Raw genomic sequence first — 144,179 nt, 5'->3', positions numbered from 1 at the left:
TAGAAATAATTGTATGATGAGTACCATTGTTGGAGAATCTCTGAGCATACCAGTGATTGTTTCTTTAGAACTCATTCTTAGAAATGGAACTGCTTGGGGGGTGGTGAATTGGCTCAGACACCCCCCTCCGTGCCATTCTGGCATGGGGCTGTAACTACCTTCTGTATTTCTATCTTTTTAATAAACTTCTTTAAATCTTCAACAAAAATGGAACTGCTTCATCAAGGCATATGAATGAAATTTGAGGACATAGATCATAACAACTTTCTGTATAGGCTTCACATTCTCCACGAGTTTAGAAACATGTTCTCTGGATCTGAGCATGTATACTTTCACATCCAGGGCAACTATAGATATTACAGTTTTTAATTTATCCAGTTTATAGGGGGTAAATGATATTATTTTTTTGCTTCTGATCATGTGTGTTTAGTTACTAGAAAGCAATCTTTCATATACTTATTGACTTTTTACGCTTTTGTGAATTATTTGCTCATATCCTTTATAGATTGTCTGATTACGGTACTTGACTTTTTCTTAAATCATAGGGTGTTTTTTATACCTTATGGAAAGTGGTAAACCTACCCTTATAAAAGTTTTATTCCTAATTTTTTGTTTTATTTTAAGTTTTAATTATTCTTTTAAAATAGTCTTTATCGCCAGGCATGGTGGTGCACGCTTTTAATCCCAGTACTTGGGAGGCAAAGACAGGAGGATCGCGGTTCGCAGACAGCCTCAACTACTTGATGAGGCCCTCTGCAACTTACTGAGACCCTGTTTCAAAATAAAGAATAAAAAATAGGGCTGGGGATGTAGCTTGGAGGTAGAATGCTCCGTATTCCATCCCCAGTACCTCAAAGAAAAAATAATATAGTCTTTACTTAGTAGATTTAATTCTATTATTCTTTTTTGTATATGAATGTCTTTGCTATACCTTAAATATTTTACCAAGAAAGGTAATATTTTAGCCGGGCATGGTGGCGCAATGTTGCAATCCCAGCATTTGGGAGGCTGAGACGAGGATTTCACAGGTTCAAAGCCAGCCTCAGCTACTTAGTGAGGCCCTTTACAACTCAGTGAGACCCTGTTTCAAAATAAAGAATAAAAAATAAGAGTGGAGGTGTTGCTTGGAGGTAGAATGCCCCTGGGTTTTATCTCCAGTACCACAAAAAAAAGGTAACATTTTACAAAGCACCTATGTTGTAGTCTAGTCCTTTTATTTATTCTTTTTTTTTTTCTATTTAAGTAGTGAGTTTATAGGGAACTCAATTCGGTAAATGTTGTGAGGTAGAAAATCTAATTTTTGCTCCAAATAACTAACCATTTGTTTCAAAACCATTTATTAAATGGTTAGGTTTTTTTTCAACCAATACATGCATAGTGGTTTTCAGTACCATACTTTGTCTTATACAATATCTTATATATACGTGAATCTATCTTAGGATTTTCTGTCCTGTTAATATGAAAAGAAATAGCACTTTTACTATAAAGTCTTCTTATACAGAAATGAGGTAAATACTTCACTTACATATCAAAGTTGCTTATTTCATTGAGATATTAATGTTTCAATAAAAACTCATTTTTCAAATAAGTCTTTATGTTTTTTCATTAAGTTCAGTTTATAAGAACAGATTTTATATTTCAAAGCTGGTGTTATTAATGGTCTTCCCATGGTATTTTCTTTCTACTAGGTTATTGCTTATATGTAGGAGCCAAAATAGACATTGTGAAGTGGCACTCAGATCCTCACTCTGACTTTGGCAGACAATTTTCCAGCTGGTTATTCATGGTTGACAGAGCTGAGTTAGTCCACCCCCCCTCTCTGCCCTAAGCAGAGGAGAGCTGTCTTACCCAGAAGTTGGCCTCCCCATATCCAGTGACTAGAAAGTTGGAAGTATCAAGATCCAGACTCCTTGCTTTAAGGCGGGGAAATGCTAAGAAGCATTTTCTCCAGGACTCCCCGCAAGAGAGGAAGAGATTCTCATGGCAACCGCATCCAGTTTAACAGCTCCCTCTCCTCTTCCAACATATAGATCCTGAGAATACTCATCAAAAATGTGCTTGCATGGAAGTCTTCATCTCAGAGTCTTTTTTTTTTAAGAACCAGTCCTAAGACAATTGTTTCCAGGAATTACTTTTTTACATTTACTTTATGTTTATTTCTTTTTATATGTTTTAATTTTATGTGGATCATATTGAAAATGGCATATATTCACACAGTGGTTGGTGCCCTCCCTCACTCCAGCTTCTTCTTTCCCCCCTTCCAACAATGAGTGTCCAGGTTGACCATGCTACATTCATTCGTATACACATATTCAAATGTAGCTCCTCTTTTAATCAACCTCAGCCTTCTTCCTCTCCTACCCTTCCTTTCTAGCTTTGCTGAGGTTTCCCCTCCATTATCTGGAGTCCCTCTGGTATCCCCAATGCTCCCTAGTTTGGGCATGTTAGAGAAAACATATTCCCTTCTCTTTCTGTGTTTGGCTGATCTCACGTAACATAATGTTCTCCAGGTCTTTCCATCTTCTTGCGAATTGCATGATTTGTTCTTTTTTATTGCTGAGTAGAATTCCATTATGCATATGTCCCATGATTTTGCAATCCATTCATCTGTTAATGGAGACCCAGCTTGGTCCCATATTTTGGCTATTACAAATTGTGCTGCTATGAACATGGATATTCATATGCTACTGTAGTTCTCTGATTTCAACCCTTTTGGAAAGATACCCAGGAGTGGGATAGCCAGATCATAAGGAGACTGAACTAAAATGTAGTTTTGAGACTGGATCACCTAGTAGCCAGCTGGTAACAAGGACCCCATCCCTGGTGGTAGAAGGCTCACTGAAAACTACAGGCATGCTGTAGCAGTGCAATTGTTAAAACATTTTATCAGCAACATTCTGGGACAAGACACCCTTGGAAGAAAATGCTCTGACAGGTGCAGGAGCTTAAGTTATAGAGAGTTTCTGAGAAAGTACTAATTACAAGAACAATGGGATCCAGTGGTTGGCGGAGTAGCACTGATGCAGCAGAGAAAGACAAGAAAGGCTAAGGGTAATTAATCACTAATTGAAGGCTAAGTGTGAAAATCAGAGGACCTCCTTGGAAGCATATAAAAAGGCTCTGATCTCCTGATCTCCTGAGGGAGGAGGGGGGTAAGGATCAAGCTCAAGACTTAATGAATAAGAGCAGCAAAGCTCCCGAGAAAGCAGAATCCTCCTCCTTGGCAAGTCTGTTCTGCCAGGGTCAGGGCCTTGATTGGGAAGGAGCGGTCAGAGATTTGAGGTGGGTCTTTTGGATAAATGCATGCAACAACCTTTACACTCCAGATCTACCTGAACTCTTCAGGCCTACAGAACTGGCCCATGGCTCCCTGTTAGTCTGCTTCCCTGCTTAAAGATGAGCCTTTGTCCTACAAGGCCATATGTAGCCTCTCTCAAGTTCCATCTCTACCCCCATTTCTGCTGGCCAAGAAAGCAGTATCTAGAATCAAGTCACAGCATCATTTGGCTGATGATGTGATGGGCCTGCGAAGAAAGGAGAGAAAATACCACATGGACCAGCTCGGTTGCCGCATACCATGTACTCAAGGCCACACTGATCTACTCCAGGAAAGGAATCACACTGGACACAGGAGCTGCAGCTGGAGTTGAGTTTTCTGTCACCTGGTGCCATCCTTCAGGATCGGTATGGGTCTTGTAGGAGCCTAACATTCCTTCTGTGTGATATAATAAGTTGCTATTATAGTTAGATATAAAATGTCCCCTAAAGAGCTCATTATTAACATTCAGGGTTGGATACTTAAGTCCTGAGAGTTCTAATCTCAACCATGGATAGATCCATTGTAATGGATGTACCTGGTGTTGGCCTGGGCTGGCAGGGTGTGGCTGGAAAAAGTAGGTGCCTGGGGCTGTGGCCACGGGGTTCATATGTGGTTCCTCCACCCCTTACTGTCTTGTTTCCAGCCTTCATAATGTGAGAGCGAAGTCTTCCCTCTCTCTCTCTCTCGCTGCCTGCCACCATGTCCTGAGATCTGTGGTTCCCCAGCCTCACATGGGCTGAACTCAAAACCGTGAGCAAATAAATCTTCCTTCTTCTAAATTGCATGATCAGTTCTTGGATGACAGCTGTGTGAGAAAGCTGCCTCTGACAGTTGTTATGCCAACTTTAGGTGGACCTAGAGCAGAAAAGAGCTTCGCAAGCAGGCCCAAGTCATGGAGAAAGTAGACGCTTGGTCTGCATCACCTGGGAGACCCTATGGAAGCAGAAGTAATGGTGTGGGAATAGAGGCCCCATGGACTTGAGGAGACTCACAATGCAGACCCCAGAGGTTCTGAAGCAAAGTCATGCCCTCTCATATGGTGGAGAAGTGTCATCTTTGAAAAGCAGCTCTTGTATAATACTGGCTCCTGGTACAGATACAGTGCCTGAGTGGAGGACATCAAATGAGCATGCCACCATAACTGCTTATCATGAACCAGGTTCTTTCAAATCTGTCAAGTAGGGGTCAGGCTGGCCCAGTAGCAATTCATCAAAAGATGAATGTTGTACAATAAGCAGAATCAGAAACACAAACAAATAGTAGCAGCAGGCACCCCAGACCCTCAGTTTATTCACTACTGTTACACCCTTAGTTCCTATGGCCACATGGAGGTGACTTTTTCATTCCCCGGTCTGACCAGATGACAGAAGGAACACAATACTGAGCTGAGGCATAGGTGTGTCTGTTTAATATGTGGGTGCAGGATGAAGATGGACAGCTGCTATGCACAAGGCCCACCAAGAGGTGGCCGAGAAAGGTGATGTCACAGAAAACCCTCCCCATGAGCAGAGCAGCAAGATGCACTTGGTGTGGAATAGGAGATGGCCTAAGGTACAAATATACATGGACTCAAGGCCAATGGTGAATGGCTTGTCTGGTGTCTAGGAACCAGGAAGAGAGATTGGAAGGTTATGGGCAAGGAGAATTGGGGAAGAAGCATGGAGATGAATCTTCAGAGGTAGGCACAATATGTGAGTATTTTTACATCTCCTTTAACCATCAATGGAAAGTTCCCACCATATGTGAAGAGCTATGCAACCAGACATGCAGGACAACATGTCCAGTTGATGTTAGCCAAACTCTGCCTCAACTACCCCAGTGCCCGCACAATGTGTGCACGAGCAGAGTGGCCATAGAGACAGAGATAGGAGTGACCATGGGCCTAACAGCATGGGCTCCCTGTTACCAGGACTTTTTCAGCCACTGCTGCCACCAAAAGTCAAACCTACCAGGCATCGTGACGAATGCTGAGTTTCTAAAGTGGCACCAGTCCTCAAGAGACCAGCCAATGTTCTATCCCTTTCCATCCTGGAGGACAAGATATTCATCTTGGTTAGAATTAGAATTGAAACACACCCTGAGGATGGGTTTGCCTTTTCCATCTGCAGGCTTCAGTCTGCACCAGTATCTCTGGGTAGAATATTTGATCTGCTGACCTAGTCCCATGAATGCAACAGTGGACCAAGGTACCCACTTTATTGCAAGAAAGTACAATTGTGAACATATTGTCATTGAATCTACTTGTCCTACTACACATGACATCATTCAGACATTGTTGGCCTGGTAGAGCAACAGGATGGCCTTTCCACAGGGCAAATAAGGTGACATCATGGAATTAATGCTCTGTGAACATGAGGAACCCTCTCCAGGATGTAAGGTGTACCCTAAATTAACAAATACTGCATGGTCCTGACTCTCCATAAATAGAATACATGGGTTCAGGGGGGAAAAAAATGTCTGGAAATGGGAGAGGCACCACTTACCACTATCACAGTGACCCACTTATGGAACCATTCCTGTCCCTGAGATTCTCAGTTCGATAGGTTTCAAGATGATGGGCTCCAGAGAGAAAAAGGTATCATACCAAGAATCCCATAAAACGATAAACTGTGACTTTCGCCTGGTCACAGTACATCCTGGAGAGGGCACCTCGTTTTCAGAGCATTGACGCTCTGTTTTCACCTCACTTGCCCTTTTGAACGGCCACCCCGTTGTTCTGTCAGGCCACCAGTGTCTGAGTGATGCCATGTGTAATTGGACGAGTGGCTTTAATGACCATGTGTCCGCTATTGCACTTTCAATAGTGCGTATTTTTTTAATTTAGCTAAAAATTTGTTTAACAAAGTTTGGTTTGTTTTGGTATTTTTATGTAGAGTCTCTGTCCCAAATATTTATGTAGATTCAGTAATCTGATATCCTTTCTTCCCACAAAACATTTGACTTAATAACACATTACCGAACACAAATGATTTGTTTTGCATCTCATTTTTACCTTTTACATCATCCTCGTTCCAACTTCTTCTCTACCCTAAAAGGAGAAAGAAGAGGAGGAGGAACAGGAGAAAGAGTGAGGAGGAAGAGGAAGAAGAGGAAAGGGAGGATGAGAGGGGAGGAGGGGGGAGGGGCATTTCTAGCAGGTACTTGGTTAGAATTAGAATTGAAACACACCCTGAGGACCGGTTTGCCTTTTCTATCTGCAGGTAGTTGAAACCATCCTCCAACTAGTTACAGCCCAACTTCCCATTCACATTGCCAAGTTCAAACTTTAAGCCACACTGCTTTACTGGAAGTGTTACCCCAAACAAAGTCGCAGTGTTTTCCATACTTGCCCTTTCATTCATGAGTAGAATGAACAGAGCCTCTGACCCTGAGCTGCCCCGTTAAAGCCATGTTCTTTCAGCAGATCTTTTTCTCCAGATGCAAATTCTGTACCACATCTAATGTCGCTAAAGCTCCAAACTTCACAGTGAACGCTATGCCTAGAGAAATACGATGTGCTATAAACAGAAGTCTATCATTTCGTTCATAATCGTGCTTCCTACACTGTATTGTCTTTTCTCTGAGTAGCTGCTTTTTGCCTCAAGAGGGAGAACCAAGGCTCAGGTCCACTCTCTGCCCCAAGGTTTATTCCTATTGCTTCTTCCCTTCCCAGGAACTACACAAGTCCTCTTTTGTTATCCTGATAACTCAGAAAAACAAGCTTTGCTTCCATCCGTTGTTTTCTTCTTCTGCCCATACTCTTTATGTTTTCCTCATTTCACATCATGCTACAATTTTAGAACATTCTATCTTCAAAGACCCAATATGAATGGCAACGACCATTCCCTTATTGCTACAACAAAAGGCAGATGAGACTATCTTATGGATACAACTAGATTCCTATTATTATTTTAAGCCCCCTATTAAGAGAATAAGTTGAGTCCATTCCAGGTCCCAGATATTAGGCAGCTGCCAGGAATTTAATACTGGGCATCTCATCATGATGAGATGAAATGCAATTCCTAGAAGGAGCACTCAGAGCCAACCCGAGAGCCACATGAAAATGTCCAGGACAAAACAATGGTCACATGAACTAGACTGGGAATGGAGCAAAGTTGGGCAAGACTGGCCACCAAATACTTTGGGCATCTCCTGCCTCCTTTGGCTGATGAGTAAAAATATGGTATGTGTAGATGGAGAGTTAACTTAAATATTGATATTGTTTATGCAAATATCTGCCATCACCTGCTAGCAGCTACACTATTTTTTGTTGGTTCCAGATTCTACATACCTGATCCCCACACGCTGCTTTCCCCAGTCATCTCCATTTCTTTACGCCTTCTGTGTTTATCGCTGAGGTGTCTAATCAATTTCTCCTCACATATGGCGGCTCTCTTGGCTAGCCTCATCACGACAGCTATTATTTCTTTATTAGTGAAACTCATTTTTACCCTTACAGAAGTGAGGTAAAGTACATAGAGTGGATATGGTACCTCACTTATGGACGAGAAAAGAGGCCATGAGAGATTAAGTGGTATGTAGCAAGTAAATCGATGGGAGGGCATGATTGAGGCTAGAATTCAGACCTCCTAACTTCTACCCTGCTTAAAATTGCCTTGAAACTGTGCTAAAGTGTGCAGGATTGTATTCTTTACCAGTGGGCAACCTCACATGGAAAGCAGTATGTGATGAGGTGGCGGCACAGACACCCTCTCAAATCAGACATGAGGATACTGTAGTCACGCATCCGTCAGCCACCAGTGCACTTCCTGTCTCTCAGATGAGTGTCTTTAGTGTTTTGCACTGTTGTTCTTTCAACTAGCTCTAAACCCCACTCCTACAAACCACTGCTTTCATCCTCAGTAGATTTTACACTCTAAATTTTAACATGAGAAATTCTATAAGTCCTAGAGATGAAAATAGTTATTGTACATCCTAGGAATAGCAGCCTTTCCCTCTACCCTATCTTCAAACACATAGGCACTCAATGGCCTCTTGTATTGACTAAATAGGCTCCATGGTGCTGTGTAATTGGCAGAAATTTCATTTAGAAAAGGGAGAAGTTGTTTCTAAAATCAAATAAATAAGGAGGAGAATAAATATCAAAATTCATGGGTTTTTTTGTTTTGATAACATTTAATGACTCTGCCCACATACAGCCCAAAAGTGTTTGCAGGGCTATCCTATAAATGAAAAATGGGACACCTTTCAGTTACAGTTAAGGATCTCAGAAGTGGGTACTTACTGGTAAGTCAGAACATTTGGATTTCTTCTGCTGTGATACTACTTCTAGCCTCAGTGATGCATGTGTAACATCTGATGAATGGTCATGGCTTTTGTTTACACCTCTGATACACATCTACTTTCTGCCAGTTTTTCTGGAGGATTCAAGAGTTGGGGTGGGGGAAATCCCGGCTTTAAAAGTTTCTTGGAAAAATCCATCCCAGTCCAGTTCACCTGAGCCATTGATACTAAGGTTGCCTGCTAATGTTCCACAAGGAGAGAATAACACAAGACAGATTTTATTAGAAAACAATCATTCAGAAATGAAATACCCATTCTCCAGGAACTTAAAAACAATAGAGCAAGTCCAGATAGAGATGTGTGAAAGCTTCCTGTTCCAAGAATCAAGATAAAGATATTCTTTCTGCTTGTACTCACAAGCAAACATACGTACACATCCACATATTTACACAGGGTCTCCAGCCTTCTCCAACATAACCCATTGCATACACAACTATTTATCTATGACACTTCATAATCTCATGCTCTTAATATTGCTCTGTAAATGCAGAAAATCCCACTGCCTAGAGAGTAGAAGTAGCAAATTCCAGGTAAGAGGGCTGCACTGATCCCTCCCTTCTCCTCTTATTTGACTACTAAATTCATACTTGATGAACGTAACCTTTGTCTGACACTGCTAAAACCAGTGCTCCAGAAAACCACTGCCATTACATATTAGTAAAAGAGATACTTGCTTGCTATACCTAGTTCAAATAAAATGTCCCCATTTTGCTTGCATTCACCCCTGAGAATTTGTTCTCTATTTACCATTAGTATGTTAATTTATTCATTTGTGAATTCAACATTTGTAGAACTCCTTTTATATATCAAGCACTATGCTTGATACTGAGAATACAGAAATAAGCAAATGTCACTCTCGACACATCTAGTTTACCTAGCTCCATGAACAAGAACCAGATAAAAACATTTGAGAAACCTTTCCAGCCTAACCCCATTTTTCGTTGACTATGACTGTAGTGTGAGCCATTAGAATTTATCTTATAGTTACTCATATATTTCCTATTTCATGTGCCATGCCATCAACTTATTATCTGTTTATCTTGTTTCTCCAACTACATTACAAGCAGCAACCACAACTTCTACTTTGTTTCACCTTTTTATTATGTTGGACAGAAATATGTACAGCATAGACTCTTAAACTCTTGATAAATGACTTATAAATCTACCATTTACCATCAAGTTATAAAATTACTGATACTTGCATTCTCAAATCCACAGTTTGTTTATTCAATCATCCTCATTCAGCATCTTCAACATCTAGAAATCATGGTTTTAATGCCAGACATGGTGGCACATGCTTGTAATCCCAGTACTTGGGAGGCTGAGAGAGGAGGATCTGGGTTTGCAGCCAGCCTCAGCTACTTAGTGAGGCCCTCCGCAACTTAGTGAGACCCTGTAAAATAAATGATAAAGAAGTTAGGGCTGGGGGTGTAGCTCGAAGGTAGAATCCCCCTGAGTTCAACCCCCAGTACTGAAAAAAAAACAAAAATTAAAAATAAATGAATAAATTAAAATCATTGTTTTAAAACTAATAGCCAGGCAAAGAATCAGGGATGAAAAACCATTATTCACTCCATACCAAGTCTTATCAGTTTGTTGACTCTCACTGAATATTCTACAGTTGGAGTACATTACAGTGCTCATGATTATGAAATAGAAATTAGAATTCTACTTAGTCCGCTAGAATTAAATAATTCTCTAAAGAAGTAATATTTTTGTCTAAAATTTACCTACTATGTCCCAGACTTTATGCCAAATGCCAAGTGTGCTAAAAATTAGAGACATAGTAGGTCACAATTTAGTTGGGAAGGCAGACACAAACAACCCTTGCTTTAGAGTGCTAAAATAGAAGTACATAAGATACAGCGACGATACATAAAAAGAGAGTAATTAGCTCTACCCGAAAAGATCAGTGAACAAGGGTCACAACTAAAGCCGAAGCAACAGACAATTAGGCCAGAAGTATGAAGCAAGGTCAATAGCTGCAACTCCAGTTATGGGTTCAGAAACCAGGAAAGGGGCAAATAACTCAAGAAGTAGACTGCATAGTGGACCAGAGCAAGGATTCAGAGAGAAGGCAGGGGTTCAGAGGGGCGCGGAATGTGAAAGCAGATGCGTGGCTCATGAATATACCTAGTGGCTCAAGGATCTGAAGGTGAGGATCGAAGACCTCTGCAGCACCAAGTACAGCAGAGTCTGGATGAGGAAGACTCACAGTAGTAACCCCTCTTGCAAGGGGGAGCATTTCATTGTCCCCCTTGAGAGTGTCATCAGATTGCCACTGATTCTGGCCAGAGTGACCTGTTTCCCTTTGTTTTCTAGGCTGCAATCACTGCCAAAGATTAGGATTGATGTAAATGTCTAATAGAATGTCCAGTGATAGGCATTTCTCAATATAATTATATAGGTAAATGTACGAAATAAACCAATGCTTAGACATGGTAGCTAAAACTGAGGCCATTTGCAAATGTTTCTTATTTTAAAAGGAAGGCATGGAAGAGTCTCCATGGTTTTCCCCTTCTTTTCTTTTCTTTTCTTTTCTTTTCATTTACCTTTAATTTTTTTTTCCTTGCAGGTTAAAGCTGACTCCACATCCTAAGGGACCAACACAAGCCATCAAGTTAAATGATGTCCCTGATAGCTCTGTGGATCAATAGTTATATAGGCCTATTCCTCATCTGAGCTCTGTCAGAGCCCAAATTATACACTGTACATGAAAACCACCTCCTGGATTTACTGCCCTTGCACCACCACCTCCAGCCATGGCAGGTGGCTTATTGCTCTGCTTTTATTTCTTTTAAGCTTTAACTAAGCCTTTGCTACTGGTTTTTCAACATTTCCAAAGTGGCAGAGGGGCAATTAGCCAAGGTCCCCTCTCTTCTACAAAACAGTAATGATGTCCTTCGCTTCCAAAGAAGTTCTTTAGTGTCCTGTTTCTTTCACTGAGAAATCTTCATGTGAAAAATACACACAATTGGCAAAGAGATAATAGTATGGAGAAATAGACAAAACTTGGGCTATTAACAGTATTTTTCAATGCCCTGAAGATAATTCACAAATATCTGGGCTATCAGCATTAATTTACAGGAGAGTAACTGGTTCTTCTGATAATCAGCTGCTTAGTGAATTGCCTAGCCTTTTTTTTGCTAGGTTCTTCTCTATTTTAAATGGGAATTATTCAATTTCCCTGCATTAGCTAATGGCAAGGTTATTAACCTAAATCAGATCAAGTATACGTGAAAACATTCCATACTCTTGGGATGATGGTATACTATAAATTCTAGGCTCTATTATTATTTCATATTTCTATACCTCAGATTGACCCGGCCTCATGAATCACTTTAGAACAAAGTGGACATGAGCTATATTGAACTGTTTTTGAGCTTCCCAATCTCCCAATTGTGTCAGATGTCTAGAATTATAGCCCTCTGAATTACTGTGTGAAGCATAGCTTTCAGGTATAGAAACTGACTCTTGTCGGTGGTTAAGAGACAACATCACATTGTTTTCCAAGCCACATCCAGGCTCATGGGGCTCAGCCCAGAGGCCCAATTGATGAGCTGTCTTACTTCCATGAACTGCAATATTCAAATTCGTCACAGCTTGATGACTGTTCTTAATTCGTGTGTGTTCTTCAAACATATCTCTTTGTTAAATAGCAATAATAACCACTGCCTCAATCACTTAAAATTAATCAATAAGAAATTTGTGTTCTGTTGACCCAAATATGTGAATATGGTTTCAACATACACTCTCTCCATGCTTCGTGTTGTATTTATTGCTTTATAGTCTAGTGCCCTGTTATCCGCTGATTAACCCAGTTAAAATATCTGTCTTGAATAGCTGTATACAACAAGAAGCGAGGCGGTCTTCAAATTTAAGCACAATCCTCACTAGCTTGTACTCCCCTGTATCCAATTACATTAACCCAACATTTTCCACACTGCCCTGTTTGGGGTTCTTACAAATTTATTGTGAGCTGTCATGTTTAGCTCATTTTAACCAACATTTATTTAGCTAATTGAAAATAGGTTGACCATCTTCTTTTAATTCACTCAGCTATAAAGTTGTGAGAAAATGGCCAGTGCTGCCTTCTCTATTCAGGCCCAGAGCTCTGTAATCATGTGTACAGGTCAATTTCTAAATGTTTGAAGTTGATTAGCATTCAGTTTGTAATCTGTGCAGAAAACAATTTGCGGACTTTCACCAACTCTCTGGCTTACAGGACAGAAGGACCCCTGTCATTGTTGTTCACAGCATCCAGATCATTTCCACAGAACTTTCTGGAATTTTCTGGGGGCCTCAAGGTCTGTGTTGGGCCACTGGTTCCTTGTTTGCTTCCCAGTGAGTATCAGCACACAAAAATGTTTCACATTTTGTTGCTTTTATATGTTGAAAATATTCTGCTTTTTTTCTGCTACTCTGAAATGTTGTAAAAGTCAAATGAAACACAGAATAATAACTATCATGTAGACATTTACAGAATTTTAGTTGCCTGTCTTGTAAAAAACTTTGAAAGTCTAATTCTATTGTTAATAATGATAACAATAATAAAGAAATATTGTATTTAGGGTTTTTTTGCAGTACAGGGGGTGTTATATTCCATTTTTAATTCATTACTTGATGGTCAACTCTTCTGAAACACTGGTGTTGGGTTCCCCATCTACTCTCATAACTTTAAAGATTTCAATTTTCTGACCATGACTCAGATAGCAGAATGGAATACACTTTATCATTTGGATTGAGTCACATGCATTGATAAGTCACTCCAATTGGAGATCATCTCTAAGTTTCTTATTCTGCTTAATAGCTACAACATCATGTTTCTGAGTTGTCAGGAAGCTCAAAGTTACTCATTCACACCAAATGGCTTATGAAGTGGTATTGGTCCTGATGTCTGATCTTATATCCAAAGTCAGTGCTATTTAGTTTTGCCCTTTATGGATTCATTTCACAAGCAGAATTATAATAAACAAAGAACGTATCTCTCAAACAGTCATTACTTTAGAAGCACAGCCTTTAAATTCATACTTTCACCAGATGAAAGTTGTAATAATGGTTCATTCTATTTGGCAACAAAAGAAAAAAAACTGGAGGACTTATAAACGGACAGATCATCTAATAAGCGTAAGAGATCAAATTTACATTCCTTTATATGACAGGATAACATATCTCATCACCTATTCTGACTTTGGGGCCTTGTTAACAGCCAGTTTTGCACACAAGAAATTGGTATGATGACCCAAATAAAATAAACCATGATGGTAAATGTTCCACAGGACATGACAAAATCCACTGGCACCCAGGTTGTACAATTGTGGCAGGCTGTGAAGATAACCCAGCCTGGACATGCCTCTTCTTTATTAATGACAGTTGATTCAGCTGGCTTGACAAACTGAGGTATGTGCCCTTTCCCACTGTTGTCAAAACACCCCTCCAACAGCAGCCTAGTCATTATTCCCAAATAAATAAAGTGAGTTCCAAAGGGAATGTATACTGTGCCCATTAGATGATATGTGATTTGTAGACATGGGCTTCAATTCGTGTTGACACTTAGGGGGACGTCGACTAGAGGAGCACTCCTGATCTCATGGGCCACCCTAAGCACAGAGGTCCACAGATGAAAGGTGAAAGTTATCAGTCACTTTCTAAGGTATGAGAGGACTGTGAATACTAAAGATTTGGTATCTTTTTCTTGCCTTTTTCTTTGACAAGAGTCACACTGCTATCTTAGGTTAGTGTGTTTGTTTTAAAAAATGCCAATTCCAGGGTTAAAACTGGAGGGCACGGAGAGGGGTAGAGCAGAAAATATTAGAAAGCCTGTTTGGTTGCATATCTAATGGCTAAAGTTAATCATTTGGTTTCCATCTCACTGGATCCAGTGATGACTTTTCAATTGGCTGTGAATTCAGGCAAGGAAGAGAGGGGTGATACTTGGTTTCCTCAAATCCCAGCATCGTGTGCGTGTGTGTGTGTGTGTGTGTGTGTGTGTGTGTGTGTGTGTGTTACTGCGAATGGAACTCAGGGGCATTCTACCTCTGAGCTATACCCCCAGCATATTTTTTTTTATTTTTTTATTTTGAAATAAGGTCTTACTAAGCTGCAGGCAGCCTCACTAAGTAGCTGAGGCTGTCCTCAAACAGCAATCCTCCTATCTCAACCACCTATGTACTGGGATTCTAAGTGTGCACCACCATGCCCAGGTTTCCCAGCATCTTTTAAAAATAATTTTAGGTAACATTAGCTGATATGACCAACACACTTCCAAACTGCATTGGCTTAGAACAATAAACTAATCTACTGTCCTCTAAGGAATAGATCAAGGACCCAAGTGCCTTCCATATTCAGGTTATTGTTAACATATGGCTTCCAAAGTTTCCATGAAGGTCAATGTCATTCTAGCAAGACAAAACCAGAGAGGAGCTTGGAAGATACAGCAGGAGAATTCTATGAATCAGGGCTAGAAGAAGTATATACCACTTCTTCTCACATTCCTCTGCCTAGATAACAGTATGGGCACAAAGAAGCTCTGGGAAATGTATTTGACCTACACATTCAGTAAGAAGAGGAAATGGGTTTGATGAGCACCTGGCAGTCTTTGCAACAGTGGCAATCTAAGAAAAACAAATACATAAGGATGGAGAGACCTCCAGACTGAAGAGTGTGAGAATCCTTCAAGCAATCTCCTCTAGAGCCCATCAAATGGTTTGAAGACTTTCTAAGAACAAATGTTGGGTCTCGCATTGTCTACCACCATCAAGCACTTTGGGACAGCTAATTGCTTCAGGGCCACCCCACCAGCACGGAATATGCACAAGAGCCCGGCACTCCAGCCTTCTTCATGGACCCTTAAGATCTTTTCCTCCCTGCACTCCATGCTTCCATCTTACTTCATGTCCTATCTATATTGTTACCTACCCCTAGGTTTCCCAGGACCCTTCTGCTGTTCTTTCTACAATCTCATCCCAATGTTTGACACTCTATCCTCACACTGAAACTTCAAGCCATGAAAGATTATAATTTCTGGTATGAATCACTGGTCCCAGCTTCAGCCCTCAAGCCTGCAAAATTTTTTTTTCTCTCTACAGAAGAAATTAGTCATGCATGCTTCAAGAAAATATATTGTATGACCTATATATTTCTCCATCCCAGAGAGATATTTTATATATATTTATATTATATATTATATAAATCAAATTAATATTATATATTAATTATATAGATTAAATTAATTTATATAATTAGAATTAAATTTATTTAATAAATTGAATGAATTGATAAATATTTTATTAAATATTATTCTATAAATGGGATGTAATTATGTGTAATATAATATATAAATATATATATTTGGTTCTATATATGTATTAATTATATATGTATACATATCTGATACTGAGAATTGGATATATGTGTGTGTGTGTCTATATATATATATATATGAGATCTGGTACTGAGAATTGGACCCAGTGCCATTCTACCTTCAAGCTACACTCCCAACCTCTTTTAGTATAGACGTAGTATATACCACTTTTATTTTGAAACAGGGTTTTGCTATGTTGTTGAGGGTCTCCCTAAGTTGCTGAGGCTGGCCTGGAACCTGTGATCCTCCTGTCTCAGCCTCCCAAGCACTAGGATTATGGGTATGCACTAACATGCTCAGCTCAGATTTTGAATTGTAGCTGCCAAAGAAATTCTATATACCTTTTTATTTTAATCCAATACAACTTTATAATAACTCAAATTTGTTGGATCCTTTTGTCATTCCCATCTTAAAGAAAAGAAAAATAAGATATCATGAAGCTGGGCATCGTAGGAATAGATAGCCCACTAAAGGGCCTGCATTTGAACTCAGTGATTCCTAACTCCTAAGTTTAAGCTCTGGAAAAAGCACCATGTATAATTAGCAGTGATCAAGGCTTCCGTGAGAGAGTACAGAAGATTATTAGCAAATTTCTGGGTGGTATCTAAGGAGAGTCTTTTGATTTCAGGCTGTACATGCTTTTCCCAAAAAAAATAATAATTCAAAAGAAGTGTTACAGGCAAGTCTATCACATGGTCACCCAGACCCCATCATTTTTTTTGAGCCCAAATCACCACAATCCCAATCCCAAATGGTTTTGATCAGTGTCGCTGTCACTGACCCATTTGAGGAGCTGGTTGTTACATCCTTGTCCAAATTATACCTTTCCTGTTTATTACTCCTGGCCTGATTTTTCTGACAATGTGAGGAAATCTCAGCTCCAAATGTCTGCCAATGATTTGTGGATGGCAGGTAAGCCTATTAGCAGGTTATATTTAATGCAATTTGAAATTTCATTGTCTTTCAGTAAAAGGCAGCTGTTTCCAGATGTCACAAATCACCCTTTATGTCTGACTGATGTAGTGCTTGCAGGAAACATCTTGCAATACTTCCATGTGCTGTTGGAAGCTTCTCGGCTGAGGTTATTTGCATGCCGGAACCTGTGGCTTTCTAGTGAACTGTTCTTCAGATCGCTTCGGTAACCTCTTCTTCAGATGCAACAAGAGGTTGACAATTCCTTTGCTCATCTGCCCCATTTGGTTCTCTTGCAACCACAGCACTGCAGCCATTTGCTATTAGAAACTCTGCAGTCCATGTGCCAATAATTCAGTCACACATCATACTGAAGGAATACTCTGAGTGAGAGCTAATTGGTGCTATTGTCAAATCCAAGAACATTTTATTTGGTTTTCCTGGAATTACTTATCTCAATTCTTCAAATCCTAAATTTCCTTCTAGTTCTGTAATGTTTTGAGGACAGGCTTAATTTTTATGTGCCTTTGTCAATTATTTCCATTAAACTTATCTTCACATAAGTCATTCAATGTAAGATACTAATTAGCTGAGCAATTTAATTGTTTAGTCTGTAAGATTCGTGGTTATTTTTATACCACATAAGCCTTCCCAGGCTTTTGGTGGCTTTGCCAAATTTCTGTCCCTTTGTTTTATTACATTTCACCCTATTCACCCATTTATTGCTGTAATGTGGGTTAACTTAAGTCATTTTTCCTACTGCTATAACAATCCAATAGTAAATGCTTTATGCATATTATTTTAGACTTGACATGCCACTTGGATATTGAGGTAATGCATATTATTGTAATAGCCTAATTACTGTAGAGTAGGAAATTTGGAGAGCATGATGTCTTTTATTAGGTCAGAGAATGAAAAAAAATTCAAAGTCACAGTGAGTGTAACTCTTGCAAACAGTTGTTGGGTACCATAACTTTCAAAACCAATCAGTTCTGTTAAATTTTTTAAAACTCTTTTCTTCCTTTTTTTTGAAATGTACAATGCTCTTTACCCTTCTCCAAGTTTCCATTCATTGCTCCTAGATATGAGCTCTCAGGTCTGATGGCACATCCTTTTTCGATTCAATAACTGGGCTTCCCTTTGCCATGACCGCCTTCAGATTCAGCACATTTTATTCACTTAGCCTGGCTGTCAGTTCAAGATATTTGGTAATAAAATGTGGCTTTCTTGCAGGTCTGTACATCATCACCTCAGTTCCCAACAGAGAGGTCTCCAAATAACACCACACTTACTGGGTCTTCCTTCCAAGCCCTCTCAGCAATCTGGCTCCAGTGGGTGACTGACTCTGTCAACCAGAACACTTTGGACAGTCACAGCTCACTGGGCTTAGGTGTTCTTTAAATCTCCGGTTCCAGACCATCAGGCCCAGCCGGCCACTTGCAACTCCTTTCAGCATGTAAAGGCCATTCCTGAGTGAAAGGACCATCAGTCTCCCCCCTGGACTCACCTCTAATTGTCCTTTCCTCTGACAGAGTGACTACTGGCCCGAGGAGCAGCTTCTAAGGTCTTTAGGGGTATCAGAGTCCAAAGAAGCAACTGTGGCACAGCTTGCCTCTCATGCACAAGGACACTGAGCTGGGTTTTGAGAGGCTTGTAATTAGTATAATTACTTTATTTTGATTGCTGAGGTTAACAACATGGGCAATGCCCAAGTATATTATCATCATCAATTGATGAGTTGGAGTTTTAAAAATCTGATTATATGACATGTGTTCAACCATATCATCCTCTACTTTGCTGTTGAGGAATAACTAACGCTTTATTCCTTAAGGTGCTTAAATAATTTTGCCCATGATATTATGCCAGGTCCGAGTAAACCTAAAGAAAATGAACTGCCCAAATCCTTTCCTGTGGAGGGTATTTGTGTTTGTAGGAGTGCCTGTTTTGTTTTATTTTAATTTTATTTTTTGTGGTACTGGGGATAGAACCCAGGGGCTTTTCTACCTCTGGCCTATAGTCCCAGACCTATTTTATATTTTGTTTGGAAACAGGGTCTCACTAAGTTGCTGAGAGCCTCACTAAGTGGCTGAGGCTGGCTTCGAACCTGCGTGATCCTCCAGTCTCAACTGCCTCCCTAGCACTGGGATTACAAGCGTGCGCCACCATGCCCGGCGAGTGCCTGTTTTAAGAGAGCATTCAAGAGAGGAGAAAGCCCATCATTCAGTTGATCAGGAATATATCAGCAGGGTTCAAAATATCTTTGGGAGGCAGACCACTCTTCCAAATATCAACACCCAGAAAGCACTGGTAAATAAGTGACTCTCAAGCCAGGCACGATGACGCATGCTTAAAATCCCAGTACCTGGGAGGCTACGACAGAAGGATCACAGATTTAAGAACAGCCTCAGCAACTTAGCAAGACTCTTAGTAACCTAGGAAGACCTTGTTTCAAATTAAAAATACAATAGAGCTGGGAATATAACTTGGAGGTAGAAAGCCCCTAGGTTCAATCCCTAGTACCACAAAAACAAAACAAAACAAAAAATAAGTGACTCTCAACTGAGGTTATTTGGTAATGACAAAATGTAGCAATATTTTAATGGTTTTTTTTGTTTTCTCAGCTGAGGGGTGAGGAAATGTATGCAATTGGTACCTAATGGGTAGAGATCAGAGATGCTGTTAAATATCATATAATACACAGTATAATCTTCACACACACACAATTTGGCTCAATATATCAATGATGGCAAGACTAAGAAATTCTGAGCTTGACCAAAACATAAGATTTGACAAAAGTTAAGAGATATGCAAACCAGGTTTGGTGGTGGACACCTCTAATCCCAGTACTTGGAAGGCTGAAACAGAAGGTTTATAAGTTCAAAACCAGCCTCTATAACTCAGTGAGACCCTATTTCTATATAAAAACCAAAAGGACTGGTGGTGCAGGTCCGCAGTAGAGGGCCCTTGGGTTTCACTCCCAGTACTGAAAGAGAGAAAAAAAGAGAGAGACGTGCAAAGAATTATCCAAAATATCAACCTCAAACATTATTTTGGAATGGGTACATTAAAAAATAGTCAACAAAGATTACAAATTTCTCAAAATAGTAAACTTCCTTGTTGGAGCATCCTAAAAAGCAAAAAATTCACCTTGTCTTTTTCAAATTTGAAAGTTTTAGCCATGTTGATTGAAGTCTCTCTAAAATTATAATTTAATATCCAAAAAAAATGAATACTTCTATTTGCATACTTAAGAATCCCTCATAAGAAAAGAAAGGGTAAATTTTCACCCCAATCATCTGTTATTTTTTTAGATATAGAATGTCCCCTGGAAAAGTTCATGTATTGACAAAGATGTTCAGAGATAATATTATTGTACCATAAGGGTTCTAATCTCATCGGTGGATAATTCTATTGATGGATTAATAGATTAAGGTGGTAATATAGATAGGTTGGCTGGAGGGTATAAGTCACTGAGGATGTAGTATTGGGGGCTATGTATGGGTTTCTCATCCCCTCTGCTTCCTGCATCCTTTCTGCATCCCTAAGCTTTGCAGGCATGCCCCAGCCTAACATGGACCTAAACCTCTGAAATCTTCAGAACTGTGAGCAAGTAAATCTTCTTCCTCCTAAGTTATGGTCATCAGGTATTTTCTGTGACAGCAGTGAAAATGATGACTAAAACATCATCCCACACATACCACGATTCCCTTATGACACTGTGTGATGCGTGAGAGAACCAATAGGCAGAACTTTATCTAACGGTGCTCATTACCCAAGATTAAAAAACACAGTCTTCATTCGCAGAGTTAAATACAAAGAACCAACCTAATATTGCATGTACAATGTTTTAAATTCTGATTCTTCCCACATTCTTTGCTTATGGACTCTGACATAAATAAAAATATTAAAGACTATTTCTTGATAATTTATAAGGCAAATACTGCTTGGAGGGGTCGATGTCCAACTATTCAGATTTTAGAATGAAGTGGTTATGAAAGTTTGTTGGATTTCATTAATCTATTTCAGATGAAGGTGGGGAAGGTAAAAGGCAGAACATCAGATGGAGAGGTCTTATCATCATAAATTAAAGCTATTGTCAAGGTGGCCCAGGAACCCCAGAACCCTGTCTGCAGCTACCTGTATCACCCTGGGCATGGTCCAGAAACCTATGTATACAAAGAACAATGATGAGGACACTTGGCCTTGATTAGAAACAAGGGCTTTGCTGCAAACCCCAAGGTGGGTCTCTAGTCCTCAAGAGCTCTGCTATCTGCCAGAATCCTCTTGGATGGACAAGGAAGGATAAAGTGGCTTAATTTTTCTGTACCTTAATCTAGTTTTCACTTAGCTTTTCAAAGGGAGTAGGAAGTGATCACCTTCTCCACAGTGGAATGGAGACCCCTCTTATCTTTGACCTCCCAAAGGGCAGAGCACCTAAAGACAGATAGATAAAACCGAGAGAGGGGGAAACCAGATAGTCTCTACCAGGTCTTCTTCAGCGAAGACTCCACATAGCCTCTGCCTTACTTCTCTTGGTCCTTGGAAGGAACTATATTTAAAATGTCAAGAGAGTGGTTGCTATGAAATAGGCTTATTTACCTCAAGCTAGATAAGACTGTGCTTGGTGACTGTGCTTCATCCTGAGCTAAACATGCACAGCCAAACAGAGGTGTGATCAAGGTGGAGTTGGGGGCATTGTGAACTTTCTTGGGACACAATCAAATGAAATCATTAACAGGGGCTTCAATGGAAATGTAGAGGAATGAGGAGACAAATGATTCTGGATTTGTGGGCTGTAAAAGCAAATAGGCCAAATGGAGACATGGCATAACCAGGAAACAGTATGAAGGTTAAAGAAATAATTTTTAAAAAACAGATTCAGTTGCCAGGCGTGGTGGCGCACACTTGTAATCCCCACGCTTGGGAGGCAGAGACAGGAGGATGGCACTGGTTCCAAGCCAGCCTTTCTGGCTTAAGAGACCCTGTTTCCAAATAAAAATATAAAATGGGTCTGGGAGTGTAGCCCAGAGGTAGAAGGGTTTCCAGGAACCCCAGTACCACACACACAAAAATAATAAAATAAATAAATAACAACAGATTGAGGAGTCAGGGAAAGCATAAAAAGGGTCTGTGGTAGAGGCAAAGACTCACTCACACAGACTAGCCTGTTTCACATTGATGGCACTGTCACCAAAGTTGACATCCCTTCTCTATGAGGATGGCCCTTCACCCAACTGGCTTTCTTAAAGAGATGTACAAGCACACCCAGCCATTTTAAACCAAGTAATAACTGTTCAAGATGATACTCTGATCAATGTAAATAGTGGCATTGAATGCCTTTATGCCAAGCTATGCAAATCAGAGGTTGCTAAAAAGATCTCAAGTTAGCTCAAAAGGTAACAGGAATTGTGAATTTATGGCTAAAGCTTCAGAAAGAAGATTGGCTGCAAGAGGTAGGTTATGTGAATGGGTTGAAAGTTTCTGGAAAAATTCAGAGCCATTATTTAAGATGAATGGCACAATTATGTACACCCTACTTCAACAGGCTGTGTTGGACAATGGTGGAGGGGGCAGCCACATTCATTTAGTAGTTCCAGGCTGAGTGGGATGAGAAAGACCCTGTGTATTGTGTTCAGCATTTTTATACACCAAAAATGTATTTCCAGCTACTCTGGTATGATCTCAAGTTGTGAACAATCTTGGACAAATGTGAACCTTATAAGTATTTTCTGCTAAAGAGGAAAGGGACCATGAAATGGCACAAGAGCAACTGGCAGAAATGTGATAAAAAGAAGGACCTGTCACCAAAGTTGACATCCCTTCTCTATGAGGATGGCCCTTCACCCAACTGGCTTTCTTAAAGAGATGTACAAGCACACCCAGCCATTTTAAACCAAGTAATAACTGTTCAAGATGATACTCTGATCAATGTAAATAGTGGCATTGAATGCCTTTATGCCAAGCTATGCAAATCAGAGGTTGCTAAAAAGATCTCAAGTTAGCTCAAAAGGTAACAGGAATTGTGAATTTATGGCTAAAGCTTCAGAAAGAAGATTGGCTGCAAGAGGTAGGTTATGTGAATGGGTTGAAAGTTTCTGGAAAAATTCAGAGCCATTATTTAAGATGAATGGCACAATTATGTACACCCTACTTCAACAGGCTGTGTTGGACAATGGTGGAGGGGGCAGCCACATTCATTTAGTAGTTCCAGGCTGAGTGGGATGAGAAAGACCCTGTGTATTGTGTTCAGCATTTTTATACACCAAAAATGTATTTCCAGCTACTCTGGTATGATCTCAAGTTGTGAACAATCTTGGACAAATGTGAACCTTATAAGTATTTTCTGCTAAAGAGGAAAGGGACCATGAAATGGCACAAGAGCAACTGGCAGAAATGTGATAAAAAGAAGGACCTAGAAAATCCCCCCTAGACTATATATGAAAAACTCTCCATTTCATTTTTATTCTGGAGGATTTTTGCCTTGCACTGTATTACTTGGGCAAATGCATCTTTCTGATATGTCCTTGAGAAAAGACAGTCATAGCGGAAAAGCTGGCCAAGAGTAAATCAGGAACTAAAGAAATATTGCATCCAGGCTGAAAAGAATTAACTTAAAATACTTTAGGGTAAAGAGTTACTGAAGTAAATTTGCCCTTGGTATGAGGACACAAAGGCAAAGCTGGCTGCTACCCAACAGGGAAACAACTTTGGCTTTTATCTTCATCCCTTTGAATGAGGGTTAGTCCTGGGGAGGTGTCCACTTGTCTAAAGATACCCATCTGTGACTCCAGCTGAGTGGGGCCGCATACTGGCAGGCCAAGAAAGTGACTGCCAGCCTGCCAGACAGCAACAGCTTGTCTCTGGATTTCAGAATCTGCCTTTATCTTTCTGGCCCTCATCCCCACTGCTAATTCTGGCTCATCTTATTTCCTTTTCCTCTTCCTCTTTTCTCCTTGATGTGCCCTGGGCTCTTCCCTGTGGGACTGACTTGACAACAGCAGCCAAGTTTTTGCTTCTTAATTTGTTTCACTTGGAGTTTTCCATTTTCAAGCTTTCAGGAGTTTCATCTCACATTACCATTCTGATTAAGAGGCTCCTGTTTTGCGTCCCTCCTAGGCTTGTTATGAGCACTGAAGATTGTAGGGTTCTTCGTGTCTGGAATGGGCCCAGAACTCCCCTGAGAGGAGTTTTATATTTAAGACAACAAAAATAACTCTCATTACAATTAATAAAAGAAAAATGAGGCTCCCTATGTAGAATCTAAATAAGCCTCCAGTATATTAAACATTCAGCAGAGCGATTTGCTGAAGAGTCAGGCTGCTACAGCAGGAGGGGCGCCATCGCTAATGGGGATGGGAAGCAGGCAACACTGGGGGAAGTTTAGGACTGCCAGTTGCTACAGCAACTTGAAGTATCTCCAGTGAGCTTTTCCACACCTAGGTTAAAGAACCACATTCTCAAAGCAGAGGTGAGTCTCTAACAACATTTCTCTAATGCACTGCCCCAGCCCTCCATGAGAATGTAAGACTTGGGGAGACACTTCTGATATATTCATTATTTCATTTAACCTTAAGCTTGCTCCAATACAGTGTTTTCTCCAAACAAGACTATCACGTTTAAGTGAGATGGACCATGGTTAGGACCCAGCCTCTGCTACGTTTTTTTGTTTGTTTGTTAGTTTGTTTGCTTGTTCATTTTTGTTGTTGTTGTTTGCTTTTTGTTTGTGTTTTTGTATTTTTTGTTTGTTTTTGATGATTTGAGCCAAACTACATAGTTTCTTTGAACCTCAGCTTCCACATTTAGAAATTAGGATTTTGTGTTCATTTTTGCTGCATTAAAAAATAATCTGGCTAGGCATGGTGGTACATGCTTGTAATTCCAGCATTCAGGAGGCTGAGACAGGAGGATCACAGTTCATAGACAACCTCAGCTACTTAGCAAGATCCTTCACAATTCAGTGAGACCCTGTTTCTAAAATAAAAAGACTAAATCTAGGGCTAGGGGTATAGCTCGGAGGTATAATACCCCTGGGTTCCATCCACAATACCACAAATAATAATAATTAATAATAATAATAATAAAATAATAATAATAACAATCTGAAAATATCAGTGCCTTAAACCTGGCATGGTGGTACGCACTTATAATCCTCGTATTTGGGAGGCTAAAACAGGAGAATCACAGGTTTGTGGCCAGCCTCAGAAACTTAATGAGACCTTATTTCTAAATAAAAATAATAAAATAGTACTGGGGAGGACAACTCAGGTAGAATGCCCCTGGGAGCTATCTTGAGTACACCCCCACTAAACACAAACATACACATCTCAGTGCCTTTAAAAAATAGTCTTTTGTTCAAGAGTGTAGTTTCAGGCTGTGGTTCAGGCTTCTATAGGCTTCCTTCTCTTTGGGTCAGTGGCAATCCAGGGAACATTCTCCTCATAGCAAGCCACAGGAGCACTGAAGAGCAAACCAAACTGTGCCTAATTATATCTAAAGGCACCGGTCAAGTCATGTTCCCTACGATCCCATCAGCCAAACAGCCACATAACCAAATCTAAAGTCAAGGGGGAGGAAAGCGCAATCGTCCACCATCTTCTTATTTTTACAAGGAAATCCTTATAAGCCACAGAGGGAGTAAAGAATTGAGATCTGATCTACCAAAATCAAAATAACTACTGCATAAGGTTATTGTAAATATTAAATGAGACCAAAATATGCAAAGTCCGGGACAGAGTAGGAGCTAAATAAATGATAGCTATTATTATGGGTTAACAAATAGTTTTCCTGATATCTATGCCTATCTACACAAAGTTTTAAAATGAGACAGTTAGGCATTACTTTATTACCCCTTAATGAATTTTATTAACTGTAATTACTAAAACATAGCCTCAGGCTTATGCTTCTTGACTCTGTGCAACTCTGATGATGCAAGTGGGGAAAGCTACCAGGAGACTCATCACATACTCAAAGCTGTGGAGATTTGTCCTTGAACCCCAGGCTTCTTATTCTCAACTTAGGTAAACCAAAAGTCTCCAACCAGTCCTACATCCCTGTCTTAATTAGAAAGCATTAGAACCTCTGAAAAATTGATGCCCCCTTCTCTCTAAATTCACACAGGGCTAAAGAGAGAGCAAAGGTAGTGGTATAATCATCGATACCTTGTTCCTTATACACACTCTCTTTTCTTCCTCTACTTCCTATAGGGAAAGACCTTTCAATGTGTGGGGTGAGGGAATATGTTTTCATACCTCATGGTGATGTCAGGGACTGACACTTCTTCCTGCCCCACTTCGCATACAGAGTCCCCAACCTGCCATTCACCCTTAATGGAGAACTTAGAACCATACCACAGAAAACACAGGAAATCACAGCCATTCCAGCTTGCCAAGAATCTCAAGTACCGTAGGAAAGATGAGTCTTCGGATGTAGAAAGACATTCCTGGGTTCATATAGCTACTCCTTCACCTTTTGGCTAGACCCAGGGTATGTTACTTTAACTCTTAGGTTTTCTTTTTAGCAATTATACAATGTGATTAAAAACTCCTTCCGTCACATATTGCTGATAGAATCAGATGAGCTCATTTACTGCAGAGAAAATATTTGTTTGGTGCTTGTGTGTGCCAGGCCCTAAGGATGGAAGGCAAGGATATTTCTCTCCAGGACCTACAGGGTGGTCTCAGGCACAGAATGGGAGCTCAGGAAACCATCACTATTTTTATCATTTGCATTGATCTGGTGGTAATGTGTGCGATGTTTAACAAGGGGCCCAGCCCAATAATTCATCTACAGGAGCAAACAGCTGCCTTTGGGCTGTAGTGGAATACTGGAGGCCACCTACTATGCGAGAATTATGGGAACATACTGGGGTCCTGGGGTTAATGAACAGGGAGGTTGTGGTATCATGGTGACACAGGAAACTCAAGGCAGCTGCTATTTAACATCCAGAAGTACTTCAACATTTTAACAACCAGTATGATGCTACCAATAACCTTTTATGCTTTAAAGGATAAACATGTATTCATCATTTAAAATCATATCATAAATTGTTGTCATTCAATATTTCTCTTTTCTACCTAAATGCTAAAATGAAGGAAGATTGCCATCCAATATGTGTTGCTTCTTCTAGTCAATCATGCAAGGAAGATTTCTCTTGAATGAAGCTGATTTGCCTGTCCTGTCTTTGAAATGAGCTCAAAAGGGTGAAGGAGAAGCCATCCCACCACACACCAAAGATCCCTTCCTGACGACCACATGAACAGAATTGAATGACTCCAACATCGAAGCTGAAGGAAGCGTCACTGTATCGGGTGTTAGGGACTTCACCCTCCCAGGAGCCTCCTGAGGAGCCCAGGATTTACATACTCAGGGATATCTGAAGATTTTCTGAAGTCCTCAAATCAACAAAAGGGCCCGAGGGGTGTCAACTCTAGGAGGGAAAGAACAGGCACCAGAGATATTGTTGGGGACCTCCATGAAGTTTATTCAAACCACAGAGAAACAATGGCTTGCACAGCAATGACCAGGACCATGTAGTTGCTTGAGAGCATTCACCCCTCCCCCAAATGCTGAAGATTGAGGTAAATGAAGAAACATGTCTCTGTAAATGAAGACTATGAATGAAGAATATTCTAGTCAACTGAAAGAGGAAAGAATCAGAAACTTTCTGTGCGTGATGGAGAAGATTCTCCCAAGAATCATAGCAAGTAATGGCACACTCTTATCTAATTCTGGCTCAGTGTTGTGATAGCTCAGAGTTTGTAAAAGTCACCTGGCCCATTTAAGCTGGAAAACAGAAAACCAGCAAGATTCAGTGTCCTGTCCAGCTGAAGGCTCCTAATTCTGGATCCAGAGGCTGGTTGCATTGGGCTAACATCTCTCTCTCCCAACCGTGGAAAACAAGCACATACACACACAGAAAGGAAGACAGTGAGTAATAATCAGTGCATCATGAGACAGGCATTCTTGGAAAAGACTGAGGATAAAATATTCTCCAAAGAATATACAAACACAGACACTTAAGACTATTATTCTAGTTGCCAAGACAACAAAAGAACAATCAAAGACAGAAAGAACAAAGAGATCTTTCCCAAAGTTCTATACCCAAAGCACATTGACACTGAGGCAGAGTTCTCTCTCACCAGGGATTGTCAGCTTGAGGAAGGCACCTGGGACCAAGACGTATGTCTCTGATCACAGGCTGCCCACACCCATGGAAGTACTACAGAACAAAAGTATTCAGCTACACTCTGCTGCAGGCCAGCATGGTCTGAGGACTAATTCTATTCACATGTGCCTAGCAGATTTGCTTAGGGAGAAGCAATCCAAAGGCCAACTGCAGAATCCACTTTAATAGCACTAAGGTTTGTGCATGTCTAATCATGAGATCAGCAAATTACATGCCTGGTGCATGGACCATATGACCTTTCTGGGATTGTGAAACAATTGAGTGCATTGGGGGAAAACATTGAGAATGGAAAATTCACCAAGCAGAAGGCCAAGTTACGAAGCTCTTGCACAGGGCAGATGAGCAGATGCACATCTCCTGAGCCTAGGGCACTGAACTAGCCACTGGGGGAGAATTAATTTTCCCCTACGGTCACTGCCGAGGAAACTACAATAACTCCTTTAATGAATGGGCATCCCTCAAAGGAGACTGTAAATGTGGTCATCAAAGGCAGGCCAGACATTGCAGAGAGGAAGCAGGTCAGAAAATACCCTCTTTTCACCCCTCGCTGCCTGGTGTGCCACCTCCAGGCTCTCAGAACTTAGGGAATAAAAAGGTCTAGAGATCCTTGGACATTTTAAGGCCTTAGTAATAGACGAACACCAATTATTTAACAGATAAAGCATTAGCAGGGTCACTGATGATGAGTTAAGCAAAGAAAAGCTATGTTACACACCAGCCTACTCTCTCTTTCCTCTAACTCTTGTTTCCACATCTCTCTCATGACATCAACATCTACACACATGGGTATGTATACATACACACACAGGTGCATGCATATGCACACACACACACACACACACACACACACACACAGGAATTATCAATCTTAGGTAGAAAACAGTTTGGGCAATTTAGTAAGGACTAGAAATTTGGTAATAGGCTTCCCTGAGAGATATTGGAGACTGAGTGGTCTATGTAAGCCTTAGCCTGAATCATAGAAATGTAGGAAATCCTTTCTCCAAGAGAATCCTCTGGATCTTGAAACCTACTCCAACATCTAGGAATACTTTCTCCTTTAGCTTAGTGCTTCTTGAATACACAATCTTTGCTAAGAACTTATTTTTAAGCATTCCAAAGCAAGTTTTATGAGTTGACTAGACTCAGAGGTCCACAAAAGTACAGACTACATTTTTGCCTTCTTTTCACATTAGCACCCAGCACATACTCAGTCTTCCTTGATGCCTCTTATTGTTGGAATGCCTGCCCACTTTACAAAGAGTCATTCAATTCCCCCAGTATACACCACTGACTCTTAGCTGAGATTAGACAGAGCTTATTAAACAATCACTATGATCATTTGTATTGGAAGCACCCACTTACAGGAATGCGCAGCAACCTTAGAGTGATAACAGAGTATTAGAGTCTATCTACTGTCTACCAGTACCATCTACCCAATCTGTCTAACAGATATTTATTGGCCAGACACAATTCTCAGCACTAAAAATACAACCCATTCGTGATCATCTTCTTGGAATGATCCCCAGCCAGACCTACTTTGGGGCAATTAATAAATATTGGTCCAAAGATTATGCACCATGTGCTGGTGCATGTCCTAAGCACTTTAATGGGTATGATGTAATGGATACTGGCTGTGCCTTCAAGAAGCTAACAGCATAGTGGAGTTGTCGCAACTGTCTAACAAAGGAGAACTTGACAAGCTGGGCAGAATGCAAAGATATTCGGTGAGAGGAACGTTCAATGTCACCATCTGCAGAGGAGAAAATCTGCTGCTCAGTTTCCCAGAGCCTGTTAGATCTGGGCCTGGGTATAACTGGTTCTATGGAGACAGAGAGGCTTAGGATATTGGTAGGATCAGTGTTGGTCAGCAGTGTGAATAAGGGAAAGAGAAATAAATTGACTGACAGGTAATGGGCCCAAGTGCTGTGTTAGTCAGGACACCTCTGGTTGTAAACAGCAGAAAAAAAATAACAACTGATCCTGGAATTTGAGATGCAGAAAGATCTTTTTTCTCCTAAAGATGTCAAGTCTACCCATCTACCCAACCCTGAAGTCTGTTCTGGCTTATGTGGACTTCACTCTCAGGAATCCCTATTATTGCGATGACCTCTTCAGGCTTAAATTCTCATAGCCACAAGCCCAGTAGAGTTTGGAGAATTTTTTCCCCCAAAATTCTGAATGAAAGTCTTGAGCTTGACTCTTTGAAGCATCTCAGTGATGAGGGCTAGGATGCCTTGCTGGCTAAGCCTGACCAACATACACCCCGCTCAAGTCTCGGTGGGGTCAACACCTCTCCAATTCTATCGGCCAACGTGGGCAGAGCAATGGTTGCTAAGGGGAGATTCAGATTAGCTCTACCAGAGGAAAGGTGAATGATTAAGTGACAAAGAACAAGTCATCGTTTGCCTCTACAACACAGAGTGCTCGTCTTTCCAGCCCCTTCCTGTATAGCAATAGAGCCTCTCTCCAAAATTGAATCCCACCTCCCACCCACCAGCCATGAGTCCTCTTTTCTTACTTTCAGCCAAACATTTCTTTCAAATTCTTTGTACACTCTCTATATACTAGAAACTCAAATTACTCCATCCATGGGTCTTTATATTTTAAGCAGCACATATTCCTGGGGCCATTGTGATAAGCTGCAAGTTAAGGAAGGAAATTTGAGTTGAGAAGGGCTGGTGGGTTCATCATGGCTTTTCCTTAAAATCTTATCAGAGGAGCAATAGCCACTCTGTAGTGTCAGAGTGTGCTTTGTGACAGATAAGAATTTGTTATTTGGAAAAAATAACAAGGCAAGCCCAAGGAGAGTGATAAAGGTGAGATCCAGAAACTCATGTCCAAGCTGCTTATAGCAGAGGAGATCCCTGAGGTGGGTATACAGATCTGGAGCCAATGTATCCAGCTAAGATGAGATCAAGGAGCATTGAAAGAGGTCACATCTAGGCTGGAGCTGGAAATGACCATCAGATTAAGCAGAAATGCTAGGGTCCCCTGTGGCATGCAGGGAGAAAGGCTGGCTTGACATGAAGGACCAGGCTGAGCAAAGTACTAACCTTTGCAAAAGCTGGGTCCAGAGCCCTGTCCACCTCGTTCTCTGGCTCTGAACTTGTCCTTCCTGTTTGACTTTAAGATTTTTCTCAAACTGAGCCTGCACCTAAAGGCCAGTTTTTACTTGCTATTGCAAAACTTCAATATTTACCAAACACTAAGAGGTAGCTAAGCCCTAGGCTAGGAGTTGTAGGATACAAAGATAAAAGGATGTAATTTTCATCCTGGAAAAACTTACTGAGGATGGAAGAAGTAGCTGAGCTTAAAAAAAAGAGATAGTAATATAATATTAGTTCTATAATAGAGACTTATGCAAGGTTACCATAGGAACTCAGAAGAGGAGCAATTAACCCACCTACCCCTTAAGCCTGTGGGAGGGAACAATGGGTAATGAAGGTAGAAGGGAAAGTTGGACCCGATCCTCTGTGGAATGGCACAGGTTAAAAAGGAGAGCCAATAAGAATTGTGTTCAAGCAAAAACTGTCACACTATTATCATAAGCCCCTTCCTAGAGCTTGGGCTTCTTATGTCCAGTTCTTGGCATGGGGCCTTTCACCTAGAGAGGCCTAGGAAAGGTTTGTGAATTAAACAAATGAGTCCTGCTTTGTGGACCTGCAAGTCCAAGAGACACGGCTTCCTAAAATATTATCACAGCCTTTAATTTCTCATTATGACTCTCTGGGCAGTTTAATTAATAATTGCTATGGGAAGAGGAGAACAGAGTGATAATTAATAACTACTGGCCAGAGCTATTGCTGAATTAAGAATCCAATTATGGAATGAAAAAAGTACACTGAAAAAGGAACATGAATTCCAGTTGCAAGGAGAGCCCAGGGAGACCAGGGGCTCTAGGGCTAGAGGGTCTTCCTGATCTAAGCAGCTGTTGAAGGAAGAATGCCCAAAATTGAAGGATGGAGGAATGATAAATCTGAGTATCTGTCAGTCCTTCACTCTAATCTGCACTTCCTAGAAGGGTTAACATTGATGCTGGACTCCTTTTCCTCGAGACCAACTAAACAGAGTAAAATCACAACAGAAGAGAAGCAAAAATACAGCCACCTAAGGAGAGTATCTTATGCCCAGTGCATCTCTGGCAGGCTCAGGGCCCCCAGCATTTCTGAGATCAACAAATTCCCATGAGTTAATGGTTCATTGAGTCCTCCTACAAAAAGCAGTAAGATTGTGTTTCCAGAAAGCTGGAGACTATAGGAGTGTTTGTGCGCACAGAATCTCCAAAACACCTGTTTGAATGACCGGGTGACTGCCAGTGCCATTGGGTTACCTGCATCTTTGCTCCCACTGTCTCTCTCAGGGACTCTCCTATGCTGTCATGCTTGCACACTTAGTCTCCAGCACCAGCTGGTTTCTGTCCACAAAACATCTCTTCCCCACAATATAGGTTTTCTGTTTTCAGTCTTTGGAAATTCATTACACCCAAACCATTAATATAGCTGATGTTTATATTTTCTTCTTTTGTTTTTTTTTTTCAGACATGGGGGTTGAACCCAGGGCATTCTACCTCCAAGCTACACACACAACCCCTTTTTTCAATTTTGAAACAGGGTCTCACTGAATTGCGGAGGGCCTAAGTAGCTGAGGCTGTCCACAAACCTGCGATCCTCCTGTCTCAGTCTCCCAAGTACTGGGTTTACAAGCCTGCACTGCCATGACCATCTTATACTTTATTTTATGAAAGAATTTTCTATGAAATAGGATCCTCAGTACTAAGTATTTAAAATTTTCTAAACTTGAAAACTTGAATTGTTTATAAACAATTTAAATACAAGAGTATATGTATATACATATACATATATACATACATATACATACATATACATACATACACACACACACACACACACACACACACACACACACACACACATATATATATATATATATATATATATATATATGGGTAAAATGTATAATCTAGAAAACCTTGTACTAAGCTGGGCATGGTAGTGCAGGCCTCTAATCCCAGTGGCTTGGGAGGCTGAGACAGAAGCATCACAGATTTGAGGACAGCTTCAGTAACTTAGTGAGACTCTCAACAATCTAGTAAGACCCTGTTTCAAAACAAAAAATAAAAAGGCTGGGGGTGTAGCTCAGAGGTAAAATGGCCCCTGGGTGGTTCAATCCCTAGTACAACACACACACACACACACACACATCTCATACTAGAGGAGAAATTAAGAAAAGCTGACACAATTCTTCAAAGAACTGCAAATAATAATAATATCTGGGAAAATTGCAGAAGAAATTTTCTAAAGGTCAATGGCTTGTATAGCTTTACTGAAGCACCTGTTGAGATAATTCCATGCATTTATCGTAGGCCCTTTAAGAAAACACCTCTTTTCTTCCCCTAGGAAATGTTGTTAAGCTGAGCAGTAGGTGATATAAAGGCGACATTCTGTGGCTGAGCCAGGAATTGCAGTGGTTTGACCTAACCACTTTGGGTTCCCAGTTACCCTTCCCATTCAAATTCTGCCAACTGAAGGGTTGAGGTTAACCTAACCAACTATTTGTAAACTTCAACAGGTATTTGAGTGTGAGCCTGGAGTCTGCACCAGTCATTAATTTCTCCCTTACAAGAGGTAGTTCATATAGCAGAAGGAGGGGGAGCGTTGGCCTCGGAGGACACTGGTTCAAGCCCTAGCTTGATTCTCCCGAGCTGTCTCATGCCCTCTCAGGGTCTCTCTTACCATGTGTGTCTATTACAGGTGGCTGTGCCACCATCTCCAGCCCATGGAAAGGCGTGCTTGTGTTGGGTTGAGGAAGCATGGTATACCAAGGAAAATGCCTTACCGAGATGGAATGTACTCTACTTATGGATGAAAAAACACTCTCTTTCAGGGCCATTTACTGATTTGCAGTAAATATACCTGCCAGGTAGACTGCAAAGGACCTTTCCTTGTGCCCTTTTTTTTTTTTTTTCACTCGAGGGTTGACTTGACAACCCACATACTCTACTCACACATGAACATAAGGCTTGTAGACTATGCAAGACTGAATGCTTTCATAAGAGCAATACCTAGAACTGGGATTTTTCCAAGAGAGTACAACTGTCATCTTCTTAGAGTCGAATCAGACATGATTAGAACCCATTTTACAGGCATCCAATGTTGGGGACAGGGCTGGGTAAAGACAGGCCAGCCAGATCCTGGCTCTGAAGGTACCAGTGCCCACACTTGCACCTCAAGAGAAGTTGCATCCTTGTCTCTGGCAATAAACAAAACTTAATTTTCTGCACACTCAAAACCTTCTTCACTGCCACAAAGGTATATCCTTCAAGGTTCATGTATGTCACTATCACTATTGCTATAAGCTACATTAGATGTGAAAATATAATGTACTAATAAATGTATATTTAATTACAATAAAAAGTTCATGCCAAGCACACAACTTTGCTATTTACAAAAGGCCAAGGAGAACAGGTTGACTTATCACAGGAGTTCACATGACTTTGGATATGTCATCTAGACAGTTCATACATACAGCCTCTCATGACTTGTTATAACTACTCAACTCTGCTCTTGTAGAGTCAAACAGCCATAGATGCTACGCAAACAAATGAGTGTGGCTGGATTTCAATAAGACTTTATTTATAAAAACAGTCCAGGGCTGGACTTGGAATAACTTGCCAAGTCCTTCATTACCAAGCACAAGTCTTCTATAAGGAAGAAAGAAGACCTCCTGAACAGGCTTCCTATGGAGGCCACTTGTTTGGTGTCCCACACATTCTTCTCATTCAGTTAGAAACGCCTGCAGCTGCAGGTAACAGCCCCACTCAGCGGACTTACACAGCAACATTTTTCTCATACAAGGAGTGCAGTTCAGCGGCGGATGCCATGTCTTCTTGCATCCCCTCGTTGCTAGGGCTTTTTCCTTCATCATTCTCAATGTGGTAGCTGATCATCACCTGTCTACTGTATGGCAATTGATCCAGCAGGCTTTGGCTTTCAAATCAGAGAAGAAGTAAGAGAAAAGAGTAAAAAGTTGGGCTCAGTTGGAACATTTTCTTCCTTCTCAAAAAAAAAAAAAAAACAGAAATGTTCCCAAGAGCATCTCAAACCCAGCTGATGAAAGAATTCAAGCCCACATCTCATAGTGTAACTCATTTTAATTTCCAGGCCTTGCCTTTCTATGAACATTCCACTAATTCAGGTCCAGAAGCAACCTTCAAAATAGCAGAAGGATTCTTTGAGTGGAGAAAAGACAAATGTGTTAAGAGTAAGGTAATTGCTGGAGGAATAATGGAAGAGATGTTCCTTTTTACGACCATACACACATGTGCATGAAATGCCACCGGATCTGGCCTGTGCTTTTATTTTCAATGCAATAAAAATACACCTGTGGTCATGAGTTTTACAGTTTTACTATAAAATATAATCACAATTATATAAATCCTGTTTTGAATAATATATTTTACTTTCAAAGCAAGCTCCTTACTATCATTTTGTTTTATTTGCATACTAAGTGTGTGGGGTAGGTGGGGTCTACCTGGTTACATTGAAGGGAAATCCAACTCAGAGAAGACAAATGAATTGCCTGAGATCTCAGATTCATTCCCGTGTCCTCGAATCTTACTCCAGTGGAATCTGTATTATTATTTTCTTTCAAAGTACAGAAAATTGATTTATCTCATGTTCAAGATCATACTTCATCTCCATATCAATTTCTTACTGCTTTATGTAGCCCTGTGAAATATTTATTAAGTGCTGACCTTGTAATTTGCCACCCAGGCACCTTTTTGCCTTTCCATTCTGTATATAAATGCAAGTCTGAACAGGTTCTACCAGCTCTAAAATACCTCAGTTGGGTCCCCATAACAATAATGGGCTGTCACATTAAAAAAAAAAAAAAAAAAAAAAAAAAGTTGAGTTTTTCAGGTTCCAAACCCTTCAGACTAGATAAACTGCCCCTTCCTTGGGGGCAGGGGACCTGGGGTAGTTCCGTGTCTGAACACAACACCTCAGTGGAGGAAATACAAAGAAGAAAGAGAAATCCCAAGTAGATAATAAGAACAGGTGAGCCAGGTTTCGGGGTCCACACCACACCTCAGAGAACAGCTGAGCCAAGCCTACCGGTGTGACTCCATCTTGAAAAACACAGGAAGAGCTTTTAGGAGAGCCATCCCTGCCAGGCTGCAGCCAGGCTCCCAGGCCTCCTGGCCCAGGCCAGCAGCCTTCCTCTCCCAGCCCCGCCCCCTGCAGCCTTAGCCACTTCCTTTTGTTCTCGCATTCTGTCTGTCCAACCAGCCCAATAGAGCCAGCTTTTTGCATGCTAAAACTTAATTTGTTTAAGGACAAACAGTTGGAGGTTTGTTTCTCAGGGACCAGAGTGACAGATCGCAGAAGGGGTGTGGGGCACATCAGCCTTGGGGGCTGCCAACTTGGCAGGTCCCTGTCTCCAAGGACAGACAAGCACGTGAGCTGCTCACTGTCAGGATTCCAAAAGGCATTACCCTGAGCTCCAAGGTGGAGCTGTTTACCAATACCGTGATCTCTCCCCAGATGCAGTTGCTACTGCAGCTAATTAAGAGAACAATTAAGACCACGGCAATCAGTCAAGTACACAGACCTCAGTCATCTTCCCAGCTCTCGAATGCTGCACAGCTCCCAGAGGGCTGAGCTGTATTCAGTCATTCAGAAAATGACAGGAAGAAGCTATTAAATATCTGAAAACCATAAAAACGCAATCATACTGTTCTTTAGCTGAGCCGTCCACCAGAGACCAATGCCCAGCAACTTTAGAAACTTAGCAGTCCTTTTGAATTCACAAACTCACAAATAAGATTAATCCAAAGCGGCTCAAAACAGAATTTAATTATAAGGTGGGAATGGGAGAGGCCGCACTGGCCATTCCCCCTCCCCACCTTTTGAGTTTATGACTGATCAATATCGCTTGTATCACCAAATGCATGACAAAGTCCACGGGGTGTTTTTAGACAGGAAGCAACAGATTAAATATTGAGCTAAACAATTTAATCTTCTACAGGAAGGATTTTCAGAGATTCATAAAGGTAAATCCTATTGGGAGGAACAGTCTCCATGTGCTGGATTATAGAGCCTCGTTGGGAGAAGTTCATAAATACGGGTACACAAACTACTAAAACCAAACTTCTCTAAATAGCATAATAGCCAGAGGCAGGAAAAAAAAATGTCCTTAAAAAGGAAATCATATAAGCTGGGTGTGGTAGCACATGCCAAAAATCCTAGTATTTGGGAGGCTGAGCTAGAAGGATTGCAGCCTCAGAAACTCAGAGACCTTCAGCAACTTGAAAAAAGCTTGTTTCAAAACTAAAAAATAAGGACTGGGGGTGTGCTTGGGAAGTAGAACAGCCCTGGGTTCAATCCCCAGCACCAAAAAAATTATATATAATAAAATATAATATATAAAAATAAAATTATATACAACAAATATATATATATATATAATGATATATATCACTCTACATTTAGTTTGGTATATATATATGGCAGAGTACTTCAGGATTCTCCTACTGAGTTTTGGCTTCCCTCTGTGTAGATAGTTCTACTGTTTTGAACCCTTGAACAAGACAATAGAACTTTCTCATGACCTGGAGCTAAGAAGTAAAACTGAACATCTTAGAAAAAAAAAAAAACACAACATAAACAATGTTATCAAAGTTTTTTTCTTCATCTTGAAACAGGGTCTCATTAGGTTGCTGAGAGTGTCACTAAGTTGCTGAGGCTGGCTGGGAACCTGTGATCCTTCTGTCTCAGCCTCTCAAACACTGGGATTACAATAGATGTGTGCCACTATGCCCAGCTTCAAATATTTTTATTAAATATCTACTGCATGTCTTGCAATGGATACTGAAGTAATACATAGAAAATGTTGAGATGTCCAAGCATGGACTTCGAAATCAGACTTGAGTTCAATTTCCAACTCCCCAAACACTAGCTCTGTGGTGTCAGGCAAGGGGCTGAGTGGCTGTTGGTGTTTCCCCGTCTGCTGAAGAAGGACAATGCTCTTCTTGTCTCAGGGAGTTGTTTCAGGAAAGGAAATAAGCTTTGTAAAGGTCTTAGAATAGAGTCTAATCCACAGTGAGTACTCCATAAAGTAATGATGGTGATGATTATAATGATTTCTCACAGCCGCCATTTATAGATGGTTTGATCAGTTGTGATTTCTATGTGTAATATTACTATACTCATTGCAAATTTATACAAATAATAGCATTACTCTTATAGTCATTTTATATATGAAGTACCCCAAATTATGAGGTAAGGGCCCTTGAGGCATTGACTAGAAGTACCACGTGACCCAATCTTGGATTCATAAAGCCTCAATTTTAGACTTTTGTTTTTATCTCCAAAGAAGATGATGTCATCACAGACAGAAACCACGACTGTTGGAAGTAAACAACTTTTTTCTCTGGCTAAAATCTAAAAGCACACAGCTTTTGGTGTACTATGAATTAATATTTTTCTAAATTATTTTGTGAATGGCAGACTCATAGTATATTGTATTATGTACTGAAGATCTACATTTGAAATTGGGCCCAGTGGTGTATGCCTGTAATCCCAGCTACCTGGGTGGCTGAGGCAGGAAGATTCCAAGTTTGAGGTTATCCTGAGCAACTTAGTGAGATGCTGTCTTCAAGTAAAAAACTAATAATATCTAGATGTATAGTTCAGTGGTAAAGTGCTTGCCTGGTGTGTGTGAGGCCCTGGGTTCAATTCCCAGTACTTAAAAAAAAATTATAGAGCCAGGCATGGTGGCACATGCTTGTAATCCCAGCTTTTGGGAAGCTAAGACAGGAGGATCGTGGTTTACAGACAGCCTCAGCTATTTAGTGAGGCCTTTTGCAACTCAGTGAGACCCTTTTTCAAAATAAAGTATATAAAATAGGACTGGGGATATAGCTCGAAGGTTCAATATCCTTGGTTTCATCCCCAATACCACAAAAATAAGTGTATATTTATTTTATATAAATATTTAAAACATATCCTGATTTTTAACCTAGTTTGATCTTTCATATTTTTAAAAATAATATATCAGAGGCCTTAAAAAATGAGATGTGCTGGGTCTCTGTCTATTTGATGCCAAGTTACCAAATAGATGTTACCAAATGCAGAATTGGGAAGAGAAGACCAATAGACAACATCTCAGAGTGCTCCTGCATACAGACACAAGAGCAGCAAGGGACTGCAAAGGCTGAATCTCAGTAAAATCTGGTAAATAAGTCAGAGGCGGGTGAACTTGGAGTATTCATTACCTTGTTTTTAATATAATTATCTAATTATTTATAATATTAAAAAATTATTTAACTTTTTAATATTATCCAATTAATATTTAATGACTATCTTGCAAAAAATCTGAACAATGGGCTCCCATGAACAGGACCACCTCTAGCACATCATCGATTCCACAGAGGAGTCTTCATGTGTGCAAATATGAACCTTTCAGCAAGTGCATATATCGATATAGTGACACTTATAGCAAGACACTTCTACATAGTTACACATGCTGAGAAACGGGGTCAGGTGGATTTATTTGTATATCTAAGAATACACACCTTCTAGCTAATCTGGGTGGATTCTCTATGGACATGCTCACTCAACAGCCCCAACAAGTTAGTCCATGTGTACAAACTCTCTCACTGTCTACTAAAGATCTTTGCTGGGGATGGCTGGTAATGACAAACACCCACCTTCATATGCAGACGATGGAATAGCTGAGATTCCTTCTGCTAGCTCTTGCCAAACCCAGCCCAGTGTCAGAGGTGAGCTGGTAACTTCCAAGTATCTTTTCATTTTGTGGCACAGATCAGAATGCTCTCTAACCTCATATAATAAAATGTATTCAGAAATGAATGACCCACATCCCTTTAGATAGAGAATTTGTTTGTTTGCTTAACATTACTACGTACTCATTCATAGGCACATATCCCACACACACATTGACCCTAAAGAAAACTCCTGTTTTAAACTAAATATGGTACCATTTTTCTGAAATGTATAATACCTTCAGAATGATATGTTGTAGTCATTTTCTGATATAGAATGAGAGCCAAAAAACACATCCTTTTAAGAAATAGATTCTATACCCAGCCACATTTCTGCTATGATGCTTAAGTGCACCCATGCTCACCATTAAAAATTTTTGAACTACTACTTCAAATATTCTTACAGCCAAACTACTACTATTGAAAAAGAATTTGCCCGATTATTATTGCTTTTTCTTTCCTTGGAGATGGGAAAACAACCAATCTAAAATCAATTGCTCTGATCTCAACAGTAGCAAGGGGAAGCAAGTTCAAAGTCTTTTTCATTAATACTCTGAATTTGAAAAATGTCCACAGTGGACAAAAACTGTAGGAATTCGGGAGGGGACAGAAAGCAATAGTTTTCAGGCTTTGCAATTTCTTTGAGTAATTCAAAATGATTTTATAATGAATTTTTCCAGGTCATTAGCCCAAAATGTTGTCTGATACCTATGACTATTTTGAAAAGGAAAAAGAAATTAAGCAGGAAAACAGCCACTGAATTTAGAAAGATAGTTATTCCTTTATATAGCAACCTTTTCATCTCTTCCTGACTTGTAAATAGATTTTTTTTAATACCAGAAGAACTACCAGTCTCTACTTGTAAGGTATAATCTTCCTAGACAGAATTGTCACACAAAAAATGAATCTCGTGACTCAAATATTTTCAACTGACCACCAAAATTCTTTTAGAATTTTCTCTACCTACCATTCAAAGGCATATCAAATAAAAAGGGTAAAAGAAAAGAATGTCCTCTACAACAAAAGAAAGCATTTCACAAAAGATGATAGTGCACCTTCCTCTCCAGGGTGCTTATTCACTTATATTTTTAAATGGATTGTCTAGAAACTGGACAAAAATGTCAAGTGAAAGTAACTGGTGAGTCTCCATGAAGTCCAAAATGTTCCAATAAATTTTAAATAGCTGATAGCAGAAAAAAAAGTTTTTTCCACACATTTTCACTTAACCCCACAAATACACAGAATCTGGGTGGCCATACTTCTGATACCTGAATTTCCAGTCTTCACAACACACACACACACACACACACACACACACACACACACACACACGAAATCAGAGGTGAAAAATATAAATCTAGACTAGACCATATTTAGGCAAATGACTTATTATTTTTAATGACCAATTAGAAACTCTTTGAGTCCCTCCAATTGTTTCAAAAATAGTTGTATAATTGAATGTAATTTTTCATACTTTTTTCAACGTTTAGAAATCCAAAGCATTTAAAAGAATTTATCTGTACAATTTTTTTGCAAGACAATTCACTTTGGAGATCACTACCTGGATATTGATGAAAAAATATATTTTATTGTGTAGTTTGCTTTAACTGGTCTTAATCTCCTAGTGAAAAAGAAACTTCTAAGGGGAACACTCATGATTATAAACTCTGGTTTCAGAGCTTAATGAGATATAAGCAAAAACTGGAGTCAACATAACCAATGTGTATTTTTCATCAGTATTTAGTAGGCTATCTCATTCTATATATTTTCTGAAGACAAAAAAAAATTAAAGTGATAAATATTATGCTCTCAGCTACGGACATGTTATTTGAATCTCATCTTATTTCACAAGGCAAAGATTCCAGGTTTCATCTTCCTATGATGTTTATAAGGATATTTATGTATGGGGGAAAATCAAAAAGAAATTGAGAGTTCAAAATTTGCCCAGAGATTTAAGGACACTTTTTGTTTTATAACCAAATTATGATTGAGAGTAACTGCAAAAGTATATTTATAAAAGTCCTTGTCTTTACCAAGAATTGTTTTTCTCTACCAACTTCCCTGACTAGATCAGTGCAACTATCACTCTTCCACTTTCCCTAATTAGAGACTGTGAAATCTTTCCTCAAACTCTTGACTCTGCAACACTTTCACCTGCTCCCTATCTTAGCATCACTGGTGTCATCCCAAAGGTCCAGCTCTTTCTCATCATTTTCATAGCCATCTGCTGAGGTTCACCTGAGCAACTAAGACAACCTCACACCCAGTTTTCATGGCACCAGGCTCTACTGCATCCATCCAGAGGGCACACTGTGTTTCAAACCAAATATTAAGACCTTTCTGTCTTCAAGTTTTTCTGTTGTCAGAATCAATAAAGATCTAAATTTCCCTCTCCATCTGTTATGGTTTGGATACAGACTGTCCCCACAGGGCCCATGTGTTAGGCAATGCAACAATGTTCAGAAACACAGACTGGATTATGTTGGGCTCCAACCTCTTCAGTGGATTGATTCATCTGATAGGTTAATAATTTGAATGGATTTACTTAGAAGTAGTGAAAATGATAGATAGGTGGGGCATGGCTAGAGGAAGCTGGTCTGGGGTGCGGCTCTGAGGAGGAATATATATATATATCCCAGCTCCTTTCCTTCTCTGTTTCCTGGCTGCCATTAATTGAGCAGCTTTCTTCTGCCATGCCCTCCCACCATGGGGCACTGTCTCAAGCCCAGAGCCATGGAGCTGGATCATCATGGACTGAAACTGCAGAAACCGTGAGCTAAAATAAACCTGTCCTCCTCTAAGTTGCTTGTGTCAGGTACTTTGTTCACAGTGATGTAAAGTTTTCACATCTACCTTAATGTTACTCCAACCTTTCTAGCTGTGGATGATATGACTAGATGTCCTCCAATATTGATTGTCATCTTCTTCCTTTAACAACAGAATCCCCAGTTATTCTTGTGGACATCATCTCCTGAATAAATACTAATCTTTTCAGACTCCTTTGTAACAAAGTGTGCCTCTAAAATGAAGTTGTAGCCAATAGGATATAAACAGAATGTGTGACCTCAAGGACATGCCTTAAGAAGGAAAGAACACGCGTGGGCATTCTTCTCTCCTTCACACCAACTGGGGTGAGATGTGAGATGTTATAATCCAACCAAGAGTGGCCACATTAGAGACAGAAATGGAAGCCACATAGAAAAGATAAGAAAGACTCGAACCAGCCCTGCTAGCTCTCTGCTTTCTGATTATCATATAGAAAGAAAGAAATTTACATCTTATCTAATCCACCGTAGAGATGTGCCTTTGTGACAGCAACCTAACCCATACTGTAACTACTATAGCAATATATGCTATATTCTTAGTTATTCAATAAAGTTCAGTAGTACTAGTTTTTTAAATCTATTTATAGTCATAGAAAACCATAGAATGTAAAAAATTGCCTATAGTTTTTGGCTCCAATTCACATTTATTTTAAAATTGACAAAGACTAGCAATATGATAATAGCATCATCATTCCAAACCATTTTTTTTTTTTTGGTGGTACTGGGGTTCCTGGAAACCCTTCTACCTCCGGGCTACACTCCCAGACCTATTTTATACTTTTTATTTGGAAACAGGGTCTCCTAAGCCAGTGTGGCTGGCTTCGAACTTGCTCAATCCACCTGTCTCCACCTTCCAAGCGTGGGGATTACAAGTGTGCGCCACCATGCCTGGCCCCAAACCTTTTTTTAAAAGTCTCCGGTTAACCGGGCATGGTGGCGCATTCTTGTAATCCCCACACTTGGGAGGCAGAGAGAGGAGGATTGTGCAGGTTCAAAGCCAGCCGTTCACGCTGGCTTAGGAAACCCTGTTTCCAAATAAAAATGTAAAAATAGGTCTGGGAGTATAGCCCGGAGGTAAAAGGGCTTCCAGGAACCCCAGTACCACACACAAAAATAAATAAATAAATAAATAAATAAATAAATAAATAAATAAATAATAAATAAATCTCCGGTTCATGGAGGCTGAGACCAGAGGACTGAAGTTGGCGGACAGCCTCAGCTACTCAGTGAGATCCTCCACAATTTAATGAGACCCTGTTTCAAAATAAAGAATAAAAAATAGGGTAGGGGGTGTAGCTCAGAAGTTGAATGCTCAGAGGTTGAATGCCCCTGGGTTCCATCCCTAGACTTACCAAAAAAAAAAAAAATTTAAGTCTCCAGTTCAAATACAAACATTTTATTTCAGATACTTCACTTGTTCTACAGAGTCCCTAATAAGAGCTACTTTCTGCTTTGTACGGTGGCAGAAAAGTGTGTAACTGGACCTAGGGATGGAAAGTGGGTGCTCATCAGAGAGACCCACAAGACACAATGATTCAGGGCTCAAGTCATTATGACTTTTCCACTGTCCCCAAGAACCACAAACTCAACATGAAAATGAAGCCAGCTAGGATACCTCAATTAAAGCCATAAAAATGCAATTTGCATCCTAACACCTTATTTGCTAATGTATATATGCTCCATTCTCAACCCAGAAATAAGGCCTTTTTTTAAAATCAATCTGGCACCACAGAAATTCCAGTATGGATCCAGTAGTCCACTTCATTGAAATCTGATATCCTTATTATTGTGTGACAGGTTTTATGGAAGTTTCCAGTTACAAGATACTAAGGCAATATATACGAATACATACATATATATGTATATATATTTATATACATATATTATATATAAATATATATTATATACATATTATATATATTTATATATATATGCATATATATATATATATATTATATTTATATATATATGCATATATATATATATATATATATGCAGGATATATTGGTATGGTAGTACCCTCCAGGGAAATCTAGCTACAAAATCTTTTTCTGCCTCTGATTACTCTTAAGCCCCAAATCTCTGGTTTCTGATGACTCTAAAAGAATGCAACATACTTTTCTTTTAAATTACGTTCATGCCTTTGCCTATTTTTCTCACCTAATCCATAAAAAGATTAAAAGTAGATATTGTTATCCCCATATTTCCATATTTTAATCAACTTTACTGAGATATCATTTAGATATAATAAAATGCATTCATTTTAAACATGCAGTTCAACAAATTTGGAAAAAATATGCACATCTACATAAATATAAAATATTATATAAATATAATCAGTATCAAGCTATGGAACACGTTCCCCACCACAGAGAGTACCCTTGTGCCTCATTCTAGTCACTCCTTACCCTCCCATTGCAAAGAAATGCAGCCTCATAGGAGCACTGAAGACTCTAAACTGGGATTAGATGAGTGTCTTCTAACATTTCTTACAGATGGCACTCTTTGTATCTGACTTTTCACTCTACATGTTTTTGAGATTCATCCATGCTGTGGCATAAATCAGTAGCTCGCTCATCATTGCTGAGTGGTGTTCTCTTGTATTATTATGTCAGGATTTGTTTATCCAATCATTCATTGATTGACATTTAATTTGTTGTTGGTTTTAGGCTAGTATGAATGAAGCCACTATGAAAATTTATGTATTAGTGTTTGTGTGAATATGTTTTCATTTCTTTTTGGAAAATGCTTATAAGTGGAACTTGGGGATCATAATATAAGGGCATGCTTAATTTTGTAGAAAACTGCACCAATTTTTTTTAAAGTTCTTATACCCTTTGCCCTACGATCTCTCTAGAACTTGGTATTGTCAGTCTTTTTCTTCTTAACTGTTCTTGTGAACCTGTCTGTACTGGCCACACACTGTAAGTTTATATTTCCTCAATGAATAATGATATAGAGTATCTTTTTATGTTCTTATTAGCCATTTACATATCTTCTTTGAAAAGCATCTGTTCAAAATGTTTTGCCTATATTTTATGTTTTATGCTTTTTTATTGTAAGAGTTTGTGTATTCTGTATACAGACACTATTTAAAACATATGAATTGTGATTGTTTTATTCCAAAGAATCTTATTTACCATTGTGGGAGGTATTTTCTACTAAATTTCAAAAGGCATAAACTCCCTGAGGATAAGGGTATGTTTTATGTATCTATGTCTCTATTCAATATACAGTATGGACCCTGAGAAGCCATGAATACACAACCAACTGTTAGCTTCTGAACTGAAGAGAGCCCAAAACTGAAGAGACTGCCTGCCAGGCTTCTAGGTGAGCCCACTGACCAGCACACGCTAGACCCCACTCAATCCTTTATGGAACTTTGCATTCTCATTGGGCATAATGTTCTTAAACAGTAAGAACATAACCTAACATATCTATATTTACATCACAGCTTAAAAACAACTTCTATTTCACATATTATCTTAGATCTAGTCAGGGAAATGGAGACCATTATTCCTCCTACAAACAGAGGCATATTAATACAAGAAAGTTGGTTACATAGATGAGAGAAAAGTTGGAAACACAATCGTTACCATTGAAAGAACTTTGGATATCAATAGTAGGGAGCCACTATCACCTCGGGTCTGGAGGGACAATGAGAAGAAGAGGTGTAGCAGAGCCTGGAAGCCGGGCTCACACCATGGCAGCCAAGGCCATGAAGGAAACTGCCCAGGAGGCCAGGAGGACAGACACACCCTGGCTTCTCTCTACAGCTACTCTGTGACTGTTTGCAGCTGCCCATCATTCCTCAGATCAATCTGGAAACCAAATAGCAGGGAATCCTGGGAAATAAATGTAGCTTCCTGCATTAGAGAACACAGGAAAACAAGACCGAGAACAGGCCTGAGAGGAAGCAGGAGTTAGGTACCACATGTTATCTCCCTCTGCCAAAGACCACGTGGAGACTCAAGAGAACACCACTGGCTTCCTCAAGATCACTCAGCCAGGAAGTGGTAGAACTAGAATTTCTTTACCAATGAGTTCCATACATTTTTTCCCTCTGTGATTCCTTCTCACAAGAGAACAAGAGAGGGGGTGGGAAACTGTACACACTTCCCTCACCTATTATAACGGCCTCCTAGGTGATTTTCCCACTCATTCTCATGCCCAGCCTCCTCTTGTCTCACCATGTGTGATCAAATTTACCCCCAAAATGTTATTTAAGTCAGTATTGACTTTGGAAGTCCTACACTTCACAGTAGATTGACTTCAGCACCCCTTACCAAGACACCTGCTGACCCTCGCTAAGCCACTGTGCACACCCCTGAGCTCCTGGGGTGCCTTTCACTGCCTGCCCTCGAGGCACAGCAATTACTGTGACCAGTCTCCCCTCTCAAATTAGCAGGGAACAATTCTCAGTCAGCTTTCTAAGCTAAGTAACTGACCGGATGTCTGACACATTGTTGGTACTCTATAAGTGCTAGAAAAATGCTAGAAAAGCTGAAGACATCCTCCCTCCCACCCAACAGCTAGAATATTCGAAATTGAGGTTGCTATTTGTCCCTATGTCTCTGGAGACTGTAAAATGTGCCCATTGGCAGGTTCGAGTCATGGGGAGGAGGAGTGTTCATCCCTTGTCTTCATTTTGGTACCCGGCATCACATCCACCCAACTGCAAGGTGGCTGGACCCCTGCCTTTTCATTTAACATGAAAGAGAAAGACGAGCACAACTGAACGGCCACCTAGACTGAGAATCCATTGACGCTGATAGAAAAATAATTGGACAGAAAAGCCTGGTTTTAGCACTTTTTCTACAGTGATACGCAAGAGGCACTTGTGGGCCCCAAACAATTTCAAAAGCATAGTTCTAGGGAATAGTACTGTGTAATCATAAAATTACACTGGAGATAAGATTTAATTATCATTTTCACCTTTCCGACACCTTTCACAAAGTAATGCTTAAAAGCTTTGTGAGAAAGAATATTACCCTTAAAGCAATAACATGCAACCCTGAAAGCATCAGGCAGACCAACCGGCAGGCTCGGCTTTTATAGGAGCTCAGGTTCAGGGGTGTTATTCAAAATTATTACAGGTGACTGCCATCTGAGGGGGTTTATAGATTGGCTGCAGAAGAAAAGCCATTGGGAAAATAAATGGACCCTGTTTCCTAAGAGAGATCTTTTCATTTCTCTATACAGGGAGCTGAGCAAAGCTGTTAAGTACCATGATAAGCAGACACTGATTGCAAAATCTCCAATATCATCCTTTCTCCACCATAAATCACAACATGCTCTGCATTAGTCCTGATAGAGGTGTGAAAGGGAGAGGAAGGAAGAAGGTAAGGGCCCTGACTCATATTCAAAGGTAGGAGGGACCCATAAGTTGACCACAGCTGCTTGAAAATAACTTACCCATCCAGAGGAATAGGAGATCAAAATTAGTCTAATAGCACTTATGAATGTCCAGCTGATTTTGAAACACCACAGTGTTGAAAAATAAAGAAAATCTGAGGAACTACCTCAGATTAGAGGAGACTAAGGAGGTATGATGACTGTTGTGGTTTGAATATTTGTTCTCCCTTCGCACCACTCTGGCAAATCCATATGTTGGAACCTAATGTGATCATATTAAATCGTGAGATCATTTCTCCTCCTTCTCTTTTTCCTCCTTCTTCTTCTCCTCCTCTTCCTCCTTCATCTTTCTTCCTCCTCCCTCTCTCTTTTGTACTGGGGATTGAACCCAGGAGCATTCTAGCTCTAAGATATACCTCTATCCCTTTTTTATATTTTTATTTTGAAAGGGGATCTCATTCAATTTCTGAGGCTTTTCTTGAAACCATGATCCTCCTGTCTCAGCCTCCCAAGTACTGGGATTACAGGTATGAGCCAACTCATCCAGCTAAAATAGGGGACCTTCTCAAACTGACATGGATGCCGTGGGCGGCCTCCTCTGGCTCTGACAGGCTCTCCAACTTGCCTCTGCATCTGGCATGGTTTGAAGGTCCCAAAGCATTTGCTCCTGTTGATTTGTCCCTGACATCAGACAAAGCTGGACTTTTCTCTCGGTCTTCCTTTGTTCCCTTTGAAGGACCAATTTTCTATGGTTTGTCTTGATTTTTTACAGTGTTCAAATCTGTATTTTTTGTGTGCAGAAGGAAATAATTTTCCCATTAATCACCAATAAATATCATATTAAATTATTTTTAAAGTGGAGCCTTTGGAAAGTAATTAAATCATCATGAGGGCTCTATCCTCATGAATGAGGTTAGTACCCTATAAAAGATGTTCTAGGGAGTTCCCTTGCATGAGGGTGCAACAGGAAGTAGCCATTTTTGAAGCAGAGAGCCAGCACTCCTCAGATGCTGAATCTGCCAGTGCCTTGATTTTGGAATTCTCAGCCTCCAGAAGTTTGAACAATAAATTTCTACAGTTTATAAATTACCTAGTCTAAAGCATTCTGTGATTACAGATGGCATGGACTAAGTCAATGACGAACCACAACGTGGTGCCCTGGAATGGATTCTGTGCCACAATACTAGGTAATAGTGGAAAAAAAAAAAAACTAGTGAAATTCAAATTAGGTACAGAGTTTAGTGAATAGTAATATTCCCATGTTAATTTCTTAGTTTTGACAAATTGGTGTGGTATGGAGGATGCTAATGTTGCAAAAAGCAGGGTGAATAACACATGGGGACCTTCTGTCCTGTCTTTGGAACTTTTCTATACATATAAAATTATTCCAAAATGAAAATTTTATTTTCAAGAAAAGTAATGAGCAAAGTTCATTGGCTGTCCTGGTAGTTTCACTTCTTGGGTAATGGCAATAAAGTACTTCTTTAGAGTTTCCAATTTTGCAAAGATGCGGGTCTATCAGACAACATGTCATATAAAATAAGCAGGGAAGCCTTTAATTAATGATGTGGCCCTTCAGGGCAAAAAGAGTCTGTCAATAATTAAACCTCCACCAACAAGGCTCCCAATGGGGGACTTAGCTAGCCCTAAAGGGCTCCTGATGGACTTTCTACTTCTGCTAATCAATTCAAACCACACAGTAGGGCTTGGCTTTAAAATGAGACCAACACATTTCTTAACTCATTGTACCAGTGTACTTACACTTTTTCAGTATAAATAATTTGTGCTACACGTTTGTGTAGTTACCTAGAAAGAAATAGTGCAGCACCCTTACACTTAGGCGCCTGCAGATGTGAAGAGCTGCTCTACCCCCTACACTTGAGGCACAAAGGTAGAGAGAAGTTACTGGAAACTAGAAAGCTGGGTATGTCGAGGGTGCTGCTTGGAGAGCTTCCATCAAAGCAAGCCAGGAGGGCAAATACCTGACCTCACTCTCCCCCATTCCTCCCTTCCATTTCATTCTGGAGCCTGCACTGGCCAAATTCAAGTAAAAATAGATTATAGAGGCCACTGCTACACCCCATGCAGGACGGCCTTCAGAAAGCTCAAAACAGGATGAAAAGAGGGATGGAGAGTGGGGGGTACTGGGGATTAAATTCTTCTACCCCTGAGGTATACCTCCAATTCTTTTTGTTTTTTGCTTTTTGTTTTGTTTGAAACTGTCTGTTTTCTTTTATTGCTGAAAGTCTTGCTAAGTTACTGAGGCTGGTCTCAAACCTGCAGTCCTCCTGTCTCAGCATCCCGTGTACTGAGATTGCAGGCCTGCATCACCATGGAAGAGTAGATCCTGAGACGGTATGTAGCCTACTCACACTGTGGCCTACCTGATCTTGAAATCTCACTGCTATTGCACCTGTTTAATAACTAATCTCTTCGTCGGTCAGTAGCAGAATTTTTCTGTATCCAACACGGCCAAGTAATTTTGCATTTTGTCAGCTGTTTGAGAGGGGCCAAACCACAGTCTGACAAGATGCCATCACTTCTGAAAGAAAGGTCATTATTTGCCAAATAGCTCGGGCTAGCAAAGGGTCGCAGCCACTGTGTTCTTTCAGCAACAGGGTGGACTTGGAAAGGACTGTACCCAGATTTTCTAAGTAACCTCACCTGGCTTCAAATAATAGCCTTCTTCCTTCTTTGAAGTCTGTCCTTTATATTCTCTTCATCTGTGAAACTCTTTAAAGAAGCCGGCAGCAAAGACTTCTCTCTAGAGACAAAGAGGAGCAATGGGGCAGAGAAACAATGAAAATACCATAGAGCACAAAAGGAATACATGCCAATAACTGCAGACTTTTGGCACTCAGAGATCCACCCGGGTTTGAATTGTCTTTTCTTTGGATCTTTAGTTATGTGTGACAAACACTCCAAATTTTTAGAAATATATAAGGCGTTTCCAAGAGAGAGAAGTGGAGCCTACAAACTGAATTTGGCCATGGACTTGAAAGAAAGACTGCTGAGGAAGAAAAGACAAGAGAGAAGTCAGAGAAGGAGGTGCAGCTTTACGTTGGAGGCAGAGCCAAGCCTGACCTGGGGGCGGTGACATGCGCCTAGTGAGCTGGCCAGACAGGGTCTTATGAGACTATTTTGCATATCCAATAGATATGCATAAAACCCAAGTAACAAATATGCCCCGCTTCAATAACGTAGCCCCAAAGTCGCATTTCCTTGATGTGAATTCTATTGACTGAGGCTCGACCTGCCCAGGTGAGTGGTGCTTCTCCTTCCCAGACAGTCCTCAAAGCACACAGCCTGCTCTGCCAGTCCACAGCACTAGTCTAAGTTGTTTTTTATTTTTACAACAGAATCTGTATTCATCACTCACTCATTCATTCATTCAGGCCATGAATATTTATTGAGCACCTGCTGTTCATCAGGCTCTGTTGTAAATGCAGAGGATGCAGCAGAGAAAAAGAAAACAAGGGTCCTTGCTCTCACTGCCCTTGTGCTCTAGTGGGGTGAGGCAGACAAACAGAAGAATAGGGTGAGTTCACAGGGTACTACAGCCTTGGAAGAGACTCTGAAGGAGGATTGGTGGAAAAGGAATTACAATGATTGAGTTGAGATCCAAGATGATGCGAAAGGAATGAGCCAGGTAATGAAGTGGGTGTGAGCATTTGAAGAACAAGTACAATGTCCTTAGGAACTGATGCACTTGGCTAATCTTACAAGGTGCTAGGTCAGGGGAGGTTCAAATCTTGGCTGCAGACTGTGTCCAGAGCTAGTACTTCCTAAGAACAAACTGGATCCTAGAGTGATATATCTGGATTGGGGGTCAGATTTCTGTAGATACCCTCACCCCCAAGTCTCTGACTTATTCCCATTAAGACACAAATTTTAATTGACACACATAGCCCTGGCAAATTACTCAGGAAGAAAATGAAGAATCTATACAAATAAAACATTTCAACTTCTTCCAGGACCTTAGTAAGGGTGGGAGATTCCATTTTGGGGTAACTAATTTTATTTTGAAGTCTTAAAAAAAATGGAAGTCTATCACAAAGCTAATTAAAGCTGTCAATGACTAGAAACCAAATCTAACACTAGCCAAAGCAGATTTCCTGCAAGAAATGCCTGGTGTCCTGCTCAAGCAAGGAGAAGCATAAAGAATCAACTATAGCTTTTGGAGGGAGGTATTATACAAACAAAAAATGAGCACTTCCAAGTAGGACAAGTGACATCTCAATAGGGTGTTTTCAAAGTATGGCCACAAATTCTTTGACCATCCTTCAAAGAATGAAGCCTACTTTCTATCCTCCTGAATGTAAGTGTTACCTAGTGACTGTATGAGCAGAACATGATCAAGGTGCAGTGTGTGACTCTCAGGAAAAGGCTTCTTCCCCACTCTCTCATCTTACTCCAGGGGAATCCAGCTGCCACATCAAGAGGACACTCAAGCTGCCCTGTGGAGAGACACACGTGACATAAAACTAAGGCTCCCCACCAACAGCCATGTGCGTGACAGTTTTGGAAGCTGAACCTCTACCTCCTAGTCAAGTGCTCAATCACTGTGCCCTGCTCTTCATCTTGGTTATAATCTCATGAGACATCCAGAGTCAGTCAACCAAACTCCAACCACTTCCAAATTCCCAACTCACAAAAATCTGCATTTTCTGAGAGAGCAAGTATTGATCTTAACCACTATGCTTTGAAGTCATTTGTTGAGCAGCAGCAACAGCAGCAGTGAGACATGGAAACATTTATGTGAAACTTTACGGGAAAGCACCAAGCCCTGGAATCACTACTATGCTAGTTCACAGCACGTACAATTCTAACTCTGGGCTAGCATGGCCCTGGGACACAGCTGCTACATAGAAAAGCAAGGGGAAACATATTTGTAATTATCCAACAAGTCTCAAATAGAAAAACTCCATGTGATTCTATTTGGAATTGTGATTAGCCTACCGTCTTTATATTGTTATTGTGTTTTACATTTTCACACAATACTAAGAAAAGGACTTAGACTTCTGACAAGTGCAAGAAAATACTCTGCTATCAGGTCTGCCTCGAGGCAGAAAAAACTAAAAGTGAGAAATTTAACCCAGAGTAAAAAGATATCAGCCCCATAGCAGAATTCGGTATTGGCAATTCAAGCTCATTAGGCTGATGGCAAGAAGAACCCTGCCATCTTGAATTGCCTGATTTACTGAGCTTTACGTTGGCACCAGCTCTCCATGTACCAGAGGATCTCCGAAGTTGAAAGGATGCAAACAAGCAATATTATTTTGGAACCAAGAGATGTTATTCTCGAGCTTAAACTTCTTCACCCTCATCACATCTGCTTCCCAAAATATCAAAAATATCAAAAATCAGGAACTGTCAAAGGCAAATCAACTCAGATGGTGCCTATTCCGAGACTCGCATGTCAATAGTGTTTATACCCCTTCTTACACCACATAGTGTAATTACCTCTGATTATATATTTAAGGAAACTTTCATGCACTGTAAACACTGCAAAAATATATCCCTTCAGGTTCTTATTTCCTCCATCTGGCAGAGACTAGGAGTCCCCAGTCAGCTTAAGTCCTTGACTAGGACACTTCACCTATGGTTTAAGGGATGAGGAATAAATAACAATAAGAACCACTCATAAGCAAGGATCTATTTCTCTTTTACTGCCCATCTCACTGTCCTCTATAAACTTCAGGCCTGGAGAAGGTATTGTCATGGCAAACTGAAAACCCAACAGCACCTACATTACCAAACACACTTCCATACAAACCAACCTGGGAACCAGTGGTGCCATAATTTCTTGCTGGGTTCAGGGTCAGCTACCAAAGGTGGAAAAACTATAGCCCAAAAATAAATAAGTGGACAGGACCTAACTCCAAGATTGCTGTTTTGTAGAGAATTGTTTATTTATTTTGGGTTTCTGCCTCATCCATTAGGTAGCTTTCCATTGAGACCTGGGGAATTCTCACAGTTCTGATCCTCATCTGTTTCTTCTGGTATACCTGTCACTGAAGTCTTAAAGTCAAGTGCTTTAAATTCCCAATGGCAAACTCAAACCATTTCAGTTTGGGTTTCTATTTCCAAAATACAATAGGCTTCAAAATCGCCCAGCAAACCAAGGCAGCATTCTTAAAGTGCTTTTCCCATGAGGAAGTTCCAGATAAAGACTAAACCTTAGGGAGTGCCTGAGATTGCAGGTGGCCAAAGAAGAGGCAAACTACTTTCAGAGGCTTTCTATGTTTTTAGACAGTGATAGACATGCCTCTCAAACAGGACAGAGAAAAAATGACTGTCATTTTTCTAATATTTAAATAATGCCTATGCTAAGCCCAGCAGTGAAGGCAGTATTTCAAGAGCACAATAAAAAGCAGACAAACTGACATTGGCTCCCAAGATGTTTTTAACTTTCATTCTGTAAGAATGAATTATCAAGTTACCACACAAGGCATTGGGATAGGTATTGAGTGAGCACTGCTAAGGAAAGAAAAGGACATAATTATTGAATTCATGAAGCTTACAGTCCAGAGATGAAAACAGGAATTAACCCATTAAGTCCCAAGCTTTCAATTCTGTGACTATTTCAATGAAAGTGATTAATTCCCAGGTGCATTAAAATAGGCTGGAAATCATATTCCAGAGCTTCTATATCCTTAATATATATTCATATAGATACATTTTTTTCACATGCTCTAATCACCTATTGATCTTCTCAAAAGAATATGCTCTAAAAACATAATATTTATTTTAAAGGTTACCATAAATTATATATTTATTACTCAAGTTAAGCTTTTATATATTTCCACATATGGGATGATGGACTTAAAGGGTTAAGTGTGTATGTATATGTGTGTTTGTAGGAATGTGTGTGTGTGTGTGTGTGTGTGTGTGTATGTGTGCACGCTCACCAATTTTAGACCTGTAGCCTCTTCACCTCACACCATCCTTCTATACTTTCCTCTCTTCTATTGGGCTGAGAGTCTGTGAACTACATTTTCCAGATTCCCCTGCTGCATAGTTTCCTACTAGATTCTACCAACAGGAGACCCTGGCAAGAGGCCAGAGAGTGAAAGGGCTCTGGCTCAGGCCTCCGGTTGTAGCTGGTTGCTGTTGTGGCAGCCTGTTGACTTTGACCTGAAGCAATCTGAACAATCCCAGGCCGAATTCACAGTGATCTTCGACACATCCAGGCTGGACAGCAAAATGTCTCTGCCGCAGAGAATGCAGCTCTGTGGGCTTCCTGCTAGGACCATGGTGGCTTCTTACATCTTAGTACCACACCTCTCCCTTTTACCTCTTCCAGACCTCCTTCATATCCTCTTTCATCTCCCAACCCTTCCCACAAATTTACAACCAATTACCTGCATCTAATTCCTTCTCATTGGAATACTTTTTTCTAACTAAATTGGAATACATTTTTTCTAACTAAAACAGCTCAGAAACTGAAAGTTAGAACAAATTCATTAAATTCAGCTTTATATCATTAAGTCATCCTTTGTAACAGTATTCTAGCTATTCGGCTCTGGAAATTTTCAGTAAAAAGAATACACTACCCAGAAGAGGAGGCCAGCCCATTGATAATAATCTCTACTGTTAAAGTCTTCCAGAGACTAGCCCAAAGTTTGCTTTAGATCAACCACTGGATGCTATTTAGCATGAATCCTTTAGTACCTCCCACATGTATCTGACTCCAGTTACCTTAAGACTGGTATCATGCCCATGTCTTCTGATATATTCCCACCATGAAAGTTCTTTATGATTTCTGAATTTCTCATTTCCTTGGCCATGTTCCTACTAACTTTGCTGTAGCCACAGACTTTTATCCAAATGAAATTGTATATAATAGCCCTCTGAAATGGTAGAACTGGTCTTGAAGAAATGGGGGGGGGGGGATCTAGATTCTATCCTCTCCCTGACCAGCCCTTCTCTCCAGTACTGTGAAGGCCCCGGGGGCACCTCCTCTGAATTTATTTTGCTTTATAATATTAATTTTTCTTAAAAAAGATGCCATCCTCCCAGAGTAGAACACAATTCTTACAATGTGGTTTTGAGTGGTACAAAAAGTTCACTCTATACCTACTTTAAATATAATATCTACTTTAAATATAATACAGCCTAAGACAAATTTTGTCTGTAGGGCAAAAAGTTCAGAGGGATGGTTCTGTATCTGTATCTAAATATAATACAACCTAAGATTAAGACAAATTTTGTGTTTAGGGGTGTTTGTTTTATGAGTTGTTGTTTTGCTGTTTGCTTTAATAATCAACATATAGATGTTGAACACACACTGCATATCATAGGTTCTAAAGAGAAATAAAGAATAAGAAGGAAGAGGAAAAAGAAAAGAATAGGGTATGGTACTGTCTCAAAGAACTTTAGGAACTAGTTGGAGAAATTATATACAGGATACATTACAATAACATTAATGGTATGGATAGATTGCTTGATTTGGGGTAAGTACAGAATGCTTCAGCTAACAGTGACATTTGAATTTGATCTTTCCTTTGCATTTGATAAATTGGACTTGAATATGTGGGAAAGCATAGGAAAGGTATGTTTATATAAGAAAATAACTTTCTTCATTCATTCATTCATTCATTCATTTTTTTCAAATATTTATCAATGACTTCCATATTAGAAGCATTGTGTTAAATCCTGAGAAAATATGGTTGAAAAAATTAGTCAAGTATTTTATAATTTAATAGACAAAGATCTGTAGGAAGAAAAGTATGATTTTTGTTGTGGGCACAAAAAAGTAAGATAGCTGAGTTTTCCATAATGAGTTTGTGGAAGAATATAGGAGAAGAGAACAGAAAAGTAGTCTGGGCCTGGAGTGGATAAACACTTTAATATCAAATTAATAATCTGAAGCTTTACCGTTTTGTTCAAATTACTATGGCTATGTTAGAAATTACCCCAAAATCTATTGTCATAAAGCAATCATAGCACTTACAAGCCTTTTCCTGCTTTTAAGGGGAGAACTCACTTCATAGTTGGAAGAGTATTGGTCACATTGTTATAATCATATATGCATGGATGGATTCATGGATGGATGGATCTAGATCTAGAAGACATAATCTGCCACACATTTAGATAATAAGTCAAAATCTTTTGAATAGAAGAGCAATGTGAAAATTATATTTTAGGAATATTAATATAATATTGTGGATAGTATGGATGTGAAATGCAGAAATTGATAAAATAAGTATCAAAACTGAACCAAAGAAGAACTTGGCATCTTGGCTTTCTGTGTACAAAGTCTACTGCTGTCTGTTTCACTCCTTCTCCCTCCACCACCTCATATCCTCTACTGTAATTCAGAATGTCCCTATCTTTTTTTTTTTTTTTTGCTTCACTAATTAAACATCCTTAAGAGCCAATGCCTCAGCTCCCCCTGGGCGGAATAATAAAAGGCCATGCAACTAATCAATCAACAACTACTCATCAAGTACCTAATTAGAAATAAGACTGAAAACAAATGGAGCAAATGCTGTATTGATGCTATTTTTAGTCCAACAAAGTAAAATAGAAAAACAATAAAAGTGATGGAAACTTTGAGTTGTTTCAAGATAGTCTCAGATAGAGTCTAATGTAAGACACTAGCAAGATCTCCTTGAGAATTTAGATTTGGTCAAGTTAGGCTGATGGGTGAATGTTTTTATACTTACCAAGTCAGAGGTAAGACTAATTTATTGGATGATCTTTTATTTTATAACAAAAGATGAAAAAGTATATCTATATCTATATAACTTCCAAAGTTTGTTTTGTATTGTGACTATTGCTTGTGAACAAAAAGACTTTTGAAATAAAGTATGTGAGTAGCAAAGAACCCCATTTACAGCTCAGTGATCTGTCAAGGCAAGCAGGAGACCTTCGTATAAATCAGGCCTTCCACATCTCCTGGTAGGGCTCCAGGTGATGGGCTTTGTGACATTCTGGGAGGACAAGGCTGTGTCATTTGCCCCTTTGTTAATCGTGATTGATCACAGATGGGATCAGCAATTTTCCTTTGTGATGTCTCTGCCATTTTCTTTTATCTTTTCCTTGCCTTTCTCTTCAGTCCACAATCCTTGCCTCTGGCCTTCCTAACAAATACCTTCGCCTAGACAAGGCAACCCCAGTCAGACAGAACTTCTTAATATCTCTTAGCCTGACAGGTGTCAAGCTGATGGCTTCATTTTCTATCAAAAGCAAGCACTGAGCTAGAACTCAGTCTGCTGTTGTTGGGTAAAAAATAAATAAATTCTATTGAAAATTAATTCTATGGCTCCTTTCCAATGTCAGCAGATTCTCGATCTCTCTGCTTGGCTCAGGATCCACATCCTCTTAGCCTCGTTTCTCTCACAGTTGAGCTGTATTATTGATCTTCAAACTGCTTACCTACTTGCAGCTGCATTTCTTTGTCTATTTTCCTTTTTTCCAAATCCAATTTGAAATCCCATCCCCAGATCAGTGTAAGAATCTACCTCCTCTGGGCCCATATATAGTACAGTCAGGAAGACTAAAGCCGCTTCAAACTCCAGTCCCAGTTACAAAGGGGCCAAAATGCCAACCTCCAGTCCCTATGTCCATCTTCAGTCAGCTCCCACTCACCTCAATACCTGTACCACCCCCACTCCAACAAACTAGCCTTATCCACCTATATAACATGTCCTAGATACCTTGAATTTCAAGAAAGTCTGGATCTTCCCTCAGAATATAAACCCAAGACATCAGGTACAACTTCCTGAATCTCCAACACCCCTTCTTTGCTCACTATGATCTGGCCACACTGGCCTTTCTGTTCTTTGAACAAGATAAACCCAATCCCTTTGCCAGGACTTTACCCCAGCTGTTCTTCCAATTTTCACTTGTTCATTTCTTGATGTTCAGATTTTTTTTTTCTTAAATGTCTCCTTGGTGAGGTTTCCCCAAAGCAATCCCTGCAAAGCAGTCAGATGAGCCCTCTGACAATTCACCCAAATTCACTGGAGTAAGTATCTCTTCATTAATGAAATATACTGCGAGCATACTCCCCTATACTTCTAAGGTGAGGGGAGGGTTGCTGGACAGTGCTGAGTACCCATCCAAGATGTGTCCTCATGACTCTGAGGCATGGTGGTGTGTGGTTTTCCCGTTTGCTCAGTTGCTTGAGCATTGATATCAAGATATCAATGGTGATAAACATGGTTGAGGTTTGGCCAGATTAGTATTACTAAATTAAGAGATCATGGAAGTCAAGATCTTTACAAGAGATTACTGTTAGTATTAGATCATAGAATCTGTGCCCAACAAAGGAAGTAGTCAGGACAACAGGAGGAGGTAGAAGGTGAGAAGTAATAAGAACAAATAAATTAGGATGAACAGCTGAAACTTTAGGAGGTTCTGCCCACAGACTGGGGGGTTTGAAATATAACTTTGAGAGGAACTGCAATGACTGGGGAGGGAGGGAGGGAGGGAGGGAGGGAGGGAGGGAGGAGAGAGAGAGAGAGAGAGAGAGAGAGAGAGAGAGAGAGAGAGATCGAGATCCAGACTGTGTTCCAGCCTGACAATAGAGTATTTAGGAGCCAACTAAGCCCTTTCCCTGTCACCAGGCATCCCCTCTTGGGACACCTCCTGTGCATCTGTATGCTCAAGGAATCTGCCCCTCACTGTTTTGCATTGTGTCACCTCACTGAAGGCTCCTTCTGTTTAACTCTGGAACATGCCTGGCCCCGCCTAGGGATGGAGGAGGAAGGAAGAAAGGGAAGTCGTATCTTACTAGGTATCCATTAAGATGCAGGTCATCGGTCAGCTTCTCCAGGAAGCTTCCCCATTGCTCTCTCCTGTTAGTATTAGAAAACTCTCCTTGTGCATCAGAAAGCTCAGGACAGCTCTTTATTGTGTTCTGCTGCCTTGCTTCAAAACATGTGCACATGGGTCTCTTTTCCCCAGTAGATTTCAACATAGAGACAGAGGAGAGCAAGACAATATCCTGCTCCTCTTTGTATGGAAGCGCAAGGCATTCAGCATAGAGGAGGCAATCATTAACATCTGTTGAATAATCAAACAACTAACCAAGTACGTAAATTGTAGCAGAGAACAGAAGACTAGCATGGATGCTCTAACATGTACCAGGCTGACATCCAGGTCATTAGGCTACCTGTAGGGACAAGGGGTCACAATGTTGTCTGCTCTGGCCCTGTCCCACAGCACTCACCTGTGCACCACTCAGAGCATTAGAGATGTCCATACATAGACACATCTCTACATAATTTGGGTCCTTTGCTATAAACTATCTATAAATACAAGTTTTATTGATGAATGAATATTTGCCTGGTTTTTTAAAATCCTGGAAAAAAAAATTAACTCTGGAAAAGCTCAAAGCACCATTTATCTCAATGGCAGCCCTATTTGTTTCTCTAAAAATAGGTCTCCCACTCTATTTGAAATTTGACTTATAACTGCCAAATCATTACTTCCAGTTATGAGCATTTATTGTTAAAACTAATGAGGTGCCTCAAAAAAATATTTTTACAACTTGCCTTTGAACATTCTGAGACGTTCTTTCTTGGAAGGTACAAATGAGGTCTTTGTAAGAGAAATCACCTCCTGCCCTAACCAGGTAGGCTGGTCCAGCTCGGTGCTAAAACAGAGGGGAGGGAAGAGGGCATGAGGAGCTGGCTGTCTTCCACCAAGGGAGGCTAACTTCTGATTAGGCTGAAATGGTCCTCTGATGGACAAAGCCAGTGAGAAACCTATCAGCTTGGCTTAAGGATAGAGAGACTTGCCTCACTGTTCTTCGGAAATTGGGCCACTTAAGCTCCCTGGGATGAGGACAAGTGGCCCTGTCCCCCAGTCAAGCTGGCCCTCTTACAACATTTTGCCAACTGATGTGCTTTCCAGATCTCTCTTCCCCAGGCTTGCTCAGGATTCCTGTTGTATCATTTTTGTTTTTTTTTTTTTTCTTTTTCCTTTTTTGGTGGTACTGGGGTTCCTGGAAGCCCTTCTACCTCCGGCTACACTCCCAGATCTATTTTTACATTTTTTTATTTGGAAACAGGGTCTCCTAAGCCAGCGCACGCAGCTGGCTTCGAACCTGCGTGATCCTCCTGTCTCTGCCTCCCAGGTACGGGGATTACAAGCATGCGCCACCATGCCCGGCTTGGATTCCTGTTGTATTGTGCAGACAAAAAAAAGCCTAGGCCAGAAACTGAAAATACCTGTCCATCTGTTTCTCAACATACAGAAGGAAACATTACCGAAACCTAGTGAACTTAAATAGTTCACATCCATGTCTAGACTCCCTAAAGAGCTCTCTTCAAAGGACCCCAATACACACCCTTCCCTTGCTGAAAACTGTGCATATGGTTGTTTGTGTTATATATATTTGTCCTGCCAATACTGAGAATTAAAAAGAGCACTGTAAATGATTTGAAGTTCACAGTGTACACATTAAAGGCAGCTGTCACCAGGAAACAGCTCTGATGGGTTAAGATGACAAGGATGTTTTCATCCATGCGTTAGCCATGGTGCTTGGTAGTGGCTGCCAGGAATTAAGAAGGAATCTAGGGACTGTGTCCAAATGTGACAAGAAAAAAAAAGGCAGGACCAATTACCAATGTCTACCACAGATCAGGAAGTAGACAGAGATGGCACACAGACACCTATGGTTCCCGCCTCAACAGCAAAATCCTCTACAACACAGGGAGCAAAGCTCAGGCCTCAGGCCTCTTTGTATTACAAGTAAAATGCCTTCCAGAAAAAACAGAAACAAGTTCTGATTCTGCATTTACTGAGTGGCACTTATTTAAGGATGCAACGGATAGGGCTGGGATAAAATTAAAAGAGGAAGTCAGACCACATGCTTCCTCAAAATTGACCCCAAAATACAAAGCAGAAAGCATCCTTCCAGAGACAAAAGGGAGAGTTCCAAAGAGGAACATGCGAAGACGCTGGAGACAGTGTGAGCAAAATGATGTGTGCCCGTTCACAGTGTTTTCTTTGCATTACTCAAGAGTAAAGTGAAAGAGAACAGCACTGTTTTGAATATGCCTAGATGTTTTGTTACCAGTGGGAGCTGCAGAAAGCCTGAATTCTCCCACCGAAATGGGAAAGAAAGAACAAAAAGGCATGTTGCGCCCTTTGCTCAGTCTGTTACTTCACAGCATTTCTTAAACACCTGAGGCGTGGCTTGGCGGGGAGTTGGCAGGGTGATTTAAATGAATGCAGTCTTCACACTTTTTTAAAATAACCATATAAAGGTTATTTGGGCCACCGCAAGGTCAGTAATACACATTGGTCCCCCAGGCCTTAGCTCATCCTCTGAGTTGGCTAGACCACAAGGAACAATGAGTGCCCACCTCGCTCACACTTCCTAAGATGAGTGCTTCTGAGGACCCATCCTTTCTTTCCCTTAGCTCCCACTCCCTGGTTCATACCCCTATGGCATCTCTCTTGGGCACACTGGTGCATTTTCCCTGGCAGGTCAGGTTTGTGGCAGGAGGGTGAGATACTCTTGGCCTAAATACTTAGACGAATACAGTTTAAAAAGCAGCTCTGCACCTAGTCCCTAACTACTACCTCCTACTCCTTAACTACCTGTCTCACTTTAATTATCTGAAAGTAGGGAGAAAAATGTCTTCTTCCCAGGGTTAGCAGCAGGACTGAATGACATCTCCATGCACTTTGTGCGTTTAAAAGCAAATGCAAAGCACCCACTCTCAAATATCCCCAGCTGTCTATTGACTATGACCTCAGTTCAAATGTCATCTCCTTAGAGTAGGCGTCTCTGATTGCTATGAAAATTTTCTCCCTCTCCCTCTCCATCACCTCTCTCTGTTTCTCTTTACTGTGTATGTCTCCTTGACAGGATATCATAATTTATGTACTCAGTTGGTTATCCGTTCATTATCTATTTTTCCTACCAGAAATCCATGGCCATAAACTTTGCTTGTTTTGCTGTCTATTTTAATTTCAGGCCTCAGAACCGTGCCTGAGCCACAGAAAGCACTTAAGTATTTGTAAATACATCTATGCATCTTTTCATACATTTCTATCTGGCTGATAGAATAGAGGCAAATAACTCGTCTTCGTGGATCACTCTGCAGCCAACTACCTGCAAAAGTAGACACCCATACAAAGATAGGGATGCTGTCCCCATTTAGCACTAACACATCTGGGACATTCTTATGTCACAATAAAATATGATCAAAAATTCAGAGCCACGCGTGGTGGCACACGCTTGGAATCCCAGCATAAGGAGGTTGAGACAGGAGGATAGCAGTTCTTGGACAGCCTCAGCTACTTAGTAAGGTTCTTTGTAATTCAGTGAGAACCTGAATAAAAAATAAAGAATAAAAAAATAGGGCTGGGGGTATAGCTCAGAGGTAGAATGTCCCTGGGTTCCATCCCCAGTACCACAAAAAAAGCAACAACAAAAATCTACTGAACATAAAATTAAATTAAAATAGGGATACAATAGCTAAAATCTATGGGATGCTTTGAAGGAAATTTTAGGAAAATTTATAGCACTAAATAAATAGTCACCAAATAACCTAAAGACATACCTCAAGGACCTGGAAAAATATGAACAGTCTAATCTCACAGCCAGAAGAAGGCAGGAGATAATGAAATCAGAGCAGAGATTAGAATTAGATAACAAATTAGAGAAATTAGAACAAATTAGAGAACAAATATAAATTAGAGAATGACAATGAAATAGAGAACAACAAAAAAGTTTGTTTTTTTTTAAAATATTAACAAAATTGGCAAACCCTTAGCCAATCTAACCAAAAGAAAGAATCAACCCAAATTATTAAAATCAGAAATAAAAAAGGAGACATCACCACAGTGGGAGCAGAGGATTATCAGAAACTATTTTGAAACTATTTCTATTTCAATAAACTGAAAAACATGGAAGAAATCAACAGATTTCTAGACACTTACTACCTACCTAAATAGAATCAAGAATATATAGAAATCCTAAACCAACTAATAGCAAGCAAAGAGAAAGAAACAGCAATAAAAAGACTTCCATAGAAAAAATTCCCAAATCCAGATAGATTCTCAGCTGAATTCTATAAAATCTTTACAGTAAAACTAAACTACTGGGGCCTCTGAAGCCAGGATCGGAGCCTGCCGTGAGGCAAGGCTGCTACTGGGACCTCCGAGGCCGGGATCGGAGCCTGCCAAGGGGTTAGGCCAATGCTGGGGCCAGTGAGGCCGGGATTCGGAGCTTACCATGAAGGAAGGCCAGTGCTGGGGCCTCCGAGGCCAGGATCGGAGCCTGCCAAGGGGTTAGGCCGGTGCCGGGGCCAGCGGCCGGCATCGGAGCCTTCGTGAGGCAAGGCCGCTACTGAGGCCTCCGAGGCCGGGATAGGAGCCTGCCGAGGGGTTAGGCCGGTGCTGGGGCCAGTGAGGCCGGCATCTGAGCCTGCCGTAAGGCAAGGCCAGTGCTGGGGCCTCTGAGGCCAGGATAAGAGCCTGTCGAGGGGTTAGGCCATTTCCGGGGCCAATGGCCAGCATCGAGCCTGCCTTGAGGCAAGGCCGCTACTGGGGCCTCCGAAGCCAGGATCAGAGCCTGCCAAGGGGTTAGGCTGATTCCAGGGCCAGCGGCCAGCATCGGAGCCTGCTGAGAGGCAAGGCCGGTGCTGGGGCCTCTGAGGCCAGGATAAGAGCCTGCCGAGGGGTTAGGCCAGTGCCGAGACCAGTGGCCGGCATCGGAGCCTGCCGCGAGGCAAGGCTAGTGCTGGGGCCTCCGAGGCCAGGATAAGAGCCTGCCGAGGGGTTAGGCCAGTGCCAGGGCCAATGGCCAGCATCGGAGCCTGCCATGAGGCAAGGCCACTACTGGGGCCTCCGAGGCTGGGATTGGAGCCTGCCAAGGGGTTAGGCCAAAGTCGGGGCCAGCGGCCAGCATCGAAGCCTGCCGCGAGGCAAGGCCAGTGCTGGGGCCTCTGAGGCCAGGATAAGAGCCTGCTGAGGGGTTAGGCTGGTGCCGGGGCCAGTGGCCAGCATTGGAGCCTGCCGTGAGGCAAGGCTGCTACTGGGGCCTCCGAGGCCGGAATCGGAGCCTGCCAAGGGGTTAGGCTAATGCTGGGGTCAGTGAGGCCAGAATCGGAGCCTGCTGTGAGGCAAGGCCGGTGCTGGGGCCTTCAAGGCTGGGATCGGAGCCTGCCAAGGGGTTAGGCCGATGTGGGGCCAGCAAGGCCGGATTTGGAACTTACCATGAGGCAAGGCCAGTGCTGGGGCCTCTGAGGCCGGGATCAGAGCCTGCAGAGGGGTTAGGCCATTTCCATGGCCAATGGCCAGCATCCAAGCCTGCCTTGAGGCAACGCCACTACTGGGACCTCCGAAGCCAGGATCGGAGCCTGCCAAGGAGTTAGGCTGATGCCAGGGCCAGCGGCCAGCATCGGAGCCTGCTGCGAGGCAAGGCCAGTGCTGGGGCCTCTGAGGCCGGGATAAGAGCCTGCCGAGGGGTTAGGCCAGTGCCGGGGCCAGTGGCCGGCATCGGAGCCTGCCGTGAAGCAAGGCTGCTACTGAGGCCTCCAAGGCTGGGATCAGAACCTGCTGAGGGGTTAAACCGGTGCTGGGGCCAATGAGGCCAGCATCAGAGCCTGCCCTGAGGCAAGGCCAGTGCTGGGGCTTCTGAGGCCGGGATCGGAGCCTGCCAAGGGGTTAGACTGGTGCTGGGGCCAACGAGGTCAGCATTGGAGCCTGCCATAAGGCAAGGCCGATGCTAGGGCCTTCAAGGCCAGGATAAGAGCCTGCCAAGGGGTTAGGCCAGTGCCGGGGACAATGGCCAGTATCGGAGCCTGATGTGAGGCAAGGCCGCTACTGGGGCCTCAGAGGCCGGGATCGGAGCCTGCCGAGGGGTTACACCGATGCCAGGGCCAGCGAGGCCAGGATTGGAGCCTTCCATGAGGCAAAGGCCGGAACTGGGGCCTCCGAGGCCGGGATCAGAGCCTGCCGAGTGGTTAGGCTGGTGCCGGGGCCAGCAGCCGACATCAGAGCCTTCTGTGAGGCAAGGCCGCTACTGAGGCCTCCAAGGCCGGGATTAGAGCCTGCCTTGAGGCTAGGCCGGTGCTGGGGCCTCCGAGGCCAGGATTGGAGCCAGCTGAGGGGTTAGGCCAGTGTCAGGGCCAACGAGACCAGAATCGGGGCCTCCCATGAGGCAAGGCCAATGCTTGAGCCAGCAAGGTCTGGATCAGTCCACTGGGTAGCCAGGCCACTACTGGGGCTGTCAAGAGTGGGATCGGTACTTGCAATGCGGCATGCACAGAAAAATATCGCAGAAAATAAAAATCAGATGCTTCCCCTAAGCAGCAAAAACTAGGAGGAAAGGGGCAACAGGAAGAGGTCAAGCTATTTAAAGGGCCCTATAGTGAAGCAACTACGGTGACCAATCAGAGGGTATGGAATAGGGGAGGATGGAGCCTCTTTAAAACACAGGAGGTACATAAACAAATGTATCAAAGTTAATCACTAAACAAGCATGGGATTGAGGGAGGGGGAGGGAATGGGATGGGGGTTGGATGAGGGCTAATTGGATGATGTGTGCTTGTATATCCTCTCAAGTCTTGTATTCCAATGTGATATATGATTACAAGGCACCAATAAAAAAATAAATAAACAACAAAAAAAGAAAAAAAAGAAAAGAAAAGGAGGGAAAACTTTTTTTTAAAAAAAGTGAAACCCACTATTCACAATTTTTTTTTTTTTTTTTGCATCAGGGACAATTCACTAAGAACAAAAGAGGCCTAACTCAGATTCAGCTGAATTTGAATAATTGCTGAGGTCTTTTTAAAAATGTTTAACTGAAACTGGCCTCAACTGGTCCTTTATAGATGTCAGCCTCATAGAAACATCCCTTCAGAAACCAGAAAACATAATATCAAACCCACTAATCACTCACTGATGCCAACTGTTCCTTGTTCATGACAAAGGAAATAACTCCATTCATAGTATCAGGGCCACAGAAGGTCTTCCTAATGCCACATCAGCTATTTTAAGTGTTTGTAATTAAATAAGCCCCACATGGAACGCAATGTATTTTAGTTAAGAAGTCTGAAAGGTAAAAATAGTACAAATAATAATGAAATGCAGTCATCCTCAGAAATCCTGGTATTGCACGTTATCTTCTCACTGGCCTGCTGGACATGCAAAGCAAAAAAAAAAGCATTCTGTCAATTTTCTACAAACTCTCAACTGTCCCCTCTATTGAGAGGAGAAAGAACTATCACTTCATATTTCACTTTTTTTCTGTTCTTAATTATTTTTTTAATTTTTTAATTGGTGCACTGTATTCATACATCATAATGGGATAAAAAAAATACATACACACATCACCTAGTTAGCCCCTACCCAATCCTCACCCCGTTCCCTCCCCATCCCTCCTTCCCATGCTTGGCTTAGTGGTTGACATCTAGTATTATAGAAATTTATCCAATATTAACAATGATAATCTCACATAACAGTTTAATTTGTCTGATACCAAGCTTTTGATGACTTAAAGATAACATTTCAATATTTCTTTTTGCTTTCTTTCTTACCAGAGAATATTTTTTTCTTTTTTTTAGATGAAACTATCATACATTTATTTATTTATTTCTCGATCAAATCAGGAAAATAACCGTAGAAATAATAGAGGTGTTTCTAAAAGAATTCAGAGAGAGCCAAAAAAAGATAAAGGATGCAATTAATGAAGTAAAGGCCTCAATTCAAAGTACAAACAACTGATTAGACCACATGAAAAATAGAATCTCGCTCCTAGAAGATGATCACTCCAAAAATGAATGCATAGTTTCTAATTTAGGAAAAAATATCCAACAGCAGGAATCTGACATTGAAGAAATATGGGCCCATTTTAAGAGAGCTAACCTAAGAATAATTGGAATAGAGGAGGGAAAAGAAGGTGAAACCAAAGGGATCAACAATGTCTTCAAGGAAGTAATAGCAGAAAAATTTCCAAACATAGAGCAAGAGGTTGATACACAGGTCCAGGAAACTTATAGAACTCCCTTTAGACAGGATCGGAGAAGAGGATCCCCACGCCACATAATTGTCAAAATGATCAATGTGGAAGCCAAGCATATTTCTTATTTTAAATAAATGATTCAGGATTCGAAACCATTTGTTTGAATTGCTCTTGAAATATTTTCCAGACTCGATCACAATTCTTAAAAGAAGCATCCATGCTTGATTATTGAGCCCGGCTGATGTGAGTACAGAACTGGAAAGGATGGGGCCGAGTGTCCTGTGTATACTGGCTGGGAGGCGGCGAGGAAGCAGCACCATCGACTGTGTCCATTGCCCTCTCACTGCACCTGAATTTCCCCTGATAGCCCCAAGCCCCTCTCCCTGCACACTTGGCATCACCAGGTGAAATGTCAATTTCTACATCTCTCCCAGTGCACCTATGTAACCACTCATTTTCACTTTTGTTTTCTTTTCCTTTCCTTTTACTACCTTTCCTCCTTCCTCTCCTCTTCCTCCTCCTCCCTCTCCTCTCCCTCCTCCTCCCCCTCCTCCTCCTTTCTTCTCCTTGTACTGGAGATGGAACCCAAAGGCAATCTACCTTCTAGCTACACCTCTAGCCTTATATTTTTTTTTAATTTTGTAACAGGGTCTCACTAAGTTGCTAAGGCTGGCCATAAACCTTAAATCCTCCTGTCTCAGCCTCCCACATACTGGGATTACAAGTGTGCCACTACATCCAGGTGTGTGTATGTGTGTGTGTGTGTGTGTGTGTGTGTGTGTGTGTGTGTGTATTACTGAGGATTGAGCCATTGAACTAAAGACAGGGACATTCTACCTCTGAGCTACACCCCCAGCCCTATTTTATTTTTATTTAGAAACAGGGTTTTGCTAAGTCAAGGAGGGCCTCACTAAGTTGCTGAAGCTGGCTGTGAATCTACAATTCTCCTGTCTCTATCTCCCAAGTACTGGGATTGAGGTCCACACTTCCTATTTACAATAAAGTACTTTAATTCTGGTCACCACTGTGTACTGACCCCCTGGAGACCCTACATTTTTTTTTTTTTTTACTTTCAACTCCTGGTTCTTCTTCCAAAATACGGATTTGGGTGGAACTTGGAACTTGTATTGCATGTCCCACCTGGGGTGCCTTGGGCCACCTTGCAAAGCTCCAGCTTTTTCATCCATAAAGAGGATGAAATATTACCTCTCAATACAGGACTATTGTGAGGATTAACGATATTTAAGATATAAAAATTTGGCACTCCACTTGGCACACAGTAGGCCCTTTCCTTTTTTGCTTCTGCCTTTAACTCTGGTGAGTTCAGAAACTATTGATGATCCTCTCAGCGTTGTCTTAACACCTCTAGAACTAAAAAACAAAAACAAAAAAAAAACTGCATTCCCATTCTATTTTAATACCTCCTCAGCCTTATCTGGGATATCACAGTACTGGACATTACCCCAGGAAAAGGTCCAGCACCTTGAAATCCCCTTCTCTAGATAGTCCTTGCTTTCTCTCATGCTCATTCCTGATAAATGCATCCTGTGCCCTGATTATGACAGTTCGCCATTTGCCAGCTTGCTTGGACCTTAATTTCTCTCAGATGCCCTTTCCAGTTCCATTCACCCCACAGTCTAGGGAAGCCCCGGGCCAGGCATTTCAGTCTCCTTCCTTGCTAGCACCCTATAGTCCCTCAGCTCCTAAACTTCCTACTGAAACTGCCTTGCCCCTCTGCAGCCCCTGGAAACAACTTTAATCTAACAAATGTTATTTAAATCTACTTGACAGATGAGTGGATTATGAAATTATGGGATACACACAGCGGAATTCTACTTAGCCATAAAGAAGAACAAAGTTGTGTCATTTGCTAGAAAGTGAATGCAACTGAATAACATTATGCTAAGTGAGATCAGTGTTGGAAAGTGAAGGGTCATACGTTTTTTCTTATACGTGGAAACTACAGAGAAATTAAGATATAAGAGGGACTTCAGATGCGGGGGGGAGAAACCCCAGTGGAGTGATGGAGGGGCTCAGGGAGAAAGGTAGGGGGTGGGGAAGGAGACTTGATAAAGGAAACACTTTCATTGAGGATATGCACATATATGAAATTATCAATGCCAATCTCAATATTATGTACAGGGAAGAGGAGGGAATGGGGTGGGCTGGGGGAAGCTCACCAAGGGCTATGTGTAGATGTGTCCCTATCACTCTGAATTTCATCATGAGGTGAGACTACAATGCACCAATAAAAGTATATTTCAAAAATACTGGAACCATGCTGATTGGATTAATGTGCTCTTTCCCTCACTGGCTGGCTCTTCTGAACCACATCCAGGAACCAGAACCACAGAACATCCACAGGGAACCAGAACCACATCCTCATCCCCAACCCTCTAACTCCCAGCAGTGGCTCTTCCTCCCGCACTGCGGAGACACTGAAGTTAATATGACAAGAGCCATCACAGCCGTTCTCTAAATGGACTCACTACGTAAGGGTCTCTGGTGACTTTTAATAGCCACATCCTCGACCACTTTCTAGCACTTGATTCGATGGCTCACCACCTCCTTCTGGAAGCTCCCCCATTCTTCACCATCCTTTACACTGTACTTAATTCTTTCTTCTCTCTCCTCCTTGGTTCAGCTTCCTCCTGCAAGCCCTAAAAGTGAAACGCACACAATTCCAAACCACAGCTTTTGACCTTGTGCTCTCTCTACTCCCATTGGAAATTCCATCCATCCTCATTACTTTTGCCATTATCTCCAAAGAAATCGCTTCCAAATTTCATGCCTCTGACTCCACCAAATACTCCAGTGGGTTCCAGTGGGATATCCCATGGGTACCCAAACTGAACACCTTTAAATTTTGTCTTGTTCATTTATCTCACTCTGTTTCTCCTATTGGTCACACCTCTACTGACCTCACATGCATCCCTGACTCTTCCCCTTCACTCCTCCTTGACAATCCAGTCATGCCAACTCACACGTATTTTAACTCTCCAATCCATCTCTGCCTCCTGCTCCCATCTGTGTCTCCCTCACGAAGGACCTCGGAACTCTGAAAGATTGTTAAGAGATTTATAGTGATGTTTCCTTCCTCCGGAGTCCCAGGGTTCCCACCACCAAACGAAGCAGCCAACAAATTAAATCTACATCATATTTCCTTGATGGGGCCCCAACCTTCCCTTCCAACTCCCTCATCCTCTGCTCTCCTCCATGAGCCCGAAGCCCACCCACAGTCATCCATAGTTCACTGTTGCCCGAGCAAGAGCTTACATTTCCTGCCTCCACACTTTTGTTCTCATTGTTTATCTCATTCCATTTCACTTTCATCTCATTATTTACCCAAATTTCTTTCTTAGAAAAAAAAAATTCAGCCAGGCGTGGTGGTGCACGCTTGTAATCCCCGTGCTTGGAAGGCTGAGACAGGAGGATCGCATGGGTTCGAAGCCAGCCTCAGCTACTTAGTGAGGTTCTCAGCAACTTAGTGAGACTCTGTTTCCAAATAAAATATTTTTAAAAAGGTCTTGGAGTATAGCCCGGAGGTAGAAAGCCTCTGGGTTCCAGCGCTAGTGCCAACAACAACAAAACTCTCAGGCACTCTTTGAGGTGCCCCTGGTGCCCCACATACTCGAGGCTTCCTGGATCCTCCATGGAACATGGCCTCACCTCTTCCTGAGCAGGCACAGCACTTTCTTCTTCTCTTGCTCACAGGAGCTAAGTCTTTGCTATGACTTCCTACTGTCTCTTGTTCACAAAAATTCCCCCTGAGTGCGGGCTCCCCTTCCCCTCTTGCTGAGATGCCCTGCCTGCTAACGCTGTCCCTTCTAAGCTACCAACCTGCACAACATTCCCCTCTTGCCTCGTTTCCCCTTTACTTTGCCTTGTTATTTCTCTGCAGAGATTGCAGCCGCCACTGTCAGCATCTGAACGTGAAATCCCTTCTAGGCCACGCAGTCCTAGCATACCCTAACTCTATCCCTACTGATCTCGAAATATGTCTCAAGGCCAAAAGTATGCCAGCTAACTATGTATTTGCATGAAGGTTCTGTTTTCAGCTAAAAACAATCTTACAAAATTCCTTGCTATCCTTCGTCTTTCGCACAGTCTCTAATAATCTGTTTCTATCGTATCTTGTGTGCCTTATCATTTGCGTGTTTTCCTTCAAAAGTGAACACACTCATGTGCCTGACCTAACAAACTGAAGGAGGCCAGAGTCCCCTCTTACAAATACCACGCGCCATCCACCCTCTCGCTCTGGGTCCTTGGTGAAACACACACTTTGAGCCACCACTTTGCTATTTTCATTCTCTTGTATTCTATTCTTCTTAGCAATCAGGGGGAAATTAGATAAAATATTTAAATAATTGCATATATAAGCATACAACTAGAGTTTGAGACACTGCAGACACTATCAGAAGCTGGCAAGCAACACCAAAGGTTTGTTGTGTGTGTGTGTGTGTGTGTGTGTGTGTGTGTGGTACTGGGGGTGGAACCCAGAGGCTTTATACATAACTCTGGGCTATACTCCCAGACCTATTTTATATTTTATTTGGAAACAGGGTCTCACTAAGTTGCCAAGAGCCTCACTAAGTAGCTGAGGCTGGCTTTGAACCTGTGCGATCCTCCTGTCTCAGCCTCCTAAGTGCGAGGATTACAAGCGTGCGCCACCACGCCCGGCCAACATCAAAGTTTTGAACATCCTATTTGCTGTTGTAAGGAAGCCTAAATTTGGTCCACAAAACATAGTTTAGAGGTACCAATGGCAACTGCACAACAAGGAATGGTGGGCACAGGTCGGGGCCCGCTGATACCTTCATCCAACATTCAGAATCATGTCCTGACACCGGAGTAATCCCATTTCAGACTGGAGTAGAAGGAGAGGCTCAAAATCTCCGATGCAGTAATTATGAGTTTAAACAGAACTGGGGGAGGATGTCTAAATGCTTTCTGACTGTATTGTTCCAGCTACATAAGGAGTTGGAGAGGCTTTTGTTGTCTTGCCTAGGATTGTGAGAGTATTTTGCAAACGATAAAGTGTTGTGTAATTGCAATGTGTTAAAACCTTGTTTATGTGGAAAAAAACATTCCAAATTCCAAATGACTTCAAAACTCATTCTAAAACGTGTTTCACTGTAAGCTCCTAGAAGGCTCGTTTTTTTTTTTTTAACTTATTTTTGTATCTTATCCCTCATAATATTTTTAATAAAAATACTCAAAAGTTCTTATTATAAGCATGCCGAAATGAATCGATAGGAAAGAAGAAAAGCTGCATGAACTAAGAAAAGAAGTCTAATGATGTCATTACTTGGCATTGTCTAAATCCCTCTAAGTTACGTCAAATGGGACTAGTTAATTCAGGCTCTTTCCAAATAAGAAACAGAAAGCCCACAGATAAGAAAACAATCGCACACGTGTACATCTTCATCAGATTCTATTTCCTCTCGTTCACATCCGCAGAATCAATTCGCGTGGAGCTTGACAGCAAGTCTTTCTGCAAAGGCGAAGGGAAATTCTTCAGTTTTCCTGACTCTACAGCAAATTTGAGTGGGGACTAGAAAGGAGAGGAAATAAAAAGTACGGGCTTCTCTTTCACATGCTTAACACTGACAAGTGCAATGCAGGAAAATGTTTGACTTATGCCTTAAGTGGTGTTGCCTGGTGCCTGCTATTCAAGATATTACCTAGTTTTGAGGCTCTGTGTCCTCACTGCGTGGAGACGATGGGCGCACGCCTGTGCACACACACACACACACACACACACACACACACACACACACACCATTTAAACGGCCACTGCCTCCTCTGAGTCAGGAGCTGGCTCCTCTACTGAGAATCTCTTCCCTGGGACAGACATCAATGGAGCAAGGAAATTGTCTCTACCTCTGGGCCTGTTACCAAGGCACCCTCTTTCAAGGCTTGCCACGGCCATGCTCTGAGAAACGTTTATCTATGCTCCCCTCATTGTCCCACTGCACCAGAAACAAGGAGCAGCAAAAGAACAGTCATTATTTGTATTTGGCAAGAAAGGCGGCAATAAGAACTGAGAGGTGGTGGGTATGTAAATGTCAGGATGTGAATGAGGCAGGGGCAGGAAGTACCAAGGAGCAGCCTCAGTGGAGAGGAGCCTCAGTTATGGAGATGAATAATTGCCGGAGAGGAGAGAAGAGAAAGAACAAGAGAACTGGGAGAGGGAGTCCACAATACTCAAGAGCAAACAAGTGCGCGCCCTGAGGTATAAAACACCAGGCCGAGGAGCCTGAGACTGAATGCCCACGGTTTGAATCCTGGCTCTGCACTTACTGTTTATATGATGTATAATGTATATGTTTATATAGGTTAATGGCTTCCCCTCCTCTTCCTCTTCCTCCTTCTTTCAAAGATATAGAGATTTACTTAGGAAAGAAAGAAATGCCCATTCAAAGGAGCACGTGGGGCCACCCCAAAAGTTAGAGAGGCCTCGGTTCACCTCTTCATCTCTTCCTGCCTCAGTATACTCATCTGCAAAGTAATGATGATGAGAATAACTGCGTAACAGAAGCGTCGTGAGGATCAAAGGAGCTAATGTTTAGAGTGTATAATGAGAGAACAGTGCCTGGCCCGTGGTTCCTGTGAGCTGCTGTTTTTACGGCGTTGATCTGGTAAGAGTCACTTTGACACACTTGACTCTCTCTCCTTATTTAGTAAAAGAAAATCAGTTTAACCGGCCACTTCTACCTCTGTCGTTCCACCCATCAGATAGGCGTCACTTGTCATGTGCCTTTGGAGAGCAGCTGGCTCAGCCCAGAGGTGACCCCTGGGTGCTACTGGCCAGCATGGCCCTTGCACAGCAGATATCAGTTGGGGGCCTTCACTGGACTAGACTATTGCCTGGGGTGGTGCTTTCAAATTTCTGATGTAGAAGTTTTTAGAAGGAAGTATCACTCCCAAAAAAGCACACACCTTCAATGAGTGAAAACACTACCACACAAAGTAAAATAGTATTGAGTGCCTTCTCTCTCTTCTGAGTTTGGCTTCCAGATGGGTTGTTAGTCAAATCAAAGTGGCAAAATGTGTCTTCACCAAAGGCTCCTTGGTAGCCTACCCATGCCCATCCCAGGCAGATCTGAGTTAAAGGGAAGGATGGTGCCAGCGGGAAGCTCTCCAAGGGTCCATTTGTAAAGGACACTAGAACATTCCAAGGACACAAAATGCTGCCAGAAATGTCATCAAGCACCTAAAATGGGCTGGTCAAATGTGAACTAGAACATTTCTGTCTAGAATGCTGTTGACTGTAGGCTGCGAGACAGCAGGGAGTGCTTCAGAGGTCTGGCACCTTCTCAGGAGGCCAGCCCTGGTCTCCTGCTCTGAGCCCGTCTCATGTAAAGTGAGCTGCCCAACAGAGGCCTAGTTTTCAGATAACAGAGGAGAGGAGGCTGCCACCTGCAAACGTCCACCAAGCTCCAGCCCCTGTCTGTCTTCCTGGCCCCACTCCCAGAGGGCAGCAGCTGGACCAGAGTGCTGTGCCTATCTCTGAAACAGTGTCACTTTTAATTCTCACGGCAACTCTTCCATCAAATAATCATTTTTGTAGCATCTCTCGGAAAAGACGGGAAGACCATTTGTCTGTTAACTATATCCATGGCCTCACCACAGTTCTGTCCTCACAGGACCCCCGATCTGGACTTTGAACCCTGCAACAAGACCACCATCGCTGCTGAGCTATACATCGCTGCTACAGAAAGCTTCTCAGAAACCCTAGTCCTCAGCATCACTAGCTCCCAAGCCCAAAGTCCCATGTCAATATGTCTGGCAAGCAGACCAGTGTCCCATGCTTATCCCCTGGATACATGAACAAGGGATGCAAAAAAGGTCTCTGTCTCCATTAGGATGAGCCAGTGGCCTAAAATAAAGGAAAACAAAACTTGGGGCTCTTGAAAGGGGACATCTTCAGGGATAGGCTCACTTAGGCCTGTTGTTCTGGATCCATGGCATCCTTTCCAGTCTCAAAAGTAGAGCAGAGATTTGCATGTGTGTCTGTGCACACGTGTGCATGTGTGTACATGATGTGCCCGTTTGTATGTATGTGTTTGCATACATGTGCACGTGTGTGCATAGGTGTAGGTACATGCATGTGCCCCACACCGCCATGAACTGTGCTCAGAGACAGGGCTCCTAATAAGAGGGGCACTACCTCCACTTCCAGGGACCGAGAAGTACGATTTGACACTAGGACTCAAGAATGATTCAAGGGAATCGCTTCCCCAATAACAGAATTGCTTTTTGCTTGGTAAATGATTTGTTGCTTTGCAGTTGGAAAACCAGGAAGCGATTGTTCCTGGACAAGAGTCTTTCCACGGCATCTGCTCCATTCAGTGAATTTCTCTGACTCCGTTATTTTATCTTACTTCCCTCGGGACTTTGCCCTTAGCTGACTTCCCAGTAGCAATATAATTCACCTTTTTGCTTCAACTTTAAAATGCCAGCATATTTTTAGTACTGTAGCCCTTTGGGGATGAGTGGCTAGGGAGGAATAAAAGAAGAAGAAGAAGAACCCAAAAAAGAATGGAGAAGAATAAAGAAAGAATGGATGGGGGTAGAGAGGAAAAAGAAAATTCGAAGAGAACAGAAGTAAAGAGGGAAAAGGGAATTAAAGGAGAGGAAAGGAAAGAAGAAAGAAAAGAGAATCATCTTGCCTGATTCATTATCCAATGTTTATTTCTCTTGGGCTGGAACATGTGTTGGTAAGAGCTAGCAAGTCAGCAAGCTTGGTGGTCCCAGCCTGATCCTAGTGGGTTTCTCTGGCTAAACATGTGCCTAGTGTCTCAGCCAGTATGAGCTTCTGCCACAAGTCACTGGACCAGAGTCCCCAAGAGAGCAAGAACCCATCCGGCAGGTGGAGCTGCATAGCAGGAGGAATGGATATTCCCCCCAAACCTTACAGCCCCTGTAGTGTACGTTCCCAGGGAAAGTATGCCTACATACTGTCTAGCTATTCCCAGCAATGTTTTTAAACAATGGTAGCCAAATACATAATTCCTTAACCAGTAGATGGGGAAATCACACTTTACTACTTAAGATAATGCCAATTCTCAAGAAAAAAGAAAAAAAGACACAATCTGCCCCTGCTATGTTCCTACAGGGCAGCACCAGCATTTTTTTCCTCCCTGTTTACAGGTAATTAGGACCCTCTGGCATGTTATGATCACTAAATATTGAAAGAATTTTACAGCTTCTGCTTTAACCTACAGCCTCATGCTGATTTGTACATGTCTACAAGGACAGAGATGGGGGGAAAATATCACTTCTTCTGAGTGATCCAATCTCACAATTAATAATTGAGAATCTCTTTTTCTCTTTCTCCCTTGCCTTTTTTCTCTCCAAAGTAGAGTGCACTCTTTAGCTTGTTAAGCTCGGCTCACTCCCACTGATAATTCACCAGAGATCATAATTTATGGACAATTGAAGCTGCAGAAACATCTCTTAGAAGGAATAGAGCAGATCCATAGCAACAATTCTTCAGGGGAATATTAATCCCCGGCTTTATGTAGTGCTAAGTGTACAATAGTAATCAGAACTTGAGTAGAAGCTGCTAATCATTGAGGGAAAAGGCTGTATAAAGAATTCATAATGGAATTAGCCTGCGGCAAACAAAGAAAGACAAAATTAAATCAGCCATCAAATTGCACCAAGGAATTTTAATTTACAGGTTAATGTAGGATTATGTAACTAATCACAGCTAACATTTTCAATGAACAACCAATAAAATTCTGCTCTTTTTTTTCCCCTTTCTAATCTTACTAATGGTATTCCAATCGCATGCTTTTATCACCCTATAACGTGCCAGATACAATTCTCAAAAAAATTCTTAAAGTCTTTCCAATTGTCAGGACCAGGGTAGAAACATAGTTTTGAAATAATCTATCAAAAGCATAGATCTAGAGCGATCCACTCTCCCGTTCAGTCCGGACCCCATCATATCTAGGTAAGTTTGCATAAAATAGATTTGCGTAACCATATAGCTTTAAAGTATATGCATGTTTTTCCATGCAGCGCAGGGAGCTAAAATGGGACAAAAGAGACTAAATTAAATATGTGAAACTAATTTGGAGCACAAAGTATATCAGCTAATTCTAAATAAAACCACCGCCATAGATTTATATGTCAATATTGCAGACCTATCCAATGACACGCACACCAAGGACCGCACTAACGGAGTTTTCATGGTTTATAAATGTGAATATCATAAAAAGAAATAAGGTTTCTGGGATAAAAAGTTGATTAGCATTCCCCACGGGAGGGGGTTGGAATCTTGTATCCTCCCTGGTTATATTTTGATATCAACCAATGCATGACAAATACAGGGGGGAAAAATCCCTCTATACAATTTGAAAAATTATATGAAACTCACCGCTTCATAAATATAAATATAAATATATAAAGAGGCAGCGTAACTCTTTGCACATTGGCAAGGAGAAACTCCAAAATTATACTGTATGCTTAAAAAGACATCAGTTTAATCAAAAAGATCTTTTTCCAACATATGGCAGAAGGAAAATTATTATAAATGGAGTAAAAAGTATGTTCCTAAGCTTTACTTCACGAGGGAAGAATGCTGGGAAGAAAGGCGACAGCATTCTTCCTGCATATGTTTTTCTTGTCGAGAACAATGTGGGAAAGTCTCATTTTCCTTTAATCTAAATGTTCATTTTATGGAAGCAGCAACATTCGGCCCAGTTATTAGCAAAGGAGTTTTGTTGCTTTATAAAGTCTAATTTTGAGATGCTCACTTCCAAAAAAACATTATGGTGTCAATTGCACTACCCTTCAGCAATCCTGTAATAACTTTATTCAACCATTTCTAATTATAATTATATTTTCAATTCCTTTTAGCTATAGAAACTCTTTATCAATCAGAGCACAAGACAGAAAATTACTTTATTACAGCTACAGCTCGTTAGGCTGAGTGCTCTTAATGAAGCAGCCTCGTAATCAGATGAAAATCATGCTGGAGAAAACTTGCATCATTAGCCTGGGCCTTAATTACCAAGAAATATAGTCACTAACAATGATATTCCATTTCGTGATATGGTGCATGCACCTTCTACACTAGTTGCAATTAATAATTCCACCGACTGCTACAGATTCTTTTCTATTTATTCATAACAATGGAGGGGGGAAATTCTAAATTTAATTGAGCGCTTCAGATTGAGCTCTTTCTCCCTCTCTCCCGTGTGTTCAGATTAAAATGTCACAAGGCTAATATTCTATCTTACAATAATTCATCATTTTAATTACATATTTTATGTATGTGAAATGTCTTTTTCCCCTTTATGGCAAAGGTTGACATTTTTGGGGATGTATCTAGGCAAAATGGGTAGCCTCTTGGAAAAGTGGATTCTGCCACCCAGGACCACATCCAAAAAAAAGAAAGGAAGAAAAGAAATTTTATATATATATATATTTTATATATCATATATATATATTCTCCCTGCCATCAGCCCATCCACTTCATCCACGTTGGGAAAAGCTGGCAACGGGAACAGGGATGTTCTCTGAAGTTAATGTGGGCGTCCTCGGATGGGCTTGGGGTGGCAGAATGGGAGGACAAGGCTATGTCACTGGCCTTTTTGTTAAGCGTGATTGATCACAGACAGAATCAGCAACTTTCCTTTGTGAAAGCCTGCTTTCTTCTGCCCTGTTGTTTCCTTTTACCCTTTCCTTGCCTCCCTCTCTCACCAGGATCCTTGCTTTTGACTTGCTAAGAAACACCTTGGGCAGGCTGCTTGCACACATGGGGAAGGTGACCTGGCCCTGGTCCTCCTGCCAGCTGCACACAATGCTGGATCCAGGGGATGCCCACCTGGATTCTCGGTATGCTCTGCAGGCTGCCCCAAGGCTGGAACACAAGGTGCTCCTGCCACTGCTGCTCTTTTTCAAATGCAAATTAAGTTCCTGGGCTCTGGCAAAGAGCACTCTGGGAGGGCAGAGGGCAAAGGCTTGGCAGAGATGAATGAGGTCCCCATTTGACCCCCACACCCCAGTAAGCCTAGCTCTGAACTTTCTGCCCAACACTGCCTTCCACAGGCAGAGCTTCCAAACAGCTGATTTGATTAATCTGAGCTGCACTTTCCCCAATCATCTGCTTTATGAGCACCCACCAGTTTGACAAATGAAATTTAGAGATGAAGAGAATGACGGGAAAATCCACAGACCACAAGAGAAAGGCTTGGCTAGAATGTAAGAGAATGCTAACTTTTTTAAGAACGGAACATCCAATTTATATACCACAGGTGTAAAGATCCCCCACTTAAAAAGCACTGGTTTCATACTGATGTGCTGAGCAAGAGATGACCCAGTTCTTCTTCTCCTCCTCCTTGTCCTCCTCCTCCTCCTCCTCCTCCTCCTCCTCCTCCTCCTCCTCCTCCTCCTCCTTCTCCTCCTCCTTTTCCTCCTTCTCCTCCTCCTTCTCCTCCTCCTTCTCTTTTTCCTTTCTTTCTCTTTCTCTCTCCTCTCCTCCCTCTCTTTTTTTGTGGTACTGGGGATTGAACTCAGAGGCAGTCTACCTCCAAGCTCCTCCCCCAGTCCTTTTTAATTTTTGTTTCTGAAACCAGGTCTTGCTAGGCTAACTGAGACTTTTGCTACACTGCTGAGACTGTCCTCAAACCCGCAACCCTCCTGTCTCAGCCTGTGATCACAGGTGTGTGCCACTACGCCAAGCATTTCTTGAGGAAGCATAAGGAGGAAGACTCCCCCTCCACCCACGTTCAAACCCCCAATAGATAAACAGATGGCTCAACATATTAATAAATGAAAAGCCTTCACCAAAAATGCCAGGCAACTAGCTTGCGGATGGTAAAGAATAGACCGTGCCTTGTTCCTCCTGGCCTGACAAAAGTTTGCAGGAAAGTATTGGCAGAGGTTGCAACAGTTGACACAGACATCACAAGCAAAGGCGGCACGGAGAAGGGATTTGAAAATGAGGGCCAGGGGACCCCGCAAGACAGGAGGCAGAGCAGGAAGATGGGGGCGGGCCCAGGGAGGAGGCTGAGGTGCAAGAGAGGTCGACCTGGACCCAGGAAGAAAGCTGAGGGAAGTATCAGAAAATGAAAAGCAGTCCAGAAAGACAGCAGAGAGGGTATTAATCAGAACCACACACAGAACATTTCCATAGGAAAAATGCCTGGCATTTTGGACAGCCCAATGGCTTGCAAAACAACTCGAGATGTGCAGTGTTCCCCAAGGACAACTGGCTTGTGAGGCCCAGCCTGATACCCTTAGAGGCAGCTGCAGGAAAGCCAAGAACAGTTAAAGGGAACCGGCTGCGTTCGCACGTTCTCCTATTAAGGCAATGTCAGGAAAGGCCTTAGGCATTCTCCGTGCCTTCCCTTACTCCCTCGTGTTCTCATCTCATGGCACTCCGTGTAAGCACAGACGTCACTACAGGTACTTGTTTTAGTGTGTGCGTGATACCAGAGATCAAACCCAGGGGCATTCCACCTTTGCTATACCCTCGGTCCATTTGTTTGTTGGCTTGTTTGTTTGTTTCTCTGAAACACTGTCTCATCTCATTAGGTTAACGAGACTCTTACTAAGTTGCTGAGGCTGTCCTCAAACCTGCAACCCTCCTGTCTCAGTTTCCTAAGTACTAGAATTACAGGTGTGTACCACCACAATGCCAGCCACCACAGGTATTTTCATCTGGAAGCAGCTACCCACAGACACAGTAGAGGCCCTTGTAACACTCTAAATTGTTGTCCGTGGTTATGGCCTGCATTCTAGTATCCCCAGTCTCTGTGCCTGGCAATGTCCACATCCAGTTCCTCAACAGAAAAGAGACAACAACTGCCATATCTGGAGAGACCGAGGCAACTCCACTTTGGAGGGGCTTCTAAGGAACACCCCCAGCCTAATGTTTCATCAGGACAGAGGCTAAAGCATGAGGCCTTCCTGGATCTCACCGCCAATTAGCTGAGTAACTTAGGAGGACTCATTTCTACAAGTCTGGAATAAGGATGATAGATAATAGCACCAGCTTCCTAAGGTCATGGTAAAGGTGACCTGAGATAAGGTGTACAAAAATTTCTCATACCAAGGTCTGGCTCACAGTAAGTGTCAATAAACACTGGGTGCCACCACCATCATCACTGTCATCATTAGCACCGCCACAGACAAGAGGCAGGTAGGGCTCGCTCCAGAAGTAGACTCAAGGGTTTCAAATCCTGCTGCACATTAAAATCACCTAATCTCCAAATTACTCATTCTCAACCAATTGGATCAGAATCTCTCTAGTGCTATTTTTCAAAGCTCTGAGTGTCTACGGCATACTATTAGGGTTGAGACCAACTGATATTGAGTCATCAGGCCTATGGTCATTATTTAACACATGGATGTATCAGCTAAAAGACCTGTGTGTTGCCAAGCAGCAAAATCTCATCTGGGTGGCCTGGAGAGTGATAGGAATCTTGTAGCTCTGCCTTGAGATGTGAGGGTCTAGAGCATTTACGACCCACGAATGAAGAAATGAACAGCCTCAGCGAATGCTTTTCCAGCTGACAAAGTGGTCCATTTCCAATATGCGGAGCATACTGCGTGCAGCCAAATGTTCCCACAGGATGGACACCCGTGACATGCAAACACTTCCGTCAGGGGCCAGAACACAGGCATGCCACAAATGAGCGCCAGGGTCAGGATTGCCTTCTCCTGCACCTTAGGGAGGGAAGCCCAGGCAAAACCTGCACAAAGAGGTAATAACAGTACCATGGAGGGAAGAAATGCCACCGAGAGTAGAAATAACCTGCAGGATGCCCAAAGTTAGATGCAGGCTAACTCTGAATGAATGTGACTGACAAAGGCATTAATCCTTAACTATCTTGATGACTGTGGCAGCTGTTTGACACATACATTTGCAGGATCTTGGAAAACTAAAAGTTGCAACTACTTAGAGTCCTCAAACTTAAATAAGTCTGCCAGGTTCTCAAAAGACAATCCTTACTTATATATTTACATACTTACTTTTAATAAATATGACACTTCTGCCACCGCAGGAAGGCCTCTGAGATCGTGTATGAAATGAGAGAGGAACACATTTGTTATTTAAAGAGAAGATGAAGAACCTTAAGCAGCATCTCTACTCATCATTCATTTCAAGTCCTATTTTTCTTCTGACAGGAAGGAATTGACTCGGTCCCTGGTGGCTACTGGAAACCTGAAGGGCAACTTCACCGCAGAGTGCAGGTTATCACAGCCTTCCTGTCTGTCCTCTGAAGCACGGGGAAGCAAAGCAGGGGCTGATTCCCCTGCAACTAAAAGTCATCTCTGCTGACCTCCAGCTGCTTTTCCACCCCATAGAAGAGTTGTGGGAGGGAGAGGAGCCTAGCAAAGAATAGAAAATTCTCACGAGTAGGTGGAGACAGGTGTGTTGCTGCACCTTTGTAGTCTTAGTACTTGGGAGGCTGAGACAGGATGATCACAGGTTCAAGGACAACCTCAGCAGCATAGGGAGACTCTCAACAACTTAGCAAGATACTGTTTCAAAAACAAAATAATAGCCGGATGTGGTGGCGCACGCTTGTAATCCCAGCATTTGGGAGGATGAAACAGGACGATCATGGTTCGCGGGCAGCCTCAGCTATTTAGTGAGGCCTCTTTGCAACTCAGTGAGACCCTGTTTCAAAAATAAAGATTAAAAAATAGGGCTGAGGGTACTCCCCGGTACCACAAAAAAAAAAAAAAAAAAGTTGAAAAAATTGAAAAAATTGAAAGGGCCAAAAACCGGGAATGGTGGCACACACCTGTAATCCCAGTACATGGAAGGCTGAGATAGGAAAATTACAGGTTTGGGAATAGCCTCCACAATTTATAACCTGTTTCAAAATAAAATAAGGCTTTGGGGGTAGCTCAAAGGTAGAATGCCCCTGGGATCAATCCCCAGTAAAGGACTTGGGGTATAGCACAGAGTTAGGATGCCCCTGGTAAATTCCCTAGCACCCCTCTCCATAAAAAAAAATACAGTTGGTGGGAATATGCATTTATTCCATGAGGTTTAGAATAGAACTCTAAAAGAGCCAACACACCAAAAAATTTAAAATGAAATTCAGAAAGGCACAAATAAAATATGAGCCCACTTATATGAGGTTCTTAGAGTACTCAAATTCGAGGAGACAGAAAGTAGACCTTGTCAGGGCTGTGGACAGGGAGCTGGGGACCCATTGAATGGGGAGTTAGAGTTCCCACTGGGGGTGATAAAAGAGTTCTGGAGATGGATGGTAGTAAGAGTTGTGCGACAATGTGAAGATACTTACTGCCATGGAACTGAACAGATAAACATTGTTAAAATGGCAAATTTTATGTTGTATATATTTTACCATAATAAAAAATAATCAGGCACCAAAGAACACTTATCTTGAGGCTAAAAGAAAATTATTTAATATTTAATAATGTTTTGCTTCAGTGACTTTTTTATAAAAAGCAATACAAAGTATATAAAAATCTAGAGTCTAATGCTCTTCCTTGAAATACTGGCAGCAGCTCAGAAAAGGAAGATTTCAGGCATAAGAGATAGATTTGGTTAGGAGCTCTGAGTTTAAAACTTCTCTCTGACCCTAATGAGCCTGGTGACCTTGTGTGAGTCACTGCACCTCACTGAGCTTGGTTTACTTGTCATTAATACAGGGAGCCCGAGATGATCACCAAGTCCATGCCAACAGGCATGTGCCACCATGCCGAGCACGTTCCATACTTCAGGCCAGTGCCACAGGGGCTGACTTGCCCCTTCTCTTCCCCCAAGACATTTTGCAGTGTTACAGCTAAGCATAGGGGCCACTAGCCCCTAACAGCAGGAGGCCAGAGGTGCTGCTACACACACTACAATGCCCAGGATGGCTCTGCACGACAGAGAATTGTTTAGCCCAAAGTGTCAGTAATGCTGAGTGACCTGCTCTTATACCATTGAAATTTTCACAGAAATTTTCTCGTCCTCATTTTATAGATAAAGCTCAGAGGTTAAGTGATTTCTCCAAAGTCTCCTGGCAGGAAAAAGGAAAGTCCAGGTACAAATCTCAGCCCTCTGAGTCCAAAGCCCCATTGCTTATCCCTGAATGAATGAATAAATGAATGAATGAATGAGCAGGGAATAAATAAGGAAAGTGCTGTGCTGGGAAAGCCCTACAGGGGCAAACTACCCTAGAAGCAGAGCTGAGACGCCTCTGTGAATCACTCATGATACCCTATGTCAAGTGTTTAAACAAGATACCTCCCAGCCTTCCCATTGCTCCTCTTTGGAATTACACACCTTGGAGTAGGGCACGCCTCTCCCACACTCTCCAGCCTTAGCAGCAACCTGGGAAGGGCACACTACAAGTCCCCAGTACTGCTCATTTGAAAGCTGGCCACTGGGGCTGCAGAACTGGGCCCACAGACACTGCAGGCCACACCTGGCTGCCTGGGGGGACCCCGCCCAATGGCCCTCTTAGATATTTTCCTTCAAGAAACAGAGACAGACGGTGGCTCGACAGTGACCTGAAATGCCCCTGAACTTCCCCACAGGGAAAGCCATCTCTAGCTGCTAACTGCTGTGAGTCCCTTTGAAAAGAAAGATACTCAGCTCACCCATCAGAACCACACACAAGATAGTGCTGATTAAAAAAAAAAAATCAATTTCCTCCTTCCTCCCCAAAAGAGCCTGGCTCATACTGCTAACAAACTAAGGTTTCCAAAGATCTAGGACAGCGCCAGCCTTCCTAGATAAATAAAAAAAAGTGGGGCAGTTATGGTCTGCTTTCACAACCTCGTTGCTGGGGCCCAGGCTGGGGAGGACCCTCTCCTTGCAGGGCCTCTTGCTCCCCCTACATATCCACCAGCCTCCTCAGAAACAAGGGCCCACTGTCTGAGGCGTAGCAGACTAGCAAGCTGGCTGGGGTAATTAAAGGCTGCATCTGTCAACCATTTCTGCTAAAAAGTCTTAAGGACATTTAACTCCCGCAGGCCCCATGCATTAATTAAATCCTTTTTACCTACAGTCTTGGATTTTTCTGGAAGCAGAAAACTGCTGGGGTAGGGGGAGAGAAGTTCTATGGCATGTCACTCTGCAGATACAAAATCTATCCCTCAGGGGTTTGGAAAGCTCCTCACCGCCCATGAGGCCCATTCTCCTGGGGATCAGACCACCATGGCTACCCAGACGGCTGGGAGTAGAGCAGTCTGCAGGGACACCACAAGTTCAGCTGTGGTTCCAGGGTCACCTCCAAGGCACCCAGGGCTGATGGGTCTTTTTTCCCCTACAGTTTAGCAACATAAACAATGTATTAAATGATACATGATTAATTTGCCTCTTGTTGTTTATTATCATTAAGCAAACTTCAGACTTTATTGGACTTGCACCAGTTCCCTACTGGTGTTGTTTCTTCTGTCCGACGATCCAATCCAGAATGACTTGCTGCACTGAGTCCTTTCCCTAGCCTCCTCCTGTCCAAGTCCATTCGTCAGTTTTCTCTAGCTTCTCAAGACCCTGACATTTTGAATACTGGTCCAATATTTCTTAGAATGGCCCTCAATTTAGGTTTGTCTTCTTGAGACTAGCCCAGAGTTATAGTTTTGGGGAAGAGCCTCAAAGAGTTAAACACCTGCTCACCCCATCATCTTAGGAGGCAGATGGTGTCTAGCTACACAGCATCCCTGGAGATGTCCACCTTGATCACCCGGTTAAGGTAGCATCTGCCAGGTTCACACATTCATCTTACCATTGCTCCCTTTCTCTATCCTTTCAAAGCATGACACATTCAAGGAGGGGTAGGGCGGAGCATTCTCATCACATTTTGCCTTAGGATCAACTCCTTAATAAAGTGAGAAATCCATTTTGAGAGAGAACAGTTCAGACAGCGGGGCTTTAAGCTCTAACCTCGACCGTGTGACCTGGGTTTGTTACCCAGTTGCTGAGCATGACCACTGCAGCCTCCCTTCTGCCAGGTGCTTAGGATGGCCCTGCTTCTGCAGATGGCTGTGGTGACCCAAGAGGCAAGATGTGGGACAGGACTTTCAGCTGCCAGTTTCTGCCCCCTGGCACCGAAGATAGAACTGTTGGTGTCTTTTTTACCTTTCCCTGCAGAGCGGGGCATGCAGCCCTGATGTCCCTGGGTGCAGCCTGCACACACCCACATCAGCCTTCACTGCTGGTCTCCCTCCCTCTCCTTAATTGCAGAACTTTCTTCCTAACTTTCCTGGAGTCTCTGCCCAAATGTCATGTTCACAGGAAGGTCTTCCTTGATTCTCCTACCTTCTTACACAGACTCTTTCTGCCCAGCCTGCTGTGACGTGTGTGTGTGTGTGTGTGTGTGTGCGCGCGCACATACATAATGTGTGTGACATAATGTTCTGTATTTTCATCTTAGTCATTTCTTCCCTACACACTAGCTTGCTTACTCTATGAAGGACAGAGACTTGGTGTGCTTTATTCTCCACTGAATTCCCAGTGTCTAGGTCAGAACTTGGCCCATAGAAGATTGAGCCTTAAAGGATACTTATCGAATGAAGGAACACACGGGGAGATTGTCTTGTTTTTTGTCTGTACAGTAGTTGGCATCCTTGTATATTCAGAAATTATTGTGATAATTCTTCATCACACAACTTCCTGCCAGGCTTAGCAGCTGTTCTTACCTGTTAGGGACTAAGGTTATAACTTTGCATGGATTGGAGATGTTTTAAATAGGAGAAAGACTATACTATGGAGATGGGAAAGTGGCTTTATCTTTAGTGATACCTGTAATCTATAGGAGAGACCAGATCTGAAATCAAATGGAGACAGTGGTTTGTAATATCAGCCATAAGTAAGTAAGAGAATGGGGATGCACATGTGTGTGTGTGTGTGTGTGTGTGTGTGTGTGTGTGTGTGTGTATTATATTCCTGATCATCAAGTAATTCCACCATGAGTAGGTGTAGTTATTTAAATTAATACAAAAATGATTACACTTAACCAAACTCCTACAAGGTCATTTCCTACATCAGAGGTTGGCAACTTTATGTGGAAAGGGTCAGATAGTAAATATTTTAGGATTTGTGGACCCTATGGTGTCCTCAGTAGCAACTACTTTGTTATGGTTAGATATAGTTAGATATAGATTGTTTCCTGAAGAGATTAAGTCATGAGGATTGTAATCTTATTAGTGGATAAAGCCATTGTAGTGGGTTTACTGGGTAGCAATCTAGGCAGATTGAGCATAGGTAGAGAAGGTAGGCCCCTCGGGGTGTGGCCTTAGGGACTGTGCTTTGGCCTTTGAATCTCCTTGCTTACTTGTTCTTTCTTTTTGCTCTCAGCCTCCTCTGTGATGTGAGAGCAGATCCCTTGCTCACTCTCTCTCTCTGATTCCTGTCACCTTTCCCTGAGCTCTGCTGGCCCTATCTGACATGTACTGAAATTCTGAAATCTCCAAAAAGCTGTAAATAAACACATCTTCCTTTAAGTTGTGTGGTCAGTTCTTTTGGATTATAACAGTAAGAATGTTGACTGAGACATACCAAATTCTGCCTTTGTACCAAAAAAAAAAAAAGCAAATACAAGAAGTATGCAAAAAAAAATGGCCAAATTAGTGTAGCTCCGTTCCCCCTGCCCCCCAAAAACCCTCTTTTTTTATAAAACAGTGTTCAGACTGAATGAGAAGGGCCTTGGTACATTGACCCCTGACCTCTATAAATTTCTCTGCAAAAGATCTCTTCCACCACCCCACTCTCTTCAGCTCCCGTCAAAGCATATCTTTAGGATACTTTAGGATATTCAAAACTTAATATTCCAGTCACTCGATCATCTGACTTCTTGCTCAATAGTCCACAGAGATTATTTACTTATCAACATTTTCTGGCACTTTAAGAGTTATCAAAAATGTCACCAGTCACCAAATGTTTCATTAATTATTGCAAACATCTTTAGAAAGAATGCCACAGTGGGTTTCTTTCACCGAGTGATTTATTTCAGATATAATTTCAGTTTAATTAATAGGGGATTTCGCTGTGACCCGGAGGGTATGAGAACCAACAGAGAGTCTGTGGTTTAGTTAGAAGAGTGTTAGAAATCTGCCTGTGCTCATAGAAGGAAAATTTAACAGAAAAAAAAGACATATGTAAGCTGGCACCTTTTCATTTATGAACATCCAGCCCCATGCCCTCATTAAAAGCACCAGTAGAATATCTTTAAAAACAAACTAAGGGAGGGGGTCTAAGATGTACAAATAAAAGAGGGCAGGCAATGAGATTTGGCTTATTTATATGCCATGCATGAAAATAGTTCCTTTTCTTAGCTGCGCTGTGTTCTGTATCTGGGCCACAGTCCTTACAAAATCCTAAACCAGCAAAGGCAACGAATCAACAGTACAATTTATGAGGCCCTTGCCTGGCACCATACAGCAAAAGTCAAAAGGCACGGTCCCGGCTCCCAAGCAGCCAAGCCTTCCTCAAAGTGGCTTCATTTGAGCTTCTGGCATTCTAAAAGCATTTAATCACTTATCTAAGCAATAAAGCTCATTTTTGAGGGGTGCATTTGGAGGAAAGATGGTTGTTGTTTTCAATTACCAATAAGCAAAATGCCTCGTCCACATTTCCCAAAACACCAGGTTACATTAGTTGCAGTTTTAATATCCTGCCAAAAAGGAAAAAAAAAGGTCCCCAAATATGAAGCAAATACATCTGTCTAATATTGCTGTTCAAAATGCCACTGCATTAAATAAAATTCCATGCTGTAAAATTTTGCAAGGTGATAAAACAAAAATGATATAATAAATATAAAACATCTGCGCTTTTTTTTTAACAAGACATTTGGAAACCAATTTCATTTATATTTAAACTTGTTTTGAAGTGTTTCTAGTTTTGAAAAACATCCTAGTTACAGTATATTAGATTCTTTTCCCTCAGGCAAAAGATTAAAAAGCTGGTGCCCAGTGGAGGAGGACAAGTGAGGAGAAACCACCATTGTGTGTTCCAGAAGGAACTTCATACTGAAACTCCAGCTAGCTTTCCGTCACAAAGCAAGGGCGCATCCTCCATCAGCAGTCCTGAGAAAGGGATTCTCGTACGTGCACAAAAATGCTTTCAAACAACATTAAGTTTCTGGCAACAGCTTAAGCACATAGACCCTAAGGTGTGAGCAGTTTAGCGGCATCTCTGGCTCCAGGTGCCTGGGCAAGGCAGTTCCTGACACAATGGAAGAATGGCAAGACTACCCATCACGCTCCTCTTGTGGGGAAGATGAGGCTCAGGTATGGAGAGCTGACTCCACTATCAGCTGGAAGCCCAGTATCTAGGCACTGGACCTACAAAGGCTGAGAAAGGTCCCAGGTTTTCTTCCAAAAACCAAAGGAACAGAGCAAATAACATTTGAGGGGCAGCAAGAGGAACAAAGTATGTGCATCTGTTTGCTGCAATGTTGAGCATCCTCCATTCTCCATCACTGAGGAAGAGAAACCCCAGCTCCCTAGATTCACAAATGGGAACCCCAATACCACCACCACTCAAAACACCATGTTATCTGACACTTATCTTTTCACCCAAATTCTGGCTTCAGCGCTGCCAAGCAAGGAGTGAGCTCTTTCCTCGTTTCATTGCTTACCACAGATTGTATAAATTGTGCTCAGGAACAATTAAGAGAAGAGAACCAATATTGAGGACTACCTATCCATAAGCGAGATTTTGATATTAATATAAGCTATTTTATTGAGCACCTTTTTGTGCCATATATTTTTCAAACCCTGCTATATTTCATCATTGTGACCACTGCTATTGTAGGTAAGTAATACTGCCACCATCCAAGGGGAGATGAGCTTCTATAAAGTCAAGTAAGTCACCCAAACACCCCATGGCCAGCAAGTGGCAAGGCAGAAAACAGAGTGGGTGACTCTAAAAACACCACACAGTTGTTCCTGAGCATCTGGTACAAGGGAGCAGGTCATAGCCCAGGTTTTACAGGGAAAGTTTGCTGATTTTAACTGCTAAAAGCAGAGAGAGACCCAGAATGGATGAAAAAATCAGTTTAAGAGAATATTTAAGGAGAAATGCAGTTTTTAATATTCTGATGATAAGACTGTATTTGAAACTGGGTTAAGCACATAGTTACAAGTAGAAGCAGAAGACAGTGGCTCAATGCAGTTAGCTTGGTGCCATCCATGCCCCTTGCAGATGAGGCTCTTTGCAAAGAATTTGCGCTCATAAACTCAGCCCTTCCTACAAACTCATCCATTATTTTTGGGGGGAGGAAAAGTTTTTTTTTCATGGCTGATTTAAAATCATCTTCATCCTAATTCCTATTCAGCTCAATATATGCTTCGTGAACCTTCCTCTCAACACTACACAGTGTCCACCAAAAGTATAACTTTACCTCTCTATATAAAATGTGCTGTAACATTTTTCCAATTACCTCGCTAACTTAGGGTCTCATTTTGTTGCCTTAGCGGTTTATATATACATATAATATAGACATATACATGTATATACACATATTGCTTATAAATATAAATATTACAAATATACATTAAATATACTGACTTTGTATCTATAAAGTAGAAGAGTTCTGCTACGCTGAATTTTCTAGAGCACTTTAAGATGTACTCAACAACTTCCAGCTGTCCACTTAAATCAAAGGAGTCGCATCTTAAATTAAAAAACGCTAAGAATCTAATATATCATAATGTTGAAAAATAACAGACAGCAAGATTTACTCTGGAGAAATCCCAAAAGATGCTATACAGTGAAGATAGTATAGTAATTATCATGCACATTAACATACAAAACAACTACAAGAAGAAACACGTAAATATGTTATATTTGAGCTATTTACATCCATGGGTTCATCTGTCTCCGATTCACTATTCCTGCACTGGAAGCTACTGCTTCAAGAGACACAAAGGGCAGGGCGCTTCCCAGCCTGCCCCCTCTCCTCCACTGGCCTTCCTATATTCCACACATTCCTGCTTTCATATATGCCATTGCTTTGACATTCCCTTGAAATTTTCTTAACCTGGCATAATCCTGCTTACACTTCAGGGCCCAACTCCAGTCACCTGTCTCATCTCTGGGGATTTAATTGTGATCTCTTCCATACTCTTATAGACCCCTGTTCGCATCTCCATTAAAGCACCTATGGGCTAAAACTTACCTGCCTATACATTAAGAGACCATGAGCAGCTCTGTGGTGGAAACAGGGCTTATCCACCATTATATCTTTCCTTAGTGCATGGGACTGGCTCAGAGTGAGTAGTCATTCCATTTTTTGAATAAATGCCTTTAACTCAGTTCAATATGTCCTAAATCCACTCACTTCTCTGTGCCTTCACTACCTATGGTCTAATCCAAGCCACCATCCTATCTCTCTAAATCCTCCTAAGTGATCTGACTGCTTCCATGACTACCCTTTCCATCTCTGCAGGGCTAGAAGCACCCTTGTAAAAATTAGCAAAAAACACTCCCGTCCGTGCTTAAGTTAGAAAAAGTCACCCCCGCTAGGATGATGGAATTTCTAGGAAACTAGAGGGAAAAAAATTCCCTTTCTACTAGGGTTACTAAGTGGATAGAACGGAAGCCTGCAGTTACTAGTGGTCATGTTGCTGCTGCGTGAGGATGGGGAGGTGCAACGAGGGAGATAGACGTCAACCAGGGGAAAGGTCAGGTTCCAGGTTGTGCTGTGCCTCACAGCCATACCTGAAAGTTATGCCTGGATCTCACAGTTCCCTGAGCCAATTGTGTCACCTTTGTGCGCAGGCTAATTGGAGTGACATCACAGAGACTTACCACCCGCACAGTTCAGAGCGTGTACCGTTGCCAAGTCCCAGGAGCATAACAAAAAAATGTCACCAGAGAACAAAGTGTTCCTAAAAAGTCCTATATGACAGAGGACCAGGCACCAGACTCACAGGTACCAGCACAGGCCTAGAATCTCCGAGGTCTGTAATTCAAACCCATTTGCAGAAACTGCTTAAATCAGGACTCTGTGCTGTAGCTCTGTGCTTTGGATTCAATATGAATGAGCCCCAAATCACAACACACTAATTTACCTTTTCTTTTCAAACTGTTTTTGCCATACACATCAGAACTGGGGGTGGGGCGGGGGGAATCCTCAGGAGAGGTCATCGTAGACACCCCTCTGTCTCCATGTAGCTCTGCCCTTCTATCACCCATACAGAAAAGAGCTCTCTAATAACTTTCTTCCAACAGTAAACTGCCTGACCTTCTGAAAAGCATTTGAATGTTCAGATGGTTTTATATCATTTTTAAAAGAATACTCAAAGATATTGATGCAGTGTTATGAAATATTAAACAGAAAGCCCGGAGGGCAAGTCAGAAAGCATCCAACAGCATTAGATACCTTGCCCTGCTCTATCCACGGTTATAAGTGTGGGTAAAACGAGAGAAACTCGCCAGCGATTAATTTATTTACTTACTGCTACACGTACACCCCTGTCCCCGTTCCCACTTACCCACCTCCCCACCACACACAGGGTGGATGGCTTGAATTAAGAGGACTGTAGCTTGGTAGATGGACATTGGATTCTTTTCCTGGTTATGCCATTTATTTTCCAGGTGTCCTAGACTAATTAATTTCCTTCTCTTAGGTTCTTTTTCTTCCCCTGAATGAATAGGGCCCATCATAATGCAAAGCTCCTATGATGAACAACTGAGATACATAATTCAGGCCTCCAAGCCCAGGGTCAGGAACAGAGCAATGCTCTACACCCATTTGATTGCTTGCTTTTCATTGAATTAACTGTCCTTGGCCAGACCAGTCACTTACTTTGGTGTCAAATGTCATCACTTCTTACCCAGAGTGTTCCCTGACTTAGTAAATTGCCCTGACATCCATCCAGAGCTCAGGTTAAAAGCAAAGCTCCATTACAGTCTTGAGTCTCTAGCTCCCTTCATATCTTACATCCAATCTATCAGCAAGACCTGTTGAGTCTACCCTAATTGTGCTAGTCAGCTTCTTGTTGCTGTGACAAAATACCTAAGAAAAACAAAAGATGAAAGGTTGATTTGGGTTTCTAGTTTCAGAGGGTTCAGTCCATGGTGGGCAGGCTCCATTGCTCTGGGCCTGAGGTGAGACAGAACATCATGGCAGACGGAGACGGGCAATGCAGAGGAAAACTGCTCAGCTCATGGAAGCCAGGAAGGAGAGAGAGGGGAGAGAGGAGGGAGGAGGGAGGAGAGAGAGAGAGAGAGAGAGAGAGAGAGAGAGAGAGAGAGAGAAGGAATAAGACGTAGTACTCCAGGACATACCCCAAGAACCCTTTGACTAGGTCCCGCCTCTCACAGTCTCCACCACCTTCTGATAATCCAGTTACGAATCAGCCATAAATGTATCAATGGCTCTATCCACTGATGAGGTTAGAGCCCTGGTGATCCAATCAGTGGTCCAAATCCCCACCTTTGAATATTGCTGCACTGGGGACAAAGGTCTCAACACAGGAGCCTTTGGGAAACATTCCAGGGCTGAGTCCCTAACACCAACAAACATCTGTAGCCTGACCATCTTTCCTTCCCTCCTCTGTGCCGTGTCACCAACGCCCCTCAGCTACACTATGGCACCAGCCTCCTAACTGGTCTCCATCCTCCTCTCTCATCTCCCTATAGCCATCAGAAGTGATATCTTCTAAGGTTCGAACCAGAGCCTTTCTACTCTGCTATACTACTGTTACTACTGATAAGAAAATCTCTAATTTATTGCACACTTGTTATCTATAAGGCAGAAGTCTTAGCACTCTCTTCATATTAGATTATTTCAACTAAAACAACTTTCGGAGGTGAGCGCTATTATGTTTACATGTTATGTATTGAGGTCCCATGGTTGGCAGTGCAGGAGCCAGAATGGAACGCAAAGCTTTGCTCTAGAAACCCCACAAAACCTTGCTCTACCCTGTCAACATCTCATGTCACCTGGAAACACTCTCTCCTGCCTTGTTCCCTCAGCTCTAGTCACCCTAACCCTACTCCTACACATTTCTTTTTTTAGGTTACAAGAGCATCCAGGCTCCGCCCAAAGGCCGCCATCTTTGAGAAGCCACCCTGACAACACTGACCGGTGAGATGAATGTGCGAGCTCTTCCCACACACGGCTGTAACTGTCACCACCTCAGGAGTCCAGAATTCCTAGAGGACCTCTTCTTCTTTTAGCCGAAAAATCCTGTGGATTAAAAACACAGAAGGATATTGACTCCGAGTGCTATGATTTATCATTTATATCAGGTAGCCCATAAATCCCCTAGCTTCTAAGTTTCATTCTGAACAGAAAAAGGCCTGGATAAAGAGTGGAAAGTCTATGGAGCATTTGTGAAAATTACTTCTCAGATCCCTGAAAGTGTTTTTTGCCCCTTAGTGAATGAACGACTCTCAGAAAGACTCTGAGGGCTGAAAACTGACAGTACTGAAAACAGTCTTTCACCAAAAGGGCTTATTTTAATGTTTTAAAAAATATTTGTGTTTCTTTAAATATTCCTATGAATCTTTTTTTAAGGCAATTCAATTTAGGGGAAACATGATGACAATATGCTGTTTTGTGCCAAAGAAAGCTTTTTATTGGCTTCTCTTCTGTTTTTGAGCTTGCTTTTTCCAGCTGTTATATCAGATATACTCATCCAAAACTGTGACTTGCCATCCTCATCAAATTTGGTTTATGATTCTCAATGTCACAGCTGACATTAAAACATTCGTGGACTAAAACCCAGAGTTAAATGAGGGTTTTACATAGGGACAAGGTTGATAATTCTCAAAAGGTTTGATTACAAGCAGACCATAGAAAACACTAGCAGTCATCCCAGATGTCAGGTACACAGTACTGGACACTCTACTAAAATGTGCTAGACCAGGGACACAGGCCATTCCCACTGCTAAAGCACCCCAAGGAGTTGACCCCATCCATCAGGCAACTGGAGGATCTGCAGGGAAGCAGTGGATAAAAGTAAGTTTTCTTATCACTCTAAATAAAATCATCATCACATTTAGGCCCTTGTTTAAAGCTGAGTGGTCATTATATACTGACCAACCTACACTCACTGCCCATGGTAGGTACCTATCGATCAAAACAGCTATCATGTTTTGAGTGATTATTATGTACCAGGCAATTTGTATGCCTTATTAAACAAACATTTGTCAAATAAGTGGAACTCCTTTATTTTAAGATGAATTATATGCAACTGACATTTTGGTAGCCAAAAAGAATCCTACAGCAGCAACTCCTTGCACTTCAGTCTGATACCTGTCCCGTGCTGCTTACCCGATGCGACGCAAAGCTTGTCGTGAACACACTCAGTAGAGCTCAGTAGACTCTGACTTCATTTGTTAATAGTTTGAGTTTATTTTTGTTTGTTTCTGTTTTTTGTTTTGGGGGGTTGTTTGTTTGTTTTTTGGAGACTCAGCCTGAGACAGGAGAGAGAAGGCAAGATCTCAAGCAAGAATCCATCCATGCAACTCCAGTGCCTTTATCTCAGACATGCAGATTCCTGCTAAAATATTTTAAGCCACTCACCTGCCTCCACCTCCCCAAAGCTTATGTTGTAAAGCAGGGACCGCTGCCTGAGGGCCTCAGCCCAGCAAAGCAACAGGAAGCTCTGAGACATTGCTGGTACTTCCGAAATTGCTGCCGTTTCCTCCTATTTTGAAGCAACCTGCTTCTTCCTCTCCTAAAAGCTACCCTAACGGGTACTTTATGGCTAAGTAGCTGCGGAGCAGTGCCCCAAGAGAACTGCATTTGGTCCCAAAGTGAACCATAAAATTGAGTTTTAGAATCAATGTGTATCTCAATTGGTAATATTTATATCATCTTTTAGAGGATGAAATGAGATCATTAGCAGTGAATGGTTTAAGAAAAAGACTTCATTCCTAAAGGAGTTAGAGGGAAAATGCTAAGAGTCCCCAGCTGGAACTCAGAAAATTTAGACTAACTGTAAATGAAAAAGCAGAGAAGCCATGCCAACCAGAGATGGTGATTTTGAAACATTTCCTGAGGGCAAAGAAAGGTTTTGCCCAGCCCCTGCTCATGGAGATCTCCACACCCTCAGCCCCCAGCAAGGAAACAAAACTTAGGAAAACCCAAATGTGCCAGAATCAAGAGGCTCCATTTTACCCAGAAGCTAAAATTTAGCCAGAGACCCGTGACTGACAAGACAGGCGGCATACCTCCCACCGTGGGCTTTTCATGTCCCAGTGAGTCAGGAAAGGGGAAAGGGAGAGTCTAGATCAGGTATATGTTGGATGGGGGATAATTTGCCCTTTGGGATGGGGGGATAGAGAATGTCCCTAAGCCAATATTTCTAGCTTGCTCATTATAAAATTAATAGATAGGAAACATCTGTTTGCCAGGTGTGAATGTGAACCAGCTAATTTATCTAAAGACATCAGATGGCCAACTGCTCCAACTACGAGAACAAAGTAGGGACAGGAGAGAAGAGGGGGAAAAAGAAAAGAAAAGGCAAAGGAGGAAAGGAGAGAAGAGAAAAAGGGAGAGGAGGAGACAGGGGTAAAGAACAGAGGGGAGAGGAGTCGGCCAAGCGGAAAGAGGGAAGAGGAGAGGAAGGAGAGAGGAAAGACAGAGCACTTCTCAAAACCTGGAGCCAAAAAATGCCAAGAGCTTTCTGTGGTCCACACATATTTCTAGCTCTTTTCCCACTCTCCCAGAACCATCTCTTCATCCTCATATGTTAACCAAACACGTCGACAGACTTGAGCCACAGAAGCCCTAATATGTGTCCAGCCCCAAGGACAGGAGGACCAGATGGGATTATCTCAGTTTGTAAAGGAAGAGACTGCAGCAGAGTGCGGTGTAACCCATGTGGAAGTCCGGTAGAGGCTGAAGGGTGCCCATGCTTCTTCAGGGAGAGCAGCCACTCCCGGCTCAGACCAGGGCCATAATGTGTAGATTAGAGTATGTTAATCTCCACCACCTGGCCACAGAGCTAATGCCACATGGGAGGTGACCAGGCTGAGAGAGGGTGTGTTCTCTTCTTCAGCAAAGCCTTTCGTCTCATAAATTTCCTAGCTCATGAAGCTGGGGATGGAACAATTCTCATAGGAGGTCATACTGAGCAGCTGTCTGGTACAGAAACCCTTCAAACCTTCCCCTAGTACTTCTGCAATTTCTGAGCCAGGATCTTCAAGCATTATACCCAAGTCTGGTAAGGACAGCACTACATGAAGTCTTATAAGAGACTGTCAAGTCGGGTATGGTGGTGCATGCCTATAATCCCAGTACTCGGGGGGCTGAGACAAGAGGATAGCAAGTTCAAGGCCAGCCTCAGCAGTTTAGCAAGTCCCTGATTTTTTTGTATATAGTTTTATTGGTACATTATAAAAGTAGTTTTATAGTACTACTATAGTTCACAGTGATAGTGGCATACATGCACACAGCCTTTGATGATCCCCCTCCACTCCCTCTGTACTCTCCACTTTCCCCATCCATCCAAGATATTGAGTTTGGCATTGGTATTCCCACACATGAAAGTGTTTTCTTCATTAATTCTCCCTCCCCCTCCCCCAAACCACCTCCCTTGATCCACTCAAGTTTCTCCTCCATAGTGTGTGTGTGTGTGTGTGTGTGTGTGTGTGTGTGTGTGTGTGTGTCCTGGGGTTCCTGGAAGCCCTTCTACCTCCGGGCTACACTCCCAGACCTATTTTTTTAATATTTTTTTATTTGGAAACAGGGTCTCTTATGCCAGCGCGGCTGGCTTCGAACCTGCGCGATCCTCCTGTCTCCGCCTCCCAAGCGTGGGGATTACAAGCGTGCGCCGCCACGCCCAGCTCTCCTCCATGTTTTAAAATAAAATAAAAATAAAATAGGGATGAGGGTGTAGCCTAGAGGTAGAATACCCCTGGGTTTAATCTCTAGTACCAAGAAAAAGAAAAAGACTGTCAAGGCTTTCTCTCTTCTACCAGCCCAACTTTACTCTCCCAGCCAAAATGGAAATGTGCAGGCTCCATCTTAGTCTCCATATTCAAGTAAGAAATTCAAGGCCAGTTCCAGCAATCATCAATGAGACTGAGTCAGAGTGTGGACTTAGGAGTCTGATGATCTGTTTTGGAATGCTGGTCTTCCCCTTACCTCAGGCGAGTTAGTTGCTTAATTTCTCTGTGTCTAGCTGCCTTTTATAAAAAACAGGAATAATAACTGAACCCGACTGCTAGCATTGTTGTACAAATTATGTCAGTTAATCTGGTTAAAGGATTTAGAACAGGCCAGGCATGGTGGTACACACCTGTAATCCCAGTACTTGGAAGGCTAAAACAGTAGTATTGTAGGTTTGTGGCTAGCCTCAGCAATTTATCAAAATAAAAAATAGGGCTGGGTGTGAAGCTTGGAGGTAGAACACCCCTGGGTCCAATCCCTAGTGCCACAAAAAAGAGAAAGAGAGAATGGAAGGGAGGAAGGGAGGAAGGAACGAAGGGACTTAGAACAGCCCTTGGCATACCATGGGTAGCAATAGATGTCAGTGGGCTCATCATTTTCATAGCTCCCATTTTTTAAAAAGTGGAAGAACTCTATTCTTTGTTTCCTGTAGTTTGCAATCCAGCATTAAGATAAACCAAAAGCAACAGGAATAAGAAAGCAACCCAAGTCGGGCAGACGATGTGATGATGGAAACTAGGTGACCCAGGAACCACATGGTGGGAAGAGCTGGGGAAGGCTCCTGAGGAGGGAGGGCTCCTTGGGCCTGACACGAGGTGGCATTTTGACAGATGGGAAGAAAGACAGGAGCAAGACTGTAGCGCTCATTTCTAAGATTCTTGAGGTAAGGGCAACCCTCCTGTTATTTACAGGGAAGGCTGTTTGAAAAGCTATTCTCTTAATTACCTCTCTGCAAAATTTGTATTGTGGTAAAATCTACACATCTAGCATGAGCGCCACTCTGCAGACAACCATGAAATGCTCCCACAGAAGCAGTCTCCCACCACAGCCGCCCCGGCCTCCCCCCTGCATCCCATCAACACTGTAAATAGGAATGCCGTATTATTATTGAGAAGGGGGTAGCTCCCATGCAAAGTACATATTTGATTAGGATCTGAACTCTTTGCTGAACCGTGAATTCGAAATAATTTAGGTGATACATATAAATTTAATTTCTTTGTTCAAAAACTCCACATCTGAAATGACACCCTGCCAAAGTGGGGCTCTTGCCGAGGTCTACAAAATGAGTCTCCTCCTAACTCGTCTATACTGTGTGGAAATCATCTTCAAGAAAAGGAATAAACCTATTTTAAAAACAGCTGAGTCCTTTAGATCATATACCCTAACCAATTTATGGAGATAAATGGAATTCAGTATTAAAGAAATATATTTTTTTCACTCCTCCAGAAAATGTAAATGCCAGCTACAAAATAGGGGGGGGGGGAGAAAAAGACAAAAGTCAAGAAAAGAGTAGCACAGAAAGCCAGAAAAAACAATTGAAGGACAATTGAGGAAGTTTCTCCTTATTGTCCCTTCCTTCCTCCCTCATCCCCGCCAATTTTCCTGTTGACCCAAACGAATTATATATGGGAACATCACAGAGAAGGGGACTCACAGAGAAAAACAACTTTTCAAGAAAACAGAATTCATATCGGCCATCTGGAACCAGAGTAGCCATGGTTCTCTGTAGAAACAAATCCTCTGTCTGTGCCAAGGGAGGTGCCCATGGTGGGCTCTGCCCAGCGCTGAATATCATTTCACTCACTCTTACATTAACCTCGGGCTAATTGCCAGGACTGATGAGAAAATAACAAAGGAGAGAGAGCAGGAAAGGGAAAACAACGTCACACTGTGAGTGATTGCTCGTGTCCTATTAATATAAATGAATACAAAATACTTTAAAAAAATGCATTAGGCAGGTATTGGCTTATGATGGGGTCAATATCACGATTTATTTAACTCTGGGGACAATAAATCTTGATATTGACTAAAAGCATAGGTCAATATGTGTACTGTTGTGTGCATTCTATTACAAAAATGAGGTTTTAAACTCTAATGGCCACTTTCGCAAAGAGGGAAAAATAAAAGGACTCTTTTCAAGTCCCTCAAGCCACAGCCACACCAGGACCTGCTGGGAATGGGATCGCTCTCTGGGACAGCTCCTCAGAGCTGTGTTCGTCAGCTGGTCAGCTCGTCAGTTAATGCAATGGGTTGACTTATTGGTCCTAAGTCTAATGCTTCTCTCTCCTCTATCCACAGCCTTTGCTTATTCTTTCTACATAGGCCTCTTCTGGACCTCAAGTTTGGCTTGTGACATTTTAGCCAATGGGATGTGACCAACTCCTCTCCTAATTTTGGAGCAGCATCTTATGCTCCACTCATTCCTGAATGACTCATTCATTACAATTAAAAGAACTTCTGTGCCAGGCGTGGTGGTGCACGCTTGTAATCCCCACGCTTGGGAGGCTAAGGCAGGAGGATCGTGCAGGTTCGAAGCCAGCCTCAGCTGGCTTAAGAGACCCTGTTTCCAAATAAAATATAAAAAATAGGTCTGGGAGTATAGCCCAGAGGTAGAAGGCCCCTGGGTTCCATCCCCAGTAGCAAAAATAAATAAATAAATAAATAAATAAATAAATAAATAAATAAAAGAAAAGAACTTCCCTTCAAGTATATGCCATTCCTTCAGAATGAAGCCCCAAATAAATCCAGAGTAGAGCCTATAGTAAAGTAAGGTGCTATGCCCAACTGGATCCTCAACTGGAAGTAAAGTCACCCATATAAGTTCAGCCTAGATTAGTGCTTCTCAAGACAATTTGAAGATGTCTAAGAAACAAAGACTTCCTGTGAATGCCACTGAGATTTGGTGGTTGTTATACAGCAGTAGCTGGCTGATACATCAAGCATTCACTAAGTGATCATTATTCCCAGATTACTGCACATTACTCCCTTAGAAGGGTCTTTAAATAAAGTTGGAGGTACATGTTCTCACTCTAAAGAGCTCACAGTTTGGTAAGGGAGCAGGACATCTACTTAATGGACTATACCCCTTTAAGTTATATTCGATGCAGCCTAGACAACTGTCAGATATTTCTTCACCCCTTTAGCCAGAGATTCTAACTTCCTCAGCTCCACATATATCCAAAGGCAAGACTCAGTCCCCTTACCTGTTTGCACAAAAATATAATTCCAACCATTGGTAGATTTTTGTAGGATTTTTTGTCCCCTTGGAGATCAGGGAGACTTCATGGGGATGCTATTGAGGATTGGACATAGCATTTATTTAACTCTCTACTAGGTATTTATTTTTCTCATATTCTTCATTAGCTATATCAAAGAAAGATTTTTTCATTTTCCTCTTCTCTGGCCCAGAAGCCAGCTCCCAATTAGTCACTCCTCTTTCCAGATAGCTTTCAAGACCTTTAAGTTCCTCTACTATTGCAGAAAGTTCAGATATGCACCAGCTTAAAACCCTGAACTTGTGTTATCTAACTCATCCCAATATCAGCAAATATTGAATCCTTCAATAAAGAAATTTGTCCTCTTTAGAAAGCAGATCAACTGTTTGAAAAGGTTCTTTGGTGTCTCAAACCCCACTCCAGTGACTCAACAAAGTCTTATTTATTTTATATTTTGAAATGTATACATGAAACCTTCCAGAGCAATTTTGATGAGAGAAATTATCATTATCTCATTATAAACATCTATTCATTTTTTTAAATTTATGTTAATTAATTTATTTTTTAAATTGGTGCGTTATAGTCATATATCAATCACATTGGAGTACAAGACTTGAGAGGATATACAAGCACACATCATCCAATTAGCCCTCCTCCAGCCCCCATCCCATTCCCTCCCCCTCCCTCCATCCCACGCTTCTTTGGTGATTTACTTTGATACATTTGTTTATGTACCTCCTGCGTTTTAAAGAGGCTCCGTCCTCCAGTATTACATACCCTCTGATTGGTCACATTAGTTGCTTCACTATAGGGCCCTTTCTATAGCTCAACCTCTTCCTGTTGCCCTTTTCCTCCTAGTTATTGCTAATTAAGAGAAGCGTCTGATTTATATTTTCCACGATATTTCTCTGTGCATGCTGCGTTGCAAGTACCAATCCCACTCTTGATGGTCCCAGTAGTGGCCTGGCTACTCAGTGGACTGATCCAGATCTCGCTGGCTCAAGCAGCGGCCTTGCCTAATGGGAGGCCCCAGTTCTGGTCTCGCTGGCCCCTGCACCGGTCTAACCCCTAAGCTGGCTTTGGTCCCGACCTTGGAGGCCGCAGGAGTGAACTTGCCTCACGCCAGGCTCCGATGCTGGCCATTGGCCCCTGCACCGGTCTAACCCCTTGGCAGGATTCCAATCCCGGCCTCGGAAGCCCCAGCACCGGCCTAGCCTCATGGCAGGCTCCAATGCTGGCCTCACTGGCCCCAGCACCGGCCTAACCCCTTGGCAGGCTCTTATCCTGGCCTCGGAGGCCCCAGTACCGGCCTTGGCTCACGGCAGGCTCCAATGCCGGCCTCACTGGCCCCAGCACCGGCCTAACCCCTCGGCAGGCTCCAATCCCGGCCTTGGAGACCCCAGCACTGGTCATGCCTCAAGGCAGGCTCCGATGCCGGCCTCGCTGGCCCCAGCACCGGCCTAACCCCTCGGCAGGCTCTTATCCTGGCCTCGAGGCCCCAGTACCGGCCTTGCCTCAAGGCAGGCTCCGATGCCGGCCTCGCTGGCCCCAGCACCGGCCTAACCCCTCGGCAGGCTCTTATCCTGGCCTCGGAGGCCCCAGTACCCGCCTTGCCTCATGGCAGGCTCCGATGCCGGCCTCACTGGCCCCAGCAGCGGCCTAACCCCTCGGCAGGCTCCGATCCCGGCCTTGGAGGCCCCAGTACCAGCCTTGCCTCACGGCAGGCTCCGATGCCAGCCTCACTGGCCCCAGCACTGGCCTAACCCCTCGGCAGGCTCTTATCCTGGTCTCGGAGGCCCCAGTACCGGCCTTGCCTCATGGCAGGCTCCGATGCCGGCCTCGCTGGCCCCAGCACCGGCCTAACCCCTCGGCAGGCTCTTATCCTGGCCTCGGAGGCCCCAGTACCGGCCTTGCCTCATGGCAGGCTCCGATGCCGGCCTCGCTGGCCCCAGCACCGGCCTAACCCCTCGGCAGGCTCTTATCCTGGCCTCGGAGGCCCCAGTACCGGCCTTGCCTCATGGCAGGCTCCGATGCCGGCCTCGCTGGCCCCAGCACCGGCCTAACCCCTCGGCAGGCTCTTATCCTGGCCTCGGAGGCCCCAGTACCGGCCTTGCCTCACGGCAGGCTCCGATGCCGGCCTCGCTGGCCCCAGCACTGGCCTAACCCCTCGGCAGGCTCCGATCCCGGCCTCGGAGGCCCCAGTACCAGCCTTGCCTCAAGGCAGGCTCCGATGCCGGCCTCGCTGGCTCCAGCACCAGCCTAAGCCCTCGGCAGGCTCCGATCCCGGCCTCGGAGGCCCCAGCACTGGTCATGACTCAAGGCAGGCTCCGATGCCGGCCTCGCTGACTCCAGCACCGGCCTAACCTCTCAGCAAGTTCCGGACCCGACCTTGGAGGCCCTAGCACAAGCCTTGCATCAGGGCAGGCTCCAATGCCGGCCTCGCTGGCCCCAGCATCGGTCTAACCCCTCTGCAGGTTCCAATCCCGGCCACGGAGGCCTCAGTAGTGGCCTTGCCTCACAGCAAGCTCCGATGTCAGCCACTGGCCCCGGCGCCCGCCTAACCCCTCCGCAGGTTCCGATCACTGTCTCTGTGGTTATTATTTCAAAGGTTCCAGTTGTAATTTATCAGATCTCTGCCTCCCCCGAATATTGGCCACTGGCATTGCCACTGCCTCCACCGTTTCAAATCCTTCGCAGGCTCTTTTTCCACTCTGAATGTTGTCCAGTGTTCCTAAGCATGCGTGATGGTAGCATTCGACATTTGGTGTAATTTCTCCAAAAAAAAAATAAAGTTGGTAAGATCCGGTTTCTGCTTCTCCTGAATACAAGTCTCCACCACCATCGCGGGGAACTCTTTCAACACCGCATTTCTCCTTGGTCTCCACTAAACTCTCTCCTTATATGTGATGTCTGAGATTCTTAACAATATAGAGAAATAGCAGTCCTCTTTCACGGCGAATTTTTCCATAAGTTCCAGTGCATTTAGATAAGTTTTGTCTGCATCTCCAGTGTCCTGGCATCCATAACGGCTTTCTTACCACCTCTCCGATATTTTTCTTTATCTTTTTCTGTTCTGGGCCCGGTTTCTCCAGGGGTCTGGCGTGCTACTCGCAGTTCGGCCCGGGGCCCAGAGTCCCGCGACCCGGGCCCCAGCTGGCGTGCCCTGTGCTCGACCCCCGCCCAGAACCCAGCGTCTTACTGGGCCTGGTTTCTCCAGGGGTCTGGCGTGCTACTCGCAGTTCGGCCTGGGGCCCAGAGTCCCGCGACCCGGGCCCCATCTGGCGTGCCCAGCCCGGACCCCCGCCCAGAACCCAGCGTCTTACTGGGTCCGGTTTCTCCAGGGGTCTGGCGTGCTACACGCAGTTCGGCTGGGGCCCAGAGTCCCGCGACCCGGGCCCCATCTGGCGTCAAACATCTATTCATTTTTTTCAGTATGTATTGATTGAGCAGCCACTGTTCTAAACACTGGAGATTCAGCAGTGCACAAAAGAAAGTATTTGACCTCAAGGTACATAGTCTCTGGATGGGGGGAGAGACACTAACAGTGAACCCACAGATGAGGTCATGGCAGGCAACAGAGACTGCTATGGAGAAAATAACACATGTCAAGGGAATGCGCAAGCCATCGGACACAGGGTGGTTAGGGAAGGCCCCTGTGAGGACAAGAGTTTGAGTAGGGACCTTAATCAAGCCTAAGCCTCAGTGTTGCCTTCATTCCTCCATATAATAAGTTTTCACTAATGTATTGATCTCCTTTTTAATTTCTCATGCTTTTGGGTTCTTGTTGAGAAAGTTTTTACTTGTGCCTATGTGTTGAAGTGTTGAATCTATGCCCTCCTTAAGGAGCTGCAAGATCTCTGGTCTGATTTTCAAGTCTTTGGTCCATCTTGAATTGACTCATGCGAGGTGAAAAAGTGGGGTTTATTTTCATTTTTCTGCATATGGTTAACCAGTTTTGCCAATGCCATTTGTTGAAGAGGCTATCTTTTTTCCAGTGTATGTTTTTGGCCTCTTTTCAAAAACCAATTGGCCATAAGTGTATGGATTTGTTTCTGAGTCTTATATTCTGCTCCATTAGTCTATGCATCTGATTTTGTGCCAGAATCATGCTGTTTTTATGACTATGGCTTTGTAGTATAGTTTGAACTAAGGTATTGTGATGCCTCCTGCATGGTTCTTGTTGCTGGCCAATCTGTGCCCTAAGAATGGAAGTCAGATGGTAGTATGATGGCCAGCAACCCCAGACCTGATGAGCATACTCTTGGCCAGTTTTGTGGAAACAGCGCTATCCATGGAGAATGAGTTGCCAAGGTCTAGATCTTGCACTAACCATCTAGCTATCTTCTCCCTTGCACGTGATCACAGACTCACAGTTTCTGCACATGACTTATTGCTCATGCTACATGGCCACTGACAACAGTACTTTCTGGACCAAAGAAACAAAGCCATTCAGTTGCACTGAATGAGAAGACCTAATGTTCTATGATCCAGAACGTGAGTTCATAGTAACTCTTAAGAAGTGACAGCAATAGACAGATCAATCTATTGCTTTTCAGCTCTGAAACTTAACACTTCTGAGTTTCTTAGCTAATATGCTATTCCCTTCTTGTTGCCTAATACATAAAAAAGCTATTTGCTATGCACTAAAACCATTTCTCCTTAGATGAGTAGAAAGGTAACGGAGGGCAACCAAGGGAACACACATTTCTCTCACTTGAACATAGCATCTCTGTTAGGGAAACCTATGAAATAGAGGATATGCAGGTTTGATGATCAAGATGGCCCAGGAATTTTATTTATAATCTGAACATAGTTTTTATTAGAAGGAACATTTGAATCTGCTCAATTAAAGTTAATAAGGCTTGGAGGCAAAGGAGTAGATATTAGAAAAATGAGATCTGCTGAAATCTGAAGGTGGGAGTTGAGTAGAAGTGGGAGGTAGTCTTGGTAGGAGTTGGACTTCAGAGAGTGCCTGAGATTCTGGGTGGTCCCAGGGACCTTATCAGCAGGCTGTTGGGCTTTCATTCTGTTCTTCACTATTAATCTGATTTAGCTACTCCCACAGGTAGGCCATTGCTTTTTGTCCTTCTATCTGTCAACTAAGTGGATTGTCAATAACCCAATTCCTAATTCCTTTCAACAAAGACCAGAGCACAGGCAGCTCCCAGGCAAAGCAATCTACAGGTGAACCAGGAATCCCAAAACAAGCTCACTGCCCAGTGGTTGGGAGATAACACCGATGTTGCAATTTCAGGCTAAATTGGAGGCAGAAGGCTAGATTCTTTAGCTCTTTCTAGTTCTGTGATAAATATATTTGGCCAAGGTCGTTTAAGCTAAGAGATCTTAATTCATCTACTTATTCATTCAAATATTCATCCAATAAACATTTATGAGCACTTACAAAGCGAATACAAAGAATCCCTTTCTTCACAATCTCATGGGCAAATATATACAGTAACTTTCCAAAGAGCTTCGATATTTAAGAAAATTAGAGGAGGAAGGTCTCAAGCAGCTCAAAGCTAACCAGGTGTCCAGAGTTTGTATAACTTTGAATCTCATTATGATGTGTCATTACAGTGCACCAATAAAAGTATAAAAAACAAAATAAGCATACAAAAATAAAAAGTTGCTAGTTGAAATATGGTTTAAAATGTATTTAATGCAAACTCATTCACATAAGTATATTTACTTGCACAAAACCCATCCAATTCTCTTCAAGAGGTTAACAGTGCCGTCCTGCTTTCCAGGCAGCCTTTCTTATTGAGGAAGGCATCTGCCATGCTGCCCACTATGTCACTATTGCTAATGATCTCAAATGCCAGATTTTTAAGCCCTTTGCCTCTGTTTGATATTGTTTAACCAGCTAAATATGAATCAAAGATGCCATGTGTTCCAAAAGCATCAAAGAAACATCTCCCTTGTTCATCATAGATTGATCCAGAGGAACTGGATTTTTACATTTTTATTTCTTTTTCTTTTTCTTTTTTCCTCCATTGCCAGTAGAACTAAGTCAGCATTGCCTGATCAAAGTTATTATAAGAGGCCGGGCGCGGTGGTGCACGCTTGTAATCCCAGCATTTAGAAGGCTGAGACAGAAGGATTGTGGTTTACAAGACAGCCTCAGCTCCTTAGTGAGGCCCTTTGCAACTCAGTGAGACCCTGTTTCAAAATAAAGAATAAAAAATATGGCTGAGGGTGTAGAGGTAGAATGCTCCTGGGTTCCATTCCCATACAAAGAAAGAAAGAAAGAAAGAAAGAAAGAAAGAAAGAAAGAAAGAAAGAAAGAAAGAAGAAAGAAGTTGTTACAAGAGGATCTTTGTCAGGGTTTTGCCTTTTTCTCCCCCAGTCAGCCTCATCTATTCATTGAGGATCCAAAAGAAATCATCATTCATCTTTTTATCTTTAACCTTAAACCACTTAGATTTTCCTGATATGTGTACTTTAATTTGGTTTTGATTTTATATTCTATACTTTTACAGATTGTTCCACTTTTTAAGTGTCTGTAATGTTTTAAGTACTGCATGGGGCTTTTTCTTTCCATTCCATGTCTTAGTTATTGGGTAACTTCATTGTATTTAAACATAGCACTGTTCACTAACATTACACTGTTAAAAATTTGTGTCTCCTAGTATTGTATACTGCAGGATTAATTGGAGAGATAAGAGGGTACTTTTATGTCATAGTGGATGACTTAGCACCATTATAGTACTAAGTATAATCTATAGGTTCTTGGTAATAACCTGTTCATAAGTATGAAAGACAGTCTACAAATGCAGATTTAGCGAAACCTAGATAATAAAAAACAACATCCGTATGATGAAATATGTCATAAATTCATTTCCAGAACAAAAGAGAAAATGGACAACGTCATGAGTGTTACAAATGAAAATCGGCGGCTGAAACTAGCACTCGAGAGTTGCTCTCAGCAAGGCAAGAAAAGTTTCACTTCTGCAGAAGGGTGTGCAATGGACGCAAAATCTGGTAAGCAAGCACACTGAGCAGAAAGTGCACTTGAGTGCTGTGATCCTGCCCCCTGCCCTGATTGGTAAGACCTTGGATTTACAACTTTGTGTGATTGGCTAGTGTAAAACACAACTCTGTGTGATTGGCTAATTAAAAGGCAGGCGGGAGTTTTGACTTTTGAAGTCTGTCAAAGAAACAAAGTTAAGATTCCAGGCAACCAAAGTTATATAGGATGGTCTTAAATAAAATGGCTGTTCTCTGACCACCTGATTGACAGAAAAGATTGTATACTCATTACATAAGGAAGGCGGTATTAGGTTAGACACTGTGGGTAGAAATAGGTGTAGAGAAAAAACTTCACAGCAGAAGTAGTTCTCATAAGATGATTATTTGTGAAAATGAAAGAGAAACTGCACTTCCATTAAGTTGAGGTGGGAATTATGCAGAATTGCCTACTTACCAGCAGAAGTGAGGAGCTCTCCCGAGGCAGACATGCTGTCCAGTGAGTCGATGTAGATCAGACCATCTCTATGCAGACCATCTGATAGGTGGGGGATGTGACCTGCTGTTAAAGGGCGTTTTAAACAAGATAGTTCTTCCCATAAACTCTGCTTCCAAACTGGGCCTTCAAGCAAATGACCCCAAAGGTCCATTTAGCTCAAGAATTTATCTACAATATAACGGGCCAGTGTGACCCATAAAAGCAGTGCCTTTCAGCCTCCAATTAAACACAGCCACATGTCATTCGAGAGAAAGTTGCAAGTCAAAATATTGTTGGTCTCTTTTAATAAAGTATACATTTATTAAAATATATATATATTCTCCCATATATTCATATATAGGAATTATGTACCTATGAATTTGTCAGATATATGTAGAATTTTTCTTATATATATTTATATAAATATGTATATATAATATGTATGTGAGAATTTATTTATATGATATAAATATTTACATACAACATAAAAATACACACACACACACACACACACACACACACACACGATATTCCAAAGAGGATTTTTTTTTCCTATAACTGAAAGCAAAGGACAAAAACCATGAAAGGCCCAGCATCTTGGGTAATAGTTTTTGTCCATTTTAGGCCACCTTCACTGACTTTAAGTCATCACTAACTTAAATTGCCTTACTTCTAAAATAAAGATTTTTCCAGGCAGAAAATTTCACTTCTTTGTGCAACTGTGAACAAATGCACCCAAAAGAACACAGCAACATAACAACTTACTTATGTCCCTTCTTCTTTACCAAGACACTGGAATGACCTGGATATAAAAGGTAGTGAAGTAGAGCCCCTTTTTAGTGTCTCTCTCTCTCTCTCTCTCTCTCTCCCTCTCTCTCTCTCTCTCTCTCTCTCTCACTCTCACTCTCACTCTCTCCCCCCCCCACACCCGATTCCTTTAAAACCTTCCCTTCCAACTAATATGGGACTCATCATTCCATGCTGAATTTGCATGTCGATCGGCAGCCAGTGTAGCAGCCCTCAGATTAGGGACATTCCGCTGCACACTAAAAGGCACAAAGAACAAGAAGTGCATTTCCATCTGCCCTTCCTTTCCAGTCAGTGCATTCCCAGCGTGTCTATTGACGAGCTCTTGGAACAATACCAAAATGCAGGGTAAGATCAATCCTGCTGTTTACTTCACTGAGCTAAAGGAACAAAGAACAGAAGAAAGGCCTTAAAGCCAGCCATCGTGAAGGAGCAGGATGAAGGATGAAAAATGGGTCTGATGGGCACTTGCACCGAGGAAACGTATTTGGAGAAGCAGCAGCTCCAGCTGAGATAAAAACCAATGATGATTTGTATGTTGTACTGTATCTTCAGGGGATAAAAGCACTTCTATCAGATAGCACTGGAGGCCAACTCGAGACACTGCAGTAAAGGGTTTCTTGCCAGGAAGAGAATAAAAACTCCCATCAGTGCTGAACAGTGTTAAATATGATCGCGCCTGACTCTCCTTTCCATAACGTGGCAGCTTGACCAGCCCTCCCACCCATACCAGCCTCTGCTAATCCAACAGTTGGCCCAACCCTGCTGTCAACAAAGCAATGGGATACTGAATTTTACTTGGATAAATACCAGTGACTGTAATTTGTGGGATTATTTGTCTTTAAGCCTTTCTTTTTTTTCTTTTTTAACTAAGGGAAAAACTTTTATTTAAACTGTGCAATCAAGTTATTTCATATAGGAAGCCCAGCAACGTCATTGCTGCCAAAATAAGACTTGAGCTGCGGTGAGGGAGGGAGGGAGAGCAGAGAGGCAGATTTAATGCCAAACGCAAATATTTTGAGAAAGAAAAAGCAGGGGAACAAGGCCATTATAGCATGGGAGAGATTTTTCTCTTCCTCAAAGTAGCAAATGCAGCACTGGACAATCACAATAAAGAGACGCCTCAAGTAAAGGGGGTGAGGAAGGTAAAGGCCAAAGAACGGCCAGGATGAGGTGCATCCTCCTTAGTTCTCCTCTGCAAGCTAGACACGACTCATCCCTTAGCCCCAACAAGTCAAGTGCAGTCAGAAGGCCGGCAGCCTGAGCATCACCCAAGAGCTTGTTAGAAATGCAGGGCTTCAGGCTCCAGCTTAGACTGGCTGCTGCAGCTGAACCTGGGGAGCCGAGTGGGACCCAGTATGAGCTCAGAACCACCCAGCCTGAGATTATCTCCAAGAAAAATAGCCTGACTCCTTCGGCACTCAGTACATTGTCTCTTCTCTGAATTCTGAATCCCTCATCGCTGTGCCAATCGTGAGACATTAACATATCCCTCCAAACGTGGTGACGGTCTAACAATTACATCAACTCGTATTGGTCTTGTTGATGTTTTCACATCTATAGATGTCCTCTGACCCACCTTCCATTACCTGGCAAGTATTGGTCCTCATTAATTCTGAAAGGTTGGTAGAGGCACTGGTCCTCCTGTTTCTGCTGAGAACTTTAAAGTAGATGGTATTGAGTAGATCCTTCACTGTCAAGGAAAGTCAATATTTTCATAGGTAGTTACTCTAAGAAAAAGGACATGACAGCCTAACCTAAGAGTAATCAGGCTCTTTGATTATCATTAAGTGACTCAGTTTCCCCTTGTTTATAAATGAGGCATAGAAAATCAGACGCGGTGTAGTATAATCTATGAATTTTCAAAAGTCAAATGCGTTCTTTTAACTTAGCCTTTTATGAGAAAATCTATTATTAAGTTCCAAACATTAAATGGAGGTGACCTAAAATAATCCTTAAACAGGTAATTGAACTGAATATAATCTACACTAAAGTGAATTAAGGAAACTGAGGCTCAAGGAGATGAAGTAACTTGGTGAAATCCACCAGGTTACACAGCAGAGCACAGATTCTAAGGGCCGTGGATTCCAGAGCCCCACGCCCATTCCCTCACGTTATACTGGGGGAAAGAGAAAGGGGAAATTAATAGTGCATCCAAATGCAACCTGCAAGTTCTCCTGTGCACTCACAAAGAATGGAAATGCATTAGCAGTGGGGACTGAATTTTATCCAGCGGACACAACTGTGTGATAATATATAGGTAGGTAGGCAAGCGAAATGTCAGAGCATAAGACCATGTCTATATGAGATCAAATAGCTGGACTTTTAAAATTAAAACATTCCACCAGTCACTCTAATATTTGTAATAGTAGGTCCCTGAATTTTTTTCATTTCTTCTCAAATGTTTGAAAGATTCGCAAACTCGATTTTAAAGGCTCAAACTTTCTTTTTTGGTACTAAGGATTGATCCCAGGGACTTTTCTACCTCTGGACTATACTCCTAGCCCTTTTATATTTTATTTTGAAACAGGGTCTCACTAAGTTGCTGAAGCTGCCCTCAAACCTGCAATCTTTCTGTCTCAGCCTCCCAAGTACTGGGATTACAAGCATGCATCACCATGCCCACTGTGTTCCAAACTTGGGAAGTCATTTTTCCTCCAGAGAATTTTTGACATTAACAAAAACATATCAAGAACCTAAGACATTTCTTTTGTTGTTCATATTATCTGAGTATATAAAACAAACTAGACACCATACAGAACATTTAGAGAGTCTCAATTTCAGTTGAAAGGGCTCATAATATAAATTAGAAAGACACAGTCTAAATTAAATAGACACAGTCTAAATTAGATAAACAACATCATCAGCGTCCTGATTCCTTCCCAGCAGGGATGATGGGAGAGGAAATTCCTCCCAAGGCAGAACATCCAGAGGGGTCTGCATTTCCCAGGTCAATAGGTCATTTGTTGTGTTTTATTTTACACCTACTGTGTGTATGGACTCACCTGATGCTCTTCTGAATAAATATAGAATAAATGAAAATAATATTGACTTCATAAAAAGAAAGGAGGTGTTAAAGACGGAACTGTACATTTATCAGTCTGTCTCCTAAAATCTATCATTTTGGGGGGCACATCAGCTTGATCAGAAAGTGCCAGCTATTATCCAGTTCACCCCCAAAAGTAGCATTTGGTGCCTTACTGGGTGAACTCTGTTCTTCCCTAAAGAGGAAGCTCAGCACAGATGGGAAGGGGCCTCCATATGTGTTTCCCCAAATCAGAAGGATGTGGCTACCTTTACCCCAGGCATCCACACAACTCAGGGATAAAGAAGAAAAAGATAAGTATCTTGCACCTGTAGAATGCTCTAACAATGCCATGATTTCCCTGGGATACTATCATAGCCTCTGAGCAGACTTTCCCACAAAGATCTCAGGTGCAGACCTTGAACTTTGCTTATTGGACTTACATATTAAATGAGCCCAGAAGCAAGGGCCCTGGCCCACCACATTTTCCTACACCTTGCCCTGAACGCAGGTACCCTCTGGCCCTGGCCAAGAAAAATGTCATGTGAGACATATGTCATTTAAAATTCTTTAGAGGCCATGTTTTACAAAGGAAAGAAAATAAAGTAAAACTGATTTGTAATAATAGCCATCACTTAACCCAGTATATTCAAATGTCATTTTATTATCTAATCAATATTTAAAGTTATTAATAAATAACCAGGCATGGTGGCACACACTTGTAATCTCATTACTTGGGAGGCTGAGACAGGAGGATCCAGGTTCGTAGCCAGCCTCAACTACTTAGTTAGGCCCTCTGCAATTTAGTGAGACCCTGTTTCAAAAATAAAGAATAAAAAATTGGGCTGGGGGGTGTATCTTGGAGGTAGAATGCCCTTGGGTTCAATCTCCAGCACCACAAAAAAAATGATAAATTATTTTACATTCTTTTTTTTTCTTTTGGTACTGGGGATTGAAACAGAGGCATTCTATCCACAAGCTATATCCCCAGGTCTTTTTATTTTGAATTCAAAACAGGGTCTCAATAAGTTGCCAAGGGTCTTTCAATGTTGTTGAGGCTGGCCTTGGACCTGCCATCCTCCTGTCTCAGCCTCCCAAGTACTGGATTTACAGGCATGTACTACCACACCTGGCTCTATTTAACATTCTTTTTTTCATATAAAATCTTCAAAATCTCATGCGGTCAGCAAGTGGCCATAGAACCCTTGCAGTTGAGCTAGTGAAAACTGAGATGTGCTGAACAGCACAGCCTTACAGTATCTGCCTGAAGTATCTCCGTAGTTAAGCTCTGCCAAGTCTAGCCTTGAGTCACACAGCTCTTTTGCAGTCAGCATTAGAAATGAGACCCATGGACAGCCCTACTGGGAAGTGGAAGTAAGATTTCCAGGCAGCCTCCAGCTCCAAGAGGTTCCTCTCTCTCATCCAAAGTGTCCCCCCAAGCCTTTTGACTCCTCCCATTCAATCATGCCAAGCAGTCAGCACTTCTGCCCCACCTCCTGCCAAGCCTCTGAGGATGTAGGGGAGAGCTGTGTCATGTGTCCTTTCAGATCACCATTTTACCACGAAGAATAAAGAAAGCACACTTAGTACTTTAGCAAACATCTACCGAGCAACGACCGTGTGTCGAGCGTTGAGCTACATTCTGGAATTAGTCTCATTGACAAATTGACAAGTTTTTCACGGAGGTTCCCTTCTAGTGGGAATGACCAGAGAAACACACACACACACACACACACACACACACACACACACACACCTGCAATCTGCGATGATGGCTCCTACAAAGCAAACAGGACAGGGAGGAAGCACTGCATGAATGTGCACCGCGAGCCATGTACTGTTTATCACCCTTATCTGAGGTAGTACAAACAATGGCCACCATTTATAGTTACTTAACATATGTCAGGAAATATGTTAGCTTCTTCATGTCACCTCATGGTCATGCAGTAACCTTGAAAATTAAATACTACATGTAAAAGCTTTGAACAGTGCTCAAAAACATAACTGCTAAATGTTATGTGGCCATTTAGTAGAATATCTGGGCTCCAAGCTCAGATCAGGCAACACCATTCTCTTTCCTCCCTATAATAAGACATTCGGGGTTTTTTTGTTTGTTTTTGTTTGTTTGGTTGGGGTTTTTTGGTGGTACTGGAGTTCCTGGAAACCCTTCTCCTTTGAGCTATACTCCCACACCTATTTTTATACTTTTTTTTTTTTAATTTGGAAACTGGGTCTCTTAAGCCAGCACGGCTGGCTTTGAACTTGCGTGATCCCCCTGTCTCCACCTCCCAAGTGCGGGGATTACAAGCGTGCGCCACCACGCCCGGCCAAGACATTAATTTTTATATCATGTGCATCTGTTGACTAGCAATATAATAGAAAATGTACCAACCAAGCATGGGCCACTCAGAGCCTTTACTTTAAGCATTAAACTTTTAACCTTTGTGTGCCCTAAAATAAGATAACCAGTTCTAACATCAGGACATGGTGGATGAGAGAGAATCAGTGGGTTGCATGCCCCAAGCCAGCTCTCAAAGTTGCCTGGGATAGTGAAGCTACATCTGGGCTCAAGCCCAAGCAGCCATGATCCATTAGCTATGTCTGCCATGACTGGGGACTGGTGGAAGTGGCACATGTGCTGTGTATTTATCACCACTGGGGCTGACTCAAGTCCATCTTGGATGCAGGAGCAAATCCCTGGATCCTAGATGGCCTTGGACATGGATCCATCTTGGACCACTTGGTTAAATGTGGGTCACAGTCAATGAGCTCTGCCTGCCCTGGCTTAGTGTGTACTGAGCATCCCTGGGCCTGACCATCACGCCCGAGACCCTCACAGAACCCAAGGGGGAACCCAGGAATGCTGGACTGCCTACAAATTGAATCTAGCCTTAACCCATCCCTGGCTAATATCTAACCAAAACCCCAGTGAGGTGGATTTAGTCATTGACAACCAAACTATGCCACAGTAAAACTTGTTAGAAATTCACCAATGACATATTTAATGTTGTTACTTTGTGCAAACTATATTTAATCATCATCAGAGTATGTCCACTCATTTCCTCTATTTTATTCTATTTTAAAAGCATAAAATTAGAAAAGGAAGGTCTTTTAGGTTATCTAAGCACAAAAAATCTAAATTAGTAGTTCTAGTACATGTTTTCCATCCTCACTCTGATGTCATAATGCATAAGTCTGAAAAAAAATATCATTTTAAATCAGCAGAATGTCCAAACGGGACACTGAACTTGGAACAAATTAGATGACCAGGGCCATTCTTCTCCCCAAGGTCTGGCCTGTGTAGAACATCCCCCTAACTAAGCCAAGGAAGAGTCTCTAAGACCAGAGAGAGCCCACCCGACACATCAGCCTCCCTGGTTAGCCATTTCCCTCCCCTATCCTCTCTAATCCCAGAAAATAGCCATGCTACCTTTTAGTGGCAAAGAGACCACCTCAAAATCTTCTGAAACTCCTACCTCGCCAGCCTAAACCCTGATACTACTGTGTTTTCCTCAACAGTCAGACACAGGGGACGTGAAAAGCTCTCTCTCTTCCGATCATGGCACAGTCACAGAAGGACATAATCTTTGGATGAGAAAACTTCCTCTTCAAACAAAGGAATATTTTTCCCCGTGCGGCAGGAGACATTTAGCCCTTCTAATATCCCCTGTTGTGGAAGGTGAGCCTTCCAGGCTTTGGCGATGGGGATAATTACAAGAGGATTTGCAGTCAGGGCCTGCAGGTGGGAGGGAGGCAGCAAAGAAGCATGAAACCCAACGGCTTTTCCAGATCGGCGAAACATCTTTGCACTCACAAGGAGCGCTGCTTCTTTGTCACCAACCTCTTTGCAATGAACTCTTCTCAGTTGGAAAAAAAAAAAAAAAAAAAGCTTGTAAAAATGGTTCCCACCGCCTGAAATGTTGAAATTCAGAGCTTTTAGCACTTCTTGGCCAGGCACACAAAAGTACAATTGCCAGGCAGATATTCTCACAGCCTCTGCCATCTTGATTTCCCATTGTGATGTAAACAGTCAGAAAACAGGCTGACAGTCATTTTACAGCTAAAGCTGGCTACAAAAAAATCAAATAAAAGCAGAAGGCCCACTGTTTGGAGCGTCCAGGCAACCACCGGTCCATCTGCTCCAACAACGGGGACACTCCGAAGCCCCTTTTCAAGGGCAAAAACATCAGAAAAAAGGAGAGATGTAAAAGGCAAAAACAGACAGCCGCCTACCGTCCGAGGTGAGTGTCTCTGTGGACAGGCATGTTTCCAGTTCAGCGATTTGAGCTGAAACCAGGGCATGGGCGTCCTCAAGAGCTTGTACAGAGCCATCTGCTCCAGTGAGCAAAGGGACACCCTGTCCTTGTCTAAGTGTTAGGGGAAATCTCGTCAGTCTCTCCACCACCTGGAGCTTCGGCAGTGCCTGGTAGATGGTGGCATCCCTCCCAGCCAGGCAAGGCGTGAGGATATGTTTGTGGAGCACTTCCCCAGTCACCTAACGCCAGATGCACTTCAAAGCACGTTTGCAATCTCTATGTTCCATTACGTTGATTGGCCAGTCAGTTGGCCCATTGGTTAATTTAACCCACCCTCCTCTACACCCCGAGTAACCAGATATCAAAACTTCACATGGGAAAAAGCCAGACAGACACATGATTCTTCAAGGAATGGTACATTGGAGTTTATCGTTTCAAAAGTAGAGTAATGTTGGTATTAACTTGTAATGTTTTTGTTTACTTAGAACAATTACATTTGGCCTCTGCTCAGGGTAAAAGCCAATGTGCCTGAACCCTGTAGCTCCTAAAATAATTAAGGCCTCTATCCCTCTTGTCCAGACTTCTCTCTAAGACTTTAGTTGAGCAATTCTCACAAAGTGAGCAGGAAGGAAAAGAAACTGTCATCAAACTTTTGCTACTGTATTCCACATTTAAAAAGTACATTTCTAAGCCGGGCATGGTGGCGCAGGCTTGTAATCCCCGCAGAGACAGGAGGATCACGCAGGTTCGAAGTCAGCCTCACTGGCTTAAGAGACCCTGTTTCCAAATGAAGATAATATAAAAAATAGGTCTGGGAGTGTAGCCCGGAGGTAGAGGGTTTCCAGGAACCTCAGTACCACCAAAAAAAAGTATATTTCTTTTCTTTTCTTTTTTTTTTGGTGGTACTGGGGTTCCTGGAAGCCCTTCTACCTCCGGGCTACACTCCCAGGCCTATTCTATATTTCTATTTGGAAACAGGGTCTCTTAAGCCAGCGCTGCTGGCTTCGAACCTGCGCGATCCTCCTGTCTCCGCCTCCCAAGCGCGGGGATTACAAACGTGCGCCACCATGCCCGGCGCAGTGTATTTCTTTTCTAAGGCTTGATGAAGAGCAGTTCAAACCATGAGATGTTTATATATGAAGGTATCTACCAGTCTCACTGACATGTGGGGGCTGGGGAGAGGGGTGGATCAAGAGGAATCACACCAAGAGCCGTGTGCACGTTTGTATCACACTGAGCCTCACAATGACATGTGCATGATGCACCAATAAAAAGCATATTTAAATATATATATATATATATATATATATGCTTCCTGATAGTTGTACTTTTCAGTGTTATTTGCATACAATCATTGTTTAACAAAATAATGTGTGTTCTCAGTTACCTGTGACTGGTATGCACATTGTGAAGGACAGAATCTTTGTTTACACCAGTGATTCCTTTCCAACATGCAGATGGAGCATCTCAGAACCAAGGGCGATGAGACATTTGCTAAAGATAGTCACACATTTGAACTTGGGTGTAGAGCCAGGAGGAGAACACAAAGGAGAAAGAGATGAAGAGAAGGGATAAGAACGGTTCCATACCTACGGACTCTTCCAGTTCTTGTCGGGGGGAGGAGGGGGCAGATCACGGACAAGGCGACAGAGCTGAGCGTCCCACCTTACTATCTGCTAATGTTATTCTTACCGATCCCCACCCCACCTCTCACTACCATTTCTTTGTGGGTCTACTATCGTCTTTCTCCTTTCCTTATTTATATTGACCCAGTTTCCTTTCACTTCCAATTTACAAAATGTGGTTGTTGTTTTTTTCTAAGTTAAGCACTGAAACCAGGTGTGGTGGTATATACCTATAATCCCAGTACTTGGGAGGCTAAGACAGGAGGATCGCAGGTTCAAGGACAGTCTCAGCAAGTAATGAGACTCTCAGCAATCTAGTGAGACCCTGTTTTAAAATGAAAATAAAATAGGGCTGGTGGTATAGCCCCTGGGTTCAATCCCCAGTGCTGCAGAAACAAACAAACAAACACAATTAAGCACTGACCCAAGACCCAAGATAGTCTTAAAACTACTCATTCCTCTGTATTTTTCTCCTCCTTCATACCCAAAGTTTCCTCTCCCAGTCTCCCTTCACCCCCCCACACATGACAAGGGATCCTGTCCTTGGGCTAAGACTAGCTTATTTCCCTTCTAAGATCCCCCTGTGTTCAAGTGGGCCTCACCACCATCAGCCCAGATGCCCCCAGACAAGTATAGTTAACAAACGCTGGGATCGAAGTTTCTGTTAATAATAATTCCACCAAACAGGCCCTGGCAGGCTGGGGTTAATCTGGAAACCGCATGCTCATCACACATGAAGCCCATAATATGCAGAGGAAGGAGGGCCTTAATTCTCTAACTCACGAGCAATCATTTGTATTCCAGAGTCTCTTACCTCTCTCCCGGCGGAATCATTCAACACGCTAGGATTTTCTCTGCTCAAACCTACCTTCACTTTAAAAGAACCAGAAAGGACGGGCTTAGCTCCTGCCGCTGGCATCAAGGCGCTCTCCCTTTGACAACTGGCCCCGGGATCTGCAGCTTCAGTACTTCATCCTTTTTCTTTCTTTCCTGTATACACTTGTGCAAAACTCACTGCATCTGTTTTGGAAGCTATATGAAATGTTATCCGCTTCACATTGACTTGGCATTGGATGGTCTTGCAAGCTAGAAAAAAATGCATTACTAGTGTTCTATTGGTTGGGATTAAAATGAGTTGCCCACCTCTGAGAAGGAACCCAAAGCCTGGTCTACGCTGCCTCCGGTTCAGCTCTAGCAGAGCTTCCAGTAAGGGCAGGGACGAGAGCTTGACTCAGCAGCTGCCATCCTGGGAAGCAACTGCCCTCAGTCACCTTCCAGCCAGGAGCAGTGGGAAGAGGCTCCTGAGGTCTGTGCGTGACACCAGCGCTCACCAGCCAGCCAAGCAAGCTCCAGCCAACACACCACAGCTGCTCCCAAACCACCATCAGCGGGCCCCATCATTAGCAACTTCCCAGCCCGGTGGGGAGAGGCAGCTCCGAGATGCATCTCTTTGCTCGGGAAGCCCATCACCTGTGGAGAAAGTCTAGATGAGATGCCCTTCACTGACCCAGAAGACCCAGAGACATTCTCTTCCCTGCTCTGCTGTTGCCTGGTCCTCATCTTGCAAAAACTGCAGGAGGGCAGCTTCTCTCATCTCAATATATATTTAAAAATTCTTAGATACAATTCTCAAGACCAAACTCTCTCCCTTCCTTTTCCTTTTTTAAGGTATCTGGCACCACATTTAAGGGGAAACGGAAAGCGGATATGGAGGCACATCCCTGTAATCTCCATAGTTGGGATGCTGAGAAAGGAGAATTGCAGGTCTGAGGCCAGTCTCAGTAACTTAGCGACACTGTCTGCAGACTAGCAAGACCCTGTTTCAAAATAAAAAATAAAAAGAGCTGGGAGTGCAGCTCAGAGAGAAAATGGCCTGGCCTCAACCCCCAGTAACACAAAAAGAAAAAGAAAAAGAAAAGAAGGAAAAGGAGAGTAAATTATGCTAGAATTAAGCAAAGGACTACTAATAGTCTTGTATCCCTCAAAAGAGCAAATAATACTACATAATTACAATGCACCAATAAAGTTTTTGTTGTTGAACTCAGAGGCGCTGTAGCATGAAGCTTCACTCCTAGTCCTATTTTTATTCTTTATTTTGAAACAAGGTCTCACGAAGTTACAGAGGGCCTCACTAAATAGCTGAGGTTGGCTGTGAACCTGCGCTCCTCCGGTCTCAGCCTCCCAAGTACTGGGATTACAAGCGTGCGCCACCACACCTGGAATAAAATATATTTTTAAAAATGAGCCAGGCGTGGTGGCGCACGCTTGTAATCCCAGCATTCGGGAGACTGAGACCGGAGGATCGCAGTTCGCGGACAGCCTCGGCTACTTAGTGAGGCCCTCTGCAACTCAGTGAGACCCTGTTTCAAAATAAAGAATAAAAAATGGGCAGGGGGTGTAGCTCGGAGGTCAAATGCCTCTGGGTTCCATTCCCAGACCAGCAAAAGAATAAATAAATAAATAAATAAATAAATAAATGATAAAAATGTATTGTGTATACGACAAAAATATGCAGAAGGCCTGATTTGCCAGGGTCCTTCTTAACTTTAAAGACACACTGGGCCCGGGGCTTGGCTTTGCGCATAGATATGAACCCCTGTACATCAGCCTGCATTTTCCCACCGGGGCCAAGTCAGCTGTTCCTTCCTAGATATGGCCACAGACTGTGAGGACACGTGCCCTTGCCTCTGGATTTCTTCCCCAACCCCGCCTCGCATGGACAGTCTTAAAACAGATTCACCCACCAGCAACAGCCCCTGCCTGTGGGAAACAGTGGCCATTGCTGGAGATAAACTATTCTGCCTGCTGCATTCTGAAACACATTTGTTCATTCATTCATTCCCTCGACAATTAGGTCTGGAGCCCCCAGTGCTGGGGACTAGGGTGAGAAGGTAAACAAGAGAGACCTGTCTCCCCTCCCATGACTGGCGTTACTTAACAGCAAGTGAACATGATCGTTGCAGATTAGAATGAGTGACAGGAGAAGACAGAGAGGGTCTAACGGGAGACTGGTAGGGAGGGCTGCTGTGGCCTGAGCAAAGGCCTCTCTGAGGGCACTATTTGAGCTGAGCTGAGATTCCCAATGCTAAAACTCGGGGCACCGCCTTCCACTTGCACTCAAGGAGTGGAAAGAGCAAGTGCAAAGACCCTGAGGTCAGAAGGAATGTGGCGGATTCACAGACTAAAGGAAGCTCCGTGTTCCTGGTACACAGTCATGGAGGGGAGCGTGCAGGAAGAGACGAAGCCTTCGCCCTGTCCCGTGTGTCCCCAGTGCCCTGCTCACCCCCCTTCCGAAAGAAAAATATCGGAATGCAAGTAAGAAGGAGGAACCGCTTAGAGGCAGCCTTGAGTCTGCTCTGGTTTAAGATAAAAAGAATCAGACTTGGAGAATGTACCTAATGAGGGTCATGAATTGTTTGCGGTGATGCTCCATCTTGAACTTAACATTCCATCGTTGACATGAGTCACCAAGCATGAGAACCTAAGGGTCAGGGCGGAGGCTTGGCCATTCCACAACCCTGGCCCCTAGTCCTGCTGGGTGTCCCCGACGAGCTGAGCCTCAGCCTCCCATTGACCCTGGATGAGGTTTGCTGAAGGGACTGACCTCAGAAGGCGCACCTGCACCCACACTACTCTGCTCCGGTGTTTGGTTTGCTTGGTTTGGTAATAGGGATTGAACCCAGGGATGTTCTGCCTTCAAGCCACATCCCCAGCCCTTTCTATATTTTTATTTTGAAACAGGGTCTCGCTGAATATCTGAGGCTGGCCTCAAATCTTGCGATCCTTCTGTCTTGGCCTCCCAAGTCCTGAAATTGCAGGCGTGCACCACCATACCTGGATTTTCCAAACACCACTTATTAGTGGTTCTTTAGATGTTTACTTAAAGGCCACTTAACTAATTGACACATTACCAAATAAATAAATTCTTAATCCAGCCCTGGTTAATAAATAACATCTTAATCCAGCTCACTTGACAAACAAACACAAAAGTGTACGCCCTGTGGCTGTGCCAGTCAAGAGAAATACACTGTAAAACGCAAGTGTGGGCCATCTGTGTGATTTTAAATTTCATACTAGCCATATTAGAAAAAGCTATTTTATTTATTTATTTATTTTTGGTGGTGGTACTGGGGTTCCTGGAAGCACTTCTACCTCCGGGTTACACTCCCAGACCTATTTTTTATATTTTTATATTTGTATTTGGAAACAGGATCTCTTAAGCCAGCGCGGCTGGCTTCGAACCTGCGCGATCCTCCTGTCTCCGCCTCCCAAGCGTGGGGATTACAAGCGTGCGCCACCACGCCCGGCGAAAAAGCTATTTTAAAAGAGAGGTTAATTTTAATAATATATTCGACCCACTATATCCAAAACGCTAGTATCTCAACACATAATCAATATTTTAATTTGAAGCCTTTAATATTTTAAAAACTATTGATGAGATAGTTTGCACTGCCCCTTTTTGTACCGCCTTGGAACCCGAGTGGGTATCCAGGTATATCGCACAACTCAAACTAGCCACACTCCCGGTGCTTAGAAACCATGCACGGCTACCGGCTGCTATGGTGGAAGATGCTGCTCTATAAACACATTTTTAGATATTTAGGCTCCATATAATCTTCAGTGTAATTAGAAAACTGATGAAAATGAGGGGGGAAAATAAGGCAATAAAGATAAAGCCAATCCCCTGCTTCAGGGTCATGAGTGCTGGATTTTCCAAAATCCAGGCTCTGGATCATGAGCGCTGGTGAAATGCTCAAATCTCACCTCCCAGAATTGTTAGAGAAGCATTCAGTCAATCATCTCGGCATGGGTTCACTCGACGCACATTCACGGAGCTCCTCGGATGGTCCAGGCACCAGCTATAGGGATGCAGACTCGAGCCAAAGCAATCCCTGCCCCCAAGATGCTCATTATCTGGGCAGGACTCTCCCATTCTAAGGGGCAGCCAGTCAGCAGAGTCTCGCGGTTCCTCCATCCCCAGCTAGAACTTGGAAGAAGCAGGTCCTGTTTTGGGCTCCTCTGCTAATAAGCCAAGTACCTCAGAGAAAGCATTTTCCCCATCAAGCCTTCCAAGTTCCCCTGTCTGTAAAACATGTGAACTATTAACTACAGAGCACACTCTCCGTCAGCAGCCTGAGCCCCTCACCCTGTGGGGACGGGAGGGAGGATGCCTAAGAGAACCCCGGAGAAGACGCTCCTCTTCTCTTCCGCCTCCATCCCCTCCTGGGCCTCTGTGGTGGCAGAAGTGGCCCAGCTTTGTTTCACTTTGTTTTGTTTTAATTACACTCAAAATTAGCAAAACAATCCCCAGGATCCACCTAGAAGAATAATTGGCCCATTTGGTGCGCCTGACTGTGTGGCGAGACAACTCCCTTGTCAGGACACCAGAGCCGCGCACCCGTCCCGCTCCCAGGTAGATGATGCCTAAGAAACCCAGGGAGCTCGTCGGGCCCGTCATTAACCTCATTTTGAGACAGCCCCAGAGGCGGTACTTTAGCCACCGGCACTGACGGCTGTCAATTGTGTCAGGCTGGTAACATATTAGTTAGCAGGGGAGCAATCCAGAGAGGTAGCCATAGATCCAAATGCCTAAAAGATATTCTGGAATGTGGTAATTATGTCCTGCAGCTGCCAAGGGTGTCCTCTGTGGGCCTTGCAGATCGTAGTTGTACCTTGGAAAGAAGAGGATGGATAACAGCATCCAAGCTGTTAATGACAAACAACAGGTCTTGGTCCTAACTCACTGAAAGGGTCCTCAAAACTCACGCCATGATTCATCTTCAGGCCCATACAACCGGTCCCAGGGGAATCTGACGCCTTCGGTTGAGTGCTGTGCATTCGTTTTCCCTGAGCAGAGGTGATAGGGGGCAGGGAGGCAGGCAAAGTGGAAAGTAAGTGATAGGGGGATTACAAAGAGAATAATCAGTGTCTTGTTTTAACCAAGCATTCTATGCCTCTATTTTTATAAGTGAAATTTCATCATTTCCATGTTTTTTCATTCTCTCTCTCTCTCAAAGTAGCTTTGTTTAGGGTTTCTTTGCTCTTTCTTTCTTTCTTTCTTTCTTTTTCATTGATAGTACAATGGAATGATATGGGAATAAAATAACCCAAAATTTCAAGTCACTGGGATCACTAGACATTAGTGGAACCAGGGGACTCTAAGATATTAAAATATTTGGTAAAACTGATAACTTGCCCCTTTCAAGAAAACTCAGTTGCTTCGTTCACTGAAATCCTCATATTTTTACTGTCTCCATTTGAATTGTGTCCAGTATGGGGCTTGCTTTTCAGAGCTGTATGGTAGCTGGTTGTTAGGCTCTGTGAATTATATTCCCATCTGTCCCAAAGGATTTAGGTGTGAAGCCTAGAGGCACAATTTGAACCCAGTCATGGCTGATTGATGGTGGCCATGCTCCTCACTAAGCAAAAACCCAGCCTCAGAATCATTCTTAACCCAGATTTGTAGGTATCACTTACCAATCAGAGTTGACATGCATCCTGCCCCAGAGTCTCCCCTAAAACTAATACCACATTTATTAGTTTCCCATTTCTGCTGTAACAAATTACCATAAGCTCTGTAGCTTAAAATAAAGCAACAAATTTATTATCTTACAGTTCTGGAAGTCAGAAGTCTGAAATGGGTCCACAGGGCTGCATTCCCTCTAGAAGCATCAGGGAAGACTCTCTTCCCTTGCCTTCTCCACCTTCCACCCATGTCCCTTGGCTGATGGCCCATTCATGCTCCTCAAAGCAGAGTAGAGTGTAACACCTTCTTGCCTCTCTGACCTCTCCTTCCATCATCACATCTCTGTCTTGGATTCTCCTGCCTCCGTCTCATAAGGATTCTGGTGATTGCAAAGGGCCCATCCCGGTGGTCCAGCATGATCTCCCCATCTCAACAGCCTCGCTCCGGTCACATCTGTAGCCCTTTGTGCCTATAAGGTAGCATGTTCACAGGTACTGGGGTTAGGGCGTGGACATCTTTTGTGGGACATAATTCAGTCTACCACATCATGTCTCACAGAAAAGTCTTTGTAGAACTATGGAAGAGGTCAATTGGTAAGATTCATCTGTAGGATTTGGGTATATAGCAACGTGCACTGAAAGATGAATTCACTGCAAGTATTAATGTACAATGGTTATATTCTGACCAAAATCAAAGCCAAAATATGTCTCTGTACCAATTTACTAAAAGACATCATTTAAAAGCCCATGTGTGTGTACTAAATATATATATATATGTATATGTATTTTTTTACTTTAATTTTTATTATATTTTAATATCTTAATTGTTATTATATTTTTAGGATGATAAGTTTGATATCATTCACCTTTTTTTCTCTTCTCTGGTCTTGTGTTCTCTGTTGGTACAGTTGTTCCATTAATGTTCAGCATTTGAGAGCTAAGTTGTAACTGAGCCATAACTGAATGTCTTGTCTTTGGGGGCCTCAGTAACTACATGACAATTTGCCAACACCTAAGGCAAGAAGAATACAACCCTTATTGTGCCCCTCTCTTGTTTAGGTTTTTATGGAGAGTCCTTTTTTTATTACATGTAATGGGGGTCGGCTTCATTACTGCCAATCTGCAAGCTGCTACGGTCACTCTGGGAGACATTAGCCTGTCACCACTGAACCAGCTGGGTCACTGCATCCTATAGTAGGTCTCTCACTTTTTAGCTTTAAGAATAACACACACAAAAAAATTGACCATGGAGAGCACAGCATTACTTGACTTTCAGTATCACCCCCAGGACAATGACAGTGATAAATTGTCACCATCCAGTGCCTGTGGGGGTGCAATACCATGACCAGAGGCTGCTTTCCCTTGGCAGACCCAAAGAAAGTTTCAAAAGAGCGCTCACCACTAAACTTGGAGTCCAGCTGAAGCGCCCTCTGAGATTTGTGTTGAACAAGACTAATGTGATATGAAAAGGCATGTCCAGTATCCCACTGTGATACAGTGGGGCCAATATTGATTAAAAAGGTACAAATAATTAGAAAGAAGAAACAAAAAAATTAATGAGCTTAGTTGAAGAATACTGCATTATAGCATTTTTCATTATTATTTTACTTGTTTATGTTTTCTAAATCTTCTGCAAAGAAAATGTTGCTTTTACAATATTTTAAAGGTTTTTAAATAATAATGATTGTCAACAGCAACCTATCTTAGCAACAAGCCTAGCATAGTCCTGTGTAAGGCTTGAGTAAATCAGAGGCAATATTCTATCAGAACTTGTGTAAGCTGTGCAAATGTCTTGGTTTTTCTGAGCCACATTATAGGTGTATATTCAATGCCAGAACATGGGGATACAGTGTAGAACAAGGCAAGCAAAGTCCCTGGCAGGGACAAAAGAAAGACAATAAAATATGCTATCAGAGAACTGTCAAGTAGTTCTAAGTGTGGTGATAAAGGTAAATAAAGGCAAGCCACACACATGGTAGTACATACCTATAATCCCAGCACTTGAGAGGCTAAGACAAGAGGATCACAGGTTCAAGGCTAGCTTCTGCAACTTAGCAAGACTCTGTTTCAAAATAAAAAATAAAATAGGGCTGGGTATGGAGTTCAGAGGTGGAATGCCCCTGGGTGTAATCCCTACCACCAAAAATTAAAACTTTAATAAAAATCTTTTTAAGAGATAAATGAGGGTGTTGCAATGGGGAGTAAAAGTGGGGCATCTTTAGGTAGGACAACCAGAGAGGGCCCCTCTGAGGAACTGACATTAAATCTGGGACCTGAGCAGCTGGAAGGAGCTGGCCGTGGGTAAGGCAAGGAAGAGCATTCTGGGCAGAGGGGACACCCAGAGCAAAGGCCGGTGGGAGAAACAAGCCCGATGCACTGATGGACAGAAAGGAGCCAGTGTGGGCGAAGCTGTTTTGGAAAGGAGTGGAGCAGCATGAGGTCAGAGAGGACCCGCAGACCTGCATTAAGAGTGAGTCTATCCAAAATGTAATGGGAAGCCACTGGAGGCTTTCAACTATGGCAAACACATAATCGATTTTTTTATTCTCAAAAGCTCAATCTAGCTGCGTTGAGGGGATCAGGTTAGAGGGTGGACAAACATAGCAAGAAATCTAGGTAGAGGCTACTACAACGATGCCAGTGACAAAGGGCAGAACTTTGAACTAAGATAGTGATAGTGGAAGTGAAGAGAAGTGATGAATATCATGAAATGGAGCTTGTAGGCCTCGCTGATGGGTTGGATGGGAGGAGAGAAAGAAATGAGTCAATTGAGATGCATGAGCACTGGGTATGTGCTAGATGCCCTTCCCCTGCTGGCTCACTGATGAGTGGTGCCACCATATGCCAAGATGAGCATGGTGCGATAGGAGCAGGTGAGGAGATCAAAAGTTCTGTGGAGGCAGGCGAAGGTTAAGAAGCTATATTCATTAAAGTAATTTTAGCTGCTCTTAGAGACAAATATAAAAATCAAATGATATAAATAATAAAATGTTATTTCTTGCTCAGATGGACTCCAAATCAGTTATCCCTCAGCCGTAGGTAGTTCTCCTCCAGAAGGTGATTCAGGGACCCAGTTTCCTTCCATGTTGTGGCTCCTCTGACTTCAACATTCAGCTTTAAAAATCACTGTGCTCCTATGTATCAGTCTATAAAAGTCAAGAAATATGGAAAACAAAAATAAAATTAAAGAAATATAGAAAAAGCTTGAGAGGTTTTAGCAGGCCAAACCTAGAAGTGGTGTATATCACTTCTGCTCCCATCCCAAGGATAGAAACATGTCAGAAGGCCACATGTTCTGGTATAGGAGGCTGGAATGCACAGTTTAAGTGTGTGTTTAGAAACCGAATTTGAGTTTGAGAGACCTCCCAACAGCTTTTTCAGAGATGCCTTCATCGTGGAATAGAGAAGTCAAATAAATTTTAAGCACAATCACTGCATAGGTGCTGATGCTGTCTGGCTATTGTGAGAAGTGAAAGGCCCAGTCCCTGCCATCTTTCAGAGAGGTCAAGCAGGGGATAAGGAGGCAGCAAAGGAAGCTAAGACTGAGAAGCCAGGAAGGTGGGAGCAAAGCAGACAACAGCTGTCAGGAAAAAGATGAGGAAACTTTGTCAAGGGAGAGAATGTTCAGCTGTATGAAAAGCTACTGAAAGGGCCAATAAGGTAAAGACAAAATGCTGGACTTGGAAACCTAAAGGCCATTTCATTGCTTTGGAAAAGCAGAATTGAGAGTAGATGAGAACGAAATTTGAGGTGAGGAGGTAGAGAGGGAAATTATAAACAACACCAAAACATTTTCTTGTACAGAGGGGTTTGAAAATGAGGCAACATGGAACAAGTAAGCACATTGCGTTGTTTAAGATAGAAACTGCCGGAACATGTTTAGATGCTCATGGGAATGATCCAGTTTAGAGGAACAGTGATAGCAAAAGGAAAGGAGAAAACTGCAGCACACGGTGCTCGAGAAGAGATGTGGATAGTTTCTAGAACACATGTGGATAGGTTGGGTTGAAGTAAACTGGAACACCTTAACAAGAGAGAAGATGGAAGGTGTGGGTGGAGACATAGATAGGCTGGTAGATTTGGGTGGAGGAGGAGGGATAGTTTTTAACTAATTGCTTTTGTTTTCTTGTAAAAATGCAAAGAAAGCATCCTCCCTTTCCCCTTCCATGACATTGAGATCGGCATAGGTAATTTCACTTATGTTCATAACTTCATTGGAAGCATTTCCTTCATTGATTCTCTCTTCTCCCAACTACCCTCTCCCCTAGCTCCACTGAGATTTCTCCTCCGTAAACTCAAGTCCCTCTTATATCCTGGTTCCTCCCTAGCTTCTGCATATGAGAGAAGACATTTGACCCTTCGCTCTCTGTGCCTGGCTAATCTCAGTGTTCTCCAGGTTCATCCATTTTCCCGCGAATAACATAATTTGTTCTTGTTTGCTGAGTAGAATTCTATTGTGTGCACAGACCATAATTTTATAACCCCATTATCAGTTGGTGGATACCCGGGTTGGTTCCATGAGTTGGCTATCGTGACTTGTGCTACTATAAACATGTGTCACAGTGATATTCTGCTTTCAAACCCTTTGGAAAGATGCCCAGGAGTGGTATAGCTGGATCACAGAGTGGACAAGAATACGGGACTGCTCCTTTTTGTGTCCCACCTGATGAGGATATAATTCCTTGTTAAATGGCTTGTCAAATAGACAAAAAACTCATTGCCTTTCCAGTAGAAACTAAGATCCTTCATGGTGCCTCGGCTTGCCTTCTGCTTAGAACCCACCACACTTGACTTCACCTGGCTTTCATTCCTTCTGAAAAGATGGGTGTGCATTCTGAGGCACCCCAGCACAGCACTCTGAACAGCTCCCTCAATGAATACCCTGCCATTCTACCTGCTCCAAGGTAACTCCTATTATATTCAGGACTCAGTATATTTTACTTCTTCCAGAAAGCCTTCCATGACTCCTCAGAATAGTTATACCAGCTTATAGTACCCGCATCTAGCATTCCATACTTAGAAATTTCAGCATTTTTGTAATTATTATTTGATATCTGTCATGGTCTTTAAAAAATAAGTGTGTGAGCCAAGCACAGTGGCACATGCCTATAATCTCAGTACTTGGGAGACTGAGATAGGAGGATTGCAAGTTTGAGGTCAGTGCATAATAACTTAGCAAGACCCTGTTTCAATTTTTTTTAAAGAGTCTGGGAATCTAGTTCAGTGGTAAAGCATTCTTAGATTTAATCCCCAGTACCACAAAAATAAATGAATAAACATATCACAACACAGGATGTAAAAATTAAACATTGCTTTTTTGTTTTGAATTTGGGCAAATTTTGTTGTTTTGCAAATAAGTAATTTTATTTACAATGTCTTATGATATAAAAATAAACCATCACTAAAAACAATGGCAAGAGATTCTTATTTAAATTTTTATTTTTGCTAATGAGATATCACACAGCCTTTTTAATGTGTATAATCAGTACAAGTTAGCAAAATATATATATTATATATATATATTATAGAATATTATATATATAATAGAATATTATATATATAATAGAATATTATGCAACTGTATTTCATTTGTGAAGATTATTGCAATTTGAAAAGTACTTAAGAGATGTTATTTTAAAGGCTACATACAAATTTCATCTATTTTATAATTATAAAGTTATACAGTTTCTCTTTTCACATGAACTAAGACAAAATAACAAGAACATTAAGATAGTATTAGGAATGTTGAATGAGATCAACAAAAATGTTTGATTTTTTTAATTTTGTTTGTGGGATGGGAGATTGAGCCCAATGGCATTCTACCTCCAAGCCATACTTCCAGTCATAGATTTTGTTATTGTAAAACAGGGTCTCACTAAGTACCTGAGGGTCTCACTACAATGTTGAAGCTGTCCTGGAACCTGCAATCCTCCTTTATCAGCCTTTCAAACTCTGGGATTACAGATGTGTGCCACTGCATCCAGTTTATTTTTGTTTTGTTTTACTTTTATTAGTGCATTGTTATGATGTGAGACTCAAGTTTGTTTGTTTGTTTGTTTGCTTTTGGTCTTGTTAAAATAAAATTATTTTTAAATGTGATATAGCCTACCATAGTTGTAGTGGACATATCAGGATTCAAGACAACAATACTATTACTACTACTACTACTACTACTACTACTACTGCTACTACTACTAATAATAATAATAATATAATGATACAAAAAAATTAAACTCTTATCAGGATTCAAAATTTTAGTTATACAAAAAGAGAAATGGCTCTTGCCACTGACATGAAAAGTCTTAGAAGTTTAATTCCTACAGGCTTAAGATCACCAAGAAGTGCCATGTGACCCGTTAACACGGGAATGATCCAGAGGACGCGAACAAAGCAGCATGAGACAAGTGTGTCCCCTGCACTCACGGACAATGAGACCACGCCTTGGGGATGCATCGCCTTCTGGTCCCCCCTTGAGTGTAAACTTTGATAAAGCTGATTAGCATCAGAATGGATAGACAATGAGGAAAGCTCAGAAGCCTCTGTTTTAATGAAAACTGTTGAAGATTTTCATATGTGGGTAGAAGTTTTGTTCAAAGATACTTTTTGCATATAGTTTAAAAAAAAAAAGATGAGGGATGGATGCCTTTACTTCTAGTCAGAAAGTTTCATTTTCCCAAGTAATTTTCTCCCTCTATAAACTCCTGCTGCACATTCCCACCTCTATCCAAGTTGGAAATGTCCCTGACTGAACTCATCCCCTCCCTCACTGCACTTTCTACACTCTACCCAGCATCAGTGTGTACCCATGATCCATGTACCCAGCTACACACAGGTCCCCATATGCACAGTAGGCTTCCAGGCTGCCCAGCTCTCCCCTCTCCTGTCCACTGCTTCATCATCACTTCCTCCCTGTACTGGCCAGGAGGACCTGGTCCTTCCTCCTCTGTGCCCCAAGGCACCTGCTAAGGGCCTCTACTAGGAAACATCGCTTACAATGAAGGGGTCTGGTTACTCATCCACCTTCGCCCTGTGTTTCCTGAAAGCAGGAAGCTGCTGTTCCACTGTTTCAGCCCAACACTGGCACATCATCTCACATGGCAGAGATGGTCCCTTACTATCCAGGAATGAATTCATCTCTGCCTTTGCAAGATCCATTGTAACCATTACCCCAGTGCCCAGATGTCTCCAATTGCAGAACACCTGGGACAAGCATTGGAAAAGCACTGCCAGGTACAAGATGACCTCTTTCTCCTTGCACTCCTGGAACCCTGCCCCTCCTGGCACGGCCTCTGAAAGCGCTGTAAATGTGTGGAAATCCCGTCCGCCTACGAGAAAGGCAGAGCACTTTAACTCACACCGTGAACTCAGCCATTGTTGGGTTGTTGGTTTAAAAAGGAAAAAAAACATTCCATCTGCCATAAATCTACATTCCCCCCAAATGAAATATAATACCCTGCTTTCCTCTAGCAGTCAGATAATCATTTCCTTGTTTTACGGGAAATGATTTAGAAGAGAAAAGAATTGGTCTGACAGTCTCATAAGTTTCTGAAAGCGCTTGCCCTGACAGTCCCTTCCTTGTGTGCCCTAGCTCTTCTCATCCCTATATACGGGCTTGCATGCACATACATTTGCACACGTACACATTCTTGCACACATGCATGTATGTGATTGCGCATGCTGACACATGCACTGAAATCAAGGTCGCTGCCACATTGTGCCAAGACCAGAATTCTACTGTTCACGGTCTGTATTAGACTTAAGCGTGCTCTTCATTCTCTAAATTGCCTCCTGGATGTTCTTTGTCTATTTGTATCCTGACTATTTTTCTAGCCCTCCATTGATGACCCTCACTGTTATGTAGCCCTTCAACCCTGGCAGTAGGAAATACTCATCTGCTCCTTCCGTGTTCGGGGGCGGGAGGCCCATTCTCTTACTCGGTGTCAATGCTGCCTTCAGCACATCTCCACATCTCCCCCACCCCAGGCCAGAGACACAGTTGTTCACCTGCCTCCTGGCCAGCACAGCACAGCACATCTCAGCCCACCTCTTTCTAACCAGATGCAGTCATTTCCGAAACGCTCCCACAAAACCCTCTTTTGGCCGGTGCTTAGACATCAGGAGATGACACCGTGTAGGTGAAGGGAACGTGACAGAGGCCACTGGCTCGTCGCTTCCCGAGATGGAAAAGCCCTGAGGGTACTCGGGAGAATGAGAAACTTTTTTTCTCTCCCACTGATGTTTATTGATTTGTCCAGTTCATAGGGAGCATCCCTTAATGCTCTGCTTTCATGTTTCTGCTTTGTTGCATGGGTGCAGAAAAGAATATTGCAAATTGATCTGTCTTCCCGGCCTTTGTTGAGAATGGACTCCTATTACTTTAGCTTCTCGGGCCTGTCACTGTGTGCTCACATTCCAGGGCATATATAATCAGCCTGGCTAAACACCGAGGGCTGCGCTGATTAATTTCCAACATTCTCGCCTGAGTCCATTGATGGCATGCCTGTTTGATGATCTCTGCAATAGATAGTCACTTCTGATTGCTTGGCCTTTACCCTTCACCCGGAGCTGTCTATTCTAGCACCTGTTTAAGTTGACAACACGTGCATTGGGGCCACATCGTGTTTGAAGAAAACCTTAGTGCCTCGGTGCTGTGAAAGCTTAAAAAAATAAAAAAAGGAGCTTTTAAGGGAAACCCATTTCCAGTACCAGCTGAACAGCATTTGAGAACCAATCACATAGCCATTAAACAAAAAGAAAAGACATTATCCATAACCTATGATATTAGGCTGGTACTTTAGAATCTACCCGTTCATTCTGATTTAGCTTGCGTGCTAATTATGATCAATGGATTTCCACAAGAATGTAAAACTATATCACAGCTCTTAATTTCCCATTCTACTATTTCCCAGAATTCTGCCATTTTAATTACTTTATATGCCATTTGCTTCTAATAGCTCAGAACAAAAGGGTCATCATTGCCATCATCCATATATCCAAATAAGTATAACGTGAGGCATGTCGGGCCCATTTCTAATATAACCCTAATATTAGGTGAGACGAGTGTTATTTTTAGTTTTTATTATAGAGGTGGAGTCTCTAACAATTTCAGAGATGTATTTCATTTATCCTAAAATATCTTTGGTTGTAGGATAGGTTTGGGTCTATTTATAGAGCTCAGTTCTCAAAAATGCACATAATTTACCTCCTAGCTCACTAAGAACCAGGTAGTTAGAAAACTAATGCAGGTGCGCTTGGCAGCCATTTTTTAAGGTCACACCAACTGACTTCTACCCCACAGGAAAATAGAAGGTTACAAGCACACCAAGGTCACCAAAGGACAAATGACATTCGCATCCACTTTAATGAATCACATATGTGTCCTGGCATGAACAGCAGGCTGAATTGAGAAAAGTCTTAAGTAAAAAAGTAAATACACTGAAAATTAAACATACCTAAAAGTGGACATGGAATTGCACCAACTATGTCTCCTTCTGAAAATGGCACAGAAAAGAGCGCATGTTTTGTTGGTAGAATCACAGAACGTCAGGGAATGTTGACACCACACAACCCAATCTCCCATTCATGGAAGAGAATGGAATACACAGCAAGCGTGAGACGGAGGGACCTGGGTCCCCGGATGCTAGCACAGTGCCGCTGTCACTGCACCCGGTTGTTACCTTTTCTCAGGTTACCTGAGCCCCTTCGTTCTTACCCCAGCACACTTATCACTCTTTCAACATTTTTCAACATGAAAATGTGAAATACTGTAAGTTTATAACCCTTTGTTCAATGTGATCTCCTCAAGAGACAACATATTGAGCTATGGCTTGCTGCCTGGGGAATGCGCGCTACCAAACGGTAAATATGTTTTCTTTTAGCTGCTGATCAACCTGATTAGTAAGACTGGCTAATAATTTTTAAAAGGATAACGATTCAGGATAAGAAAAAAATGCTTACACAGCTTAGTTGCTACCTTTATTCTGTATTGTGTGAAATTCCACATGAGCTTAACAATGTTGAGGTAAAGATAACAAAGTCTAACATATCCATTTGTCATTTAGACAGTAGCTTGTATGCTACAGATTTTAAAAGAAGAGAATATTTTATTTATTTTTTTTTTTGCGGGTCTAGATATGGAACCCAGAGACATTTGACCTCCGAGCTATACCCCCTGCCCTATTTTTTATTCTTTAATTTAAAACAGGGTCTCACTGAGTTGCAGAGGGCCTCACTAAGTAGCTGAGGTTGTCCGCGAACCGTGATCCTCTGGTCTCAGCCTCCCAAACGCTGGGATTACAAACGTGTGCCACCATGCCCAGCAAAGAGAATATTTTAAAGTAAATATGTATCAATCCATATATATTTATATGGATTTAAAATATTTTTCTTTTTGTGGACTATTCTAAATACACAGAAAAACATAGAGAACAATCACTGTTCTCACCATCCCCCACCTTGAACAAACACATACACTTTGCTATATTTGTTTCAGATTTTTTTTTCTTTAGTTCAAAAACTAAAAAAGTATAGATGTACTTCAAACTGCCTTTGTACCAATATCCAAACAAACACATTCCTTTCTGGTCCTCCTTAGAGAAAACCAATATTATGAAATTGATATTTATTATTCACATAAAATTTTCTTACTTTTACTACTTATATATCCATACATAATATAATATTGTTTATATGCTGTAAATTTTTATAAAAATGGTATCTAAACTACATAATTATTTAATCTTATTCTTAAAATCCCTAACTTTTGAAATTTAACCATGAGATAAATACAGTACTACTTTATTTGAGCAAATAATTCTGTATTTTTAAATAATATGAATACGCCGGGTGTGGTGACGCACGCTTGTAATCCCCGCGCTTGGGAGGCTGAGACAGGAAGATCGCGCAGGTTCGAAGCCAGCCTCAGCTACTTACTGAGGCTCTCAGCATCTTAGTGAGACCCTGTTTCCAAATAAAATATAAAATGGGTCTGGGAGTATAGCCCGAAGGTAGAAAGCCTCTGGGTTCCACCCCCAGTACCACCAAAAATAATTAATAATAATAATAATAATAATAATAATATGGATATGAATATGAATACACAACAATTCATCTGTTACCTTCTTGGTGGATATTTAGTTTGTTTCTAGCTCTTCATTGTTACATACTAGACTTTGACAAATATTCTTATACCTACGCCCTTATGCATACTTGCTAGAGATTCTCTATAGTACATTCTTAATAATGGAAGCTCTGGGCTATATGTATATTTTCAGAATTTCTAGCTATCACCAAATCATTCTCTCAATGATACCAGTTTTGGAAGTTTATACTCAAACCAGTAGTGTAAGAGAATTCACAGGGTTCTACACCCTTGCACTATCAGGCTTCTAGATTCTTGCTACCTAATGATATGAACTAACCTCTTAACTATTGAGTTAGCTTGCATTTTTATAAGTACTAGGGACACTGAACACCTTTAAATATGTTGTTTAGCCATGCAGAGTTCCTCTGCTAGTAATTCACATCCATTGCTTTTTTCCATTAGACCATTAGTCTTACTGATTTAGAGCAATTTTATATATTGGGTAGTGTTAGTAATGGTGACTAATATTTCGGAGGTGTTTACTAAATGCAGGACATATTCTTAGGGTTTCACACATGTCAACTGATTTAATCCTCACAAAAACGTCACAGTTCTGTCAAGAACTGTCCTTTTTTTTAATGAAAAATTTGAGTTTACACGAGGTCCAATAACTTGCCTAGAGTCACAGACAGGTAACAAGCGACAGCTCAGGATTCAGAAGCAGGAGTCCAGATCCAAGGCGTTAATATTCTGCTTCTGTTTCAAAGGATGCAATTCCTCATCAGCTTTATGCTTAGCAAATATCTCTTTCCAGACGGCAGCTTGTCTTGTCCATGTATTCCTGTATATGTCACTCTTCAGAAGCACATATGCATGTACATGTACATGTGTACATGCCTATATTATATATATACATATATGTCAAGTTAAAATGGACTTACTCATGATTTGTGTTTTTTTGTGTTCAGTGCGAGTGATATTTCCAAAACTTAAAGCCTAAAAGATATTGTCAAATATTTCCTTTTCAATTTTTTGAAGATTTGCTTTTCATATTTTTGTATACATAATAAGGCAGATGTTTAACTTCACTTTTTACAATATAAATAACCACTTGCCTTCGTATGGTTATCTGAATATCTTTCTCCAGTGATGTGAAAGACCACATCTGTCAAATGTCAAATATATGTATAGATGGGAGGGCGAGTTCTGAGTTCACTATTCTGTTCCATTGATCTATTTGTCCCTATGCACCATCTTAATTACCATAGCTTATAATAATTCTTAATATCTGATCAGCCATGTCCCCTTACTTTATTCTTTTTAAATTATCTTTGCCAGTCGTAGGGTTTCACTGTTCCTTATAAATTTTAGGACCAGATTGTCAAGTTCCATAAAAAATCCTGACAGAAATTTTATTATAATAGCATTGGATTTATAGATTCATTTGGAATAAATTAAAGTCTTTATGATATTAAAGCTTCCCACTCAGGAACACGGTGTGTAATTCTACATTTATTCAAGTTTTCTGTGTCCTTAAATAATCTTTGGTGAAATTCTTCCTAAGTCATTTTTATTATATTTATTCCTCATTGATGCTGTTTCTTTTGTAACTGGGAGCATTTTCTCATAATCCTGGGTGGTCAGTACTGTCTGACGGTTCCTGCTGTGGACAGCCTCTTCTGACAGTTCAGCTTTTGCCTTTCACTCCAGAACTCTCTCCTCTGGTGTTTCTTAGCTTTGCTGTATTTGCATTTGCCCTATATTGCATTTAAAGGAAACAGTAATATCTTAGATCTTTGAAAGCATGGGAAAGGATGGAATTTAGAAACACTATTAATTTGCATTTTGACTTGTGATTCAATGACTTTGCTTAACTCACTTATTATTTCTAAAAATTGCCCACCTACTGTCTAGAATTTTATGTAGACAATCATATTACTTGGAAATAAGACAGTTTTATTTCTTCCTTTTCAGTTATTTTATCTTTTTTCTTATTTTATTGCATTGGCTACAATTCCAGGGGATGTTAATAGAAGCCAGACAGTCAACATTGCCTTGTTTCTAACTTCAGTGGAGATATTCCTAAAGTTACAAGATTGAATTTCAGGATTTCTGTGAGTTTCTTAAAAACAGTATTGATAAAGGTGAGGAGGATTTCTTCTTAGAATTCTTATTATAAATTAATACTTAGTTAACTGGATAACATTTCTTTATTTATGGAGTACATTGTAATAATAGAATAAATTTTCTTTATCTATGGAGCACAATGTAATAATAGAGTATGTAGCAGTAATACATTTTTCTAATGGTTAATTTTTTTTTTACTAAGCATAAACCTTAACTAGTTGTCACGCATCATTTTTTAAAGATTTTGTTGAGTTTAATTTGGGAAAAAATTGATCCTATCTTCCAATAATTTTTTCTGCAATTTCAGGGGTTTTTTTTTCCTGTTACGTTCATGCTTATTTTTTGCTAACAATAAATACTAATTGCATTAAGTAGCATTTTCCCTTTTATTGCAAATATTTATATACAAATATTTGTATAAGGTAAGATAACACAGTCTTTAAACATAAGCTAAAATTCTCTCTCTGAAACTATCTTGGCCTTAGACCTGTAAAAAAGATATATTTGTAATGGCTATTCATTTATTTGAGGGTTTTATTTTTTTCTAATTTTTAATTTTCTTTCTAAATTTCCATTTACATTGTTCTAGAAAAGTGTCTAGTTTTTGAAGTCTAAATTTCACTGCCATAAGATTATACATACTATTATCTTATTTTAAATCTGTATCTATGGTAACAATTCACACATATATATATAGCTATATGGCTACATATAGCTATCTTTTTAAGGAATCTTGAGAAAGGTTTGTAACTTCCATTGAAACTGAGTCCTCCCTCAAATAAATTATTTGATTTTGTTGATCATCTCCTTTATTCCCAATTTTATCAGTTTATGCTCTTATCTTTACTATATCATTTGTTTCATTTTCCTTAGGTTTATTCTGTTCTTATTTCTCTAATTTCTAGAGTTGATCATCCATCTCACTCACTTTGAGTATGTCTTGGTGGCTAATAAATGTTTTTAAAGACTTAAGTTTACTTCTATATGCAAATATTTCTATGGCCCCAAAATGTCACATGTAGTACTTTCTTTATCTATATTTTAATACTACCATTATAGTTATCTCTTTGAAACATGAGTTGTTAAAAATAAATTTAATTTTTGCTATTTTTACTATATTTATATGATATCTAGTTTAATTTCATTGAGAGAACATGATCTATGATATTAATTTCTTCAAATCTGAGAGTTTCTTAGAAACCTAGAACATAATCAGTTTTTATAAATGCTTCACATGTACCTAAAAATATCTATATTCTCTATTTGTTGAGCATATTTCATATTCATGTTAATATTTTATGCTCGATAGATAAATGTATGACAAAACATATAGAAATCTCTACAATAATTGCAGATTTATCAAATTTCTCATGTAATTCTGTGAGGTTTTGTTTCATGCATTTTGAGACTATATTGTTAGATAATACAAGTTTGCGACTGTTGTGACTTTGCAGTGCATTGCTCTTTTATTATTATGCACTGTCCATGACTATACTTGTTAATGCTTTCTTCTTAAATTTTATTTTTTCTGGTATTAATATAATTATACATGATCTCTTTTGATTACTGTTTGCCTGGTATATACTTTTTTCCATCTCTCTATTTCCAGCTTTACTTTAGGTTTGTAACATCTGGGTAAATATTTTGTTTCATTTGGTTTTCATCCCAAGCTCATCTACAAATTGCTCTAGCAAATTTCTATCACCTTCCTAAACACCAACTGCCAACTGAAACACCCTCATAGTTAGTGGTAATCTAATACTCTAAATTGTTATTCTAATAAACACATACCCAAAAGACACCAAATAGCCCAAGCATCTAAGCAAAAAGAACAAAGCCAGAGGCACCATCCTAATCTGATTTCAAAACATATCACAAAGCTGTAGTAAGAAAAACATCATGGTAGTGGCATAAAAAAGGCACACATTGACCAATGGTATAGGATAGAGAGCCCAGAAATAAACTCAAATGGATACAGCCAGTTGATTTGTGACAAAAGCAACAGAATTATACATTGAGCACAGGACAGTCTCTTTAATAAAATGTGTTAGGAAAACTAGACATTCACCTGCAGAAGAATGAAGCTGGCCCTTTATTTCACCCATGCAAGAACTGATTCTAAATAAAAACCTAAGTGTAAGACCTGAAACTATAACTTCTAGAAGAAAATGTAAATTTCTGCAACATTGGAGCAATAATTTCTTGAATATGGTCTTAAAAACACAGGCAACATAAGCAAAAATAGTCTAATGGGACTGCATCAAACAACTTTTTCTGTGCAACAAAGTAAACAATTGACAGTGATGGGGCAACCTACAGAATGGGATATGTTCGCAAGTCACACATTGGATAAGGGGCTAGTGTTCAAAGCATATAAGAAACTCAAACCACTCAATGGAAAAAAACAAGCAATCCTATTTTTAAAATGGGAAAAGGAACTGAATAGACTTTCCTCAAAGGAAGACAACACATATGGAAAAATGCTCAGCGTCACTAATCATTAAGGAAATGCAAATGAAACCACCCCAGAGGTATGTATCTCTGACGCCTGTGAGAAAGGCTGTTATCAAAAGATGAAAGACAAGTGTTGGTGAAGACATGGAGAAAGGGGAATCTTTGACCCTGTTGGTGAGAATGAAAAAGGCACAGCCATTTGGGGAAACAGTATGACAGTACCTCAAAAGCTAATGCCCCAGCAATCCGCTAAAGGATATATACCCTAAGGAGTTAAAGCCATTATACTGAAAAGATTTCTGCACTCTGGATTCATTGCAGCCTTACTTATAACAGCCAAGACATGGGGAGGAAATTCCATCTTTGGCAACAAGGATCAGAAGGATATTGTGCGAAGTGAGGACACTAAAGAAAAAAAGAAAAAGATCTCGTGATCTCACTGATACTTGGAATCTAAAAGGAAGTGAAACTCATTAGAAGAGTAGAATTGTGGTCATTGGAGTCCGAGATGGGGGTGTGGATGGGGTAATAAAAGTAAAAGGGCTTAGAGTTTCAGTTAGGCAGGAGGAGTAAGTTTTAGAGCTCTATTGCACAGCATGGTGACTCTATAGTTAATAATAACGTATGTTTTTAATTGCTGAAAAAGTGACTTTTAAATATTTTCTCATCACAGAGAAATGATAAGTAAATGAGATGATAGACATATTAATTAGCCTGATTTGACATTCCACAATCTATACATGTATTGAATCATCACAGTGTAACCCCTAATAATTATCATTTATCAATTAAAATTAAATGAAAAAAATGGGAAGTTTTTCAATCTATAGCATAAAGTTGATTTTACTTGAATGAATTAATTTTATTATTGTTGGTTTTGTTTATTAGCCACCTTAGTGATTTAAGATTTAGGTTTAGCTAGGCATGGTGGCACTCGCTTGTAATCCCAGCATTTGGGAGGCTGAGGACAGCCTCAGCTACTTAGTGAGGCCCTTTGCAACTCAATGAGACTCTGTTTCAAAATAAAGAATAAAAAGTAGGGCTGGGGCTGTAGCTTGGAGGTAGAATGCCCCTGGGTTCCATCTCCAGTACTGCAAAAAATAAAAAATAAATAAAACAAAATTTAGATTTAAGTAAAAGAATTTTATAATCACTTTATCCTCGCTGTCCTTTCATTTCATCCATCTCTGTGTTTTTCTGCCTCTGGTGTCATCTAGCCAAGTCCAGAATATGGTTCAATAAAAGTAGTTTGTGGTTCCTGCCCTTGGATGATTTAAGAGCATCACAGAGACTTCCAGGAAGATGGCAACCGAGAAAAGCGGGGCTTAAGAGCCCCGCTAACAACCAATCTCCATTACCACAAAATCAGCGCCTTTCATAGCCAGAAAACACCATCACCAGAGAAACAAAAAAATCACCAGGCTCCAGAGAGAAAGCGGACTGAGAACAGAGCTCAGAGCCACGGAGGAGATACACCGGCCTCACGCCCGAGGACGCAGCAGAAGTGCCATACTGGCGGCAGCAGCGGCAAATTCACCGGACGGCTACAGGAAGCCGAGGTGAGCTGCTGCAGAACTGCCAGGCGGGATTTCTCGCCGCAGGTAAAATCTAAAGCTCCCAGTGGCTGAGCTCAGCACACGCTGCAGGGATTCAGAGTCGAAATCAAAACCAAGAAGAAATACGCCAGCTTCACGGCCGAGGGCGTAGCAACAGCGCCATATTGCCACTGGCGGCAGCAGCAGTGAATTCACCGAGTCCAGTACAGCTACATCTGCGTACTCAAGAACACTGAGTCAAATTGCAGACCACAGAGGAGAAATCCCAGTACTGTACTCCCTGGGACTTGACCCAGTGGGGGAGTGGCGGTGGCAGAGATATCACACCATAGGAGAACGTGCAACCTGGCACCCCCCACAGTCTAAAGCAGCCTCTATCGACTCCCTGGGTCGGAGACTCTGTGATACAACCAGGTAAAGGAGTAGTGGGGTCTGAGATACTACTGACTCGAGATCCAGAACACCTTAAGTGAAGTCATAGTGACCCAAGGGAAGAAGCCAGAGAAGGCACAAACTTCCGAAATCATGGGAAAGAGGGATAATACTGGAGCAATCAATGCCCACAACCGCACAACATCAGAACCCGATAAAACAGAAAATCAGAGATTTCTAGAAGATCAAATCAGGAAAATAACTGTAGAAATAATAGAGGTGCTTCGAAAAGAACTCAGAGAGAGCCAAAAAGAGATAAAGGATGCAGTTAATGAAGTAAAGGCCTCAATTCAAAGCACAAACAACCGATTAGACCACATGGAGAGCAGAATCTCGCTCTTAGAAGATGATCATTCCAAATATGAACGCATAGTTTCTAATCTAGGAAAAAATATCCGACAGCAGGAATCTGATATTGAAGAAATATGGGCCCATTTTAAGAGAGCTAACCTAAGAATAATTGGAATAGAGGAGGGAAAAGAAAGTGAAACCAAAGGGATCAACAATCTCTTCAAGAAAGTAATAGCAGAAAATTTTCCAAACATAGAGCAAGAGGTTGATACACAGGTCCAGGAAACTTATAGAACTCCCTTTAGACAGGATCAGAGAAGAGGATCCCCACGCCACATAATTGTCAAAATGACCAATGTGGAAGCCAAGCAGAGAATCTTAAAGGCAACAAAAATAAAGGGCCAAGTGACATTCAGAGGCAAATCAATTAGAATCACTCCAGACTTCCCAAACCAAGTCATGAGAGCCAGAAGGACTTGGAGTAACATATTCCAAACTCTGAAAGAAAACAACTTCCAGCCAAAAATTTCCTACCCAGCAAAACTTTCTATCAAATTAGATGGAAAAATA

This window comes from Muscardinus avellanarius, assembly GCF_963383645.1.
Source record: "Muscardinus avellanarius genome assembly, chromosome: 15".
NCBI classification, from domain to species: Eukaryota; Metazoa; Chordata; class Mammalia; order Rodentia; family Gliridae; genus Muscardinus; species Muscardinus avellanarius.
The sequence above is the reverse complement of the archived record's forward strand: the minus strand, read 5'-3'. Positions refer to the sequence as shown.